Source organism: Pelophylax lessonae (genome assembly GCF_965119305.1).
Source record: "Pelophylax lessonae genome assembly, chromosome: 5".
NCBI classification, from domain to species: Eukaryota; Metazoa; Chordata; class Amphibia; order Anura; family Ranidae; genus Pelophylax; species Pelophylax lessonae.
The window spans coordinates 278,016,984-278,161,162 of NC_138772.1; the positions used below are offsets into that span (position 1 = coordinate 278,016,984).

Consider the following 144,179-nt stretch of genomic DNA (forward strand, 5'->3'; position numbering starts at 1 on the left):
ACAAAAGATGTATGAATGAATTTAATTTCATCTACAATACAGCATTTGGAAATGTGGAAAAAAAATTGACAAATTGCATGTAACATTTAAGACATGCACACAGGACCTTAAGACAATAAAAGAAAAAGCAGCAGCGTAAACAATTACAATTTTACAAAGCCAAAGATTTTATCAGCAGATGGAAAGATGAAACATTACACACATTTCCAAACATACTAACACTTGCACGCTGGATCAAAAAAAAAAAAGCTCCACTTCTGCTCCAGCTTTCTCTGTGACCATTTTACTAATCATTTCTTGCGCACATGTAAATAAAAGAATGAAAAACTATCTATCTTTCTGTAACTGCAGCCTTCCTAAAAATATTAGAACTTAAAAACAATAACACGATGAGGGTTTGCCTAAATTTTACATCAGAAAAAAAAAGACAACACATTTAGACAATATTTGAGCAGCCTTACAGGTAAAGGATTCCACAGATTTCGGCAAAGCTTTCAAAGAAAGTTTTCTACATTTGTGGAACACAACACACATTTTTGTACTCTTTCAGAAAACAAAGTACGATTTAAAAAAGGCCACATTCGTTTTGGGTGAAGGGCAATTAGTGATGTTACCATGCAAAGATATATTTACTTCCACTTGGATAAATTGCCTAGTGATGATCTCCAATAGTTGTTCTTGTAGGTCTATTAGAAAATGGAGATGACATGAAATTCTGACAAATACAGCAGCGGATGATCATCGTTGGTGCAAACATAAAGGACCACTATTCATGTATACTGATAATCATAATAAATAGAAAGTGAACTTTTATTTCACAAGCTTTTTGAGCCAGTTCATACCAGGATGAATGGTATGAACTGAATTTCATTAAATGGGCTAAAAATTGCACTGCATCACACCAAAGTAGTGCATGAACTACTTTTGAAAACACACTGCAATCAGTTTGTATGGTACTTTGGTACCACGTGATCCGAGGAAGGTAAATGCACAGCATTTGCCATCTGATTAGGGTCTTATTGACTTTAAACTGACACCTGCTGCAGATCGCAGACTCAGCGCGTTTTGAACATGGTGTGGGAAACTCACACGGAACGCAGGTTTCTTGCATGGTGTTCCAGTGTGAATCGGCACTATGCATTTTTCTCCAAATTACAAGCAGGCCAAGCTGACGAGCAAGACTGACAGTGGCCAGACACCACCAGGGCTGCTTAAACAGTTGGATCATCCAGAGCAGCCATTTTTAATTTAACAGTATAAAAGGGTATTGAACCCAAAACCAGAAAAGTAATGCATATATTGCAGCTTACCAATCATTAGATGTGGTGGCTTCATTACTTCCCCCCCCCCCCCCCCCTCAGTTTTCACCTGGTGATCTGGGAAACACCTCCTGTATTAGAGTGCCCCCACTATGGATCTAGGAGTACATAGGCACAGCAGCAGCATTTTAGTCTGGGGGAAGGGGAATGTTAGATGTACTAGCAGATTTAGATACACTAAGGAATTGAAGCTGAACTCCTGCTCACACTACAGTTACACAAGCAGTCACAGCAAACTGTTTATGTTAAACCTTTATCCCAAAAGAAAACTCTTATCATTGTAAGTAGAGATCAACCGATTATCGGCAAAGCCGATATACCGAGGGCCGATCTGCACTTTCCCCGATATACTGGAATCGGCCCCTGAGGTTACTGATCTTGCCAATATTTTGGGAAAGTGCATGTACCGGAGTGATACCTGCAGCTAGAGGCATCACCCCGGTACCGGCGTCCATAGCCAACAGTCGGCTGTCTGGACAACCTTTGTGGCTGAGAAGGCACTCGGCTGTCATTACAAGGATCAGGAGGGGACGTCCCCCCCCCCCCCCCCCCATCCTGCACGGCCACCGAAGAGAAGACCCGATCAAAGTTGCATTTGGCTCTGATCGGGTCTCCGTGTAAAAACCCGGAAGTGATGTCATGACATCACTTTCGGGTACTTGGCGCCAAATTCCAATGAAATTACAGCATTCAAAACAGCCAAACTTGGCGTTTTGAATGCTTTTAAGTTCAAAGGAGGGGTTTGGGGTATTTTAGACACCCAGATCCCTCCACAAGAGTACCTGTAAAAAAATATTTTTTTTTTTTTAATGTACGAAAATATCGGCCAATATCGGCCGATACCGATATGCGATGACCAAAATATCAGCAATAAAAACACCTTTGCCAGTCGTACATGGTTTGTTTCAACACTGATCTCTACATTTGCAGGAGAGCTTGTTCTGTTGAAGAACAAACTTACTGGTAGGATCACTAGCGAGTAATAAAGAAAACACACAATGTATACAGTACTTGCACTTAGGTCTGAATATACCAGAAAAGAGAGGTCCCAGAACAGTCCAAAGAACGGCTGTCACATAGGGGGTTAAGTCTCTGTTGTTCACACCACATTGCTGCTCTCTCAATCAGCAGGCACTAAAGATTGTAAAGACACAAAGAAGAAGCTCTTCTACCTATTCGTGTCTTTACAGAAATAAAGCCTACAAAGAAAACCAATGCTGTCATCACATCTAAAAATTGGTAAGCTGCAATGTATAAAATGTTTGCTTTTGGGTTTCATACCACTTTAAATACAAGGTACCATTGTAAGTGCACCCCTGGCAGTGTTGTAGTCTGTCCAAACCCCTGTCATGGTCACTTGACTTGTATGAATTTGTGGACAAAAGAATAAATTGAGCTATGTAAAATAGTAAAAAAAGAGTTATACTGAATCTCATCATAACATACATACAGATATCAGAATACAGTATTTTTCCTTCAAGTGTTTTTTTTTTTATAGCAGAACATTACACAGTGGAACCTCACAAGGTTCTCTAAATGCCCTCCACCAAACGTACCAGTTGGGGTGGAGTTCGCAGTTAAAGAATACACATTCTTGTAGGTTTTTTTCTACATAACCCAAGTAAGCAGCCTACCCTAAACTACAAGAACCGCATGCAATATACAATTTATTTAAGGTATTGTCAACTGTTCTTAAACAGCCAGCCCAATTTTATATGCATTACTTTATACACATTTTATCTGGAAAAATGTAGATATATAGTACCTTAAAAATAGGAATGTTTACATTCAAAATCATAACTTGATCATGTTTCTCAAAGTCTAAATTGTTACTGGACTTAAAGAGATGCTGTCACCTGCCCATTTAGAACAGCGTGACACTGTCCTGCTGATAGCCCACCCTCCACCCCCATCAATATATACTCACAGATCTACCCTTCCTCATTGCTCCCCTGCAGGAAGGGTCTGCTCTGAGTATGCTTCAGTGTAGTGGATGACAGAGGTGGATTTTGCCATCCGTCCTCCAATGTGACATTATTCAGTCGTGGCAACTGGGGTCTGAGCACTGTGACAGAAAGTTCCATGCCCTCACACACTCCATCAGAGCAATGAAGTGGGATGGTAGCCAGGGAGCAGTGAGCAAAACTTGCTGGGGGGGGGGGGGGGGGTTATCAGCAGACATTTTGTATTCCATGTGCAGATCACAGGAGACATACATTTATTTGAAAAAAAATTGTTCAAGCAAAAATTTGCTAAAATAAGTTTATTAATAAAATAAATAAGGCATAGCTAACCTGACCCATTGGGGAAACACAGGATCTGCAAAATGTAACATATGCAAGATTTTTTTCTAAGTATAATATTAGTTAAGTGCACACTAGGCAACAGTCTGTAAACCTAAATCAGTCAGCAACATCTAAGTTGGTCTTTGGCATGTACATGGCCATATATTCTAAAGCTCCTCCTCAAAAATTATCATTTTTACTTTACCAGTAAAGAAAAAAAACTGAGGAAAATTTGAAGCTTGACAACAGTAAAGATTTTGCAACCATGGATCAAATCAATATAAAGATTGACAGCCGTAATTGACCTCAAATTGACGTGCATTTGTTTCTTTTCCTCTGTTCACATACATGGCTTGTGGCATATTGCTCTGGCTTAATAGCATAACCTTCTTGTTTTAAATTCTATCGTAAATACACTGTCTTCCTTCATATTGTAAAGCACTGCGCAAACTGTTGGTGTTGTATAAACCCTGTAGAAATATTATAACAGACTGAATTTATTTAGAATTTACAACAGGTATTTATATAATACAGACAATTTACCTAGTGCTTTACATATTGTACATTCACATCAGCCCCTGCTCTCAAGGAGCTTACAATCTTGGGTACACATCTCACATGCATAAATTACATACACATACTTTGGCCAATTTGGACAGGAGCCATATGCTGCTAGTACAGCAAAAGCAATAGTCCACCTTAAAAAAAAAAAAGGAATAAATGCACCCATCTTATTAAAATAAAACATAAAAAATGTAAGCCTGCAGAGCACTGCAACCATGATCAAGGTGTTGTACATGCAATGCACAGGCTCCTGCATGGTTTACCTCCAGCCCCAAGTTTTTACAGAGATAATGACTGTAGTTTATGTGGGTTGGAGGAAGCAAAAATTGGACTACATGTGCGATGATGTTTCTGAACTTGTGCCAGCGAAATCGGAGAATCCCCCTGCTGCATTTGCAGATGGAACTTGTAGTCTTGCCATTCACAGTATCTGTGTGAATTTATGATGCTGCTGTGTGGACGGAACCACACACCGAATTATAAAGACAACAGGATGCTACAGGGAGAAGCATCCTGGAAATCAGATGAGGGCTGGGGAATGCAACCCTAAATATGGGTGTAAAAAAAAACATGGTCAAAAAGGTGGAAAATTTCTTTAGATCCCGTATACACTAGATGTGGTGGGGCTGTTCTGGCAGCTATTTCCAGTAATTATCCACAGACATGGCAAAATGCATGCAGGCAGTAATTTATTTTTCTTTTCTTTTCAGTGCACCGAGTGGTAATTAAAATCACCATATCACCACACTGCCGTGGTGAACAGAACTGTTTAAATGTCCCTTGTGACAATTCAAGATATTTCTGTAAATCAAAAAATTGTAAACAGCATGATGCACCAGGACCAGCTCATCAGCACTAATAATGTACACCAGTGGCTGTGCATGAAGATTGGCTCACTGATGTGAACAGATTCTTGAAGCGGAGCGGATACCTGTCAAATCCGGGTACCTGCTGCTGGTAATGGAGCTCCCTTTCCATCTAACCCCACAAGATTTCACCTTTGGAGTACCATTAGCATGCAAATAGCTAGTATATGCGCAAACTGATACCCACTAACAACAACTTTTTAAATTTGTCCAGACTTGCTCTTAAGTAATAAAAAAAAAACGTTAGACCTCACTTAATGACTTGATGATTGTGCGCATTACTTCATGCATAATACTAAAACTTTCTCTTAAAGTGTAACTCTGCGTTGTGACAAATTTGGAACTGCAATACAGGGCAGTAAAATATTAAACTTTATAAATAGAACTTTTTTTTTTACCTTATTTGCTTCATTAGCCTATAAAGGCTTTCAAAATGTCCACCATACCCTAGACATGTTCATATTTTAGCTAATGGCATGGGGTTCAGATTCCAACCATCTAGAGTCAACTATAAATTGTTAAAATAAGCACAATATTACATGGCTGCTGCAGTTTTTGTATGCAAACCATTAAAATTTTAACATTCTGGTTTTGCCTTAGAAATGTGCATACTCTGTATAACTATAGCCAAACAAAACAGGAGATACGTACTATTTACAAAGCTAACTTAGCTGCCCTGGCAAAGAATATCAACTTCGTGAACAAGTGGATTTACACTTCAAAGCCCAACTCCACATCTACTGCCGCCCCATACATTAACAAAATACACAGCATGCATACCTTAAATCCAGCTGTCTTTTGGTCACATGGCCATACTAGAGCTGCTTCCTGTCCAACAGCAGCTGTGGGTGGTCTTTACTCATGCATCAACAGAGGCCCCTTTCACACTTGTGCAGCTTGTCCTGCGACTTGGGACTGCAAAGTCGCAGGACAAGTCGTAGCCCCATGATTTCCAATGAATACCGTTCATTTCTGTGCGACTTCAAAGTGGTCCCTGCACTACTTTGGTCGATTCTGATGCAGTTTGAGGTCCATAGACCTCAAGATTACACAGGCATTGCTATAGGTCGCGGCAAAAATTGTACAACTTTCAGGTTGCACAAGGGTGAAGGGGGCCTTAAACTGACTTTGTGTGGCCCCTAATGGGTATGTACATGACTGCCTGGATTTACAGGAAATGGGTTGAAGGATGGTGAGTGTCATTCAACCCAGAAAAGGACCAGTGCTTGATGGCTGGAGTGGCACGTGCTTTTTTAACAAAGCATATTTAATTTTTGTTGTAAGAGTGGAGCAAACCTTTAAGTCTCTTTCACTGAAAATGATTATAACCATTGTCAAGCAATTATTAGAAAGCAACTTAATAATGACTCCCCTTAACAGTCTTGCAGTTGTTGCTGACCTATATATATATTGTGCTCTGACACAGACATACATAAGTTCTAAAAATAGAAAGAAATGAACAAAAGCTCCAAAAACTGAATTTGCCAATGGCTGATATGGACATACATAAACATTTTCTATTGAGACCGCATCTATTAAATACGTAAAAAAAATGGTAGATTAAAAAAAAAAAAAATGTATGAGTTTGGCACAAACTGTTTGCTAATGACCTTTGCAGTCTTACTGCAAATTCTCTGAAGCCACTAAGCGCAGCTTTTTTTTTTTTACAATTAGTATAAAAATAGATATGCTTACTGCATAAAAAAAAAAAAAATCACCAAAAACTAAAAAAAAAAAAAAAAAATAACTTAGTTTGCTGTGTAAATCTGATGACCACAGGCAACCTATAGCTATAGGTTAACAGTGAAAACAATTTTAGGTTCAAATACAGAAATAACCAACATGATGAAAAATCCTAAAAGAATTCCTGCATTCTGCAAGAGAAAATATCCCCAACGACTGCATCCATGGTCACTTGCATCATTGTGCAACATCTCGGGTACCTGCAAACCATAAACAAGGATTACGTTACACTGGCCAGACAAAACAAGACATCCTGACACACATGGTTTACAACACAGGAATAGAATAATACATATGCTGTATAAAAATTCAGCTATATTATGCAATATATAGTCATGCACACAATGTTACAAAGTACTCTGCTATAAAAAATAAATGAAAATATGAAAAATTAGGACAGAAGAGTATATGGAAAAAACAATAGTGTTTCATATGTTATACTGAACAAGGAAACTGGCACATTGTATTAAATAAGACCTTCACCTTTTCTCTTCCTAGTCCCTGCCCTTTACAGAATTTGAAATGAATGTTTCACTATTTTTATAAAAGCATGTTACCATTTTTGCACTGCGAAGCAGCATTTCTAGGTCCTTGCCTAGGCAGTAATTAACCACTTCAATAAATGGGCACTTTTCCCCCTTCCCGCCCAGGCCAATTTATAGCTTTTAGCGCTGTTGCATTTTGAATGACAATTGCGCGGTCATGCAACACTGTACCTAAACCAAATTTATGTCATTTTTTTCCCACAAATAGAGCTTTCTTTTGATGATATTTGATCACGGCAAGGTTTTTTCTATTTTTCTAAACAAATAAAAAAAGACCGAAAAGTTTGAAAAAAAGAAAAAAAAAGTTTTGTTTATGTTATACCATTTTGTAAATAGATAAGTTTTTTCCTGCACTGATGAGGCCTCACTGACAGGCACTGATGAGGAGGCACTGATGGGGTGGCACTAATATGTGGCACTGATAGGCAGCACTGATGGGCACTGATATGTGGCACTGATATGCAGCATTTGTGGGCACTGATAGGCGGCACTGATGGGCAATAATGGGCACTGGTGGGCGGCACTAATAGATGGCAATGATGGGCACTGGTGGGCAGCACTGAAGGGGAGGGCACTGCGGGCAGCACTGATAGGGAGGGCACTGGCGGGCTCCCTGAGCCCTGATTGCCATCCCTGGTGGCCATGGTGGGCATCCCTGGGGTCTTGCATGGGCATCCCTGGGGTCATCGGTGGGCATCCCTGGTGGTTCTAGTGGCACCACCCCCCCAAGGGTCTGCACTGGTAATCAATGCTCTGATTACCAGTGCAGACCCCCCCTGTCAGGAGAGCCGCAGATCGGCTCTCCTCTACTCGTGCCTGTCAGGCACGATCTGAGGAAAGCCAATCAACGGCACTTCCCATTTACTATGTGACCAGCTATGACTGGACAGAGCTGGTCACATGGTAATAGGGCTGAACGATAGTCGATGTGATATCGACTATCGTTCTGCAGGCGCGGGCGATATTCATATCGCCGAAGCCACGATATTTCAGGCATTAGGCAGGGCGGGGAGAAGTCCGGACTCGGGGGGGAGGAGGAGGACTCCCAGTGATTGCATCCGTCCCACACTTCCCTCCCAGCTCTGCCTCTAGTATCCAGCGACCATTACTCCGCCCTGCTCCGCCCATTGTCTCTCCTGGCTGCATCGGGGGCGGGATCAGGCTGTAATATTTTTCAATGGAGAGACAATGGGCGGAGCAGGGCGGAGTAATGGTCGGCTGTTGACTAAGAGGGAGAGCTGGGAGGGCTGGAGTACGGGGCGGATTGTATGGCAGCAGGAGAGGCTACGTGCAGCAGGAGAGGGGGGAGAGACGTCCGGAGCAATGCCGAAGGAGCACCGCGGGACAAAGGCAGGCTGCTACTGACACTCTGGCTCCGACACAAGGCTCGGGCGGGAGAATTACGAGTGTGGTGGATCCCCTGGCAGAAAGCTGAGCTCTGCTAACTGATCCCTCCTCCGGAGACTGTCTGGAGAAATATCGCGATATATATCGTTAAAAACGAAATATCGCAATATACTTTTTTCCCCAATATCGTGCAGCCCTACATGGTAAAGAGCCTACGTTAGTGTGTCAGAGCGCATCATCCTGCCGTCATATGACGTCTGGTCAGGATAATGCAACCACCTTCCCGCCGTCACTTGCCTATAGGGCGGGCGGGAAGTGGTTAAATAGGAAACACTGCAGGGATCACATCCTGATGCAACTGTACTCTGACAGGGTCTTGAAAACGTATTAACAACTTTGTACATACCAAGTATAACTTAGAACAGAAATGTTTTTTTCCAATATTTTCAACTAAAATAAGCTTTGGAGACTTAAGGTATGGCCCCAATGGTCTCTTTCTCTCCTGTTCCCATCTTGGATAGTATTGTCTGAGCAAATATTACTAAGGGTCCTATTACTAGGGTTTATAAGCAATTGCTACCTCAACTGCTTTCTGATATTACTGTTCCATGTAGGCAAAGATGGAAGGCAGATATTGAAGTGGCTCTAGGGGATATAAGGGACCAAACATGAACAGCTTTCCTTAATATCTCCTATCGATAGAGTAACACAACTTTTTATTTTGTATAGGGCTTAATCGTACTCTGGAGCTGCTGTATAGGGTAGGCAGGAGAGAAAATTCTAAAATGTGCAAGATGTGCTCAATCTCCTGGTTCCCTTATGCATTTGTTATGGAGATTCACAAAAGTTGGGTATGGTTGTAGGAAGTTCTAGCCCTTCCTAGAATACCAAAATCAAAATTTTGGTATTATAGGAAGTGCTGGATATGTTAAATTCTGTAAATGATACTGGGTTGTGATACCCAATTCTATGCCTTCTAGGATAAGCAAATTGCAGCAATCTAGAATATGATCAGGTAGTCCCTATTTTGAGATCACTTTTTATAGCTCGCAAGCTGATAGCTTCCTGTTGGGTTTCACCCAATCTTCCTACCCTTAGGAACTGGATTCAGAAAATGGATAAACAAAAGTATTTTTTTAAAAATATATTTATGTTCAATGCATTGCTTCTCAGAAGTTTGAAAAAATATGGAGAAAATGGATAGATGCATCACATTCTAATTTTAATCTCAATTCATAATAAATGTTGGGTATGCTTTTAGTGCTATAAAATATATCCAATCAAAAAATGTGAAACAAATCTAATTTCTTCATCAATTTAGGCCAATGTGTATTCTTCCACATATTTTTGTAAAAAAAAAAAAAATCCCAAAAAGCGTATATTGATTGGTTTGCGCAAAAATTTGTTGCGTCAACAAACTATGGCATATATTTATGGAATTTGTATTTTTATTGTTTTTACTAGTAATGGCGGTGATCAGTGACTTTTACCGAGACCGCGACATTGCGGCGGACAAATCTGACACTATTTGACACTTTTTGGGGACCAGTGACACCAATACAGTGATCAGTGCTAAAAAAAAAAAATGCACTGTCACTGTATAAATGACACTGAAGCTGATTGGCTCCCGTATCCAATCACAGCAGGAGTGTGGCTCCGACGGCACGCGTGTCCCAGATCCAACAGCAGCGATGACGTACAGATACGTGATTTTGCACTTAAGGGCCTCCCTGCCGCAGAAAATGTACGTGGGGTGGCCCTTAAGTGGTTAAAATAGGACATGCAGCTTAGGGCTGCAACTAAAGATTACCGGTATTTTCATAATCGATTAGTTGGCCGATTATGGTTTCCATTAATCGAATAAAAATAAAAACTTCTTGTATAATTTTGTGAATATGCAAAGTTTAAAAAAATTACAATGTATGCTGGAATATCTATATGCAGTGGTAAATATAAATAACCAGCTATATGGTTGGGGGAACAATATTTAATCCACTCTGAGAATAACAGACTGAAGAGATGTACAGTGTATATACTATTAGGCCGGGTTCACATACACTATATTACCAAAAGTATAGGAACACCTGCCTTTACATGCACATAAACTTCAATGGCATCCCAGTTTTCGTCCGTAGGGTTCAATATTCAGTTGGCCCACCCTTTGCAGCTATAACAGCTTCAACTCTTCTGGGAAGGCTGTCCATAAGGTTTAGGAGTGTGTCTATGTAAATGTTTGACCATTCTTCCAGAAGCGCATTTGTGAAGTCAGGCACTGATGTAGGATGGGAAGGTCTGGCTTGCAGTCTCCATTCTAATTGATCCCAAAGGTGTTTTTATCGTGGGATTATGGTGTAGGATTGTTTTTCATGGGTTGGGCTTAGCCCTTTAGTTCCAGAGAAGGGAACTCTTAAGCCGTCAGCATTTCAAGACATTTTGGACAATTCCATGCTCCCAACAATGTGGGAACAGTTCGAGGGAAGGCCCCTTTGTGTTCCAAAATGACTGCTGTACTGTGTATACTGACAAGTATGGATCATGTACTGAGCTGTATGTGTGCTGCACTGTGTATACTGACATATATGGATGGTGTACTGAGCTGTATGTTTGCTGCACTGTGTATACTGACATATGGATGGTGTACTGAGCTGTATGTGTGCTGCACTGTGTATACTGACATATGGATGGTGTACTGAGCTGTATGTTTGCTGCACTGTGTATACTGACATATGGATGCTGTACTGAGCTGTATGTGTGCTGCACTGTGTATACTGACATATGGATGGTGTACTGAGCTGTATGTGTGCTGCACTGTGTATACTGACATATGGATGGTGTACTGAGCTGTATGTTTGCTGCACTGTGTATACTGACATATATGGATGGTGTACTTAGCTGTATGTGTGTTGCACTGTGTATACTGACATATGGATGCTGTACTGAGCTTTATATGTGCTGCGCTCGATTTGCTGATATGTAAACAAATAATGCATTCTGTATGCAGGCCAACTAATCGGCTGACCAACTAATAGATTATAAAAATAGTTGACAGCTACTTTCATAATCAATTATAATCGATTAGGTCGATTACTGTACTTATTGGAGTATAACACTCATTTTTTACCCCTGAAAATAGGGATTCTGAATATACGTCGATATTGTACCTGGCTGCCTGTGATGGGAGGCAGGGGGTGCAGTCACACGCAGTCCCGCCTCCCAGACTGGCTCTTAGGATAGATGTCACATGTCCCGGCCTTGGACCAGTGTTCTGTCTATCATAAGAGCTGGCCAAGGAGACGGGACTGTGTGTGACTGCGAGCCACAGGAGATCCCGGCTCTGTGTAACCTGACACAGATCAGGATGCAATGATGGGCACAGATCAGGCTGCAATGACGGGCACAGATCAGGCTGCAGATGGGCACTGACCCTTTTTTGCTTCAAAGTTCTTTATTTAAAATGCTTTTTCCTGAAACTTCCCTCATAAAATTAAGGTGCATGTTATACGCCTGTGCGTGTTATATGCCCATAAATACGGTAGATATTTCTGCTCTAATGTAGATGGATACTTTTATTTACCTACTTCGCTTTTAAGCTTTTCTATAATTTCCCCAAGACTGAAAAAAACATCAAGTGCAAACACTTTTATCAATTCTGTTTTTGTGTGGTTTCAATCTGTCTTCGGAGATTTTTTAATGCAGCACACCTTTACCAGCCTACCTTTTCTTGCTATTTGCTGCACTCTACATTCTGGCTTTCAGATATCTACTTTTTGTTCTTCACCAGAACCATGCAAGGAGGGGTAATGAGCCCACAGCAGCCACATTTGATCTTTTATTTCACCACTACTAGAGACCCCCACATATCAGTGTTAGTAAAATCCAGTAAACTGAATAATAAAAACATGCACTTACCATATCAACAAAAGCCACATACATGAAAAGCCCTGCTGTAAGAGCAAAGATCCACATTGAAACATTCTCTGCATAGTGGCCTATCAGAATCCCGGTTATCATACCCAGGTATGCAAGCATAGCAGACAAGGCGTTGTATAACACCGCCTGTTTTACAGTCATTCCAGCTTTCAGGAGGACTGCAAAATCCCCTAGGGAAAAAAAAGTTTGAAAAAACGTCACTAAACCATAAAAGCACACATAAGAGAAATTACAGATCAACATTCTTTAGAGTTTTTGAACAGCGGACTATCCAGGCTTAAAAAGTTAAATAAGCTTAAAAGCTTATATACTACAAAGGCAAAGGAGTCATACTTACTAGTCCTTGGCATTAAGGAATTGGAATAGTGTAATTATGTGGTACTCAGGCATCATTAAAAAAGTATTAAAAAGTGTAATATTTTCTGCAGACAGACCTTTTATGGCATTTAATAGAAACTGTGGCATCCAAGCAAAGGGTGCACACCGGCCAGATGGGTATATTTGGGAAGTAGTCATCACTATACTTTAAATCAGCCCATCATCCTGAAATGGGATACACTATGTGGCCACTAATGAGCCAAAAGCCGAGCATCAATAAGGTGCTACAGGCTACTGTTACGCACAGGCCTTAGGTTTTCATATTATTACATAAACCCAGAACTGTAGTTCAGAGAATATAACAATCATTTAACAGAAGCAAGGTTATCTCCTCTGTATAAAGAAAATATTTATTAGGCTTAGCATCACAGTCATCATACAAATATCAATGTTTCGGGTCTGGCCGTGCCCATTTAAACTAGGTAGATTTTACCTTAATAAAAGTGGTTCTGTACAGTCCTGGAATGCTTGGTACTGTATGGTGATAATGATGCCAACTCATTTAATATATCTTTGACAATTTCTTTAATACAAATAGTGTCCAATGAGGCTCTTTATCTTATCACATTAGCATCCTATACTAACACGATACTTAAAGTGGTTGTAAACCTCTGACATGAAATATGAAGCATAGCCCTCTCTAGTGTGTCCCAAGCCAGACACTGTCTTTTCTGTCTGCTGCTTTGTTCCTCTGCCATCTGACTATTTTTCCTGACACCAAGATGTAAAAAGGTGACGGGAGGGACATCCAGCACACCGGCTGTAATTGACAGCCTTACCTTTTCTCTTTCCTTTTGTATTGAATTTTTTAACCCCTTCTTGAAGAGGGTAAAACAAATCCAAATTACTTGAACATATTTTTACAGCTTTTACATGTATTAATAAAATGCTACATATCACTGAAAACCTTTATATATTTAGATGTAAATTTCTTGCTATTACCTTATAAACCTCCAAAGAACAACCCCGCCCCAAAAAAAAAAAAAAAAAAACAACTCCCCTTCTGTGACCAATACTCCTATTCCTGACAATAGATGCCACAGAATCTTGCTCACTTGGGACTTGTAACGGGAGTCATGAGAATCATACGGATGGGAGTGTTTCCTCACCATCTGAATAAAGGTCTTGGTATCAAAGAGACACTGGGGTTGATTTACTAAAAATGGAGAGTGCAAAATCTGGTGTAGATCTGCATAGAAACCAATCAGCTTCCAGTTTCTTTTTTTTTTTTGTCAAAGCCTAATTGAACAAGCTGAAGTTAGAAGCTGGTTGGCTACCATGCATAGCTACTATATCAGATTTTGCACTTTCTAATTTTAGTAAGTCAACCCCTACATCTCCTCCATCTTCTTGGCATTGCTGGTGAAAATTGATTTTTTTTTTTATTTCCTGACAATATCGGTTCATTTGCTGGTGAGGAGGTAACTGTACATGAGATGAAAAACATTCATTAAAATGTGCAAAAATGCGGGATTCCCATTTTTCAATGCATTTCTAGGGGGGAAAAATGCTTCAAAAGCGCACCAATCTGCCCGATTCGTGCTACAAAAAGTAGCTCCAAAACTTTTGCGCTTCAGGCATTTTGGAGTGGAGATGTGAACCATTACTATAGAGATGCATTCAATTTTTTTCTCCCTGAGCATTTAGGAGCTTCAAGTTTCGTGCTAAAAATCTCTCAGTTGTGAATGGGGCCTGAATGTACTGCTCATCCTCCTCTCCTCCCCCCACCACTTTGAGTAGCTTGTTTTTGTTTGGTTTTTTTACACAGAGTAGTTACCTTTGACAGGTATTCACTCTCACTTCAATTCCTGTCTCGGTGAGAATGTCATTGCGCTTCCTACCCCCCTACCCAACTGCAGCCTCCTAGACCAAATCATATGTCCCAGGAGGCTGCTGGACCAGCCTCACAACACTGTGGAATCCTGCTCATGCACAGTAGGATGCCCACTGGAATTAATAAAGAAGCCTGCTCCCAATTCCAAGATGGCGGCACTGGTGACCCACACTGGTTGGAAAAATCGGCTGCAGGAAGCCAGCGCTGGATTCTATGGACTGGCAAGTACCTGATTTTTAAACTTTTTTTTTTAAAAAAAAGAACATATGATGTGTGGCTGACATATCTAACCTGCATGGATAATCGCAGGGCTGATAAGCTACAACAATGTAGTTCAGTTCAGTCTTACCTAATTCATGTGGTAGTTCATGACAAAAAACAGCTACAGATGTACTTAATCCACTGGATAAGCCTTCAGTAAATGCTGCCCCTGTAATTTAAAACAACCATTAGCATAACCTATTATGCATGCAAATAATAACAATTAAATACATTAACATAATGCAACAAGCTTAAATATGAAAGAGCATTTCAAGCTGCTTAGGACATGAGAATCCAACTCTAATCAGGAGCAAAATGCAGTAAATAACAGTAACTAATAAGCAATCAACTTCCAGTGAGCAGACTTCAGTAAATAGAAAGCCAGTATTCTCTGGGCTACTGTACTTCTCACCAGTACACCAAATAATCTTTCCAGAGATGCCTTTACATAAACAATCCCCAGCAGGACCGAGCTTTGGATTTTGCTTTTGTATTTATATTCAATATAAAAGAGTTTAGACCTCCTGGATTAACTGTTGAGTTCCGAAAAAAGTAACTCCACAGTAATATAACAAAATATTTAAATATTTATTTGAAGTTAAAGTACTGTCTCTTTATTTAGGTTCGATAAAAAAAAAAAAAAAAAAAAGTTTTTTTTAATATGAGCTAATGTTTTATAAATTAATTTCCATTTGCAATTATTGCCTATTACATATACAGGCAATGCTTTCTGTTACAAACTGGTTTAGTGCTCATTCTTAAAATGCAAGCCTACGGGTTACTCGTGCTTCAAAGATTTAGGACGCCAACTACAGCAATTCAAAAAAGGATCGTTGCAAATTGAGAGGAGTGTACATTACACAATTTCTTTCATTTAAGACTTCATAGAGTTTATGGAACTCAATAGCATCCAAACACTGGACACTTGTTTCTAGTAGCTAATCTACAACCCCTCTACATACATAATAAGCAGATCAAATGTGATTATAATAATATAAAATCAGCCCCAAATGTAGCCACGGCACTCTATGTTTAAAGTAAATGCCCAGGTGCTCACCCACAAAGAAATCCAAATAAATCCAAAACTGGTATAGAGGCATTCATGGGGCTTGCAGAGGAGATAGATCAAAACAGAAGTGTTTTTTTTGTCGACGGTTCGATGAAGCTCAGTCCAGCCTTGACAAACAGACTGAGCTTCATCAAAAAGGCTGACAATAAAAATTCTGCTGATTTGATCTACCTGCTCTGCAAGACGCGTGAATTCCCATATTCCAGCTTTGGATGAATAGTAGAATATAAACAAAGTAAAACACCAAAATGGCAAATAAAATGGGATTTTTGACTTACCGTAAAATCCATTTCTCTAAAGTTCATTGACAGACACAGCTCCGGATCTTTATAACCATTGGGTTATACTGCCCACTCCAGGAGTAGGACACTAGGCAGAATAAAAGTCTGACTACGCCAAAGGGCTGTCCCAGGAGGTACACTACCTCTCTCTGCTATAGAAACTCAGTTTTGTTACAAGCAGTGTAAGAAGAATTACAACTCCAGAGAGGTGGGTGCTGTGTCCATCAATGATCAGAGAAATGGATTTTACGGTAAGTCAAAAATCCCATTTTCTCTTTCGTTCATTGACGGACGCAGCTCCTGATCTTCTTAACCTTTGGGACGTCTCAAAGCAGTGTTAAACATGAGGGGTGGGGACAGCAAAAAGAAACTCCCAAGGCTAACTATAGAAAACAAGGTTACCTAAAAAAAACACAATACACCCTCAAAGAGGACCAGGTCTTCTAAACAGCAGCCTGCAAAACCTTGCGGCCAAAGGAAGCATCCTCAGATGCCAACACATCCACTTTATAGAACTTTGTGAAAGTGTGCAACGCCTTGCAAACCTGTATCACTGGCACCTGATGACAGAAGGCCCAGGAGGCACTGAGCGCTCGAGTACAGTGTGCCTTGACAGGGGAAGGAGGAACCTGACTCCTGATGGAATAGGCCTGAATCACCATTTGTCTGATCCATCTGCAAATGGTTGCAGAGGAAGCGAGCAACCCCTTCTCAAGGCCTATCCGTGAGCACAAATAGTGAATCTGACTTCCTAAAAGACTCTGTAGCTGGCAGGTACACCCTAATTGCCCGGACCACATCCAAGGCATGCAAAGCAGTTTCTTTGAAATGTTTTAGCCTGGGACACAGGGAAGGCAACACAATGTCTTCATTCAAATGAAAAGCAGAGGAACCCGAGGAAGGAATGACGGACGGGGCGAAGAACCACCTCATCACTGTGAACCACCAAGTAAGGTGAATGACAGGATAACGCCACCAACTCGGACTCTCTGCACACAGAAGTGAAAGCCGCGAAAAAGGCCACCTTCTGGGACAACGCAAGGGGAATCTTCCAAAAATGCTCAAAAGGAGGCTTCTGGAGGACTGAGGGCACCAAATTGAGGCCCCAAGGCGGCAACAGCGACCGCACTGGAGGGGTCAAGTGCCTAACTCCCTGAAGAAAAGTACGCACCAGGGAGTACATGGCCAAGGGCCATTGAAATAAGACCGCCAGGGCCGACATCTGACCCTTGATAGTACTCAAGGCCAGTTTCTGCTCAACCCCCCTGAAGGAAGGAAAAGATCTGAGCCACCGAAAAAGAGCGAGGATGAACCCCAAGAGACTCAACACCATGCAATGAACGTCTTCCACTTACAATGGTAGATCTTCCTAAAAGTAGATTTCCTAGCTTTTAACAGCATTGGAATCACCAACATAGAAAAAACTATCCATCAGCACCTGGCGAGGTCAGTCCGGGGAAAATAAGATGACCGGAATCCCTTCTGCCTCAATCCAGCTTAGAAGTCTTGGCAGAAGCTTGAGAGTATGGAAGGAGTAAAGCAGAGGATACTGACCCCACAGGCCACCAGCGCGCATCTGTGGCATCCACCAGAGGATCTAGTAACCGAGCCACAAACCTCTCTGCACCTTTCTGTTGAGTCGGGACACCAACAGATCCACCTCGGGGATGCCCCATCGGAGACACAACTGATAAAACACCTCCGGATGAAGGGATCACTCCTCTTGGTCCAACGCCTTCTGACTGAGGAAATCCGCCTGCCAGTTTTCCACCCCGAGAATGTGTACGACGGAGAGGGCTGAAACGAACCGTTCTACCCACCTTAGGATGCCGGCTACCTCCAGAGCTGCCAGGACACTTCTTGTGCCCCTCTGGTGATTGACATAAGCCACGGCCATGGCACTGTCCGATTGAATGCACATTGGACATCACTGAAGACAATCCGTCCAATGTTCCAGGCACAGTCTCATTGCTCCAAGTTCCAAGACATTGATCAGCAGTCTGGAATCTTCCAGTGTCCAGATCCCCTGAGCAGAATTTTTGCAGAGGACGCCTCCCCAGCCGGAAAGGTTGGCATCCGTGATGACCAGGGTCCAATACAACGAGAGGAGGGATTTTTCCAGTCGAAGCACAAAGCCACCATATCAGGGACTCTTTCATTCCCCACCTCAGCCGGATCTGATTGTCCAGAGACTGTGGATTCTTATCCCATTTGGCAAGAATCTCCCTTGCAGGAACCTCGTATGGAACTGTGCAAACAGAACCGCCTCGAAGGTAGACACCATCAGGCCCAGCACCCAGCATGCAAGACAGCAGGAAACGATTTGCAGCCTGCAGTTTCTGGAGTTTGTCCAGAGGAAGGAGGACTCTGGCTAAAGCCGAGTCCAGAGTCAAACCCAGATAGTCCAGCTTTTTTCACAGAACCAGAGCAGACTTCTGAAAATTCAGAATACAGCTAAACTCCCTCAAGTTCGTATGGTGATTTCCAGGTTTTCCACCAGAGCAGTAGGAGACTACCCCCATTGGCGTAACAATGTTAGCAGCGGGGCCCACACGTTTGTGAAGACCCGGGGAGCAGAGGCAAGACCAAAGGGTAACACCACAAACTTATAATGTTCCTCTCGCAAAATGGAGGAAGCGCTGGAATGTGAAGGTGCATCTTTGATGTCGATGGAGGCAAGAAAATCTCCCTGATGCAGGGAAACCACCACCGAGTGAATGGACTCCATTCTGAACTTCTACACCCGCACAAAGCAGTTCAGCGCCTTGAGGTCCAGAATTGGACGGACCTTGCCTTTTTTCCTGAGGACTGTAAACATGTTTGAGAAAAACCCCTGAAAATGTTCCGAAGTTGGAACCATCACGCTTTAAAAGTAAAAGGTCTTTCACCGCCCCAAAAAGAGCCTGCAAGTAGACCGGGGACAGGGGCACGTTGGAAAAAAGAACCTTACTGGAATGAAACTCAATCTTGTAGCCGGACCGAATGACGTCGTGGACCCATTTATTTTGTACCAGGGGAGTCCACGGGTCCAGGAACCAACGAAGACGTCCCCCCCACCTCAGACACGGGTGAGGGCACGGGTCTTGAGAAGCTCGCTCTTGACTTGCCAGACAAAGTTTGCTTGGATCCTCCAGAGGATCAGTCGTCACTGAGGGACGAAAAAACTTCTTATGAGTCGAGAAGGAGGGCCCACGTCTACGACGAGGGTCCTTGCCTTTAGTAGTCTGTGGAAGAAAGGTACTCTTCCCCCCTGTGAGACCTCAGGTGATCTCCTTGAAAGGGAAGATCAGTCAAGGCCTTTTTAGAAGTCTGGTCCACAGACCAGCATTTAAGCTAAAAGACACGCCAAAGGACCACTGCCGAAACAGAGAGCCGAGCCACTAGGGGAGCCGTATCCAAAGAGGCATAACAGATAAACTGCAGCCCCTGGACCAACTGGTCTGCAAGCTCAGCAAAGCCAGGAGGGGAGCTACTCCCCCTCCAGGTCACGGCACAAAAGCCAAGCCCATTCGGTCAGAGTTTGCGACACCAGGGCAATGGTGAATAAGGGCCTCAGTGCTGAACTAGCCAGGGTGTACATATTGCAGTCCACAGCCTCCACCTTCCTGTCACCTGGGTCCTTAAAAGCTGGGGACTCTTCAACCAGGATCATGGTTGCCTTGTTTAATCTGGAAACTGGAGGGTCTACCACCGGTGGAACAGTCCACTTCTTAAGAAAGTAGTACTCAAAGGTATCGCCTAGCAAATCGCTTAGGGACCCCAAGGGAACGCCTTGGTCATCTCCATTCTTTAGTGACAATTCTGTCAAAATAGGAGGGGAAAGGGAACACCTTTTCCGCTCTGGAAGGCTTGTGAGTGCCAAGGGGAGCCTGAGAATCAGTCGCAGCTGCATCCTCCATCTTTAAGGTCTCACGCACAGTTATAATCAGTGCATCCACTAGCGCCTTTTCATACAGGGTTGCAGAAGAGAAGGAATTCTCCTCACTATCTGAGGATTCAGGGTGTGTGGTCACAAACCCAGCATGGTGACCAATGTCCGCGGTGGCCAAATCAGATTCAGGATCTGACGAGACAGATGAGGCAGGGGAAGACAGGGGGGCACTTTTTGCCAGCCCCTTGCCCAAAAGCCACCTCCACCCAGAACACAAAGCACTCCAGGACCTTCGTCAGTGCATCGATGGATGGATGGGACCCGGAGGGCCCCGTAGCCTCAGAGATGGGATCAGTTGGGGAGATGTGCTCCAAACACGCCATGAGTCACCAGGGGGACCCCACAAACAAAATGTAAAACACTGCTAAGGGACAACCCCCCACTGCTCTGGCAGCCCACCCGGTTGCCAGTCACAGAGCACTAATCGATCCTCAGCAGAGAGAGAGAGGACCCCACCAGACTCACCACCCCACAGAAACCAGGCACCACAGCAACCAGGAGAATCTGCACTGCACGAGTAAATGAAAGGATCCAGGAGTCAGCACCAGGGGATAAGGAGGGACTCCCACCACCGAAAACGTCACCCAGAAGGCTTCACAGACATGGCCGCCATTGTATTCTATAGCTAACCTCCCCAAAATGGCCACTGGACCACACAACATGGACGCCATGCATTGCTGCACAAGGCTACAACAAAATGGCGGCACCACGAGGCTCCCAGGGACCCAGAAGGAATCCCTAGGCCTCAACGATGGGGGGCCCTGGCAGGTACAGCCGATCATCTGGTCGCCAGCATAGTGCCCTGCCCCCACCCCAGGAGGTGGACCAGACCACCCACACAGCCCCAGCGGCACCGCTCCAGACAGAGCCCTTCGCAATCAAAATGAGGGGGCTTTCGGTCAAGAAAAACGCTATGACTCGGGCCGAGACCAGGTCGTATACGATCTTGCAAGGTGTTTAACTCGCAGGCCAGCCCCCTTTCGGCGGGGCTATGTCACGGCTGACCTAGTGCGGAGCTGAGGTCTGCCTGCGTTTGCTGGCCAGAGTGGGGTGACCACTGGATCTAGTCTATCCAGCCTGCCGCCCAGTCCGACAGTTGACTGTAGATCTCCCAGGAAAGAACCAGGAGAAAAAAAATAAATCTATCCCAAAAAGGAAAAAAATTGCAAGGACCAGAGATCCCAGCAAGGAACTAGGTCCTTACTCTTGACTAAGCAGAAAAAAACTGGGTACCTATAGAAGGGAGGAAGTATACCCCCGCATAGCCAGACTTTTTTCCTGCCTAGTGTCCTACTCCTGTAGGGGGCAGTATAACCCAATGGTTAAGAAGATCAAGAGCTGTATTCATCAATGAACAAAAGCTGTACCCTGCTATTTTATCTTTAAAGCGACTGTTTACCCAACATTTCTTTACAATGCCATGCATGCAAAGATAAATCTGAATACTTACCCCACCTGCGACATGCATTGGTGAAGTAATCTCTGGCTAAACTCTCTTCTGAAACAGACACACAAGGAATATTGATCTTACAGTTTTCAATGGCTCATCTCACCAGTCTTCAGGTCACTACAGGACAGTGCCATGAAGGAACCATACAGCAGTTTAGGATGGACGGGAAATAGACACTCCTGGAAGTGTCAGTTTCAGGAACAGACTTTCCAAGAGATTACTCTGCACCAGAGCAGTGTTTAACAGCACAGGCAGAAGTAGGTATTCCTATGCTTCTTTGCAGTTATGTATGCCATTTTTAAGGGCGAATTACAGGCATCAGCATGTTATACATAGTTCCACTGGCAAACCTTAGACCTTACTATGTGTACATCATACCTGGCTGATACCCCTGAAAGATAGAAATCACTTAAATGGACACCGCTACTTCAGTGATCTCTATTTGCTTCTGGGTCCCTTGCCGAGCAACCACTCTACTGCACTGAGAACACAGGGGGTCGGTTACTCGACATGGGCGCCATTCAAGAATGCTTTGCATTTTTTGAATGAATGCAAAGCATTCTTTGATTGCACAAGGTGGAGAGGCTGGGCTCCATGTCATGCTATCCACCTCATCCAAGCAGAGGATGCTATGCATGCATTCAGAAAATACAAGCATTCTCTGAATGGTGCCCTGTGCTGAATGGCCGACCTTCTGTGTTCACAATGCATCAGGCCAGCTGCCCAGCACAGGACCTGGAAGCAAGTGAAGGTCACTGGAGTAGTGGTGTCTACTTCAGTGATTTCCAGGTTCCAGGGCCATTGGACAGGTGCTGTATATACAAAGTTAAGTTGGTCCAAGGTGGACCAATGTAACTATAAAACATGCCAATACCTGGAAATCCAAACAGTAAAAATTGCTTTAGGTGCTAAATGCTGACAATAAGGCCCCGTTCACACCTAGCGCAGTGGAAGCGTACATTTTTGATCGTTTTCCGCATGACATGCATAGTGAAGTCCATTGGTTTCAATGGCTTGCACTGTGCATGACAAACACAGCAAAGTAATTCACAGAGCATTTTGCTACATACTGGTTTGTGAGGTTTTACGTGCTGCAAAAACATGCATTTAACTCCCACAATTGGGGTACCATTAACATTTCTGCGTGCATTCCCGGAAAACACACAGATGTAAACGGAGCCTTATGGAGTCTCTCAAGTCTAATCAAGTCTTTTATATTAGTTAGCTAATATTTAAGGTCACATTACATGAAAAAGAATGAAAAAAGACAAACACAAAAAAAGTCTACCACAATAATTTCAGTAACTGCAGGTACTCTGTATAAACTGTAGACATAAACAAAAAGAAGGGCGCACCAGCCTAGCGCATTATCCTCCGTAAGCTTTTTATTGATAAAATATAAAAAAATGGCTACTCACAAACATGCGATGTAAACCAGCATATCAACTCCATCGAACAGCGTCCATGATGTAAGAGTCCGATATCTCATGAAAGTGAAAGACTAACGCGTTTCGAGGCAGTGCCTCTTCCTCAAAGCCTCTGAGGCACTGCTTCGAAACACGTTAGTGTTTCACTTTCGAGATATCGGACTCTTACATCATGGACGCTGTTCGATGGAGTTGATATGCTGGTTTACATCGCATGTTTGTGAATAGCCATTTTTTTTATATTTTATCAATAAAAAGCTTACTGAGGATAATGCGCTAGGCTGGTGCGCCCTTCTTTTTGTTTATAGCTAAAGTGCTTTGTCGACCACCCCGGTCGTAGAGGGCAGCAAGGCTTAGCCATTAGTGGATGCCAAGTGAGAGTCCCAGGATAGAGGCAGTCCGAGACTCTGTATAAACTGTTTGGTCACTGTTTCTAAAGCTGAAAATACAGAATGTAAATGAACCAATTCCCCCAAAACAAAAACATCAGGATAAGAAGAAGTTGTGCAAACCATGATATTATGTGGAACTACAGACAAAACATTTCTTCCAGTCAGGTTTTGATTGCTGTTAACCCATTAGAGAGCTTTTTACTTTCTACATTCTTCACGGTTGTCATTTGCACAGAAAGTAAATGGAAATCTAAAATCCAACAGTGATCACCAGAATACAAGAGGAATCTCCATGTGGGGACATCCGTTCGCATGACATCTTTCAAGTGTTATTTCCCTCACGTTCAGCTACCTGTCCCCAATGGGGACACAAACAGCAACAAAAATCAATTTTTTTGCATTTCCTCATAAGTATGACTGTAAGAAACACGTAGAAGCATGGAGACCTCATAACCAGTAAAGAGTATTCCCACTAAAAGCATTGTTTTACTAAAATTACAGTAGTAGAAGTAGGGAGTCCATAAAAATGCCAATCGTGTTTTGTAGAGTTGTTTTATAATAAACTTACCAATAGCTAAACCATCACTGAAGTTGTGCAATCCATCACCCATTATTACCATCCAAGCCAAGGTGGCAATGCCAGCATCTTTTAGCTCCTCCCGGGAGTAGCGCTGAGAATGGCTATGTGGATGGTGATTTTGGTGATGATGATGATGTAAGATATGGTGGTAGTCATGGTGATGATGTATAAGATCATCAGACTGTCCAAGTGTGTCATGAAAGTGAGAATGACACTTGTTTTCACATCCTCTGGAGACGTACTCCCTGTAACTAGTTTCATCAGGAGACTGAGCAATCATTATCTCTTCTTCTTCCTCTGGTGCAGTTGGCTGTTGGGATACATCTTGTGCTTGACCATCTATGTAGCCTTCATTATCCGTATCTTAAAAAAAGACAAAAGTACCAAAATATTTTTAAACACAAACCAAATTTTAAGCATACTGAGTGTCATGGACATTTTAGGTCATGTGCTGCATCCTATTGGTTAAAGCATTATTACACAAAACAAAATTAAGAAATTGCAACCTAACAATTCTTAGGTGGATGGCTGTATTCCCCCCCCCCCCCCTACTCTTTTTCCAATTGGCAATCCAGCCGGCAAGTCTGTTATTTTTTAACTTCCTTCAACCACTTCAAGACCAGAGGATTTTACCTCCTTCATGACCAGGCCATTTTTTGGCATTCAGCACTGTGATACTTTAACTGGCAATTTCGCAGTCATGCAAAGCTGTACCCAAACATACATTATATCATTTTTTTCACACAAATAGAGCTTTCTTTTGGTGGACAGCAACACATGGGTACGTCACTTTGCCTACAACACCCGCTTGTCTGCAGTACCATGCGGGCGGACGCTAAGTAGTTAGAGCGCAACTAAACCTTCCTATTGTCTTTAGCCAAGAAAGCTGCCATCTTAGCCTCTGTTTGATCGAATGCCATGATGCTGCACATGTGATCAGTTATGACTCCAGCCATTTGATGGTTTGACAATTTGCTAGAGAGCCCAAGTAAAGGGGACAGTTACATTCCTAGCATGTGCCAGAATATAATAGTTTTTTAAAGAGGTTAAATCGATGGGTTTAGTTCCGCTTCAACAAACCAAACTGTCCAGGCCAAGTGGCATTTAGAGGGGTGAGAAACCATTTAACCCTCACAGGAGTGCGTAAAATAGTCAGCTTTTATTATTTTTGTAAAACTTTTATCCTAAAAGGAAAAAAAATAGTTTTCTGTAACTGCTTAAAAAGTGTTAGCTGAAGTTTGTTTTTAATCAAGTCTATCACAACCCTCTCAAAGATTGACAATGCTGCTGTCTTCTGTGCTCCTTTCTTCTTTTTACTTCATCCAGAATGCAGACACATTGAGAGAGAATAATGTGTAACTGGCTGAATTACCAGGTGCAATAAAATTTTTAAAAAATACAGCCACCACATCTAACGACTGGTAAGCTGCTATATGTTCCACTTTTGGTTTTGGGTTTATTACTGCTTTAAGCTCAAATGTAACTAAACATTCCCTTTGCTGGGCAGAAGAGTGTGATCCAGTGCCTTGCGAAAGTATTTGGCCCCCTTGAACTTTGCGACCTTTTGCCACATTTCAGGCTTCAAACATAAAGGTATAAAACTGCAATTTCTTGTGAAGAATCAACAAGTGGGACACAATCATGAAGTGGAACGAAATTTATTGGATATTTCAAACTTTTTTAACAAATAAAAAACTGAAAAATTGTGTGTACAAAATTATTCAGCCCCCTTAAGTTAATACTTTGTAGCGCCACCTTTTGCTGCGATTACAGCTGTAAGTCGCTTGGGGTATGTCTATCAGTTTTGCACATCGAGAGACTGAAATTTTTGCCCATTCCTCTTTGCAAAACAGCTCGAGCTCAGTGAGGTTGGATGGAGAGCGTTTGTGAACAGCAGTTTTCAGTTCTTTCCACAGATTCTCGATTGCATTCAGGTCTGGACTTTGACTTGGCCATTCTAACACCTGGATATGTTTATTTGTGAACCATTCCATTGTAGATTTTGCTTTATGTTTTGGATCATTGTCTTGTTGGAAGACAAATCTCCGTCCCAGTCTCAGGTCTTTTGCAGAGTCCATCAGGTTTTCTTCCAGAATGGTCCTGTATTTGGCTCCATCCATCTTCCCATCAATTTTAACCATCTTCCCTGTCCTTGCTGAAGAAAAGCAGGCCCAAACCATGATGCTGCCACCACCATGTTTGACAGTGGGGATGTTGTGTTCAGGGTGATGAGTTGTGTTGCTTTTACGCCAAACATAACGTTTTGCATTGTTGCCAAAAAGATCGATTTTGGTTTAATCTGATCAGAGCACCCTTTTCCACATGTTTGGTGTGTCTCCCAGGTGGCTTGTGGCAAACTTTAAACGACACTTTTTATGAATATCTTTAAGAAATGGCTTTCTTCTTGCCATTCTTCCATAAAGGCCAGATTTGTGCAGTATACGACTGATTGTTGTCCTATGGACAGAGTCTCCCACCTCAGCTGTAGATCTCTGCAGTTCATCCAGAGTGATCATGGGCCTCTTGGCTGCATCTCTGATCAGTCTTCTCCTTGTAGGAGCTGAAAGTTTAGAGGGACGGCCAGGTCTTCGTAGATTTGCAGTGGTCTCATACTCCTTCCATTTCAATATTATTGCTTGCACAGTGCTCCATGGGATGTTTAAAGCTTGGGAAATATTTTTGTATCCAAATCCGGCTTTAAACTTCTCCACAACAGTATCTCGGACCTGCCTGGTGTGTTCCTTGTTCTTCATGATGCTCTCTGCGCTTCAAAACGGACCTCTGAGACTATCACAGTGCAGGTTCATTTATACGGAGACTTGATTAGACACAGGTGGATTCTATTTATCATCATTAGTCATTTAGGTCAACATTGGATCATTCAGAGATCCTCACTGAACTTCTGGAGAGAGTTTGCTGCACTGAAAGTAAAGGGGCTGAATAATTTTGCACTCCCAATTTTTCAGTTTATTTGTTAACAAAGTTTGAAATATCCAATAAATTTTGTTCCACTTCATGATTGTGTCCCACGTGTTGATTCTTCACAAAAAATTAGTTTTAGATCTTTATGTTTGAAGCCTGAAATGTGGCAAAAGGTTGCAAAGTTCAAGGGGGCCGAATACTTTTGCAAGGCACTGCATGTACCAGTCGCTCACTTCTGTTCTTAGATTTACCAGTTTAATGCCTACCGTTAAATTTCTAAAGAAATAATTAAAATTAGGATGTGGGTGACATTTTCATTACATGTGCCTCACTCTGCTCCATTTAACTGACCTGTATGTCAAAAAAGTACCACTTGGCACAAGTTGGTATTAATCAAACAATTCCCATGTGGTCCAAAAAAAGAATATGGACCAAACCGCTCTATACACAAACAGCAAGTGCAAAATAATTGTGGTCTTGGTAACTATGGAATGAACAGCGACTGTAGCATCTTTGGTGCATGTTACCACAACTATTTTTTACTCAGTAGGCTCACCTGCCAGACAAATCATGTGCTGTGTTCTAAACTTCCAGCTTCCCAACATACACTGCCTTACAGCAGCAGTTAATAATGACATGTTGCATTACCGTAAAATGTTCTTCAGGTAATGGTTTTTGCAGACTACCTTGCAAGTCTCATTCAGGTTAAAACAGGTAAGCAAGAGGGGCGTGGCTTGCGTGCATGCTGGATGGACGCATGAGCTGAGAGCTCTCCGTACCCGGCCGATTAAACACCCAGCGTACGAGAAGCACGGCGGTCACCGGCACTCCTCACCGCTCAGCACAGCTTACCGAACACCCAGGGAGATGTCCAGCCGGAAAAGAAAAGAAGAACGGGGCTCCAAGAAGCTCACAGCCTTCTTCTTCAAACAGCCCGCTCATCCTGAGGGAATCCAAGATGGCGCAGACGCGCTGTCTGACCGCGGGAGCCCAGCAGCCTACACGGATCCCCCCGATGCGATCCCCTTACCTGGAGAATCCACCTATGCCGGATTCCTCCCCTGCGACCCCGGTCTCCTGTAGTCCTGCGAAGACCCGCATGAGACTGGAGCCAGCAGAATCTTCTGACCATGCAGTGAGTACCTCATTTGCTTCTATGCACTCCATGTCTGCTCTCCAATCTTCTATTGCTGCATTCACTACTACGGGCCAGCCTGTCCTGGACACCACGATGAAAAACATGCCGATTACATTTCAGTCATCCCTTATGGCTAACCTCACCACTATTATGCACAAGTTTTCCTGTGAAATGAAACATATGGGCAATAGGGTGTCACGTATAGAACATAGTATGGAAGAATGCACTGAAACAGTAAATGAGCTTATAGATGCATACCATGAGCAAAAAGATGACACTGAATGGATCAAATACAAATTGGCTGATCTTGAAGATCGATCACGCCGCAACAATATTAAATTGCGAGGCATTCCTGAAACGGTTCAACCTAATGAACTGCTGCAACATGCATCTACTTTGTTCTCTACGCTGGTGTCTGACTTGACCACTATTGAACTAACTATAGACAGGATTCATAGGATGCCTAAGCCTCGCCACTTAGAAGACTCAGTCCCTAGGGATGTGCTTCTTCGCATGCATTTCTATCCAGCCAAAGAAAAAATTCTCAAAACCTCCAGACAGCTGGGAACCTTGCCGGTGCCTTATGCAGAGATACAGCTATATGCAGACTTGTCCCAACATACACTGCAACAGAGGAGACAATTGAAGATGCTTACCAAGGCTCTCTTCAACCACAAGATCTTATATAAATGGCGTCACCCTGCAACCTTGCTCGTTACTTATAATGGGATTCCACACACCATCTCCGCTATTGAGGGCGGAATGAAACTCCTGCATTCATGGGGAATCATCCCAGAACCACCGAAGAATTTCCATGATGGGCCTAGACACTCTCCTCCGTCTCGCTCCAGGACCCCTCAAGGACCTGGGCGTCAGAAGCATCAACCATGATACATAAAGCTTCTCTCCTTTAGCAACCTCTAGCCCGGCCGGGCTTCGTCTACACCTCTGCCTTCTATTTTAGTGATAAGTTTATCCACCTAGGTGGAATTCCCCCACCTCTTTGTCAGTAAGCCTTTACGTAGGATACACCTTACTGACTTTGTTCACCAGTTGGTGACTTTGTTCGCCTTCACAATGTTCTTTTAGAGCAGCTCTTCTACCTACATCAGTAACTGTATTTTTGGTTCATTATGGTCGCCTGAGCTTCTCTTCTTTTGCGGTTTTCTTTGTGTTCACCACATAGTGCCTACGTACAGCAGCAGTGACACCTGGATCTTGGGAAAGTAAGTGACCTCCACCAACTCTGTGTGACCATCCTTTTACATCTCTTCCACCAGTGGAGAGTGGATATTTGCATGCTACACGACTTCAAAGTTTAAGGTAATATCTCTCATTCACCTCTGGTATTGACCTTCCTCTCCTTGTGCATATATTCAGCAGCCATGTCTTTCACTGTTCTTTCTCTGAACACTAGAGGACTTAACCACCCCGCGAAACGGGCCTCACTGTGGTCTACGGCTATCTCTCTACAAAGTGACATTATTTGTGTACAGGAAACCCATTTTTCCCAATCTGCAACCCCCAAATGTAGTCACGCTCAATTTCCTGTTATGTACTTGGCATCTGGGAAGAAAAAGCGTAAGGGGGTCCTTATAGCCATTAAACAATCCCTGGCCTTCCAACACCATGACTCCATTCTGGACCCCAAAGGTCGCTACATCATCCTCCGATGCTCCATTGACAACCGTAATTATACCTTTGTCAATCTCTATGCGCTCAATAAACACCAGATGTCATTCATACGCTCAATTGTGGACAAAGCGAAGTCCCTCCAATGGGGCAATTTACTTCTACGTGGCGATTTCACTCTAGCCCCAGACAGCACTATGGACATGTCTGCCTCTCCTAAGAAACATAATGCATCCCTTTCCAAGTACTTGTGAAATTCTGATCTTTATGACGTGTGGAGGTGCTGTCACGCAGCGGAAAGGGACTATTCATACCTTTCCTCTCGTCACGGCACCTACTCACGAATCGACCTATGTATTTCTGACAAACAACTTTTGGAACATGTTTCGTCTGTAGAGCTCCACATGGCCACCTGGTCAGGTCATTCTCCATTAACTATATCGGTGACCCATGGCGCTCCTACACAATCCACGTTTGTATGGAGATTGCCTAACCATTTATTATCAAACTCTGTGTACACGGATAAAGTCCAATCCCATCTAGATAATTTCATATCTGAAAACTTTCTACCGGATACTGACCTGTTGGTTGTGTGGAACTTTTATAAAGCTGTCCTTCGTGGACTATTTTTGCAACTAGGAGCTAGGGAAAGGAAGAGGAGAACGCAGCACCTCGATAGTATCACCAAAACTCTAGCATCCTAGCATCCCTAGACTCGCAAAATAAAACAAACCCTTCCCCATCACTCCAGTCACAGATTTTTGCGCTCAGACAGGAACTCCGAGTTTTCCTGCTAGAGAAATACAGCTATACCCTTAAGAAATGGAAAGCCACTACCTATGCCACCAGCGACAAAGCCACCAAAGCCATGGCCCTTCGTATTAAAGGGCAAAGAATTAGATCCAAAATACCCTACATGATCCACCCCAAGACGAAAGAGAAATTGCTTAAGCCCACCCTCATAGCTAATGCCTTCAGCTCTTATTACAAATCCCTCTATAACCTTAAATCTGACCAGACGACCTACCAGCCTTCTCCAACTGACATCCATGACTTTCTTGCTCAGATCAATCTCCCTTCGATTACCCCCCAAGACGTCGACTCCCTTAACAGACCCTTTTCTGATCTAGAAATTAGAGATGCCATCACTTCGCTCCCCAATTTGAAATCACCCGGACCGGATGGATATTCGGCTGAATATTACAAGAAATTTTGTGACTCACTGACTCCCCTTCTTTGAGAGGTATTCAATTCTGCTGCCTCCTCCTCAACCTTTCCAAAAGAAATTTTAAGCGCATTAATTGTAACCCTTCCTAAACCAGGGAAGGAGCCTAATCAACCCCAAAACTTTAGGCCCATATCTTTATTAAATATTGATGTAAAACTTTATGCCAAAGTGATAGCCGCGAGATTAGTGGATCTTCTCCCTACTATAATACATAGAGACCAGTCTGGATTTACCAAGGGACGACAGGCATCGGACGCTACTAGGCATGTGATTAAAGATATCCACCACGCGGCCTCTGTGGAACGCCTTCTCTGCTCCTTTCGTTGGATGCGGAGAAGGCGTTCGACAGGGTCCATTGGGGATTTTTGTCGTCTGTCCTACAAAAATTTGGATTTCAAGGTTTCATTCATGATGCTATTATGGCCCTGTACTCCACGCCCTCTGTAGTAGTCCGTACAACGGAAGCTCTCTCCACCCCGTTTAATATAACAAATGGCACTAGGCAAGGGTGTCTACTTTCCCCCTAATATTTAATATGATAATGGAAACCTTAGCCGAACATATCCGCTCTAATCCTAAAATATCGTGCATAAGTATGGCGGATCAACATAACAAAATCAGTATTTTTGTTGACGATGCAATACTTATGATTTCAGACCCATCCACATCCCTCCCGGAAATTCAAAGGATACTACACTGGTTTGGAAAAGTCTCTTTCTACAGAGTTAACGAGTCCAAGTCCAACATATTGGGAATTGGTATTAATGCCACAATGAGTAATTTACTGCAACAGCAATTCCCGTATGCTTGGGCCGAGCAGAGTATATCATACTTGGGCGTGCAACTGACTGCATCTACCAAAACGCTGTTTAAAGATAATTTCCTCTCCGCACGTACTAAACTGCAAGACAACCTTAAGCATTTTCCTGGTTGGGACGATTAGCGGCTTTCAAAATGATGTACTTCCCCCAATTACTTACTTCAGATCCCTCCAATCCCTACTGTCCAAATATATATGGCAAGGCAAAAAACCCAGATGCGCACACACCAAACTGATCAAACATCGTTTAATAGGGGGTGCAGGGTATGTTAATATCTTTGATTACTACCTAGCATCAGTTCTAACTCCGCTACAAGACTGGTTTAGAAGGACTCCCACTACACTATGGTGCGCCATGGAGGCTACTTATTGTACTAGGCAGAGCCTATCCGACTGGCTGCTGGCGACTACTTTAGGGGCCAAATTGCCCTCCTACCTCCCACCGTTTCTGACTGCTGCAGCAAGGGCGTGGAAAATACTGGTGTCGCAAGCTCCCTCACCTACCGCACATTCCCCACTTAACATTCCGTTAACAGCACTACACTCGCTTATGACCCAAATAGATCTCTCAGATTGGCAGAAAAAGGGCATTAAATACGTGGCAGATATGTATGACGGCCCCAAACTAGTCCCTTTTGGCTCCCTGCAAGCCAAATTTGGCCTTCCCGGATCTGCATTATTTACTTATTTAAGAGTATCTCACTTCCTTACTTCCATGCAACCTTGGCCACTGACTATCCATACCCGTGCTTGGTTATTCCTTACCAGTAGGGGGTCCCCTATTCAGAAGGGCATAACTACCTTTTACAACCTCCTCCAACATAAAACATACTTTATCAAGACCTCCTCCCACCTTCAGTGGGAACGAGATATGGGTAAGCAGTTTACAGACAAACAATGGAGTCGGGCTTTACAATCCATATATCTGGCCACTAGTTGTTCCAAATTGTGGGAGCTATCCATAAAATGTTCCCTCCGCTGGTATCTCACATCTTCTAGAATAAACAAATTTGATCCCCAGAACAGGAACTGGCCAAGTTTTGGTCTGTGAGTACAGCTGTCTGTTCAGCAGTTACACCAGCTTCTGTGGAACAGTCATACCAGAATTCCATCAGCGCCTGCAGCAAATGGCTGTCATAACATTCAAAAAAGTGTTTAAAGAAAGAAAAAAAAACACTCAAGTTAAGCCCCCTGGTCTTTGGTTCATTGCAGAGTTTGGATCACATGCAAAGTAAGTCCAAATGATATGGCCGAGTCCCTGGTCCCCAGAAACACGATCTCAGTATCCTTGGTAGTCTGGATCTCAAACAAGAGCTTGAAGCTGCTAATGCAGCAACTTTTTCTTGACTCTTTAGAGCAGTGGCCTCTAGATTGCGGCCCTTTGGTTACTATTTCTCCCACATGAGACATTATTCTGACAACTGACATAAAGGGGCACCATTTCTCCCACTGACACCAATAATGGGGCACTATTCCTCCCTGTGATACCAACGATGAGGATTCCTCCGTTAATACCAAATATGGTGACGTTTACTCCAACTGATGCCAGTCCTGCTGGCCACAGTCTGGCCCCCCCTAAAGTCTGGAGGACAATAAACTGACCCTTTGTTTCGAAAGTTTGGAGACCCCTGCTTTGGAGGCTGTCCCTAAGTTAGCGATACTCAATTATTGGGTCCAAGGGATGTGCTGTAAGTTGTGCTGGAGAGTGTTTTATCATTCTCAGAAGACACACCCTTAATGCCAACTATATTCAATACGTTTATATTACCATAGCAAAAGGAAATTGTGATTTGCCAGAGACTAAATATGATACTGATGTACAGTATATTTCTCTTAGGAGGAAAAAAAACAAATTTACAGATGTTAATTTCTCAATCTGCTCTCTCTCTACACTGGACAAATCGGTCTTATGCTGAACTGTGGTTTGTCAAATGTGTCAACTTTCATGAATGCCTGGCACAAACATGAGATTTAAATTCAACCATTTTTGTTACCAACTTGCGAAATTCTGAGGAAAATAAGGGGGGCACAATATTCAGTACTACTACTTCTACAATCTCTCCACAGTTTGGAATTTCAGAGCTCACTATCGTCACAGAAGAGGTCTATTTCTTTTAGCAGAACTGGTGAAGAACTAAAAATAACTCCTTTATACCCCAAAAATCAGTTGTGCATGTAAAGCTCCTCTGGCCCAACAGTACAAATATTTAAAATGTACCAACTAAGGCGGTATAAAACCCAAAACCAAAAATGTAATATATTGAAGTTTACCAACCATTAGTTGTGGTGGGTGCATTAGTTTTCTATTTTTTTAGGCTTTTTCTCCTCAGTTTTTACTTGGTAATCTGGCCAGTAACACACCTGCTGTATTAGAGTGCCTCCACTCTGGATGAATGAGCACAGGGGAACCTTTAGACAGCAACATTATTAATTTTTAGGGAGGGGAGTGTTAGATGTACTATCAGATGTTGATACACTAACTACTGAAGCCAAACTCCAGTTCACACTTTCTTTTGAAGGAGAGCTTGTCCTGAAAAACAACATCAGCTGGCTCACTAAATGAAAATAAAGAAATGAAAAACCTAACGCAGCCATCCCATTTAAGAATTGGTAAGGTGCAATAATAAAATGTTTGATATTGGGTTTAATACGGTTTTATGCATAGCTTTTTACATCTTTTAGCTTCCAGGACATGAGAACTACAGCTTTAGCGCCGGTTCACACTACCGCGACGCTACTTCCCGGGGCAACCTCCGACCGGATTTCATAACATTGAAGTCTATGGAGGTCGCCTCCTGGTCGCCCCAAAGAAGCTCCGGACCCTTTTTCTAGGTCGGAGCGACTTGTGTCGCTCCTATTAGAACGGGTCCGCAGCTTCCCTATGGGAGGCGACCTGCGGCGACCAGGTCGCCTCACAGGTCGCCCTAGTGTGAACCGAGGCTAAAGGTGTATGGATTTGGGAACAATAATAAAAGGAAACAAAATATACTAGTCTATATTTTGTATTGGATATACGTTTGAACATTATACATACGAAAATCTGTCTCTGAAGTCTCTTTATCTTCGGTATGTGAATGATTTGACAGCTGCTTTTTAACTTCTAACTCCTCATCATTTTCAGTTTTCTTCTGATTCTTGAAGAATAAAACAAATTTAAATTTAGATCACAAAACATCAACTAATTAAAGCAAGCTTGCTGGGTTTTTTTTTGGTTTTTTTTTACCCTGTTATCTGTAGAAAAATGCCATATACAGGTGCATTTTATAAAATTAGAATATCATCAAAAAGTAAATTTATTTCAGTAATTCAATTAAAAAAGTGAAACTCATTTTTTTTTATATAGATGTGTTACACACAGAGTGATCTATTTCAATAATTTCTTTCTTTTAATTTTGAGGATTATGGCTTACAGCTAGCGAAAACCCAAAATTTAGTATCTCAGAAAATGTGAATATTACATAAGACCAATAAAAAAAGGATTTTTAAATACAGAAATGTTGGCTTACTTTAAAGTATGTCCATGTACAGTATAGTATGCACTCACTACTTGGTTTGGGCTCCTTTTGCATGAATTGCTGCATTAATACGGTGTGGCATGGAGGCGATCAGTCTGTGGCACTGCTGAGGTGTTATGGAATCCCAGGTTGCTTTGATAGCAGCTTTCAGCTCATCTGCATTGTTGGGTCTGGTGTCTCATCTTCCTCTGACAATACCCCACAGATTCTTTATTGGGTTTAGGTCAAGCGAATTTGCTGCCCAATCAAGCACAGTGATACCATGATCATTAAACCAGGTATTGGTACTTTTGGAAGTGTGGGCAGGTGCCAAGTCCTGCTGGAAAATGAAATCAGCATCTCCATAAAGTTGGTCAGCAGAGGGAAGCATGCATTTCCTGGTAGAAGGCTGCACTGACTTTGGACTTAATAAAACTCAGTGAACAATACCAGCTGATGAAATGGTTCCCCAAATCATCACGGATTGTGGAACATTTTGCATTTCATTTGGAAATCAAGGTCCCAGAGTCTGGAGGAAGAGTGGAGAGGCACAGAATCCAAGTTGCATGAGGTCCAGTGTAAGGTTTTCACAGTCAGTGTCATCTGCTGGTGTTGGTCCACTGTGCTTTATCAAGTCCAAAGCCAGCACAGCCCTCTACCAGGAAATTCTAGAGTATTTCATGCTTCCCTCTGCTGACCAGTTTTAAGGAGATTCTGATTTCATTTTCCAGCAAGACTTGGCCATTGCCCACACTTCCAAAGGTACCAATACCTGGTTTAACCGCTTACGGACCGCCTGCTGCAGTTTTACGTCAGTATTTTGACGTTAAATACCGGGGTTATGGCAGCAGATAGCTGCCAAAACCCCGGTATTTTATTTATTTTTTTAAACGGCGAAAGGTCCGCTTTAGCATAAAAGTGGTTCCAGCAGTGGATGTGCCGCAGGATCACTTTTATGGGCGGCGGGAGAGGTGCCCCCACTTCCTGGTAATTTTCCCCGCTTACTGCCATCTGTAGCGGGGAAAATGATCCGGTCCGATGGGAGCCCTAGGCCCCCTAGGTGGCCCCACTCGACTCTATGGCTTTGACCGGAGCAACGTCATATGTCGCTTTCTCCCAACTGCCTTAAAAGGGCCCATTTTTTTTCTTGCAGAAAAAAAAAAATTACTTTTTTACTCTCATTAAAGAGGACCTGTCCTGTTTATTTCTATTAAAAAGGGACGTTTACATTCCTTGTAATAGGAATAAAAGTGATCAAGGAATTTTTTTTAAAAGGGACAGTGTAAAAATAAAAAGGTAAAAAAGAAAAAGTTTTAAGCGCCCCATCCCTCCGAGCTCGGGTGCAGAAGCGAACGCATACGCAAGTCGTGCCCACATATGTTAACAATGTTCAAACCACACGTGAGGTATCGCCGCGATCGTTGGAGAGAGAGCAATAAGTCTATCCCTAGACCTTTTCTATAACTCTAAACTGGTAACCTGTAGAAAATTTTAAAGTGTAGCCTATGGAGATTTTTAAGTACCAAAGTTTGTCGGCATTCCACTAGCGTGCGCAATTTTGAAGCATGACATGTTCGGTATCAATTTACACATTCACAACACATTCGCTTTCACATTATAAAAAAAAAATTGGGCTAACTTCACTGTTTTCTTTTTTTTTTTTATTAAAAAAAGTGTATATATATATAGTTTGGGGGTTCTAAGTAATTTTCTAGCAAAAAATACTGATTCTAACTTGTAAACAACATATGTCAGAAAAAGGTCTGGTCCTTAAGTGGTTAATGATCATGGTATTACTGTGCTTGAATGGCAAGCAAACTCGCCTGACCTAAACCCCATACAGAATCTGTGGGGTATTGTCAAGAGGAAGATGAGAGACACCAGACCGAACTATGTACACGAGCTGAAAGCCACTATCAAAGAAACATGGGCTTCCATAACATCTCAGTAGTGCTACAGGCTGGATAGCCTCCATGCCACGCTGCATTGATGCAGTAATTAATGCAAAAGGAGCCCCAACCAAGTAGACTCCTAGGACTCTAAAAGCTGTGATGCTACTTACACATACACACACACACACACACAAACACACACAGCATCTCTGCCCACCCCGCTGCTGTGCATTCACAGAAGCCTTTGCATTTTGTGAATGAGTTCACATAATACAAAGTGCTCTGTGATTAGCAGGAGGATTGCATACGACTCTGCAGCTGCTGGAGTGGAGACTAGAAGGTCCAGCATCAGAGCACTGAAAGTATAGCGGAAACTGCACTCCCGACACTCAGTAAGAATAAAAATTGTAAATCAAAATGATAAATCTTGCAGATGGCATGCAACACATTGAAATTAACCCCTAGTAATCTACAACATTTTCCAAAGGGACTTAACTCCTGGAGTTCAGAGTTAAAACCACAAAACATTATACATGTTCAGAAAGCAAATGAATCGAGAGGCTAAAGTAGCTTTTTTTCCCCCTTACATAATTAAAGGATTAGTTAATTTTTTGGAAAAAATAATAAATGCTAATTTTTTTGGTAAGTAAAAAAAAAATGTGCATTTATTTATGAGCCTGTAAATCATTGCATCAGTGATCAGCAGATCGTGGTGCCATGCAGGTCTCCTGCAGATCTGCCAGTGTATCTGCTTCCCTGTACATCCTGTATGGGCAAGCAGATGTAATCTGACCGGAAGCATGAATGAACTACCACGGCGCTCTACAGCACTGTGGTAGTTCATTGAAAACTACAAGTCGACAGCAGCAAAGGACTTCCGGACCTTGCAGTTTTCAATGCACATAGCCCTGTCTGCACATAGCCCTGTCAATCAGTGAAGCGGTCAGATGGGGGCAGAGCCCTGCTCGGCTATGTTTTTTTTTTAATTGTGAGAGCTAAAGGGGTGGGGGGAGAAGAACCCAGCTAGCTGTCACAGCTGGGATCGGGAAGGTGCAGGGGCCAGTCTGTTTGTAACACGTTACAGCTTGAATATGGGTGTAACACGTAACATATTCCGAAAGATGAACTTATCCTTTAAAAATATAAAGTTACAGACTTTGTTTATTAAATACATTTACCAAATAATCTATTAAAAATAACAGCCACAATACCTTTTGTTTCTTGTCTTTATACTGCTTGATCAAGGTAATCAAATGCTCCACCAAAAACATGAAATAGAGACCTCCAAGTGCAGTCAGGCCCTTCAAAGTAGCATCCAAATGAGCACTCTCCTCAGCCTTTTCGTCTGCATGACTTTCATCCACAATTCCACCATGGCTATGGTAATGTTTTGCATGAGACTTGAAACAAAAAAATGAACCTTTTATTACACATGCCTTTTATACACAGGGTTTACCAAAATATATAGAATGTGGTACGAGGGATAGATCAATAGCCTCTTCATAACTTATGTTATAGGAAAAACCAGTACAGATGATTGAATGGGACTTTATAGGCGCCAGAAATGATCAACAACCGTATAACAGGTAAAATGTCCCAAAATGATCACAGTTCATATTAACTCCAATAAAACAAATTGCACAGAGATGGTGTAAATACACTGAAAATTATATTTCTTGTTGGGTTTGATATTTTTGTCCTATACCTTTGTTTTTCCTATTTACCTCACATATGTCACGGTTTTGATATCTTAAGGGCCATACACACTATAAGATTTTCTGAAGACTTTTTCCTTCAGATTTACCTTTTCTATGTAGTACAAGGGCCTGCCAGATTGCATACAAATTGAAAGTGTTTAGGTTTGACCTCATATTATATGGTTTTGGTAAGTCTAAAGGAAAAAGTCTTCAGAAACTCTTATAGTGTGTATGGCCCATTACATGAAGTTTCTTTTATACCTGTATTAGTATACTTCACACATACTTCCTGAAGAAGCCTGGATGACGAAACATGTAGAAGATTACGTGTAAAAAAAAAAAACCTTTCAACATCACAATTTTGTATACAGCGTATTTTTATCATCTCTGGGCAATTGGTTTTCATATGAACTGTAATAAAAGTATGTGACATTTTAACTGTTTATATGGTTGTTGATAATTTTCGGCACCTTTCCAATTGTAAGGGTCACAGATGACTTTACCCATAAATGAAGGTTAAAAGGGCCGTACACACTTGACGAAAATCGGACGAAATATCCTCCGATTTTTCTCTGTCTTCTCAGCGTTCATTACTGTTTTTAGTGCATTAATGTTCACAAAATTTCTCGTCCGATTTTTCTTTTTTTTTTTGGCACATTTGTTCCTAGACTTCCGGGTTGTCAGCAACTTCAGATCATGCACAGTCTTTCATATCCGATTTTTCACAGACGTACTGCATACACATTAAAGGAAAATCGGTCGTCTGGGGACGGACGAAAAAAATTTTGGTGTTCGTCACTCCCGTTTTTTTTTCGTTGAAAATGTCGGCATCGGCTGCTGAAAGTTGTGTACACACTAGGCGAAAATCGGACGATTTCACATCGGGCGGGAATTTTCGGCAGATTTTCTACTAGTGTGTACCCCACTTTACTCAGAAAAACTGAAAATGCAGAATATTTGTATTTGGCAAACACATCCTTGGCTGATGTTGACAAGCTGTTGGGAACCTTATCTCTGTACACAGTGAGAACTGATAGAGGGTTGTTGGCACAAAAGGGTTGAATGAGGACATGGTTCTAACACAGAATACGACTAGAAAAGTACATTATCTGTAAAAGGTTTTGAAAATCACTTAGCATACTAGAAAAAAGCACTACTTTTCTGTTTAGGTAGACTGTTCAGAAAAAAAAAATCCATCACATGAAAAAATGCCAGGATAAAAAGGAACATTTATAGTAAAACAGGTACTTTCTAAAAGGTTAAGGTCCTCAGTTAAGACTGTAAAAAATCTATTATGTTAATGTGAATAAAATAATGTGCTGACAAATGCAAAGGATAAAATGAAAAACAACATTATTTCTTAGGGCTCTTTCACACGGCCGCTCCACTTGTCCGCAAATCATCCTATTTTTTTGCGGATGATTTGCGGACATAATGTAAGTCAATGGCACTGCGGAGGTCAGCAGAATACCATCCGCTGACATACGATTTTCTTTCTTTCAGTTCTGTTCTGTTTTTTGGAACGGAACAGAACCCTATTTTTTCATCCGTTCAAAAAACGGAAAGGAAGGAAAATCGGATGTCAGCGGTGTCATCCGCTGACATCCGCAATGCCATAGACTAACATTATGTCCGCATATCATCCGCAAACGGATGGGATGATATGCGGGCACACGGAGCGGATGACACAAATGTCATCCGCTCCGTGAAAAAAGAAAAAAAAAAAGTCCCGCAGCGGACTAAAGCAGCGGAGCGGCCGTCTGAAAGAGCCCTAAAGTGAAACCCAACAGAAACAAAAATATTGTACAAATCCAATAGTCAAACAAAGTTTACTTATTTGAAATCTAAAATGTTTTTTAACCCAATAATGGTGAAGTCTAAAATACCTTTAAGGCTTCGCTTACACTTGCAGCTGCATGAAGCCCTCAACCTGCCCCTTTAGGCTGCATAGGTAGCTGGATGGGATCGTACACATGCCACGGTCACAATTCTTTGCTTCGCAGTGTATCAAAAACCATTCCCCCGGACATATTTGGCAGCAGTGCTGCCCAACCAAATGGGGCCACACAGAAACTACAAGCCAAGCGATAGGTTCCTGATTGCATTCAGTATCACCACCTAAAAGCCTGCCAGCTGCCCATGCGCCACAGATTGCTCTTCAGAGATCAACGCAGGTGTCAGAGCCCTTAGAAAAACATTTTGGAAGCATTAGATGGACTAAAGACTATCCCCCTGAAGAAGTATAATTTGACCAAAAAAGAAAAAAAAAATGGGAAGTCCTGGAAAATTTAAGAAAAGATGAAATAATTGTAAATCAAACCAGCAGACAAAGAGGGGGGGGGGTGTTATAATGGACAAAATTAAGTATCAAAAAGAGAAAGAGGGACAATTGGCAGACATCTATACCTATATGAAGTTGAAGATGGACCCCACATTTTGGAATATGAAAAAGTAAATTACTGAAGAAGGTGTGTGTTGGTTATTACCAGTATGTTAAATACCCTAATACACCGGTTACCTACATTTTACTAGAATTTAATGTTCCGATTTAACAAAATTTCAAAGGCCATTTCTTGGCACTATCCCAAGGAGACCAATTGGCTCACATTGTTGGGCTATAAAGACTTACTGTATTTTCTGGCGTATAAGACTACTTTTGAACCTCAAAAAAATCCCCCAAAAATGGGAGGTCGTCTTATACGACGAGTATAATATCTCCAAGGTAACCTAAGTATAAGTATTACCGGTAGATCATGCAATAGGGGGGTCGTCTTATACGCCCAGTAGACATATGCCGGTTTTCGGTAATTCGATATATTGCGGTATTGCATAGCCACGGTATTGTTATTGTGGCATTTTTAAAATACCGAGTTTATCTGCTCCTGAGTCTGACTTGTGAATTGATACATTTCAGTGAGCTGGATGACTCATTCACTCACACAGCTAAGCCTTTCAGCATTAAAGAGGTTGTACACCGAGAAATTTTTTTTTCTCTTCTTTAAATCCTGAAAGAGAAACCCATAATGAGCTAGTATGCATCGCATACTAGCTCATTATGAAATACTTACCTTAGAACGAGCCCCCGCCGTGCCGTCCGCTTACCTGTATGACGGGCGACATGTATAGTCGCCCGTCTTCCGGGATCGCGGCATCCGGCCATCTGATTGGCCGGAGCCGCGGTGACGTCACTCCCGCGCACGCGCGCGGGAGCCGACGGTCACGGCACGGGGCTCTGAAGGAACGGCACGATCTGCCGTTCCTTCAGAGTGCATGCGCCAGTGACGTCACTGGCTGCATTAAAGGTAAATATCTCCTAAACGGTGCATGTTTAGGAGATATTTACAGTACCTATAGGTAAGCCTTAATATAGGCTTACCTATAGGTACAACTTCCTGAGGAGGGTTTACTTCCTCTTTAAGTCTCCTAACTATAAACAAAAATTATTACATTTGTATCTTTTCCTTCCCTCTGCCAGGGAGAAAGGAAGTTTAACCTCTTAAAGACTGGACCTTTTTCTGACACTTGTTGCTTGCAAGTTAAAATCAGTTTTTTTTTTGCTAGAAAAGTACTTAGAACCCCCAAACATTTTATATATTTTTTTAGCAGAGACCCTACAGAAAAAAATGGCGATTGTTGTAATATTTTATGTCACACTGTATTTGCGCAGCAGTCTTTCAAACGCAATTAATAGACTTTAATGAATAAAAAAAAAAAAAAAAACGTAACAGTAAAGTTATCCCAATTTTTTTTTTGTTACACAGAGAATCGTGAGAGAATCGTGATCTTTATTCCAAGCTAAAAAATCGTGATTCTCATTTTGGCCAGAATCGTGCAGCTCTAATATATATATATATATATATATATATATATATATATATATACACACACACACGCATAGCAGCCCACATTACATTATTATATAGCCATCAAGCAGTGTCTGGCCTACCTGGTGATGACTGGTCCTGGCGCTCTGATCCGATGGCCTGGTCTTTAAAGGGGCAAATCAAGATAAAAACACCGGTCCTCCTGCAGGTTTAACCAATTAATGACTTTACTATTGCTTTAGGCCTGGTTCACATGTATGCGGGTTGGGGGTCCACATTTGCACAGGCATAGCAGCCCATTGATGTGAATGGGCTTGAGCTGCTATGCCTGCGTTTTCAGCTGAAAAAAGGTGCATGCAGAAATTAAAAAAATGCAGTGGCCATGAAATCCATCCTTCTTTTGCACCATGCGACTTACCTGCCGTTGCTGCACACGCAAACTGTTTTTAAATGCCGTGCCCACGTATACAAAAAATGCAGAAAGCTTGCCAGAGCAGGAACTGCAGGTTAGTCGCATGGTGCAAAAGCAGGATGGATTTCAAGGCCACTGAATTTTAAAAAAATGCTGCATGCACCTTTTTTCTGCGGAAAATGAGGGCATAGCAGCCCGTTCAAATCAATGGGCTGCTATGCCTGTGCAAATGTGGGCCGCCAACCCGCATACATGTGAACCAGGCCTAAAGCAATAGTAAAGTAATTTATAAACACCTCCTTCAGGTTTAACCACTTCTTGACCACAAGGATTTGCCCTCTTAATGACCAGGCCATCGGATCGGAGCCGAGCGCCAGGACCAGTTATCACCAGTTAGGCCAGACACTGCTTGATGACCTATTTTAGGCCTGGTTCACAGAGTCTGTACTGACTGACTATATAATAATGTGCATAAGTGAACCAAAGCCCCTAAATTCAGCAATGAAATTGAAGTGAGGTGGAAATTTAATAATTTAAATTTAATAATAGAATACCGTGATAATACCGTATACCGTGGCAAAACCTTAATCAATTAATCGCAGCATGAAAATCTGATACCGTCACAAGCCTAACGCCCAGCCGTCCTATAAGCCGGAAAATACGATATATCCGTTTGTACATACTTTACTCAGCTATTTGAAAGATACCAAGGACATTCTCTACCATCTTGAACAAATAAAATGGCTGGTTTCCTAGCCATTTGCAAGTAAAATCCCTGCACACCATTATTCACCATGACAGAGGAGTTCAAGAAGTTAAGAAAATCCTGTCAGCGGTGGATGTGAATGAAAATAAATCCAGTCTGTCTGCTGTAAACACATTTTGGTTTAAAGGCATGCATTAAAAGCAGCCTGGAGTGTCAAGAACAAAAGAGCTCTGAAGTGAGGAATTGGGTAAGTAATATATCCTCATCTTCTACTTCCTAGAGATTTACCAAACATTTAAACCTTGCAGTGCGGGGGATACCACTGCAATTGACTTTTTTTTCCTCCTTCCCAGAGTTGGGCTTTTGCCTTCCTCTCCTACCCTGCAACTCTGAGGGCCAGTTCACACCATGCCTTCACTGGAACATGCTGTGTGTTCCTGTGCAATTCACACTGCATTCAAAATGCAGTACATTTGCGATCTGCAGTGAGTGTCAATAAGTTGACACCCCAAACACAGGTTGCATATGCAGTGCGTTTGCCAGCAACAGATCATATGGTGCAAAAAGTACCATGCGATCTGGGTACAGTGCTTTTCTAAAAGTAGCGCATGTACGACTTCTGGTGTAGTGCAGTGCAATTTCAGCCCATTCAAAATGAGAGGGCTGAAATTGCACCACACAGTACAGCATGTAAATTTCACAGGATTGCACAGTGGATTTCTGTGCGGGCATAGTGTGAAGTGGCTCTGAATGCTAACACAAAAGATACAGATACAACTGTGATTAAAACATAACTTGGATGCAGCTGTTAGTTACATATACATGGGCCTCGTATACAAAGCTGTAACGTAAGAAAAAAGATCTTTATTTTAGCCATGTAAATCGAATTGTATATATGTACAAATAAAGAAGTGTCTCCTTTTTGAATGGGATTTTTAGGGCAATTTCATGACAACATATATGTAAAATATATATCTTTTATAATTTGTTAAAAACAATGACACACGCACCATATTGTATACAGTATGCTTAGCAAACAACCTATAATGACACCATAGATACTGCAATATTGCCCAAGAAGTGGTATTCCCCAACTACTGCTTGGTGCATTCCATGGTAGTTGTAGTGACCAAGGATGATTCCCAACAGGTGGGGATATCCAAACGAGTTTCAAATTAAATATCAATAAATTCTCTCTCAGGGATATTATATCCATATGTGGATTTATTATATCCATACATGTAATGGATTTATTATATCCATACACGCAATTATATGCTTACTAACACGTAGTCCCAGTTCTTGTTTCATTTTACCTAAGTAAAAAGAACCCTATTGACATTGCATAAGGTATACTACACCGTTTACAGTTAGCAAAATGCTTTAAGCAAAAGCTATCGCCATTGGGGAGAGATATCCCGTTTCTTTATTGTATTACGGCACATTGCTTTTTGGGTTATAACTTTAATTACATATACCGTATTTGCTGGCGTATAAGACGACTGGGCGTATAAGACGACCCCCAACTTTTCCAGTTAAAATATAGATTTTGGGATATACTCGCCGTATAAGTCTACCCCTCTTCCAATGCCCATATTGTACCGTATATACAGTTGGGAAACATCATTTTATTTATTTTCTTCCACTTAATTTACACCCCTTTATCTGGTAATAATAGATGTGACCAGATAAACCCGCCTCTTTCACCTGTCTGGCCCCTGCCCTGCTTGTACCGTAGTCTATGACACAGGACTCCCTGTCAGAGTTGGTATCCCCGCCGCCGGATCTTATCGCGCATGCGCACCTACACCGCTTCAGGCCTCAGGAGCGAGACGCAGGGATGGACGCCGATAAGAAGGTAGGATACCAGAGCGGGCGGGTCAGATGGCTGAAAGGCATGTTTTTCCCGATGCATCTGGTCACATTGCCGCTCTCTCCATACACCGGGCATACCACGGATGTTTTTGAGCGCCCCCCCCCCCCTCCACCGCATATTCTGATTCGGCGTATAAGATGATATCCGGCGTATAAGACGACCCCTGACTCTAGAGAAGATTTCCAGGGGTTAAAAAGTCGTCTTATACGCTGGAAAATACAGTATGTTTTATTATTATTAATAAATGTTATGTATGGCCAAGCAGCTCTTTGTTTTTGTTTGTTCTGTTTTTTCTTTTTTAATAGTGTGATGCGACCAAACAGGTATTGCGATTGAGGTGAGTGCCCTTTTTTCTTATGGGAATAGCCACTAATATCACCATGTCCGGCACAGAAAGGCCCCCCACTGTGGGATATATATATATATATATATATATATTGAATTTCAGCCGCCAGAGGCTTTCTGTGTCAGCGGCTTTTTGTCCTCAACATGGCACTGGCTGGTCTCCGGCTGGTCTCCGGCTGTTCTCATTCAGAGATACGAAGGTGACGCAGCCTCGCCGTCTCTCACCGATGTCATCCCGACGCGAAAGCACTATGTGTTTAGGACGCCGGGGACCGCAGTTGACACCATTTTCTCCTCGCCCCTTGCCGGGGAAAGACATCCGGAGACTTCAGCTAGACTCTTACTCAGATCTACGTATGTGAAATAACAATTAGAGGGAACTCTCTTTTCCATAAGGATAGATCGACTCCGGAGGACTTTTTTATGTAAGTAACATAGGGCTGGTTGCTCTTTGCTTCAAGATGTCCTTAATTTTCTAAAATGGACCATTCGGATTAAGACCCTATAATATGAGTCTTTTTATACTTTTTTCAATGAAGGGGTCAACCTTTTTTTGGATAAATATCCAGCGGTCCTACATGGTGTGAATGTTGGCTCTGGGGAGATAACAGGGTACTCCCTGAAAAGCCTGGGGAGCACTAAAACAAAGGTCAGCACATTGTATTTATTTGCTGCTAATGGAAAGTGATTTAGTACTTTTGTATGCATTTTTTATATACTTGTCTCTAAAATGAACTTATTCTATGTTGCAGAAGTGGATATAATATTCCTGAGGAAGAATTTATTGATATTTAATTTGAAACGCGTTGGATATATCCCCACCTGTTGGGAATCATTATTGGTCACTATAACTACCATGGAATGCACCAAGCAGTAGTTGGGGAATACCACTTCTTGGGCAACATTGCAGTATCTATGATGTGTCGTTATAGGTTGTTTGCTGAGCATATACAATATGGTGCACATATTATTGTTTTTAACAAATTTTTATTTTTGTGAATAATAAAAGATATTTTACATATATGTGGTCATATAATTGCCCTAAAAAGCCCATTTAAAGAGGAGACACTTGTATATATATTTGTACATATACAAGTTAATCAAGGGATGTTGGCAATTGAAACACCTTCAATCATCTGAGAAATGTTATGGGAATCTAATTGTATGTCTCTTGTAGGTTTCTTTTTAAAAGGTTTTATTTTTTTCATTTTTTTTTTTTTAAACAAAAATCCTTATCCTAGGGTGTTAGCTTTCTGAACTGAACCTGGCGTATTCAACATTTCAAACATTTTTCCAAAGTGCCCCTAGGGTGTCATCTTCTCAACATTACAGGCAGCCATCTGTTCTTTCCCTGTCACAAGATTCATCCTTCCCATTTAAATGTATATGAAAATAAGTCAGACCACTTGCAAACTGATCATTACTGTACTTATTTTCAGGGATACCTATACTGAGAAAATTTAGGGTGCCATTCCAGGCATCTGAAAATGCTAGTTGCCTGGCTGTCTTAAGAATCAGAGAAAAATCATAATTAAGTCACAACATAATTAAGTCACAACATATGATCGGAGTCTTCGACCCAAATATCGGAGCAACTAGAATCATGTACTGGAATAACATACAAGGATATTAGCGCAAGACTGGGAGTACTGGTGGGCCCAAATGATTCGGATTACAATCTGAGGGTTAAAAAAACAGTCTATAGAAAGTCCACAAATAAGCAAAAGTCCATATTTGGGCTCACTTGAAAGGCTGCTCTGCATGCAAGCAAGAAGGGACTTGGAGATAGCGAAGGAGAAAACACAAGCGCCATACTAACTGCAGCATATATGGGGTTTATTGGAGATCACAAGAATGTAACTCACAAAGGGTTAAAACATCGAAAGGCATGTAGTTGGCACTGCAAATTCATCCCTATCAGTGGAGCAATAGGTCAGGATGGCCTCTTGCAGCTGTGGCTCGTGGGGACACTGCTGGTGAATGCCAGAACTTCCTAGGGCCATGGAACGCACGGGCGACTCGTCCTGACGTCATCCCAGATGTGATAGGATGTCGTGGGCAAGGAGTTTGTGGAGCATGCGCTCCTTCTTCAGGCCTATTGCATGGTGATAATATACTGCAATCCCCAGTACCCAATAATGTCCCAATGGCGACTGGACCTGGGAAAATTGGATTTTTGACTTACCGTAAAATCTATTTCTCTGATGTTCATTGACTGACAGCTCCTGATATTCATAACCATTGGGTTATACTGCCCCCTACAGGAGTAGGACACTAGGCAGAAAAAGAATCTGGCTGCGTCTATGGGCAGTCCCTGGAGGTATACTCCCTCTGCCTGCTATAGGTACTCAGTTTTGTAACAAGCAGTGTCAGAAGAATTACAACTCCACAGAGGGGTGGGTGCTGTGCCTCAATGAACATCAGAGAAATGTATTTTACGGTAAGTCAAAAATTCCATTTTCTCTTTCGTTCATTGATGGACACAGCAACTGATTCTTCTTAACCATTGGGACATCCCAAAGCAGTATTAAACATGAGGGGTGGGAACAGCAAAAAAAAAATTCCCCAGGCTAAACAGTAGCCAACCAGGCAACACGGAGTTCAACAAAAACAACTGGAGCCCACCTGAAAAAAAAAAAAAAAAAACATTACACCCTCAAAGAGGATCAAGTCCCCTAAACAGCAGCCTGCAAAACCTTGCGGCCAAAAGAAGCATCCGCAGATGCCAACACATCCACTTCATAGAACTTTGTGAAGGTGGCCGCCTTGCAAACCTGCATTACTGACGCCCGATGACGAAAGGCCCAGGAGGCACTAAGTGCCCGAGTAGAGTGCGCCTTGACAGGGAAAGGAGTAACTTGACCCCTGATAAAATAGGCCTGAATAATCGTCTGTCTGATTCATCTGGAGATGGTCACAGAGAAATTGACAACCCCTTTCCGAGGCCCATTCGTGATGAAGATCTCAAAAGGGAGACTTCTGGAGGACCGAAAGCACCAAATGGAGACCCCAAGGCGGCAACGGAGACCGCACTAGAGGAACCAAAATTTTGGAGACCCTGAAGAAAAGGTACGCACCAGGGAGTGTGTGGCCAAGGGTTACAGGGTACACCTGGCCCTTGAAAGTACTCAAGGGCAATTTCTGTTAAACTCCCCGTTGAAGGAAGGTCAAGATCCGAGTCACCGAGAAGGAGCGAGGCTGAACCTCAAGAGACTCACCCCAAACAATGTATGTCTTCCACGTACGATAATAGATATTTCTAGAAGTAGATTTCCTAGCATTTAACAGCGTTGGAATCGCCGACGCAGATAAACCTCCATCCATCAGCACCTGGAGTTCACCAGCTAAGTCGCCAAAGCCAGTGACTGTGAAGCAGGATATAAGATTTGTCCTTGGGACAGCAGATCGTCCCTGAAAGCAAGCTTCCAAGGAATGTTGGCGACCAGTCGCACCAGATCGGTGTTCCAAGCCCGGCGAGGCCAGTCTGGAGCCACTAACATGACCGGAATCCCTTCTGCCACAATCCTGCGTAGAAGTCTTGGCAGAAGCTTGAGATGACAGAAGGCGTAAATAAGACGATACTGACCCCACAGCGCCACCAGTGCATATGTGGCATCCGCAGAGGAGCCTGTGACCAAGCCACGAACCTCTGTACCTTTCTGTTAAGCGGGGACGCCAACAGATCCACCTCGGAGATGCTGCACCGGAGACACAACTAATGAAACATCTCCGGATGAAGGGGCCACTCCAGAGCCGCCAGGACACTTTATGCGCCCCCTTGGTGATTGACTACCAGATCGGTAGTCTGGACTCTTCCATTGTCCAGATCTGAGCAGAAATTGTTGCAGAGGACGCTCCCCAGCCGAATAGGCTGGCATCCGTGGTGACCAGTGTCCAATACAAGGGGAGGAAGGATTTGCCCAGCCAAAGCGCCAGAGAACGAAGCCACCATATCAGAGACTCCTTCGTTCCCTGGCTGAGTGGGATCTGATTGTCCAGAGACTGCAGGGTCTTGTCCCATTTGGCCAGAATCACCACTGCAGTGACCTCATATGGAACTGTGCAAACGCAACTGCCTTGAAGGTAGACACATCAGGCCCAGCACCCGCATGCAAGTCCAGAGGGATGACCATCTGCTGGACAGCAGGAGACGAATTGCAGCCTGCAATTTCTGGAGTTTGGCTAAGGCAGAGTCCAGAGTCAGACCCAGAAGTCCAGCTTTGTGGACAGAACCAGAGCAGACTTCTGAGAATTCAGAATCCAGCCGAACTCACTCAGAGTTTGTATGGTGATTACCAGGTTTTCCACCAAAGCAGTAGGGGACTCTGCTCACAGAAGGAGGTCGTCCAAGTAGCCCAGTACCTTGGTCCCGTTGGCTTAACAATGCTAGCACGGGGGCTAACACACTTCTGTGAAGATGCGAGGAGCAGAGGCGAGACCAGAGGGGAATGCCAAAAACTGATCATTCTCCTCTTTCACGGCAAAGCAGAGAAAGCGTTGTGACCGGCGCATATTGGAATGTGAAGGTAAGCATTCTTGTTGTGGACAGTGGCAAGAAAATCCCCCTGATGCAGGGATGCCACCACCGTGCGAATGATGAGGTCAAGGATTGGACGCACCTTGCCTTCGTTCCTGGGAACTATAAAAAGGTTTGGAGTAAAAACCCTGAAAGCGTTCCAAAGTCGAAAACCAGGACAATCACCCCTTAAAGCAACAGGTCTTGTACTGCCCCAAGCGGACCCTGTAAACGGTCCGGGGACAGGCGCAAGTTGGACGGAAAGAACCTTGCTGGGGGACAAGAGTGAAACTAGATCTTGTAGCCGGACCGAATGACTAAGTGTACCCACTTGTCTTGTACCAGGTAAGTCTACGGGTACAGAAACCAACAAAGCCATCCCCCCACCCCCGATACAGGTGAGGGTGCACCTTCATGCTGAAGGAGCTATGTCCGTGGGTCTGGAGAAGCCTGCTTTCGGCTTGCCAGACCAGGTTTGTTTGGATCCTCCAGAAGAGGTCATGGCTCTGAGCCATTGTTAGTAGACCCCCTGTGAGACCTTTAATGATGTCATCCAGGGTAGCCTCAAACAGGCGATCCCCTTGAAAGGGGAGATCAATCAAGGCCTTTTAGAAGTCTGGCCCGAAGACCAGCATTTAAGCCAAAAGACACGCCAAAGGACCACTGCCGAATCAGAGCCAAGCCACTAGGTGAGCCGCATCCAAAGAGGCATCATAGATAAACTGCAGCCCCTGGACCAGCTGGTCTGTCAGCTCAGCAAAGGCAGGGGGAGCTGCTCTCCCTCCGGGTCACGGTGTAAAAGCTTAGCCCACTCGGTCAGAGTTTGCGGCACCAGGGCAACTGCGAATACCAGCCTCAGGGCCGAACCAGCCAAAGTGTAAATATTGCGGGCCACAGCCTCCGCCTTCCTGTCAGCCTGGTCCTTAAAGGTTGGGAACTCTTCAACTGGAATCATGGTTGCCTTGTTTTAATCTGGAAACTGGGGGGTCCACCACCGGTGGAACAGTCCACTTTCTAATAAGGGACTCCTCATAGGGGTAACGCCTAGTAAATCGCTTAGGGACGCTTTGGTCGTTCCCACTCTTTAGGGACAATTTTGTCAAAACAGGCGGGGAAAGGAAACACCTTTGCCGCTCTGGATGGCTTGCGAGTGCCAAAAGGGAACCTGGGCCTCTGTCGCAGCTGCGTCCCCCAGATACAATCAGTGCTTCCACCAGCGCATTTTCGTGCGCGTTTGCAGATGTGGAGGAATTATCCTCCCTATTTTTCTAACCCGTCGCCTGAAAGCCACCTCCACCTAGGACACAAAGGACTCCAGGATCGCCGTTAGTGCATTGATGAATGGTTGGGACCCGGAGGGCCCCGCAGACTCAGAGAGGGGGCCAGGTAGAGAGATGTGCTTCAAAGACTCCATGAGTCACCAGGGGGACCCCACAAAAAGTGTAAAACACTGCAAAGGGACAATCCCCACTGCGCTGGCAGCCACACTAGGTCGCCAGGCACAAGCACCAAGCGATCCTCAGCAGAGAGGGAGAGAACCCCACCAGACTCACCACCCAGCATAAACCGGCATCTGCAGCCACCAGGATAATTTGCACTCCACGTGTGGCGATCAGGAAGTGAAAGGATCCTGGAGTCAGCACCAGGGGGTGAGGAGGGGCTCCCACCCCCAAAATCGCTGCCCACAGGGCTCCACTGTCATGGCTGCCGCTATTTTCAATGGCAAACCACTGCAAAATGGCCGCCATGCATAGAAATACACAAGGAGGGGCCTACGTCCACCCCAACACTCTCCAGGAGGAGAGAGGGGGACAGCTACTCACAATACTAGGAAGCAAGCAGGCACCACTACAGACAGAACCCCTCGTCGTCGAAATAGGGGGGCTGTCGGTCAGGAGGAATGCTGCAACTCGGGCCGAGACCCGGTTGTATGTGACCTCGTAAGGCTTTTAACTCGCAGGTCAGCCCCCGTCCAGTGAGGTTATGTTGCTGCTGACCTAGCGTGGAGCTGAGGTCTGTGCGCACTCGCTGGCCAGACTGGGGTGACCACAGGATGTAGATTATCCAGCCTGTCGCCCAGTACAGGTGAAAAAAAATTCTATCTAAAAAGGAAAAAAATTTGCCAAGACCATAGATCCCAGCAAGGAACTAGGTCCTAGGCAGAAAAAAAAAACTGAGTCCCTTTAGCAGGGAGAGGGAGTATACCCCCTGGGAATGCCCATAGGCGTAGCCAGACTCTTTTTCTGCCTAGTGTCATACTCCTTTAGGGGGCAGTATAACACAATGGTTATGGAGATCAGGAGCTGTGTCCGTCAATGAACGAAAGAGAGATTACCATTTATGTGCACTATTTCATGTTGGATATTTTTATTGCTCTTTCGCCGGAGGGAGTTTTTCTCAAATTTCTGTTTGAATCTTCTCAGTTGTATTTTCTTTGGCAGCCTATATGCCTTCAGCTTGTTCCACTCATTGTTACTTAACAATACTTTCATGCTCTGTAAACAACTACTTTTGTTCTCAATAAAAACTAAGTGAAAAGGAAAAAATAAATAAATGGTAATCATCCTGTACTGTCCATGGTGCTTGTGTATGTAGGGTAATGAGCCTGTTTCTCAGAATTAAAAGTGGTTGTAAAGGCTTAAGGTTTTTTTTTTTTTACCTTAACCACTTCAGCCTAGGAAGGTTTACCCCCCTTCATGACCAGGCTATTATTTGCGATATGGCACTGCGTTAATTTAACTAACTTTAGTGCAGAAGTGCAACGCTGTAACTAAATAAAATGTATGTCCTTTTTTCCCCACAAATAGAGCTTTCTTTCGGTGGTACTTGATCCTCTGTGGTTTTTATTTTTTGCGCTATAACAAAAAGACTTACAATTTTGAAAAAAAATATTTTTTTTTTTTTTACTTTATGCTATAAAACTAAATGTATTCATCAATTTAGGCCAATATGTATTCTGCTACATATTTTTGGTAGACAATATTTCAATCAGTGTATATTGATTGGTTTGCGTAAAACTTATTGCGTTTACAAACTATGAGATGTATTTAAGGAATTTTTTTACTAGTAATGGTGGGAATCAGCGATTTTAGCAGGAATGCGACATTGTGGCAAACAAATTGGACACCTGACACCCTTCTGGGACTAGTGACACGAATACAGTAATCAGTGCTAAAAAAAAAAAAAAAAAAAAAACGACTGTCACGGTACCAATGACACTGGCAGGGAAGATCAAAGGGTTAAGTGTGCTCCTAGGGAGTGTTTTCCAACTGTGTGGGGGGTGGCTTAACTGGAGGGAGACTGAGATCCGGGTTTCTGCTTAGCAGAAACACAAGATCTCCATCTTCCTCTCTGACAGAACGGCGATCTGCCTTGTTTACATAGGCAGACTGCTGTTCCGCCACTCCTGTAAATGATCAGCCGGTCCCGGTGACCCTGTGCACCAAATCACCTACAGGTACGTGGTTTCGCACAGGAGGACCACCCTGTTGCAGTATATCTACGCGGGGCAGTCCATAAGTGGTTAATGGATTGCCTGCATTAAAGTGGTTGTAAACCTCAGACATTAAATATGAACAAAGCATATCCCACTATAGTGTGTACTTGTCTCTATTAAAGAATCAATTATTTGGTAGTGTTAATAGGTGGTTACACCCCTTTAGCACTTGTCTCAAATAAGAGCACTATGTGTCATTTCTGTCTGCTGCTTCGCTCCTCTGTCATCAGCATGAATCACTTCTAACAAGTTTTCCTGACACCAAGAGAAAAAAGGTGACAGGGGAGAGAACTCCCATTTGAATGACAGCCTCAGCTCTGTTTATGTGTGCTGTGAGGGGAGGTGTGTCTAGTCCCCCCAATCAGCTCTCAGAGCTCTCCTCACTGATCTCCACAGAGAGTAACTTCAGCTCTCCTCCCCCTTTTTTCTGAACTTACAGACAAGCTGTCAGCCCTCCAGAAAAAATACCTACCTGAGCCCGATCTCCATCCAGCACTGTCAACAAGAGCAGCTGTGCTCCTCTCTCCCTAGTGGCTTCTGCAGCTGTCATCAAATCTAGTTTTGGCGTATTGTGTTACCAATGGTTTGTTTGGTGACTGTGGTCCCAACTTCCTTGAGATCCTTCCCAAGCTCCTCCCTGCATGGAGCTCCAAACCGAGGGCGATTAACAGTTATTTTGTGTTTGTTCCATTTTCAAATAATCACTCCAACAGTTGCCTCCTTCTCACCAAGCTTCTTGCTGATGGTTTTGTGCAGGTCTAAAATCCTTGTGCAGATCAAAATCTTGATCCGGACATCCTTTGACAGCGCTTTGGTCTTGCCCGTTATGTTGAGGTTTGAATAGAAAAAAAGTCTGTGGACCGGTGCCTTTTATACACAAGGAGTTGTCGTTCGGAGTAGTGATCAACCGTTATCGGGTTTTCGTTGCCGATACCGATATTTTGGTCAATGCATATCAGTATCGGCCGGAAATTTTTTTACATTTAAATTTTTTTTATTTTTATCACTTGACAGGTACTGTTGTGGAAGGATCTGGGGGTCTAAAAGACCCCAAACCACTCCTCTGCACTTAAAAGCATTCAAAACGCCAAGTTTGGCTGTTTTGAATGCTGTCATTTTTTTTAATTTGGCGCCGAGTACCCGGAAGTGATGTCATGACATCACTTCCAGGTTTTTACATGGAGACCTGATCAGAGCCGAATGTGGCTTTGATCGGGTCTTCGGCGGCCCTGCAGGGTGGTTTTCTGGGTGGGACAGGAGACCCAGGCAAGCCACGGATGGTGGCAGGAGGGGGGACGTCCCCTCCCGCTCCTTGTAATGACAGCCAAATGGCTTCCCAGCCCCATCGGTTGTCATTACAAGACAGCCGACCGTCGGCTATGGACGCCGGTACCGGGGTGATGCCTCTAGCTGCAGGCATCACTCCGGTACAGAACTTTCCCAAAATATCAGCAATATCGGTCACCTTGGTGGCCGATTCCAATATAGGAAAGTGCATATCGGCCCTCGATATATATGCTTTGCCGATAATCGGTCGATCACTAGTTAGGAGCACCTTCTTAAATTGACAGGACTAATCTATGTAACACAGTATCCAGTCTGTGGGAGCCAGAATTATTGTTGGTTGGTAGGGGGATCACATACTTATTTTCTCACTGAAATGCAACTCAATTTAGAACATTTGTATCATGTGTTTTTTCTGGATTTTTGATTGATATTCTGTCTCTATCATTTGAAATACACATGCAATAAAAAATTATAGACCCTTCATTTCTTTGTAAATGGGCAAACTTACAAAATCTGCAGGGGGATCAAATAAATATTTTCCGCACTGTATTCTCTGGAAGGTATAGGCCTGTCCATGGCCAGCCTTGGTCATGTCTCATATCTGAGAGACAGTCTGAAAATTGTGACTTTCTGCCAGAATAAAAGGGAAATCTTCCAATGGGGACACCTGCTCCTGTGACAGCTGTATAAGAGGGATAGATATCCTCTCACTTCCTATAGGACAGAACTAAAAGGAAATCCTCCATGAGCTACAAATGGCAAATAAATACTAACAACAATTCTTACTTTTTCCCCTACTATATAAAAAAAAAAAAAAAAAAAAAAAAAAAAAACACAACTTTAGCTATACTTTAATTCTGTTTTAGTGCACCAATCCTGTGCTGCAAACCTCTAAGCCAGAAAAAATTCTGTAGTGTGCCAAATACCAGGTGTCAGATTACTCAGATCAGAATCTACTTTTCTTAACTTATTTCTGTTCATTTGAAGCTAAAGCAGCATGATTGATCATTGATCAGTTATTAGTTTTGATATTTTCTTTCACAAATCTCACCTTTGTAAATGTGTAAAAAAATTAAAACTAAAACTAGGGTTGAACAGACACCAGTATCGGTGCCTTGCAAAAGTCCTCGTACAAATGCTCCTGATACAAAAACTCATACCTTTGCAGCGCGATTTGAACCCATACAAAATGAATCATCTCAAATCGCTCTGCAAAGAATTGCATGCAATTTTAACAGGAATGCAGTGCGATTCCTGTCCGAATCGCATGCGTATTCCGCACAGCTAGTGTGTGAACCCAGGCTTGTCATTGTTACTTTGTGCCCGAGTTCACACAGGAGCTTTGTGGGAAATCTCCCTGCTTGACGGGTTCCACCATCTCTGGCTCCTAATCCCACTGTGGACATTAGCGGCTGCAGCTTTGGCTCCTCCCGCCCCTCCCAATGCTCTCTCTCCCAACCTCCTGCGGGTCCAGCCATCCACTGGACCCCCTCCTCAGTCCCACTGTACCAGATTGCTGATCCCCCGCTGTCAGACAACCAAGAGTTGCTTCATAGGTCTAAGGCTTTGAAATCCCCACGGCTTTCTCTCCTCACCTTGCAGTTCTGACAGTACAGGCTAGATGACTTCTGATTGCCCTGCACTGTCATATGGTAGTAATAGTGTTTGGGTAATAAAAAAAAAAAAGGAAAGAGGAAGTGTCTTAATAGATCAGTTATTTGTTTAAAACATTCTCTTTATCAAATCTTGCCTTCGTATATTTGGAAACGTTTTTTTTTTTTTTTAAAACAAGGGCTTCCCTCCTCCTTTCAGTTCTGTGAGTTCGGGCAAGATGGCTTATGGAACCACTGGAGGCTGGGGGGGAGAAAGCCACGGGAGACACAGCCGCAGAGGTCCACAGTGGGATCAGGAGCCAGAGATGATGGTACCAGTCATGAAGGGACATTTCCCGCACCGCTCCTGTGTGAATTACGGTCAAAAGTCACTATGACAAGCCCGGGTTCACACCAGAGCTGTGCAGGAAACCGCACGCACTTTGGACAGGAATTGCACTGCATTCCTGTTTAAATCGCATGCATCTGCAGTGCAATTTGAGCCCATTCACTTTTTTATGGGCTCAAATCACACTGCAAAAGAATCGGTACTCTGTATCGCCGAGCACTTGACCAAAAGTATTGTTAAACGTACTTGCTGGTAAAAAAAAAAAATGTGCATTCCTAAATAAAACTATATAAAAAGTCAAACCATTACAGAAGAACTACATACTTTCAGCAACAGATCATAGTTTCGCTGAAATTTTTGTTGAGCACAAATTTGGAAATACCTGATGTGGATGTTTTACAGTGTTGCTCATATGTTGGTGTTCTTATATGGAATCCTGTTAAACCAGTTAGAAATTTGAGCACTGGAAAACACTATTTTAGTGCAAAACCAATAGTTTGATTCCACACCTCTTAAAAGATGGTTGTGGAAACAGGAATGCAGCATTAACATACTTGATTGGAAAGCTAAAAAGTTAAAAAGGGAAACTCCAGTCAAAATTGAAATTTTGACTGGAGTTAAATTTATTTATCTTTAATATAATTCATTTTCTGCCTAGCTGCTTGTGTAGCTTAGAAAGTCTTCTCTAAGCTTGACAAACAGCTTCTTCCTCTTTTTCACTGACAACAGTATTTTGTATTATCTGAATTTGATAAGCTGCCTTTAACTTCCTGAAAAGGTTGTCAGTCTTTCTTAGACAGACATGCCTAGACCTGCCCAGCGCCCTTCTTCACCATGATCTCCTACTGTCTTCAATGCCTCGTTTAGGAGAGAGAGAGGTCACGTGACCGGCACAATCTATAAAATAAATAGGGTACAAAAGGAACATTTATGAAAGTTTAGAAGGATAGAGATCCATTTCTATTCCTCATTACATGTGAGTAATGAGTTTTAGGCTCAGTTTCCACTAATGCGACCAGTCATGCAACTTTGGACACATTAAGTCGCATGAAAAGTCACAGCCCATTGATTTCAATTGCACTCATTCCCATCTATGCCACTTTGAAAATCAGCGACTTTGAAAAGGTGCCTGCACTACCTTGATGATCCAGAGAGTGTAAAGTTAGATCAAAGCTGCACTCAAAGTCGCACTCTAAATCACATAATTTAAGAGTCGCACTAGTGGAAACCTAGCCACTAGAGTGAATTTGGAGTGCAGCTTTGATCCAACTTTACACTCTCTGATGCAACTTTTGATGCGACTTTGATCCAGAGAGTGTAAAGTTGGATCAAAGTCGCACTCTAAATCACAATAGTGGAAACGTAGACTAAAGCTCTGTTTCCACTGGTTTGACTTGTCATGTGACTTTGGACACACAAAGTTGTATGAAAAGTCACAGCCTATTGATATCAATGGCATCAATTCCCATCACTGCGACTTAGAAAATCAGCGACCTTAAAAAAGTACCGCCATTACTTTGATGCAACTTTTGATGCGACTTTGATCCAAAGTAGTGCCGGTACTTTTAAGGTCGCTGATTTTCTAAGTCGCAGTGATGGGAATGGATGCCATTGATATCAATGGGCTGTGACTTTTCATGCAACTTTGTGTGTCCAAAGTCGCATGACAAGTCAAACCGGTGGAAACAGCTTTAGTCTACGTTTCCACTATTGTGATTTAGAGTGCGACTTTGATATAACTTTACACTCTTTGGATCAGAGTCGCATCAAAGTAGTGCAGATACCTTTTCAAAGTCGCATAGATGGAAATGGGTGTAGTTGATTAGTCACACTAGTGGAAAGGTAGATTAGTTTGGCTGCCTGTACTATGACTATTGTAGATGGTGAGCTGAGACCCCAGAGCACTTCCAGCTACACCGACATATCCCCCCATGTCCAGCTTCCTTCTCCTATGGTAGTCTTCATTCAAAGCCCAGCACAGCTATACTGTATATGTGCCCCTCCCCCGTGTGAATTATTTCTTCATTTTCTCATGAATTAGGATGTACAATGCATCCTTACAGATGAGAGAACACTGGGCGGGAACCTATGATCAGCTCCTCCCATTCTGTATATGCCCACTGGCTACACAGGAACAGTGCCTTTCCCTGGAAGTGATGTCACTGGCTTTCAGTAACCACACCCACTTGCTGCTCTTAGACCCAGCAGGAAGAGGAATTGAAGTCATGTGACAGCACAGAAAACTGCAGAATTCTGTTAGAAAAACTGGGATTCTTTTTCATTTTGACATGCAAGGCTGAACTCTGCTCACATTAATGATTGCGGGGGAGAATTTAAAGTATCGGGTTGTACTCCTGCTTTAAAAGGGTAATAAACCCAAAACCAAAAATGTAATACAGTATATTGCAGCTAACCAATCATTGGATGCGATACCTGCATCAGTTTTTTTTTTTTCTTTGGCCCCCCGTTTTTACTTGGTATTCTGGACAGTAACATGCCTCTTGTATTATTGAGACAACTCTGGAAAAATAAGAACAGGAGGCACAGCAGGCAGCAGCATTTTTTTTAGTCTTGGAGGGTTAAATGTATTAGCAAGTTTAGAACCACTGACAAATTGAAGCCAAACCCCAGCTCACATTTTACTGTGCATCCGGAAAGTATTCACAGCCCTTTACTTTTTCCACATGTGTTAGGTTACATACAGCCTTATTCCAAAATGGATTAAATTCATTACTTTCCTCAAAATTCTACAAACAGTACCCCATAATGACAACATGAAAGAAGTTAGTTTGAAAGATTTGTAAATGTATTAAAAAAATAATATCACATGTACATAAATATTCTCAGCCTTTGCTCATTTTGTCAAAGCACATTTGGCACCAATTGCAGCCTCAAGTCTTTTTGAGTATGATGCTACATGCTTGGCACACCTGTTGATGGGCAGTTTCTCTCCTTCTTTGCAGGACCTCTCACGCTCCATCAGGTTGGATGGGGAGAACCGGTGCACAGCCATTTTCAGATCTCTCCACAGATGTTCAATCGGGTTCAAGTCTGGGCTCTGGCTGGGCACTCAAGGACATTTACAGAGTTGTTCCATAGCCACTCCTTTGTTATCTTGGCTGTGTGCTTAGGGTCGTTGTCCTGTTAGACGATGAACTCTTTCCAGAGTCTGGGAGGTCCAGAGCGCTCTGGAGCAGGATTTCATCAAGGATGTCTCTGTACATTGCTGCATTCAGCTTTCCCTCGATCCTGACTAGTCTCCCAGTTCCTGTCGCTGAAAAACATCATGCTGCCACTACAATGCTTCACTGTAGGGATGATTTTGGCCAGGTGATGAGTGGTGCCTGGTTTACTCCAGATAGGATGCTTGCCATTCATGTAAAAGAGCTCAATCTTTGTTTCATTAGACCAGAGAATTTGTTTTTTTTACGATCTGAGAGTCCTTTAGGTGCCTCTTGGCAACCTCCAGGCGGGCTGTCATATGCATTTTACTGAGGAGTGGCTTCTGTCTGTATAGAACCAAAAAATAGTGCAGCACAAATATAGATAATAAATGATCAACATTCAGTTAAAATAAACATATGCAAGATATCCACATTGGTTAATATAAAAAGTTCATAATAAAGCCTAGAAGACCCACAATGAGCTAGAAAAAGTCCATATACATCCTATTGGGCACTTTATTAGGTACACCTCGCTAGTACCGGGTTAGACCCCTTTTTCCTTCAGGACTGCCTTCGCTGTTGCATAGATTCATTCAACAAGGTGTTGGAAACATTTCACAGACATTTTTCTCCATATTGACATGATAGCATCACAAAGTTGCTGCAGATTTGTCAGCTGTACATCCATGATGTGAATTTCCCATTCCATCACAGCCCAAAGGTGCTCTGTTGGCTTGACATCTGGTGACTGTGGAGGCCATTGAAGTCATTGTCATGTTTAATAAACCAGTTTGAGATGATTTGAGCTTAGTGCATTATCCTGCTGGAAGTAGCCCTCAGAAGATGGGTACACTTCTAGTCGTAAAGGGATGCATAGGCCATTACATTTAAACAATGCTCAGTTGGTACTTAGGGGCCCAAAGTATGCCAGGAATTATCCCCCACACCATTACAGCACACCACCACCAGCCTGAACCATTGATACAAGGCAAGATGGATCCATGCTTTCATGTTTATGCCAAATTCTGACCCTACCATCTGTCGCAGCTGAAATTGAGACTCCTCAGACCAGGCAACGAATTTATAATCTTCCATTGTCCAATTTTGGGGAGCCTGTGTGAGTTGTAGCCTCAGTTTCCTGTTCGTAGCTGACAGGAGTGGCACCCAGTGTGGTCTTCTGCTGCTGTAGCCCATCTGTTTCAAGGTTCAATGTGTTGTGCATTCAGAGAAGGTATTCTGCATATCTTGGTTGTAACAAGTGGTTATCTGAGTTATTGTTGCCTTTCTATCATCTCAAATCAGTCTGCCCATTTTCCTCTGACATTGACAAGGCATTTTCGTCCACACAACTGCCGCTCGCTGGATATTTTCACTCTTCGGACCATTCTCTGTGAACCTTAGAGATGGTTGCACATGAAAATCCCAGTAGATCAGCAGTTTTTTTAAATACTCAGACCAGCTCGTCTGGCGCCAACAACCCTGCTATGTTCAAAGTCACTTTACAGTATCTCACAAGAGTACACCCTTGACATTTTTGCAAATAATTTTATTGTATCTTTTCATGTGACAACACTGAAGAAATTACACTTTGCTACAATGAAAAGTAGTGAGAGTGTATAGTTTGTAGAACAGTGTAAATTTGCTGTCCCCACAAAATAACTCAACACACAGCCATTAATGTCTTTATGTAGAGCAACAATTCTTTTTTCAGATCCTCAAAAAGTTCTTGGACATGAGGTACCATGTTGAACCTCCAGTGACAAGTATGAGAGAGCGATAACACCAAATTTAACACACCTGATCCCCATTCACACCTGAGACCTTGTAACGCTAACGAGTCACATGACACTAGGGAGGGAAAATGGCTAATTGGGCCCAATTTGGACATTGTCATTTAGGGGTGTACTCACTTTTGTTGCCAGCAGTTTAGACAATTAAGGCTGTGAGTTATTTTGAGGGGACAGCAAATTTACACTGTTATACAAGCTGTACACTCACTACATTACATTGTAGCAAAGTGTCATTTCTTCAGTATTGTCACATAAGATAATAAAATATTTACAAAAACGTGAGGGGTGTACTCACTTTTGTGAGATACTGTAAATCCCCTTTCTTCCCCATTCTGATGCTTAGTTTGGACTTCAGAAAGTTGTCTTCGCGTGTTGCCTTGAGTTGCTGCCATGTGGTTGGCCGATTAGTAATTTGTGTTACCAAGCAATTGAACAGGTGTACCTAATAAAGAGGGCAGTGAGTGTAAGGCCCCTTTCACACATGCTATCCGTTTGTCCGTTTTTCATCCATCCGTTGACGGATGAAAAAACGGACATCAATGCATCTCTATGTAAAAAACGGATGACAACTGATGATCATCAGTTAACATCCGTTTTCATCCACTTCCGTCAATGTCCGTTTTTTTGAACGGATGAATGCCCTATTTTTCATCCGTCAAAAAAACGGATCGGACGCAAAACGGATGACAACGGATGAAAAACGGATGTCAACGGATGAAAAACGGATGAAAAACGGATGAAAAACGGATGAAAAACGGATGAAAAACGGATGAAAAACGGATGAAAAACGGATGAAAAACGGATGAAAAACGGATGAAAAACGGATGAAAAACGGATGAAAAACGGATGAAAAACGGATGAAAAACGGATGAAAAACGGATGAAAAACGGATGAAAAACGGATGAAAAACGGATGAAAAACGGATGAAAAACGGATAACAACTGATGAAAAACGGATAACAACTGATGAAAAACGGATGAAAAATGGATAAAAAACTGATACATTTGACGTGACTGAACTGATGAACTGAACGGACCGTATGTGTGAAAGGGGCCTAAGGCCCCTTTCACACGGCTTCGTTCCATCAACTGAGCCATTCTGCTCAGCGGGGATCGATCCACGATCCCCGCTGAGCAGGCGGATGACAGCTCCGTCTCTGCTCTGTGTGCAGAGACGGAGGCGTCAAATCCCCGCGCTCCTCTATGGGGGAAATCGGATGAGAACGGACCGCCTGTCCATTCTCCTCCGATCCGCCAGACGGATGGAAAATAGGGTTTCCATCTATCCGGATTTGACGGACAGGATCGGATGTCAGCAGACATGTCTCTGCTGACATCCGCTGCCCCATAGAGATGATGGGGCATTCGTTCAGATCTGCCTGAAAAACTGACAGGCGGATCTGTATCTGGATCCGTATGTGTGAAAGGGGCCTATATGTGAAGGAGATTGGAAGCACATTTGACTCCAGGTGGTTTGGTCCCGTAACCCACAGACAAACACCGTGCTCACCTCAATAAAATGACCCCTGTATTACCAGAAGGTCACTACCGCTGGTTTTCATGGTAGCCCTGGTTTATTTAGAAGAGGGTGATGATGAGGCTCCACCCCGCTAACAAAGTCCCATTGAACGTAACGCCTATGGGAGGACATCACCCGCCGATAGGTGATCAGCGTTTGCGGTATATCGTCATATGCTTAATGCCAAGAGGATTGTTTGTGAGTAGTTTCCTTTAACCGCTTGCCGACCGCCACAAGTAGATATACTGCGGCGGTCAGCCCCGGCCAGGCAAAGTGACGTATATATACGTCACTAGCCTGTGACCGGTTTGTGAGCCAATAGCGGGCGCGCACCGGCCGCGGCTCATCCTCGGAGGAGTCCGCGCGTGTGACCGGCGGACCCGATGTCCGCCGGTCACACTACGATCGTCGGTAGAGCGGGAGAAAGGCAGAGCGGCTTATGTAAACAAGCCGCCTGTCATTCTCCCCTGTGTAAAAATTGAGTTTAGACGGTTCTACTATGATCTCTGTTTTTACAATAGGAGACCTGTCCCACTACAGTTAGAAACACGCCCCTAGGACACACTTAACCCCTTCCCTGCCAGTGTCATTTTTACAGTAACAGTGCATATGTATAGCACTGATTACTGTAGTAATGTCACTGGTAACCCCAAAAGTGTCAAAAATATCAGTCAAGGGTCCGATCTGTCCGCCGCAATGTCGCAGTCCCGAAAAAAAAAAAAAAAAAAAAAAAAAAAAAAAAAAAAAAAAAAAAAAAAATCGCAGATCGCCGCCATTACTCGTTTAAAAAAAAAAAAAAACACCAAAAATGACAAAAATCTTTCCCTTTGTTTGTAAACGCAACTTTTGCGCAAACCAATCAGAATACGCTTTTTGCAATTTTTTTTACCAAACACATGTAGCATAAAACAAATTGGCCGAAAATGTTAAAAAAATTTTGATTTTTACATTTTTTTTGGGGAATTTCATATAAAAAAAAAAAAAAAAAGTGAAAAATATTGTTATTTTTTGCAAAATTTAAGCTTTTTTTTTTGTTTATAGCGCATGATCAAAAAAAACGCAAAAAACCCCCTGGTCGGAATGGGGGTAAAATCTTCCGGGGCTTAAGTGGTTAATAAAAAGGGTGTGGTTTTAACCAGCAGAGAGCACTTTTTATACCTCTCTGATCGAGTTAGCACCCAAGAACCCCTGCTGCTTCACACATTATTTCCCTGTATGGGACAAGTGGTAGTGACTTTCTGGTCATACAGGGGTCATTTTATAGAGGTGAGCGCGGTGTGTCTGTGGGTGAAGGGACCAAACCACCTGGAGTGAAATGTGCTTCTAATCTTTCTTCACATATATATGGACTTTTTCCAGCACATTGCAGGTCTTCTTGGCTTTTGTATGAACCAATGTGGAGGTGTTGTATGTGTTTATTTTAACTGAATGTCGATCTTTTATATTTGCGCTGCACTATTTTTTTTTTTTATTTAGGTTGATACGGGGTTATGTGAAAAACCCTTTAGTGTCCAGCTGGCAATATTTGTTTAATTCTTATTACTATAGGGATTGTTTGTGCCGCTTAATTTTCTAATAACTGAATGGTGGAGTGCTGCAGAGATGGTTGTTCTTCTGGAAGGTTCTCCTCACTCCACAGAAAAAAAGCTGGAGCTCTGTCAGAGAGACCATCAGGTTCTTGGTCACCTCTCTATCTAAGGCCCTTCTCCTCCAACTGCTCAGTTTGGCCAGGCGGGAAAGCTCTAGGAAGAGTCCTTGGGGTTCCAAACTTCTTCCATTTATAGATGATGGAGGCCACTGTGCTCATCAGGACCTTCCATGTTGCAGACATTTTTTTTATACCCTGCCCCAGCTCTGTGCCTCGATGCAATCCTGTCTCGGAGGTCTACAGACAATTCCTTGGACTTCATGGCTTGGTTTGTGCTCTGACATGCACTGTTAACCTTATATAGACAGGTGTATGCCTTTCCACATCATGTCCAATCAACTGAATTTACCACAGGTGGACTCCAATCAAGTTGTATAAATATTTTGAGGATTATCAGTGGAAACAGGACACACCTGAGCTTAATTTTGAGTGTAATGGCAAAGACTGAATACTTATGTTCATGTGATTTGTTTTTTTATTTTTAATAAATTTGCAAAGATGTCAAACAAGCTTCTTTCACATTGTCATTATGGAGAGCTGTTTGTAAAATTTTAAGGAAAATAATGTATTCAATCCATTTTGGAATAAGGCTATAACATAACAAAATGTGGAAAAAGTGAAGCGTTGTGACTACTTTCCAGACGCACTGTATATTCAGTTACAGCAAACCGTTGTTTTCCCTTTGAGATAAACTCCTCCCTCCTCCGGAGTGCCCCCACAGCAAGCAGCTTGCTATGGGGCGCCCAAGCTGAGCTGCAGCACTGTGTATCCATTGAGACACTGAACTGCCCTTCGGCCCTGCCCCTTTCTCTCCCGATTGGCTAATTTAGTTTAATTGACAGCAGCAAGAGCCAATGGCACCCCCAGCTGTGTCTCAGCCAATCAGCCGGCTGCGGCACTCATGGACATCGCTGGATAGAGAGGGGGCTCAGGTAAGTATTAGGGGGGCTGGTGCACACCGTAGTTTTTTTTTTTTTTGCATATAATGTATTAAGAAAAAAAAAAAATATAGCACAGGTGATTAAATACCACCAAAGAAAGCTCTATTTGTTGGAAAAAAGGGCATCAATTTTATTTTGTTACAGTGTCACACAACCGCACAATTTTTTGTAAAATTACCGCAATGCCGAATTGCAAAAAAGATGGCCTGGTCATTAAGGGGGCAAATCCTTTTGGTCCAGAAGTGGTTAACGGCAATCAAACCGGTCTAAACAATGCAACTCAAGTCGCAGAGTCTTAAAAAAAAAAAAAAAAGTTTCCTGCACTACTTTTGGGCATCTTCATCATGACTTGCATTGACTTCTGTTAATGAAGTCACGCAGGATGACGGCTGTCAAAGTTGTGTAACTTTGAAGTCACGTAGATGTGAACCGTCACTTACTCTCACATGATTGTTGTCTTAACTTAGAATATTCTCACCATTCACACTAGAACACCCTTGAATGTACAGTATATGCTTACTGATGACCTCTTTAGTGGATGAGAACCCTTGGAAAGGGACAACTGGAACTTATTTTAGTAAGTAGTTTGTTGAGTGTCCTTTGCATGTTATACTATGCCACATCCATTGCTTTTGCTCTCCATCACCTAATTTGATTAAAGCTGGACTTATCTGGTGACAAAGTTTTTTTTATTTGGTTCAAGTTATAATTCCCCTGTTTTTTTTACTTTTTTCTTCTTTGGCCTTAACTGTATGCCCAACACTTATACCCTCTGTCCCCTCTGCACCACACATCCCTTTCCCATTCTACTCCCAATTCCGAAAAACTTTCAGAGCTGAAGTAATCACAACCAGAAAAAAAAAAAAAAAAACTGAGTCACGGCTGAGGGCTGGTTCACACCACATACAGTCCAGTGTGTTTTTTTTTTTTTGCCAATAAAAAAAAAAAAAAAAAAAACACCTGCATGGACATTAGGTTACATGAATTTCAATGGCAAAATTCAAACCATCGCAGTACAGTCAACAAAAGTAGAACATGCTGCATTTTTTTCTGCAATGAACTGCACGGAAACAAGTCGAAAATCACCAGCATTGAACCAGAACGCATTACAGCAAAAAAAAAAAAAAGACGACAAACCCCACATATGAAACTTTGGGGGGAGGGGGGGAGCATGGAAAAACGCATTAAAAAACACATTAAGATGCCTCAAAAACGTGTGGTGGTGTAAACTGGACCTAAATATACCAGATAGGTTCAAACATGGCTTCAAACAGAGATTTCTGCAATATAGAAAGTACCAAACTGAGGCCCCACGGGTCCTAATGGGTAGAACAGCATGTTTGATACCTTCCCCTGCTCTTCTTTCCTATCTCCTTTATCCCCCTTCTCCCCCCCAGCACCTAATTCGACCTCACAAACCCAATCCATTGCAGCTACCCATTAGAAGCCAACTTCCCTCCTCTGCCACTCCCAGTAGCTTCAGGGGCTTAAAGGGGAACAAGACATGTCCCCGCCCACATCACTCAGATCACGTAAAGCAATGGCCCCCACCTCACCGATCCATCCCTGATCCGAGTGGCATTCCTCTTTCCCCTACCGCCGCCTGCAGCTGCTGCCCGCACTGAACTCCAACAAACAGTCAGGCTGGAGAGTACGGGGAGAGGGGGGCACCTCCCTTTTATTCTACTGGTCCTATGCTTTCAGAAAATATGTTTGCTTTGGGGGGGGGGGGGGGGGTCTTTAACAAACCCTGACAGCTGTAAGTGAAGAATTTAAATCTCTAGATTTTTAGAGAAATTTGGATATTTAAATTTTGGCGTATATATTCGATTTTCCCCATTTCGCAAAAAGGCACAATACAAGATTTACAAATATTGGTTATTTATTAACTCAATACAGGTCATCTTTTATATTGAGTAGGACTTTTGTAAAATGTGCTGTGTTTTTAACTGCTTATAATGTGTATTTTTTACTAAAATATTGTTTTGATAATCATTTGTGTAAATATTATTGTGCCCTATAAATCAATAGCACCTTATTTTTATTCTACTGGTCGTGTGCTTTCAGAAAAATACAATTTTTGCAAGATCTTACAGTAAAATCTTTTTCTCTGATGTCCGTCGACAGACGCAGCCTCATCTCCATTATAAAAGTGGGTTTATGCTCCTGCCATCAGCAGTAGTCTAGGCAGTAAAATTTGAATACCAATGCCCAGGGGGCTGTCCCTCTAGGCATAAACCCCCACTGCGCAATCCGGCACATCAGTTTAGTTTAAAAGCAGTGAAGACAAAAGAACCAACCTCCAACAGAGGGGCAGGTGCTGATTCTGTCGATGGACAGAGAAAAAGATTTTACAGTAAGATCTTACAAAAATTGTATTTTCTCTATCGTCTGTCGACAGACACAGCCTCGTCTCCATGAGCTGAGTGGGATGTCCCAAAGCAGTGTAGGTATGAGGGGAGTTAAAACGCAACCAGATAGTAACGTCAACTCCAAAAGGCTAAAAACAGCCAACCGGGCAACATGGAGCTCACCCAGAAAAAAGACCCTGAAGAAAAGTACAAACATTCTCTTATGAAACAGCAGCCTGCAAAACCCTGCGACCAAAACAGGCATCCGAAGATGCCAACAAATCCACCTTGTAAAATTTGGTAAAGGTGTGTACAGACGACAAAGTCGCTGCCTTACAAACTTGTAAAACAGAGGCCTAATGGCGAAAAGCCCAAGAGGCACTCAACGCTCTAGTAGAATGCACCTTCACAGGGAAAGGAGGAACCCGACCCTTGATTGAATAAGCCTGAACCACCGTCATGGAGAGAAAAGCAGGAAGTGACCTCTGCACAGCAGCAGGAAATGACCACACAGGAAGTGATGTGGCCTGTTAGGGAAACACTGCCGAGTATAGCACCAGGGCTACACAAAGATGGACGCCCATAGGAAACAATAGGAAGCTGCAGAGAAAATGGCTGCCCCATACATGTCTATGGGGAAAAAAAAACGCATTGCCCACATCTACGATGGCAGCTCCCACAGCGCACCATGCGGCTAGGGACGGACACATGAAGGCCTCAGGAACCACAACAGGGACCAGCAAGCCCAAGGTACCATGTCACCCCCCTATCATTCCAGGTCGATGCATCCCGGTGAGGCGTCCACTCTCAGGCTCGTCCCCCCTCCAGACCAGGGGGCACCGTCGTGGCTAGGTCACAACTATAACCTGCTCACGCTCGTAGGCCAGACTGGGGGGGACCATAAGGATCTAGATCATTCAGTGTGAAGCCCCAGCCAGCATCGTTGCTTGTAGATTGGCAGGAACATTCTTCCCTGAACACTAACTAGCAAGTGAGTAAAGATAAATAAAAGAAAATATTCTCAAAAGAATAAAAAAAAACTGAGCCCGGAGTCCCAGCAGGAAACCTAGGTCCTACTCCTTCTCTAGGCAGAAAAACTGATGTGCTGGGTTGTGCAGTGGGGGTTTATGCCTAGAGGGACAGCCCCCTGGGCATGTGTATTCAAATTTTACTGCCTAGACTACTCCAGATGGGAGGAGCATAAACCCACTCAGCTCATGGAGATGAGGCTGCGTCTGTCGACAGACGATAGAAAAATACATGTTTGACAGGTCAAATCACATGTCAAATCGCAACCTGTCGGCCAATCGGTGCGACGCCGACTTTGCCCCCCCGCATTACATCACATCCAACTCTCACCCCCAACACAGCTCATCCCTCTCCAGCAAACCTAGAACCTCATTGCAATTCAACCCTTTCTAGCCAGCCTGCACACTTTATCACAGCACATCGTTTCCTGGTAAACTCTTGCCATTCAGGGCATTCCTCTCCAGCCACCTCACCCCCCCCCCCCAATCATAGCGCATCCCTGCTGAAGAAACCTATTCTATCATTCTAGCAAATACCCATCCTGGATAACTCATCCCACTTATTCATTTTTTCCTTCAGTCAGTACCCATACATTTTCTCATTTAGCAAACACGCTTTTTAAATTATAAAAAAAAAAGCCTAATAAAAACACTGTGCATTCAATAACTAATATTTAAACCAAGACCTAGCAATGACAAAATATTACTCAAAAAAAAAAAAAAAAAAACAACAACACACACACAAACCTGAATGGAGACATTGCCCAATACATTTTACAAGATGCCAAAAAAAAGCTTAGCCATATAGACACAAGCAGAATCCAACACAAAACTCTGTAAACACATGACCAAGTAACCAAACTGCATAATAGCCCAGGAAGTACACAAGAGAATGACTGTACTACGGGACAGTAACTTGCTTGTGAAAATGTGACTATCAAGTGACAACGATGAAAAATGTCACATGCCTATTCAGGCATTACCCACTTTATTTGCTTCCCCTTCCTGACCAGGCCATTTTATTTGCTATAAGACATTGCATTACTGCATGACACTGTACCCCCTTTCCTCCCACAAATAGAGCTTTCTTTTGGTGGTATTTGATCAACTCTGCAGTTGTCATTTTTTGCGCTATAAAAAGAAAAAAAAAATATTTTTTTTGTTACTTTCTGTTCTAAAATACCTCCAATTTATTTTATTATTTTGCTTAAATCAAGTTTTATCATCAATATGTATTCTGCTAAAAACTATGGGATATTTTTATTTACTAGTAATGGCAGCGATCAGCAACTTATGGTCGCTGGAATATTGCGGTAGGCAAGTCGGACACTTTATCGGGACGAGTGACATTATTATAGTGATCAGTGCTAAAAATATGAACTGTCACTGTACTAATGACATTGGCAGGGAAGGGGTTAACTTCAGGGGCAATTAAAGCGTTAACTGTGTGCCTAGCTAATGTTTCAGTGTAGTGGGGGGGGAGGTGCTTTTACTAGTGGAAGGCATGGATCGGTATTTCTGCCTTACAGGAAAACAGGATCCGTGTCTTCCTTACTGACAATCTGCCTTGTTTACATAGGCCGACTGTCATTCTGTCAGCATAACAAACTATCTGCGGGTGCAGCCAGACCCACTGACCAGCTCCCGCTGTGTAAAGCCCCGTACACACGTACCGATGGTCGGCTTACAAATGTTCCTCTTTTCTCCCCGGGATGTCGGTGTCTGCTGAAAAGTGCAAAGACAGCACAAGGACAGCACAAGAATTTTGTCCGCCGACTGCAGAAGTGATGTCATGTAATGGTTAACTTTCCCTGTGTTTTCTATTTTCTGAGCATGCCCAGTCTTGCAAATCTGCGGTCTGTCGGCCGAATTGTGTACTGACAGGCGAACAATCGTCCGTTCTGGTGTCGGCATACAAATATTTTCATGTTTGCACGAAAGACTTTTGTCCGCGGATTGTGCGCAGACATCTGTCGGAGGCACCATACTAACACGCGTACAATCGGCAGATCCTTCGTCCACCGACGTTTGTATGCCGACGATCGGTATGTGTGTACGGGCCTTAATTCTACACGATTCTGCACAGCGTGGCTGCCCTGTAGCAGCAAATCTGCTATGGGGCGGTCAGCAAGCGGTTAAATCCAGAAATGAACTGTGAGCCTGGGTTCACACTTGTGTGATGCAGAGACCACATGTGATTCGCACAGGAATCACACCGCATTCCTGTGCACATCACATGCAATATCTATGCAATGCAAATTGAGCCATACATTTTCTATGGCTCAAATCCCATTGCATCCGCACCAAAATGGTGCAGGATCCTCCCCGCACATTCTGACAATTGCACTGCCTTTTGCAATCTGTTGTCATTATTCTAACATTGACACCCACAGCGGATCGCATGGACACCATGCGATTGCGATGCGGCAAAGCACAGGATTCGCTGAGTTTTCCTCATTGCATAAGTGTGAACCAGGTCTAAAAGGTGCTTTTACAATGTTCCATTGAAAATATGCTTAAAAAAAAAAAAAAAACGCATTTGTGTGTTTTTTTTTTTTTTTTTTTTTTATTGAGTTTCTAGTGTGTCTTCTGGGTGCGTGACTCCCAACATGGACTTAGGACTCAAAAACCAGGGTGAATTGAAATCAATGATGTATTTATTTTTTTGAATCATCAAAAAAATAACTAACTATATAGGAAATTGATTTGATTTAATTTGGATTTTTATTTAAAAAATCAGATTTTTGATTTTTATCAAATTTATTTTAATAAAAAGCTTTTGGAGTAAAAAAAAAAAAGCTAAAAGAAAAATATTTCGTTTATTCAGCATGAAATGGAGCTTAGTTATGTAGCATGAGGCTGTATATTCTGCAATATTTACATTTTTGGTAAAATCATTCAATGAATCCAAGGCTCTGCAAGCTGAGATAACACGCACTGCATTGATGCATTCACACAATTTCACAGTAACCATGAGATAAAACAAAGTTCAGGAATATTTCTTTATCCACTTGTTTTGCAAATCTATGTACACTACAAACTGTATGATTTAATTGGTTCTGATATTGCCGTTTTACTAACCTGAAAGCTTATTATTATGAATAGAAAACATTCATTTTGTTTGCAAATATTAAAGATTCTAACTACCAGCAAGAATACGTTCTTACATTTAAAGAGGACCTGTCATTTCAGATCCATCATGGCAGCACCTGTTAGTGGGCATCCACTCACCTGCTGCCGCCACGTCCCTCACCTTGTTGTTTAACTGCCATTTCACCAGTAGTCCCAACAAAATAAATGGGACTGTCAGTGAGTCAACAGTAGGTCAGAGGAGAAGCCGCTGCAGTACAGAGATGACAGTTGCCCTTTAAAAATGATGATTTAAATCAAGTTGATTTAACCACTTAAGCCCCGGAGGATTTGGCTGCTAAACGACCAGAGGGTATTTTGCGATTCGGCACTGCGTGACTTTAACGGACAATTGCGCGGTCGTGCGACGCTGTACCTAAACGAATTTGGCGTCCTTTTTTTCCCACAAACAGAGCTTTCTTTTGGCGGTATTTGATCACCTGTGCGATTTTTTGATCACGCGCTATAAACAAAAAAAGAGCGTCAATTTTGCAAAAATAGCAATATTTTTCCCTTTTTTTTATATGAAATTCCCCCAAAAAAAAAATGTAAAAATCAAAATTTTTTAATATTTTCGGCCAATTTGTTTTATGCTACCTATGTTTGGTAAAAAAAAAAAAAAAAATCGCAAAAAGCGTATTTCGATTGGTTTGCGCAAAAGTTATTGCGTTTACTAACAAAGGGAAAGATTTTTGTCATTTTTGTTGTTTTTTTTTTTAACGCGTAATGGCGGCGATCTGCGATTTTTTTTGCGGTACTGCGACATTGCGGCGGAAAGATCGGACCCTTGACTGACATTTTTGACACTTTTGGGGTTACCAGTGACATTTCTACAGTAATCAGTGCTATATATATGCACTGTTACTGTAAAAATACACTGGTAGTGAAGGGGTTAACTTTATTTGAGAGGGAGGGGCTGTGTGTGTCCCTAGGGGCGTGATTCTAACTGTGATTGGCTGTGGCTTCAACTGTATGCAGAGTGATCAATGGATCTACATAGTAGATCCATGTGATCAGCTCTCATACAGAGAGGAGAATGACAGGCAGCTTGTTTACACAAGCTGCCTGACTTTCTCCCTCTCCCCCGCCGATCGCAGAGTGGCCGGCGGCGATCGGGTCCGCCGGTCACACGCGCGGGGGGGGTCCGTGACCACGCGGGAGCGCGCCTCCGGCGGCGCGCGCTCGCTCCCTAAACCCTCACAGGCGAGCGACGTAGACCTACGTCACTTTGCCTGTGAGGGGCTGACCGCCGCCGTAGATAGTCGTGCGGCGGTCGGCAAGTGGTTAAAGTGTTTGAAACCAAAAAAAGAAGGATCCTGTTCCCTTATAGCAGATTAACCACTTCAGGACCGCCTGCCGCAGTTTTAGGTCGGTACTTTGACGTTAATACCAGCATTATTGCAGAAGATAGCTGCCATAACCCCGAAATTTTCGTACTTTCATATAAAAGTGGTCCCAGCGGCCTCCCGCCACCTCCCAGTCATTTCCCCCACCTACCGGTGCTGTCGGTAGCGGGAAAAACGATCCGGTCCGTCCATGTCCCAGGCAGTAAGTCGAGTGAGGGCAAGATGGCCACCACTCGACTCTACAGCCTTGGAGGACCGGAGCGAAGTCATACATCGCTTCCTCCCAACGGCCTGCCTTTAGCTCCTGCTGGATTTTGCTTCCAATCCCCTTGTAGAGGCAGCCATTTCTGGATGGAAATTTTACTGTTGCACAATCACATTGCTATAATCCCTTCATATGAACTATACACCGAAAGACTTATGATTAAATGGTTGTGGAACGAATCATCGGAGTTTCCATTATTTATGGGGAAATTTGCTTTGATATAAAAGTGCGCTTTGGATAACAAGCATGTTTCTGGAACGAATTTTTTTTTGCTCGCAATCCAAGGTTTTACTGTATTTACAATTTTAAAATTAAAACAAAAACATCTCTGTAGAATACAATATATACTACCGAGGAATGTAACTCGCACAAAACAGACAGATCTGTGAAATTTGGGTGCATTACAAACAATCCAGATGAGAAAATGCTGAGAGAACAGATTTTAGCGCAGCTGTAGTATTTACATTATGTCATAGCTCATTGATTGCTTTCACCTCTTGCCAAGATTTGCTCTTTAACCCCTTTTGCTGCCAGAGCCACTTTTCCATTTTTTGCAAACTTGGTTAAAAAAAAAAGCATGAAGATTACAAAAGACCCTCATATATATTTACCCTTATATATTTCTTGAAAGCAGACATCCTAGAGAACAAACCGGTAGTTCCAATTTTTTATGTCGCTATATATTAGCGCAATAGTTCACAAAACACAAAAATTTGAGTAAAAAATATACTAAAGTTAAAATTAAGGCACATAAACACAATATGTTAAGCTTCGTAAAAATCTGCGCTCAGAGCAAAGTAGTTATCAATCAGCAGCTGACACTTTACCCTGATACCAGGCATTTGAGAGAAAAAAAAAAAAAATAAACCAGTGCAGCGCGTGTGTGTGTTATATCATTTTATTATTATTATTATTATTATTATTATTATAAGCGAAAATTATTATTTTTTTTTTTTTTTTAATGAAAAGAAAGTCAGAATAAGTTATTTAGTACAAGGTAGTCACATAGACCAGAGCCCTGACCAGAATACAGCGTAAATACAATGTAAGCCTCAACTTAAATACACTAAAAGGATAGTGAACACAGAGGCATTTGAAAAACAAAGGAGCACATAAGTACCAAACTATTTCAGGTAACTAAGAGGGCACCCAAGCCTGCGGACCTGATGGGCATGTAAAGCAGAGGACAGGGACTAGCCTTAAATCGTAAGAGTTTATGAATCAAAAAAGTAGAGAACAGAAGAAATGGAAAAAAAAAGGGGGAGTCAGAGGGGGGACCCGGTTAGAACACCAGAACCTAGGTCCCAAAGGAGGAAGAAGACAGAGTAAGAATAAAGAGAAGGAGGGAGAAACCAAGACGAGGAGCCCGCATCATCATCATCTCAAACCTGGGAAATCAGATCAGGGTCTAGAGCAGGGGTCTCCAAACTTTGTAAATAAAGGGCCAGCTTAATGTCCTTAAGACTTTTTAGGGAGCCGGACTGTGGGCTTTGGGTTTAGAAAAGGTCCCGATGTCAGTGGAAAAAAAAAAAAAAAAAAATGCCCTAGCTTTGGTGTCATTGGGAGGAATTTTGCCCCTTCATTGGGGTCAGTGGGGGGAAATTATGCCTTGTTGGTATCAGTGGATGAAATAGTGCCCTAAGGGTCAGGTAAAAAGCAGGCAAGGGGCCACATTTGGATCTAGGATCTGAATCTAGACAGGGGTCCTACAGTTTGAAAACATTTTTTAACAAGAATAATGCTAACGGTCATCAATACCCAGTGGGGTTAAAAATGACCACCGAAATTAGGAAAAAAAGTAAATAAACTTGTGACTTTAAAACATAAGAAAGAAATGTCCATAAAGTGCCCAAAAGAAAAATAAAAGCATGTGTAGGAGAAGCCAGGAATTCTGCCTCCAGAAACAGATGGCCGATTGCACGTGCGGTAGGGCCCCTCCAGATCATCAGATTAGAGTTAAAGGACAAGTTTATCTTTGGGAACATGTTACATGTTCCACCCATTTCCTCCTCCTCCCCCCCCCCCCCCCCCATGACAGCAATAGAAGAGAAGTTCCCTGTGCTAGCTGTCACATTTTCAAAATCAGCGTGGCAGTGTTACGACGGCCACGTCATTCATCCGCACAGCTTTGTGTCTGAATAAACTACAAGCCCAGACATCCTTTGGAGCTGTCTGCTGGTAGTTTTCAATATACTACTACAGCGCTGTCAGTGTATATGCTTGCCTGTACGTGATGTACTGACACATAGATGCACTGACAGATCTACAGGAGACCTGCATGGCACCAGCAATCTGCTGATCCCTGGTACAATGCTTTACAAGCCAAAAAAAAAAAAAACAAACACACACAATGTGCATTTACAGTGCCTTGTGAAAGTATTCGGCCCCCTTGAACTTTGACCTTTTGCCACATTTCAGGCTTCAAACATAAAGATATAAAAAAGTGTAATTTTTTGTGAAGAATCAACAAGTGGGACACAATCATGAAGTGGAACAAAATTTATTGGATATTTCAAAATTTAACAAATAAAAAAACTGAAAAATTGGGCGTGCAAAATTATTCAGCCCCCTTCAGTTAATACTTTGTAGCGCCACCTTTTGCTGCGATTACAGCTGTAAGTCGCTTGGGGTATGTCTCTATCAGTTTTGCACATCGAGAGACTAAAATTTTTGCCCATTCCTCCTTGCAAAACAGCTCAAGCTCAGTGAGGTTGGATGGAGAGCGTTTGTGCACAGCAGTTTTCAGTTCTTTCCACAGATTCTCAATTGGATTCAGGTCTGGACTTTGACTTGGCCATTCTAACACCTGGATGTTTATTTGTGAACCATTCCATTGTAGATTTTGCTTTATGTTTTGGATCATTGTCTTTTCGGAAGACAAATCTCCGTCCCAGTCTCAGGTCTTTTGCAGACTCCCATCAGGTTTTCGTCCAGAATGGTCCTGTATTTGGCTCCATCCATTTTAACCATCTTCCCTGTCCCTGCTGACGAAAAGCAGGCCCAAACCATGATGCTGCCACCACCATGTTTGACAGTGGCTATGGTGTGTTCAGGGTGATGAGCCGTGTTGCTTTTACGCCAAACATAACGTTTTGCATTGTTGCCAAAAAGTTTGATTTTGGTTTCATCTGACCAGAGCACCTTCTTCCACATGTTAGGTGTGTCTCCCAGGCGGCTTGTGGCAAACTTTAAACAACACTTTTTGTCGGATATCTTTAAGAAAGGTCTTTCTTTTTGCCACTCTTCCATAAAGGCCAGATTTGTGCAGTATACGACTGATTGTTGTCCTATGGACAGAGTCTCCCACCTCAGCTGTAGATCTCTGCAGTTCATCCAGAGTGATCATGGGCCTCTTGGCTGCATCTCTGATCAGTCTTCTCCTTGTATGAGCTGAAAGTTTAGAGGGACGGCCAGGTCTTCGTAGATTTGCAGTGGTCTGATACTCCTTCCATTTCAATATTATAGCTTGCACAGTGCTCCTTGGGTTGTTTAAAGCTTGGAAAATCTTTTTGTATCCAAATCCGGCTTTAAACTTCTCCACCACAGTATCTCGGACGTGCCTGGTGTGTTCCTTGTTCTTCATGATGCTCTCTGCACTTTAAACGGACCTCTGAGACTATCACAGTGCTGGGGCATTTATACGGAGACTTGATTACACACAGGTGGATTCTATTTATCATCATTAGTCATTTAGGTCAACATTGGATCATTCAGAGATCCTCACTGAACTTCTGGAGAGAGTTTGCTGCACTGAAAGTAAAGGGCCTGAATAATTTTGCACGCCCAATTTTTCAGTTTATTTGTTAACAAAGTTTGAAATATCCAATAAATTTCGTTCCACTTCATGATTGTGTCCCACTTGTTGTTGACTCTTCACAAAAAATTACAGTTTTAGATCTTTATGTTTGAAGCCTGAAATGTGGCAAAAGGTTGCAAAGTTCAAGGCGGCCGAATACTTTCCCAAGGCACTGTATTTATTTTTTTTTAATGGGGGACAAAGATCCCCCATGTGATTTTTTTTTTTGTTTTTATGTTTTTGGTCCCCTGATGTTTTCTGTCCTCCAATTACACTAATACAGTGCAGATACTGGCAGAGTAAAGGGACACCAGGACCCAAAAATTATGTTTTGCATGTTGCTTCCAGGTCTCCATGCCTTCTACCTGGCAGCACCCTTCATGTTCCCGGATCAACTGATGGGCGCACGAAGCTTGGTAAACATGGCATGATCGCTTCCAGCTAGCAGCTGAAAGTCAGCTTTCCAGATTTACACCCAATGCTGCAGTATGTGCCAAACCCCACGCCGCCACAAACGTATGTCCTGGTAGTAAAGTTGTTATTCATGGTTAAAAATAGCTGCATCTGTACCAATTAGGCCTCATGCACACTGGATGTTAAAAAAAAATGCCAGTAGCATTAGCTGTAGAAAGTTGTAGTAGTAGAATGAGTTTTGCATCATATTTAAGTGTTTAGCATTCTAGCTGTAGCTTTTTTTTTTTTAGCAAAAAACTGTACTCCAACAAAAGCTTATGGCTCAAAAACGCTGATAAACAGGGAATAGTTCAGCTTTTATCAGAGTTAGAGCATTTTTACAGCTAAAAAAACTCCTCCTAAAACCCACTAGTTCTGGGTGTTTTTCCCAGCCATAAAACACCCCTGCCAAAAACTGCTGATAACAGCCTGTGTGTGCATGGACACATTGGATAACATGCTGGGGAGTTTACTGGCTGCAGAAAACAACACCTGAAGCCAAAAACAGCAGCTGAAAAAATGTCCAGTGTGCATGAGGCCTTGTACTCAAGAAATACTGCTTTTTTTCCCCCCAATCGTCACGATTGCTAAAGAAACCTAAATGTTGCCTTCAAATGGCCTTGTCGCACAAGTCCAATTCTGACCAGGGACCTAGAAAGTAATAGTGAGGTCTGTTGCTTTATCTTGGGCAGCTACTGAAAAATGTATTATCAATTGCACAACATACTAGTGTTAAAATAAACTATTGTGGTCACACACAAAAAAAAAAAAGGGAAGAAGGAAAAAGGAAAAAACAATGCAAGGCACCATCTTCCAAAGCCAAAACAATAGTCCTAACCCACACAGGAAAACTGATAGCTTTATTGTAGTGGTAGTGTGAACAAGCCCCAAAGATACTACTTGCAGTAATCACACAGCCATTCAGCCACAAAACAAGATTTACTAAAAAAGGTTTAATTACTTACATGTGGAAGTAGATGTAAAAATGCATCCCCGCTTAAAGTGCCCACTGCCAGCGCCACCAGGAAACTTAGCAGAAATTTGAAGAACACTTTATTCATCAGAGGAACCAGGATAATACCCAACAATGACAGCACACTTATAACAGTAATTGATATAAAGCCACCAACCCATGCTGTAGGAAAAAAAAAAAAAAAAAAAAAATAGAAGAAATAGATTACAGCCTCAAAAATACAAACACATTTTAAATCACACATTCAAGTATTAAAATTACCACAGCTTAAAGGTGAACATGTGCTTTGCCAATGCAAGGCAAAAGCAACTGTTTCACTTTTTTTTTTTTTTTTTTTTTTTTTTTTCGGGTTTATTTCATACAATATATTACAAGTCTTTATACAGTGCCAACAATGTATGCAGTGCTTTACATACTGTACATTCACATCTCACATGCATACACACAGGTCAATTGGGACAGGAGGCAATTAAGCTGGGAAGGAAACACGCACAGGAAAACATGCAAACTCCATGCAGATAGAGGGGATTCAAAACAGGACCTCAGTGCTTAAAGGCAGAAGTGATAACTACTATGCCACTGTGCTTCCAGACCTTTAATGTAGACACCCTACGCAGCCTAAATGCATCTTTATACCTCTATACCACTGCGTTCAGTCACCAGGATCTAAAGGAAAGTTTAAGCTATGAGTTGCTGGTGTCTTAATGCTTCAGACTATAGATTCCCCCATGTGACAAGGCTGATTGGCCCAGCGCTGTCACTTTAGGCAAGTCACATACTCATTTACACTGGAAAGAACCAGGTAATTCCTTTGTCTCAAAACACAGAATTGAGCAGGATAAGCAGGTAAGGACAGAAATTCAAAAACCGAAAAAATAAAATAAAAAATGTATACATATACACCATATACACACACACATTATATATATATATATATATATATATATATATATATATATATATATATATATATATATATATATATATATATAATCTCACACACACATTTTTTGCAAATGAGCCTGCATAGTATTGCAATGCCAGGCTCCTGTAGACTCTTCCTCCAGCTGTAGGTCTGTACAGACTCAGTTAGAGAGCTAGAGGGAGGTTAATGCAATAAAATGAAATATGAGTGCGGTGATCAACATATCCGTGTTCCAATGCTGCATGGGGCAGACAGTACTTTCAGGCGTTTTTTTTTTTTCCTTCGATCAGGTGGCAAGGGATTACATCAACTGTCAAATTTTTATTGCTGTCTGTGTTCCTGCTAGGGTGATTTAAGCGAACTTTTCCGATAACCAGTCACCAGAAAAAAAAAAAAAAAAAAAAAAAAAAAAAAGAACGCAAATACAAAATTTTGGAGTTGTTACCAATTTTGGATTTGTTATTGGAAAAAATTTGTCATCAGGTACGGAAAGTGACGATTCTGATGTCTCTTTCTGGCACATAGCTCCGTTGGAAATTCTGAAGAATCATTTGATATACTTCCCAAATTCCACAAGCTATGTGCCAGAAAGAGACATCAGAATTGCTGCTGTCGTCACTTTCCATACCTGATGGCGAATTTTCCCATGAATCGCTATCGCTCAGTTCTTAAAGTAACTCAGTTTCACGGTCACTGTTTTCCAGTTCGTCTAAAAGCGCTTTTGCGCAAAAAAAAAATGCTTTTTGGACACCATGGTCGTTCAAAATTTTCCAGGCACAAAGCACTGGAAAAGCACAGGCAGGGCACTGGAAAAGTATCCAGGTGCAATCCTGTGCTGAAATGGCATGATACAGTGTAATCCATTAGGATCACAACTTTGTATCATGATTTTTAGTGTATTTACACTTTTGAATTTGCCGCCGGTTCCACCCCCTCAATGCTCACAGGGAGGGAACCGGAAGGCAAGTGCCGCCAATCGGCCGTGCACAGAGCGGGGAGAGACAGTGAGGACAGCGGGGAGGATGGAGGTGAGGACAGCAAGGGAGCACAGGGAAGGTGAGTAACGTTGTGGGGTAATCCCGAGTGTGGCTCGGGGTTACAGCTTTTGGTACTGAAAATTTACCCCGAGCCACACTCGGGAATACCGCCAGGGAGGTTAAGTTATACTTGAAGTGAGTTTGTAAACCAGTGCTTTTTTTAATTAGAGAAAAAGATGTTGCAGATGGAAATGTTCTCCATGAATACTTATGCATAAGCTGGCTTATAAAGGAGTTTAGTCCAGTGAGGCGTACGATGCCCCATGGACCTCTTATGTACAATTTACACTTTTATAGTGCCAGTAGTATAGCTATCACTATGCTTAAACACTGGACCTTCAGGTCTCCAATCCTGCAGCCGCTCTGTCTGCCCCTCCTCTCTTCCCATCCAGTCACGGACCATTATTACCAGTATTATGTAAACCCATACTGAACATACAAAGTATGCTGTAAATGGATAGAAGAGGGGAGAGGCAGGCAGAGCGCCTGCTGTGGAGCAGAACTGCATCTGCTGTCAGAGCACTGGGGGTGTTGCAAATATCTGTACCCCCAGTGCTCAGGAGGTGGCATATGCCTCTTTGGACACCACCTCTTATAAGCCAGCACATTTGTAAAAGTGTATACATTCCTGGAGTTCTTCGCATACTGTTCACAATGGCTCTTTATTTACCATTTTCTTCCTGAAACAAGAAATCTTTAATGCTATGTATCCTTGCGATACTCCAGCTACTCACCCACTTTTACAGAATATACACCGTGGTTGCTTTCAGCCATAGCTTCTTCAGGAGCTTCCTCGGGTGCATTAATTAAGCAGGACTTTCTGTCGATTTGATTAATAATAGCTGGGCAGATGTATCCAAACTCATCTGCACCAAGAAGCATCTGCATGTCCATTCCATGCAAAGTCAGCAGACGTGAGGCATTTAAACACTACAAGAACAGAAGATAAATATTACCTTCAACTCAAAGTACATTTAAATAGATCATTTGGGGGCTGGAATAACATTTCTAAATCCTATAGAAGGTGAAGAAAATTATCTTTATGCATACATATATACTCTCCGTATTAAAAAGGCAGCAAAAAGTGAATACGAAAAAAAAAAAAAAAAGTTCACAGAACACACATCAAAGGCAGACTAATTCAAGAAGATAAGTCCCCATGGTGACTAGGGAATGTAGCTGAACAAGCAGAAAGCCTCTGAAATTATGTGAGGGGTTTATGTAGTGGGAACCATCAGAATTCATTTTGAAAGCACATACAATGCTCCTATTTGGAGGAGCATCCATGCCCAATACAACTGCAGGCATGCACTGGGTGTCCCAGAAGGAGATTTCAGTACAATTCCAAGGTATTCCAGCAAGCAAGGAGATTCATTTCACATATGTGGTGTCTTTGTAGCAAAATCTCAACAGAAAATAAATCCTTAGGATGACCCTACACTATATAAGGTATAATCGTTAAAGGAGTTGTAAAGGCAGAAGGTTTTTTTATCTTAATGCACCCCCTAATACTTACCTGAGCCCCATCCCAGTCCAGCAATGTCAACGAGTCCCTCGGCAGTCCGAGACTCTCCCTCCTGATTGTCTGACTTTGACAGCCGCCAATCAGGAGAGAGAGGGGGCAGGGCCGAACGGCAGCTCCGTCTCTGAAGGGACACACGGAGTTGCAGCTCGGTTCTGGTGGCCCCATAGCAAGCTGCTTGCTAAGGGGGCACTTGGCAGAAAAGAGGGGCTAGAAGCAGCGAAGAGGGACCCAAGAAGAGGAGGCTCTGGGCTGCCCTGTGCAGGTAAGTACAACATGCTTGTTATATAAAAGATGAAAAGACAAAAAAAAAAAAAAGAAGACTTTACAATCACTTTAAGACTCGGTCCACATTACCGCGACTTGTCAGCCTAACAAGTCGCGCTCCCTCGCGGTCCATTGACCGCTACAGGACCCGTTCTAATAGGAGCGACACAGGTCGCTCCGACTTAGAAAAAGGGTCCTGTACTATTTCGGAGCGACCTCGGAGCGACTTGCATAGACTTCAATTATGTGAAGTCCCTGCAAGTCGCTTCGAAGTCGTGGTGCATGGTAATGCACAAGTCGCCCCCCGAAATAGTAAGGAGTCGTGTCGCCCCAGTGTGAACCGCCCCACGGTTACATATATACATGCTGCTTGTATACGTGTGGCTGCAGGGCGGGGCCTGCCTCTGCTGCCTATGATTGGCTGGCCTCTTGACAACTTCCTGGCAGGATAGTTCAGGCAGGTTTGGACTCATGTCTGAACCCGCCTGAGATTGTCCCTACTTCTTGCATATTCCCATCACATATCAAAGGAGGCTGCAGGAGTGAGACACACAGTGGCCGTGGGGGAAGCTGGCATGTTATCATGGGCCTGCTGCCTAAATACAGAAGAGGCAGCCAGCTCACGATCATCGGGAATGACCAAGATGGTGATGCAGGTCCCTGGGCTGTCATAGCAGATCACAGGCAGGCAATGTTGGATCCACTAGGCAGGAGTGTATATGAATTGACGAAAATTCATCATAACCGATATGGGGGGTTAAAAACAAACTAGCTTGTGGGGCAGTGAAGTTCCTCTTTAATGCAGTTGTAAAGGCTCACTTTTTTTTTTTTTTTACTAAAATAAAGATGTTATACTTACCTTCTCTGTGCAAGGATATTGCACAGAGCGTCCCCGATTCTCCTCTTCAGGGGTCTACTGCCAGCATTCTCTGCTCCCCCTCTTCTCCCTCGTGCCACAATATAAAGCAGTTTCTTATAGAGGCATACGTAAGGCACACTCCTGAGGCAGGCTGTGTGGGCCCATAGACACACAAAGCGTGACTCTGCCCTGTCCCCCACTCCCTCCTCACAGGAAATGGCTCCTGCTGCTCTCTGCCAAGCCTATGAGCCAGAGGGGAGAAGAACTGTAGATGGGCTCAGTGCTCGATTAAGAATACAGTGCTTTGAAAAAGTATTCATACCCCTTGAAATTTTACGCATTTTGTCATGTTATAACCAAAAACGTAAATGTATATTATTGGGATTTTGTGAGATAGACCAACACAAAGTTGCACATAAAATTGTGAAGTGGAAAGAAAATGATAAATAAGTTTCAAAATTTTTACAAACAAATATCTGAAAAGTGTGGCATGCATTTGTATTCAGTCTCCTTTAGAGCCGGTTCACACTGAGGCGATCTGACTTCGGGGGGCGACCTGTGAAGTCGCGTGCACCGCGACTTCGGCGCGACTTGCAGGGACTTCACATAATGGAAGTCTATGCAAGTCGCTCCGAGGTCGCCCCAAAGTAGTACAGGACCCTTTTTCTAAGTCGGAGCGACTTGTGTCGCTCCTATTAGAACGGGTCCTGTACTACTCAATGGACCGCGACGGTGCAGGACTTGTCAGGCTGACAAGTCGCCTGACAAGTCGTGCTAGTGTGAATGGGCTCTTACTGATACCCCTAACTAAAATTTAGTGGAACCAATTGCCTTCAGAAGTCACCTAATTAGTAAATAAAGTCCACCTGTGTGTAATTTAATCTCAGTATAGATACACCTGTTCTGTGAAGCCCTCAGGAAATAGGTTAGGAGAACCTTATTAAACAAACAGCTTTATGAAGGCCAAGAAACACACCAGACAGGTCAGGGATAAAGTTGTGGAGAAGTTTAAAGCAGGGATAGGTTATAAAAAAAAAAAAAAAAAAAAAAAAAAAAAAAAAAAAAGATCCCAAGCTTTGAACATCTCAGGGAGCACTGTTCAATCCATCATCTGAAAATGGAAAGAGTATGGCACAGCTGCAAACCTACCAAGACATGGTCGTCCACCTAAACTGACTGGCCGGGCAAAAAGAGCATTAATCAGAGTAGCAGCCAAGAGGCCCATGGTAACTCTGGAGGAGCTGCAGAGATCCACAGCTCAGGTGAGAGAATCTGTCCACAGGACAACTATTAGTCGTGCACTCCACAAATCTGGCCTTTATGGAAGAGTGGCAAGAAGAAAAACATTGTTGAAAGAAAGCCATAAGCCAGAAGTTTCATCTGAAGTTTGTGAGAAGCCATGTGGGGGACACAGCAAACATGTATAAGAAGGTGCTCTGGTCAGATGAGACCAAAATTGAACTTCTTGGCCTAAAAGCAAAATGCTATGTGTGGCAGAAAACTAACACTGTACATGACCCTGAACACACCATCCCCACCGTGAAACATGGTGGTGGCATCATCATGTTGTGGAGATGCTTTTCTTTAGCAGGGACAGGGAAGCTGGTCAGAGTTGATGGGAAGATGGATGGAGCCAAATACAGGGCAATCTTAGAAAGAAAGCCTGTTAGGAGTCTGCAAAAGACTTGAGTAGGGCAGAGGTTCGCCTTCCAGCAGGACAACGACCCTAAACATACAGCCAGAGCTACAATGGAATGGTTTAGATCAAAACATATTCTCATGTTAGAATGGCCCAGTCAAAATCCAGACCCAAATCCAATTGAGAATCTGTGACAAGACTTGGAAAAAAAAAAAAACAAATTGCTGTTCACAGACGCTCTCCATCCAATCTGACAGCGCTTGAGCTATTTTGCAAAGTATGGACAGAAGTTTCTCTCTAGATGTGCAAAATTGGTAGGGACATACCCAAAAAGACTTGCAGCTGTAATTGCAGCAAAAAGGGCTTCTACAAAGTAGATCCTTGACTCGGGGAGGCTGAATACAAATTCACGCCACACTTTTCACAAATTTGTAGATAAAATTGAAAACCATTTATCATTTTCCTTCCATTTCAGAATTATGTGCCACTTTGCGTTGGTCTATCACATAAAATCCCAAGAAAATACATTTAAGTTTTAGTTGTAACATGACAAAGTGTGGAAAATGTCACGGTGTATGAATACTTTTTCAAGGCACTGTATATGGGGGGGCTGGAAGTTTTTTTTTTTTTACAATAATGCATAGAATTTATTAAAGGTAAAAAAAAAAAAAAATTACTTTAGAACCACTTTATTGTATAGTTTAGAAAGGGTCCTTAGACTTTATGCTAGTTTAGTGATGGCAAACACTTTACAATATTTTCTTTCACTGATTAAATACACAAATTGTTTTCTTTAATGACGGACCATAAAAAAAATGGATCCACACACTACTGTATAATAGATTAACCACTGCATACCTGCAAATTATGACTACAAAAAAAAAAAAAAATCACAAAAAAAAAAGCGCATGTATAGCCATTTTTTTTTTTTTTTTTTTTATGTTTTTAGATAGATTGGGGATGGTTGGGAACCTCTGTCCCACCTATTAAATTCACACCCCAGTTGTCCTGGTTACAATTATCACTGAGACGGCAAGTGATGGAAAATCTAAAAGGTTACAGTTTTCACCAGAACAAAAAGGTGAGGGTAAAGCCTCGTACACACGCGTCGAAAATCGGCAGGGAATTTTCGTCCGACGACCGATCTGCCGATTTTCGGTTTGTTAGTATGATGCTTCCGACAACCGACTCCGACTTTTCGGCCGAAAAAAATCTGGTGTGCAGGCTATAAAATTTTTGTCCGCCGTCAAAACACGGCCGATTTTCGTGCAGTCAGTACAGATTTAGACAGGGAAAAATCTTATGAGCAAGACTGGGCATGCTCAGAGAAGAAAGAACACAAAGAAAGCAAACCAACACATGACATCACTTCTGAAGTCGAATTTTGTCGGGAGAGAAAATTTGTGTGCAGTCTAGGCACGTTCCAACCAACAAAACACCACTCTGGACAAAAGTCGGCCGATCGGTCGGCCGATAATCGTTGCGTGTGTACTAGGCTTAAGGCTTTCTTATTCAATTTCCTTTAGATTTAACTATGTAGTGCAAGAGCCTGTCTGATTGCATACAAATTGAAAGTGTTTAGGTGTGACCTCATATTATATGGTTTTGGTTAATCTAAAGGAAAATTGTACAAGAGAATTATATAATGTATGGCCAGCCTAAGGTCCTGTTCACACCTGTAAAAACTACATGCGAGACCCAGGAGGAGGTTTCTGGCGATCAGCTGGGCATCTTCCCCATCGAAAGAAATGGGAGGATGATCGCTCCCACAGATAATGGCAGATGCTCATGAGGTCATTACCTGTGATGATCAGCCCTGGACACAGGCTACACGAGCAATCACATGCGAGCGGCTGCGATAAGCTGCAGGAGCTGTCAGCCCTCCGTTATTTCAACTGGGCTGCTGACTCAACTAATCGCTGTGACCCTTCTCATGTATTTAGTGAAGGGAGGCCTAAACCCTTCAATGAAGAAAGCTCTTCTGGTGATTAGACTGGTAAAAAATTAACAGAAGTTTTGAACCACCCCTATGCTATCCAAAAAAAAAAAAAAAAGCGTTGGGTTACACATACATTTTAGGAACCCATTCATAGCACATTGCAAAGCAGTGTTCCCCAAAATAAAAGAGCTGCAACACATCCTAATGCGTGAACACTGCATATCCATTGTGATGTGCTGTGGTGCATTCATTTCAAAATGAACGCCAGCACAATACACTAACGCATATATGGTGCGCTCCTGTGTGTAAGCAGGCTATAAAGCTGGCCATACACCCCCTAGAACTTTGTTTGAACATTTTTAGAGGGTTCATTCCATTTTCTAATAGTCTGGGATCAAACTGACATTCATTTTCGACTAGTCTAGAAAATTTGAAGGAATTTTTTCTCAAATTTTGTTGACAAAACTAAGGCTCCATGTACACGGGACGTTGTTAAAAGTCCCTTTGAATGCTCGAATTTTTAGGACGTTTGAAACGTCCGTTCGGTCGTGTTTGTACCCGCGTTTAGCGGCGTTTGCGTTTAGAACCGTTCCTAGGTCAAAAAAATTATTCCCATTTAAAATGGAAAAACGCGAACGCTAAACGCGGGTCATCGCGTTCAGACGCGTTTGAAACGCCGGGAAACACACGTTCGAACGCAAATAATTGCGTTCTAAAAAAAGTCCCTGAACGCAACTGCCTGCAAATGACTGTAAACGACCTGGTTTACATGGACAGATAAGATAAAATGTAGATGGGTTCAGGGGCTTCTGAAAAAAATGCCCAACTGCTCCTAAACGGCCATTTCCAGCGTCCCGTGTACATGGAGCCTAACTGTGAATGTGGTTTTCAGTCAAGAAAATACACACTGGGGTTGATTTACTAAAACTGGAGAGTGTAAAATCTGGTGCAGCCTTGCAAGGTATTCAATCGGCTTCTAACTTCAGCTTGTTCAATTAAAGCGGAAGTCCAGCCAAATACCTTACCTTCTCCCCTGCAATCATTAATGTGAGCGGAGTTCAGCCTTATGTGTCAAAATGAAAAAATCAGTTTTTCTACCGGAATTCTGCAGTATTCAGTGCTGTCACATGACTTCAGTTCCTCTTCCTGCCGAGTCCAGAAGAAGCAAGTGGGTGTGGTTAATGAAAGCTAGTGACATCACTTCCAGGGAGGGGCACTGTTCCTGTGTAGCCAGTGGGTGTATACAGAAAGGGAGGAGCTGATCAAAGGTTCCCGCCCAGTGTTCTCATCAGTAAGGATGCATTGTACTAGTGATCGTCCGATTATCGGCAAAGCCGATATAATCGAGGGCCGATATGCACTTTCCCCGATATATCGGAATTGGCCCCTGAGGTTACCGATATTGCCGATATTTTGGGAAAGTGCTTGTACCGGAGTGATGCCTGCAGCTAGAGGCATCACCCCGGTACCGGTGTCCATAGCCAACGGTCAGCTGTCTTGTAATGACAACCGATGAAGCTGAGAAGCCACTCGGCTGCCATTCCAAGGAGCGGGAGGGGACGCCCCCCCCCCCGCGGCTCGCCCGTACCGGTGGGACAGAAGACCTGGGCATCCTACCTTCACCGCCGCCGTCTGACCGGGTCTCCATCTGCACTGCGCCGTCTGACCGGGTCTCCATTTCTTTGAATTTGGCGCCGCTGAATACCCGGAAGTGATGTCAATTTTTTTTTTTTAAAGTCCGAAAATATCAGCCAATACCGATATCCGAAGACCAAAATATCGATAGCGGCGGTAAAAAAAACGATATTGGTCGATCAATACATTGTACAGCCTAATTCATGAGAAAATTAAGAAATAATCCAAACAGGTTGGGGGAGGGGCACATATACAGTATAGCTGTGCTGGCCTTTGAATGAAGACTACCATAGGAGAAGGAAGCTCGACAAGGGTGTGGGGGATGTCAGTGTAGCTGGAAGTGCTCTGGGGTCTCAGCTCACCATCTACAATGATCATAGTACAGGAAGTCTACATTTTCACTAGTGTGACTAATCAATGGCCCTGTTCCCATCTATGCGATTTTGAAAATCAGCGACCTTGAAAAAAGGTACCTGCACTACTTTGATGCAACTTTACACTCTTTGGATCAAAGTCACACTTTAAATCCCAATAGTGGAAATGTAGACTAAAGCTCTGTTTCCACTAGTGTGGCTTGTCATCCGACTTCGGACACACAAAGTTGCATGAAAATTTAACAGCCCACTGAATTCAATGGCACCCATTCCCATCTATGTGACTTTGAAAAAGGTGCCTGCACTACTTTGATGCGACTTTGATCCAGAGAGTATAAAGTTTGATCAAATTTGCATCAAAGTCGCACTCCAAGTCGCAATAGAGGAAACGTAGACTAAGGTCCCTTTAACACTTGTGCAACTTGTCCTTTGATTTGGGACTGCAAAGCCACATTCCATGATTTCCGAAGAGTACCGTTCAGATCTGTGTGACTTCAAGTTGCAACGACTTCAAAGTAGTCCCTGCACTACTTTGGTCCAACTTTGATGCGTTTTGCGGTCCAAAGACATAGGCATTACATCAAGTCCAGTCAAAATTGCATGACTTTTAGGCCGCACAAGTGTGAAAAGGGCCTTATGCTCCGTTTCCACTGGTGCAACTAATTAATGACACCCAATCCCATCTATGCGACTTTGAAAAGTTACCTGCACTACTTTGATGCAACTTTTGATGCGACTTAGATCCAGATAGTGTAAAGTGGCTATGTTTCCACTAGTGCGACCCTAAGTTGTGCGATTTAGAGTGGGACTTTGATCCAACTTTACACTCTCTGGATCGAAGTCGCCATCAAGGTAGTGCAGGCACCTTTTCAAAGTTGCTGATTTTCAAAATGACATAGATGGGAATGGGTGCCACTGAAATCAATGGGCTGTGACTTGTCATGCAACTTAATGTGTCCAAAGTTGCATGACTGGTCACACTACTGGAAACTGAGCCTAAAATGTATTACTCACATGTAATAAGCAAGAGAAAACGACCTGTATCCTTCTAAACTTTCACCCCCCAACCTCTCTCGCTGGAGAAGCTGCTGGCCTAAACAAGGCAATGAAGACAGGAGGAGATCATGGTGAAGGATAGGAGGGATGGGGCGAGGCTGGGCAGGTCCAGGCATGCCTGTCTAAGAAAGACTGACAACCTTTTCAGGAAATGAAATACAGCTTAGCAAATTCACATAACAGGAAATAGAGATGTTAGTGAAGAACAGGAAGAAGCTATTTGTCCAGCTTAGAGATAAGACTTTCTAAGCTACACAAGCAGCAAGGCAGAAATGAATAATATCAAAGATAAAGATATTTAACATACTATTAATAGGAAAAATGTTGTTTTTGACTGGAGTTTCCCTTTAAGCTTTGGCAAAAAACCTGGAAGTTGATTGGTTTCTATGCAGAGCTGCACATTTTGTACTCTCCAGTTTTAGAAAAATCAACCCCATATTGTAATATGGGATTTAATTCAAACAGCAGGTCTGGATGAATTTTTAGAGGCTTACAAATGAAATAAGTTTAAGTTAACTAATTTCATTAAAAAAAAAAAACTCATCCAGATCTGCTGGAAAGAAAGTTCTAATGAGCGATTTTCAGGATTTCCAGGAAAAGCTTTTAGGGTGTAGCCCATTCTTTTAATATCTAAACAGTACTGCTTGGACCTTAGAAGAAAGCGTACAAAAAAAAGCTGAAAGCTTGTCCTGAAAATGTAACTGTACAAGCTCAGTCACATGGGTGGCAGAATAAAGTAAGTGTTTGAATGCAGTGAAAGGAATTCCCAAATGTTGTTGTCACCAGAACAGGAATAGAGGGGAAATCTTCTAAAGGGGATACTAGTTCTGATGACAACCAGGGATTCCCTCACTTGGCGGGATTGCCTCCGGCTTCCTGTTTTGGCTATGTCACAGGAAGTGAAGGGGAAATCTCCCCAATAGGACACATATGGCAAAAAAAGAGAGAATTTTTTTCCACAGTACTAATTTTGTGACTTCTAATTAAATCTGAACTTGTTATGATTAGGGATGCAACGATCCGATAGTCGGATATCAGCCCCGATATGGCAATTTTAGATGGATCGGGGGGGGGGATCAGTAACATTGACCGATCCGTTTTTTGCTTGGCAACGGCTTTGCCATCCCTTACTTGGTGCAGTAGTAGTATGGGATGGGAGCCGCTACTTCCTGTATAGGTCCGGCTCACAGGTGGAGTGATATCAGATGCACTCCGCCTGTGAATGGAGGAGCCGTACACACGAAGCAGCGGCTTTTCTCTGTACTGCAGCTGCTTGCTTTGTGTGTAGCTCCGGATCGGTTCCGGTATCGGCGATTTCACAACGCCAGATATCGGTATCGGGTCCAAAAAAGTCGGATCTGTGCTTCCCTAATTATGATCTGTAATTTATATAGTTACAGCGGTCCAGCAAGGCACAATACAAGTATGCTATTCCATAGCAGAAGGGCTGCTGGGGAAGTTGACAGTTACTACAGTGATCACCGGCATCTTCCTGCTCCTGTGCAGAGGTGGGCTCTCACCGAGCACTGCCGCCATTCACACTTGTGCGATTTAGAAGCTTATTGGTTTCTATGTAAAGCTGCTCCAGATTTTGCACTCTCCAGTTTTAGTAGCCCCCCCCCCCCCCCCATATTGGAATTTCATTCATATGGCAGATCTGAATGAAAATAGTTTGAGTTAAGCAATTTCACAAAAAAAAAAAAAAAAAAAAATTGAAAAAAAAAAAAATGTATATATTATAAGTACATATACTGTGGCGGTCAGCTTCGGCCAGGCAAAGTGACGTACCGGTACGTCACTAGCCTGGGAGCCAATAGCAGGCGAGCGCACCCCGGCTCGTTCACGAACACCTCCGTGCGTGTGACCGGCGGACCTGATGTCCGCCGGTCACTCGCGATCGTCCGCTGTGAAGGGAGAAAGGCAGGCGGCTAATGTAAACAAAGCCGCCTGTCATTCTACCCTGTGTAAAAGCAGTGATCGAACGGTCCTGCTATGTAGGACCGTTGACCTGTGCTGTTACACACACAGCCACATCCCTGCACAGTAAGAAGCACGCCAACCTAGGGACACACATAGTCACTGCATCTCTGATAAAAGTTAACCCCTTCCCTGCCAGTGTCATTTTTACAGTAACAGTGCATATGTATAGCACTGATTACTGTAGTAATGTCACTGGTACCCCCAAAAGTGTCAAACATGTCAGTCAAGGTTCCGATCTGTCCGCCGCAATGTCGCAGTCCCACAAGGAAAAAAAAAAAAAAAAAAAAAAAAAAAAAAAAAAAAATCGCACAGGTGATCAAATACCCCCAAAAGAAAGCTCTATTTGTAGGAAAAAATGGACGTCAAATTCATTTAGGTACAGATTCGCACGACCGCACAATTGTCCGTTAAAGTCATGCAGTGACGAATCGCAAAATACCCCCTGGTCAGAAAGGGGGTAAAATCTTCAGGGGCACTGGAAATCGTGCCACTTTGGAGACGCGCTAATGTATACGGAGCCTCATGGGTGGCCTTGTATTTTTTATTTTATTTTTTCAATGAACACAGGGTGTTCTCTGATTTGACAAGGCGGAGAGGAGGGGCTGATGATGTCACAGTCTCCACCTTGTCCAATTAGAGAATGCCTTCATTGAAAAAAAAAAAAAAAAGGGGGACAGGCCATGAATTGTGTGAATGGTGATTGATCACCTGTGGTTGGCAGGCAGTGCTAGATCTGGAAGATCACTGTAGTAATGGAAACTACTTGAATGTTAGCGGCCCATGTGGTATGAGATATTCCTACTCACAGACCAATGGAACTATACACAGATCAGCATTAAATGTCCATGGAAGAGTAGGATGATCACCTCCACTTCAGCTCCCAGGGTGAGGTTTGTATGTGGTGGGGTCTCCCCAGAGGTGACATGTCTCTTCTCTCTCCTCTCCTCACATGGAGTGGGAGGATGATGATGATGATGGTGGTGGTTGTGGTGATGATGGGAATGTGGATCTTGATGATGATGATGATGGTGGTGATGATCATGATGATGATGTTTGTGTATAGCGATGCTCTTCATCCTCTCCTCCCCTAGACTGCGGAGCAGCTGCCGGAAGCCGGAGACGGTGAGGCTCTGGTTATTTTCTCCATATCTCTGGAACAGGAGAAGCAGGTTATGACGCTGTGCCCTCAGCGCCAGCACGGGGTCCACCCCGGGAGATACCGGGCTAGAGGCGGACACCGGGCTCACCGTCCCCCCGCCCTGCGGAGGTAACGTGACGGTAATGGCGGCTTCGGTCCCGGTGCCCGGCCGGCATAACACAGCGGCCACACACACAATGAGCAGCGTCCGCATCCTCTCCCTCGTGCAACCGTTCTCATCCGCACTCCTGGAGGCACCGGACACGCCCACACACTTTGTGACATCACGCCGGCTCCGCTTTGTCACCGGATAGGGGCGGGGACTCGAGCCTTGTCGCGGCCCTGCCGTGCAGCCCCGCCCATGTGGGCGCGGCGCTCTGGTTGCTGATTGGTCAGAAGGGTTTTGGCTGGGTGGCAGCTGACAGCCCCGGAGAGGGAGCATCATATGTTTTATTTAGAGAGGCGATCATTTATCATCATCTGAGAATACAGGGGAGTCTTCTCATATCATTCCTGGACGGAGGATTTCCTGCCTGTCACCCACAGCCACGTCTGCATTAAATCCATGTGATGCATGATGACATCTAATCCCTCTGTGGTCCTGTGCTCTTCCTGCCACCTCGGTGCTGATCAGTGGATTTTGTGTGCGCTTTTATACTCAGTCAACACGATCCCCAGCCACAGATATACAGTAAACCCCCCTCCATTGTGGGGGTTACGTCCCGGACCCAGCCACAAAAAATGAAATTCCGCGAAATAGAAAAACCCTATTAAAATGCATTGTAGGCATGTTTATTTTACTGTCACTGTACGTGTAAAAGCATTTTAAGGTCTTTAAACACACTTTTAAAACAATAGAAACTCATTTAAACACATAAAAGATACTGAGAGACAGAGCAAGAGTTATGGAAAACACAAAAATATTTCATTTTTAATGATTTATATAGTAAAATAACATTACAAAAAAACCGCAAATTACCGGGACCGCAAAAACTGAACCCGCGATGGAGCGGGGGTTTACTGTATCTCCAGGTTCCTAATCACTGCAGAGCCTCCAGCACCTAACTCCCTAACCTGTACAGAATGAAATGTGAGCAAAGCATATGCCTCTATAGTCAATTAGGAGCACTAAGTGTCATTTCTATTAAGTGGCATCACTAAGATTGGTGTCACCTGGTGTGGTAAAACAGGGCTACCCCTCAAACCCTGCCACAGTGCTCTGGCTGCAGAGTGACAGCATGAGGACAGAGCAGTAGACACTTGGAAGGCTGGCTCATCAGGCTCTCTCCTGTCTAGCCTGCCACAGTGCACTTGATGGTGTCACTCAGGGCTCAACCAACCCACCACCACAACCCCCCACAGGGGCGAGCACACTGCATGAAAGGGTAGGTGCAGCCAAATTGCATGCTATGTACAGGATGCAGGACTCTGGAGTGTGTTATGTAGGGGGTGCAGGACTCTGAAGTGTGTTGGGTACAGGGTGCAGGACTCTGGAGTGCGCTACATACAGGGAGCAGGACTCCGGAGTGCACTGCGTACAGGGTGCAGGACTCCGGAGTGCGCTACATACAGGGAGCAGGACTCCGGAGTGCACTGCGTACAGGGTGCAGGACTCCAGAGTGCACTATGTACAGGGTGCAGGACTCTGGAGTGCACTATGTACATGGTGCAGGACTCCGGAGTGCGCTGCATACAGGGTGCAGGACTCTGGAGTGCGCTATGTAAGGGGTGCATGACCCTGGAGTGCACTATGTACAGGGTGCAGGATTCTGCAGTGTGCTATGTATGTACAGGGGGCAGGACTCTGCAGTGCACTATGTAAAGGTTGCAAGGCTCCAGAGTGTGCTATGTACAGGGTGCAGGACTCCGGAGTGCGCTGCATACAGGGTGCAGAATTCTGGAGTGCACTATGCACAGGGTACAGGACTCTGGAGTGCGCTACATACAGGGTACAGGACTCTGGAGTGCGCTACATACAGGGTGCAGGACTCTGTAGTGTGCTATGTATGTACAGGGTGCAGGACTCTGGAGTGCGCTACATACAGGGTCAGGATTCTGCAGTGTGCTGTGTATGTACAGGGGGCAGGACTCTGCAGTGCGTTATGTAAAGGTCACAGGACTCCGGAGTGCGCTATGTACAGGGTGCAGGACTCTGAAGTGCACTGTATACAGGGCGCAAGGCTCAGAAGGGGGCTACATACAGGGTTCAGAGTTCAAACATTTGATGTGTATAGGGGACAGGGTTCAGAAGTTTGCAAAGTGCAAGGCTTAAGAGTTCACAATGTACAAGGTGCAAAGCATAGGTGTGCGCAGCCTATTGCATTAGTGTGTGCACCCCAAAGCTCAAAAACACATGCCTTTCTCTGCAGCCTCAACTGCACAGGACAGTGAATGAATGGTGCTTTGTGCTGAGCGTCTTCCTAAACAAATTTTAGTTTATTATGCTTCAGTTATGAATGAACACAGTGAATGTGTTCACTGTGTTCATTTATGTAGCACTGTCCCCTCAGGGCTTGCTGTGTGATGACTTCTTAAGCCCCGTACACACGATCAGATTATCGAACGATCTGTCGTCCGTTTTTTGTGGCATGCTAGTCTGATGTGGAAAGTGAAGAGGTTATTTTCATTCAAATTTTCCCGTACGACAGAATTCTACTTCAGAAGCGATGTCATGTGCTGGATTGTTTTGTATGTGTTCTTTCGTCTCTGAGCATGCCTAGTCTTGCTCTTAAGATTTTTTTCCGTCTAAATCTGTACTAATGAGACGAAAATAGGACGTTGTTTTGACGGACGACAAAAATTATATAGCCTGCACATCAGGATTTTGTCAGCCGAAAAGTCGGAGTTGGCTGTCGAAAGCACCATACTAACAATCCGAAAATCGGCAGATCGGTCGTCGGACGAATTTTCCCTGCAGATTTTCTTATCCTGTGTACGGCCTTTAGGCCTCCCTCTGATTACCTGAAGACAGTTGCTGGGTTTTTTTTTTTTCACATATTCTTCCTTTCTCCCGTTTGGCTCATTACTCAATAAACAGTCCAGGGTGTTTGGTTTTGTATTCATTGTGGAACTTGGATGGGAGAAGAGAATAGTGGGATACTCCAACTGAACTATTCATTGTAGATAAGGACAACTCTCACTTGGCCACACCCGATTACTTGTGGAAGCAGAAATGCTGCTTTTACCATACTGCCACTTGTATGGAAGAATTAGGTCTTCTCCAGCAACATACTTGATGCAACTACTTTATCTTTATCTTCAGGACACTCTCTAGCATCCCCTTTACTGACAACCATCCACTGACTCTTCTACTTGTAGGGATGGCCCTCATAGGACAGGCCCCATGACACAGATCTGTACTCACTGTAGGCAGATTCAGATTCTTTTTCAGTGTTTCCCTTTCAGTCATCTCTGCGGGACATCTGGGCTCAGCTCCTTTCTAACAGCCGGCCCTCAGGTCAACCCCCCAAGACCACACGACAGCTTCTGCAGGAATGTGGCAGCCGCCCCCTCCGTCCGGAACCCCGCTCTCTAGCCGAAGACCTCAAGCACATGTGCCCTTGGAATTTATCCAGTCACCCAGCATGCATCAAGGCACTTTCCTCTGCCAATCACCAGGGATGTAACAATGCCTGTGCCCTCCCTTGTCAGGTTTCCTCCCACTATCCAATATGCCTCCCTATTGGGTCAGTGTAAAACAATCAGACAAGCAGAGCTGCACCCAAGCACCATGAGCAGACCCTAACAATGGATCCTGCACCTGGTAGACAGAGAGCACTATAGAATTGATAAGCAGAAATACCCAAAAATTATACTCTCATCTGGCACCTACCTTCAAAGGGGGTTTTCTACATTTAGAAAAAGAAGGCCCTGGTAAATTACATATTTACTAGCCCCTTCCCCCACTCTCCATACTGGAACATCTCCCACAGCAGCTGGGAGGAGAGGAGGGAAGCCAGCAGCACTGCGGGGCGGGGGACACAAGGGAAGCCTAGGCAGTAGGGGGAATCGGCACTGCATATAGTGATCAGGGTGTGCCCAGGCACACCTGACACACCCCCTGTGCACGCCTATGGTGCAATGCTAAGAACTGCATGCTTCACGGGCCAGAAGAGAGGACAGAGGGGCTGCTGCCAAAAAGCAGCTGCTACTTACAGTGGGTGTGCAATCTGGGCTTTGGAAGGAGCTGCTTTCGGGACAGTAGAGCTGTCATACACATCGCCCGCCCCCTCCCCATCTCATAGAGATACTGCTGGGCAGTGGCCATCTTTCCTGATCTTTTACTCTAAGTGGTCGACGCCGCTGCTGGTCAGTCATGTGATCACTTTATTTGAGAGATGGGGCGGTGTCTGCAGTGCTGCCCATCTGAGGCACTGTGACCCGGAGCAGCTTTCTGTGCTGTGTTGGGGGTTAATATGGCACCGAGCCACTTTAGCAGCAGGCAGTCATAGGCACAGCTGCAGGGCTCAGATTTGTCTCAGACATCTCCATGTATGCAGTGTGGCTCAGCCCCGCACACGCTGCACAGATCCGCACATGCTGCACAGATAAATGATGCGCCGCTGGCGTCACCCCTCTGGTGGCTGTCACCTGGGTGTGGGCCGCACCCCCATAGCGACACCACTGTTTCTGTCTGCTGCTTCATTCCTCTGCTATCAGCAAGAGTCACTTCTGACAAGATTTCCTGACACCAAGAGAAAAATGGTGACAGGAGAGAAAGCTCTAGCTTATTGACAGCCTCAGCTCTGTTCCTCTGTGCTCTGTGAAGTGGGGGCGTCTCCTCCCTCCAATCAGCTCTGAGCTCTCCTCATTTAGCTCCGGAGTGTGTAAACTCAGCTCTCTGCCCCCTTTTTGTCTGAACTCTCAGACAAACTTTATAAATTCAGCACCTTGAATGGCTGTACAGAAGAAAATACTGCAGATAAAAAGGTACAACCTGTGTAGGAGGATTTGTTTAATCTCTGTGTATCATTTGAGGCCAGTCACTTCACTGGGTATATAAGGGTTTACAACAACGTTAAAGTGTAAAAAAAAAGTCATATTTTCTTTTCCACATTGCCTTTCAATTATTTTTAGGCTACTCCTATTAATCTGAATCACCTTGAAGCTTGTAAACTTATTTTGTGATGATATATATATATATATATATACATATATATATATATATATATATATATATGTATACAGGTGCATCTCATAAAATTAGAATATCATCAAAAAGTTAATTTATTTCAGTAATTCAATTTAAAAAGTGAAACTCATATTTAATATAGATGTATTACACTCAGAGTGATATATTTCAAGCATTTCTTTTTTTTAATATTGATGATTATGGCTTACAGCTAGTGACAACCCCAAATTCAGTATCTCAGAAAATTAGAATATTACATAGGACCAATAAAAAAAAAAAAAAAAGATTTTTAGTACAGAAATGTTCACTTACTGAAAAGTATGTCCATGTACAGTATAGTATGCACTCACTACTTGGTCGGGGCTCCTTTTGTATGAATTACTGCATCGATGTGGCTTGGCATGGAGGCGATCAGCCTATGGCACTGCTGAGGTGTTATGGAAGCTCAAGTTTTTTTGATAGCGGCCTTCAGCTCGTCTGCATTGTTGGGTCTGGTGTCTCTCATCTTTCTCTTGACAATACCCAACATATTCTCTATGGGGTTTAGGTTAGGCGAGTTTCCTGGCCAATCAAACACAGTGATACCATGATCATTAAACCAGGTATTGGTACTTTTGGCAGTGTGGGCAGGTGCCAAGTCCTGCTGGAAAATGAAATCAACATCCCCAAAAAGCTGGTCAGCAGAGGGAAGCATGAAGTGTTCTAGAATTTCCTGGTAGAGGGCTGTACTGACTTTGGACTTAATAAAACACAGTGGGCTGACACCAGCAGATGACGTGGCTCCACAAATAATCACTGACTGTGGAAAATGTTACATTTCATTTTGAAATCAAGGTCCCAGAGTCTGGAGGAAGAGTGGTGAGGCACAGATTAAGGCAGCTTTCACACATGTCCGTTCAGATCTGCCTGCCAGTTTTTTTGGCGGATCTGAACAGACGCCCCATGCATCCCTATGGGGCATCGGATGTCAGCGGAGACATCCAATCCAATCCGTCAAAACTGGACGGATGGAAACCCTATTTTCCATCCATCTGGCGGATCAGATCGGATGAGAACGGACAGACGGTCCGGTCCCATCCGAATCCCCCATAGAGATGCATGGGGACCTGACAGCTGTGTCTCTGCACACAGCGCGGAGACACAGCTGTCATCCGCCTGCTCAGCGCAGTCCTCTCTCCCCCCTCCCTCCTTCTTCCTCTCTCCCTCTCTCTCTCTACCCCTCCCTCTCTCTCCCCCTGTGCTCTCTCTTCCTCCCCCCTCCTCTGTCCTCTCTCCCCCCTGTCCTCTCTCTTTCCCCCTCTGTCCTCTCTCTTTCCCCCTCTGTCCTCTCTTCCCCTCCCTGTTCTCTCTCCCACTCACTGCCCCCTCTCTTCCTCCCTCTCTCTGTCCTCTCTTCCCCACTCTCTCTGTCCTCTCTCCCTCCCTCCCTCCCTCCCCTCTGTCATCTCTCCCTCCCTCCCATCTGTTATCTCTCCCTCCCTCCCCTCTGTCATCACTCCCTCCCTCCCATATGTCATCCCTCCCTCCCTCCCTCCCTCCCATCTGTCATCCCTCCCTCCCTCCCATCTGTCATCTCTTCCATCTGTCATCTCTCCCTCCCTCCCCTCTGTCATCACTCCCTCCCCTCTGTCATCTCTCCCTCCCTCCCATCTGTTATCTCTCCCTCCCTCCCCTCTGTCATCACTCCCTCCCTCCCATATGTCATCCCTCCCTCCCTCCCTCCCCCCCATCTGTCATCCCTCCCTCCCTCCCATCTGTCATCTCTTCCATCTGTCATCTCTCCCTCCCTCCCCTCTGTCATCACTCCCTCCCATCTGTCATCCCTCCCTCCCATCTGTCATCCCTCCCTCCCATCTGTCATCTCTCCCTCCCATCTGTCATCCCTCCCTCCCATCTGTCATCTCTCCCTCCCTCTGTCTGTCATCTCTCCCTCCCTCTGTCTGTCATCTCTCCCTCCCTCCCTCCCTCTCTCTCTCTTTCTCTCTCTCTCTCTGTCATCTCTCCCTCCCTCCCTCTGTCATCTCCCTCTCCCTTCCTCTGTCATCTTTCCCTCCCTCCCTCTGTCCCCCCTCCCTTTGTCCTCTCTCCCCCTCTCTCTCTCTCCCCCTCCTTCTGTCCTATCTCCCCTCTTTCTCTTCCCCCCTGTCCCCTCTCCCCCATTCTCTCTTGCTTACTCTCTCTGTCCTCTCCTCCTCCATCTGTCTCCTCTCTCACCCCTCCCTCTGTCTCCTCTCTCACCCCCTCCCTCTGTCTCCTCTCTCACCCCTCCCTCTGTCTCTTCTCTCACCCCCTCCCTCTGTCTCTTCTCTCACCCCCTCCCTCTTTCTCTTCTCTCACCCCTCCCTCTGTCTCTTCTCTCACCCCCTCCCTCTGTCTCCTCTCTTACCCCTCCCTCTGTCTCTTCTCTCACCCCCTCCCTCTGTCTCTTCTCTCACCCCCTCCCTCTGTCTCCTCTCTCACCCCCTCCATCTGTCTCCTCTCTCACCCCCTCCATCTGTCTCCTCTCTCACCCCCTCCCTCTGTCTCCTCTCTCACCAACTCCCTCTGTCTCCTCTCTCACCCCCTCCCTCTGTCTTCTCTCTCACCCCCCCCATCTCCTCTCTCACCCCCCGTCTCCTTTCTCACCCCCCCCGTCTCCTCTCTCACCCCCCCATCTCCTCTCTCAACCCCCCATCTCCTCTCTAACCCCCCCATCTCCTCTCTAACCCCCCGTCTCCTTTCTCACCCCCCGTCTCCTCTCTCACCCCCTCCCTCTGTCTCCTCTCTCACCCCCTCCCTCTGTCCTCTTCCTCTCTGTCCTCTCCTCCCTGTCCTCTCTCCCGCTCTCCCTCTCTCTGCCCTCCCCCCTGTTCTCTCCTCTCTCCCCTCTTTCCCCTTCCCCCATCCTCTCTACTCCCCTTCCTCTGCTTCCCTACCCCTCCTTTCTTCTCCATTGTCACGTATAGCATAAAGTGAAACAACTGTGAACTCTTTAAGCCTTCCAAACGATCTCAGGGCATGAAAAGAGGCACTGTAGGTGCTGCATTCCACTTACCTACCTGGTGGAAAATTCCCCCCAAGAACTCATATACAGATCTAGACCAGCAAGAAAAAGTGTTCAGGCTCCAATGGTTGTTATTGGTTCATAACTTTAATGGATGACCTCCCTTACAAGTAGGGTGGAGGGGGCGGGCATTCAACAACAGTCGACAGTGTGAGTATCAGCGCTGCTCTAAAATATGAATAAACAATTCTTCCAAGTGATAAATATATAAAGTGCCGAGTGCACAATAAATGATCAACAATTCATAAATATGAATACATAAATAATCAACAACTCATGAGTAACAATAAATAGTAAAAAATATGCAAAGTATATAACAGTCCTTGTGGTGATATAGACATAAATCAATTGATTGAAGTGCCAGTGCTGGAAATCAGGATAATGTGAGAGTCACTCAGTGCTCCCCTCCTGTGTCCCCACTCACCAGATAAATGGGAAAAGTAAGAATTAGCTGTTGTTCAGCATTAAAGATCTGTACATGTCATTTCTTCCTTCCTGGTGTGATGATCTTATTTGGAAGGTCTTCGATGTAATAGCTCCCAAGTTAGGCTATATGCAATTAAAGAGAGATCTCCATAGCGTAAAATTGTAGATTTATTCAAAAAAAGAGTAAACAATCCACTTGCATAAAAGTTTTTTACAATCTGCTTCTCCTGATCGTGTGGTGAACGCCGCCTCGGCATGCATTCCAACCCCTGGAAGTGACGTCAGAAGCTAAGTTCCTGCTTTACGCGTTTCACCCCTCCCACTGGGCATCATCTGCAGCTTCAGGAGAAGCAGATTGTCTAAAAAAATGTATGTAAGTGGATTGTTTACTCTTTTTTGAATAAATAAGTTGATTGGTTACTGTGTACTGTGTGCACCAGTTTTAGTAAATCTTCCCCTTCTGGGGACACAGAAGCATTTAGCATGACCAGACCTGAAGCTGAGAGCTAAACTAATTCCATACTTGTACTGTACATTGTATTGTAAATATGGTTTTGTGTGTAACTTGTAAAAATCATGTAACCCAGTGTACTCATACTGTACATTGTATTGTAAATACTGTTTATTGTGTAACTTATATATATTTTGTAACCCTATCAATAAATATATTACATATATTACAGATGGAACTACTTCTTTTGTCCAGTAGTCCTCAGGACTAGCTTTGTATATGTACAGTAAATGCTCCTATAGTGACTGGGTTGTATAGAAATTGAAAGTATGCAGTGGAGGAGAAGCTGCAAAGCATGCAGGGAATTCAGGAAGTTGTTGAAAGAGTTGGCCAGCAGACAGACAGAACTCACAACATAAAGGCCTCATGCACACAGGGCGTTAGAAAATCGAGCTGCAGAGCCACTCCCAACGCCAGGAAAAAGCAGCTGTAAAAATGTGCTTTTAGTAGCTTTTTCCATTGGCGTTAATGGGCCTCATTAGCGTTTTTCTGCCTCTATTCAAAATCAGTGGTTGCCTATGAGCTGTCTTTGATATGGCTTTAAGCCTATTGATTTGAATAGAAGTCGGATCATGAGGATCTTAGGGGGGAACTCAATGCCAAAATGCCAAAATGGGAAAAAAAAACTATGTGGGGGTCCATACCAAACCTTTTGGTCTGATATGGATTTTGAGGAGAAACCTGTCACAAAAAAACGGCGTGGGGTCCCCCCCAAAATCCATACCAGACCCTTACCCGAGCATGCAGCCCGGCAGGTCAGGAAAGGGGAGGGGAGGAGCAAGCGGCCCACCCCCTCCTGGACCATACCATCTATGCAGCTGCATTTTTAAAAAAAAAGAGTTAAAGGGTTCTTTCACGCGTCCCGCATCCGCCGAAGGAGCCGTTCTGCTCAGCGGGGGATTGATCCGCCGATACCTGCTGAGCAGGCGGGTGACAGCTCCATCTCCACTCTGTGTGCGGAGATGGAGCTGTCAGATCCCCGCTGTCCCCTATGGGGGAATTAGATGATGTCCGTTCTCATCCGATCCGCTGGACGGATGGAAAATAGGGTTTCCATCCGTCCGGATTTCATAGATAGGATCGGAAGCGGATAGCAGTGGGTGTCAGCGGAGATGTCTCCGCTGACATCCGCTGCCCCATAGGGATGCATGGAGCATCAGATCAGGTCCACCTGAAAAACTGACAGGCGGATCTGATCGGATCGTTGGTGTGAAAGGAACCGAAGACTTATTTCCCACAGGAACAGCAGCACATTCAAATGCATTAACTGCTGTGCCCACGCAAGCGCATGCCACATAACCTGTACAAGTGTGAACCTACCCTTAACAGCTTGCCAACTGTGTACTGTATATATACGGTGTTAAGGTGGCTCTCCTGTGCAAAATGTATGTGATTCTGGACTTCTTGGTCTAGGGCGCATATGCACCGCCGGCAACCCTCTTCCTCTTGGTTGGACACAGCAGAAGCCAATCAGTGTGTCCGGCTTGAAGTCCTCCGGGACCCGCCGATTGTTCCAGAGAGAAGCAGATCGGCGGTCTGCCTATGTAAACAAGGCAGGGAGATGTTCTGTGAGAAGGGAAGGTAGTGATCCTGTGTTTCTGCTAAGCAGGAACTCGGATCTCTGCCTCCCATCAGTACAAGCCCCCCCACACACACAGTTAGCAAGCACTCCCAGGGAATATATTTAACCCCTTTGATCGCCCCTGATGTTAACCCCCTTCCCTGCCAGTGTCATTAGTACAGTGACAGTGCATTTTTTTAGCACTGATCACTGTAGTAGTGTCACTGGTCCCTAAAAAAGTGTCCAATTTGTCTGCCGCATTGTCGCAGTCTCGCTATAAGTCGCTGATCCCCACCATTACTAGTAAAAAATAAATAAATAAATAAAAATTACATAAATCTATCCCATAGTTTGTAGACGCTATACCTTTTGCGCAAACCAATCAATATACGCTTATTGGGATTTTTTTTTTTAATCAAAAATATGTAGCAGAATACATATTGGCCTAAACTGACAAAGAAATGTGTGTTTTTTTTTTTTATTATTGTATTTGATTTATAGCAGAAAGTAAGAATTTTTTTTTTTCCTTTCAAAATTGTTGGCCTTTTTTTTTTTTTTTATCGCAAAAGGTAAAAACCACAGAGGGGATCAATACCACCAAAAGAAAGCTCTATTTGTGGGGAAAAAAAGGACATCAATTTTATTTGGGTACAGAATCGCACAACCACGCAATTGTCAGTTAAGGTAACGCCTTAACTTCCGGAGTGCAAGTGGTTAATCAGTTCAGTTACACTGATCTGCACAGCTCAACATAGGGTCATAGCCATAGCACATAGAAAAGTGTTTTTTACTGTATGCGCAGTGTTCTCACCTTTAAAGTGACGCTAAACTCTGGTTTAAAAGAAAATCCTATTCAAGCATGTCTTCTTACTCAAGAAATGTACCTTCAGTTGCTCTCAGCCTCCTCCAAATCTCCAGCCAAAGTCCATATTTTTGGCTGCTGTGATCTGATCTCTTGTTAGGCTGTTTGCATAAACGCACTACAGTCCATTTTTTTACATGGAGCACGGTGCATTTTTGGCTCCATAGACTTCAAAGGAATCGCATGTACATGCGTTCTTGTTGCAGTTTTTCTGCATAACAGACACCTCCTCCTAGAAATATTACAATATCCCAAAAACGCAAAATATACCTGAAAAATGCAAAACGCACTGGAAAACGGGCCTCATAAACACATCAACCCCCCCATCATAGATCTGAACCTAGCCTTAGTGGGTGGCTATGTGGTCCAACTGCATATAGGAATGTAGCTGACCTTTCTTGCTTGCTCCTGACATGGACTAGGGATTATAGGATTTGTAGTGTGCATAGAGCATTGCTCATGACTGCAACTAATGTGCACTGCTCATTCCAAAGAAACCGATGGGGGGGGGGGGGGGGGAGGTTCAGGAGTTCATGGAGGATGTTAGAAGGTGGCAGCAGTAAAAAAAATAGTTTCATGAACAATGGATTACAGGGACATTAAAGCTGAACTCCATCTTTTGATATGCTTTACATAGTTTGTTTGGGCCAGCTTGGCCCAAACTAACTATGTCTCTCACTAACGTGTGAGTCCGCTGGAAGTGCGGTATAAACTGTATGTAGCTGGCCCAAGCGAACTATGTAAAGTATATCAAAAGATGGAGTTCAACTTTAAGTAGTGGATTTGTATGAATTATTTTAGGAGAACAAGAATATCGTTTAGTGTTACACTGCATTGAGAGGGGTTGTGGTGCATTGCATAAAAATTCATATATGTTACCAGTGGCAGAACTACCAGGGTCACAGCAGTCGAACTTGCAACCAGACCCCGGAGTTCTGCCACTCTGAGGGGGGCCTGTCCACCTGTTCCGCCACTGTTGAGGGCCCTGCCTGCCCGTTCTGGCACTGTGGGGGTCTCCTGTGGGGGGGGGGGGCGTGTAAGGTGCAGAGTGTCCGCCGCCTATTGCTGCAGTCAGATGCATGACATGATGTCTGGAGGTGGAGCAGACTGGAGCGGTGAATCAGCTGATGAGCTGACTGCCAGTAGAGTGAACGGGGCGGAGCTCTCCGCTCTGTCTGGAGACCCCATATCAGGTGAGGAATAACTGGAGGCACCGGAAGAGAGCAGAGAGACAGAGACACACTGAGGGAGAAGGAACAGGAATTGACTGACAGTGAGAGCAGATGAGTGCCAGTGTCACTGATCCCATTCCTCCACCACCATTCCTCTGCCAATGATCTCATCTCTCAACAACCATCAATCTACCACTGATCCCATCCCACCATCACCATCCTTTTGCCACTGAACCATCTCTACAACTATCAATCTACCACTGATCCCATCCCCCCACCACATCCTTTTGCCACTGATCCATCCCTCCACCTCTACAACCATCAATTTACCACTGATCCTATCCCCCCCACCACCATCCCTCTGCCACTGATCCCATCCCCCCCAACCACCAAGCATAAGAATAAGTAAGGGACATCTACTAAGCTGCTGAAAGAGAAAAAAAATAAGAAAAAGGCTTTTTTTTTATATTTTTTCTTAATATTTAATGTTGCTAACATATTCAGGTAATATGTGCGATGACAATACAGCCAATAGAGTTTTTTTTTTTGTATTTTAAAGTTGCGCTGTTTGTCAAAAAGCAATATATTTGTTTGTTTGTGAAACTTGGTTTTGTTTATAAAGACGTTATATATCACAATGGCTAAGCGCCGGTTCACACTGCAGCGACGCTACTTCGCACCGCGACCTCCGAGGTCGCGGTGCGAGCAGCGCGCCGCTACCTCGGAGCGGCCGCCATGGACTTCATAACATTGAAGTCTATGGCCGTCGCCTCCGGGTCGCCCCAAAGAAGCTCCGGACCCTTTTTCTAGGTCGGAGCGACTTTTGTCGCTCCTATTAGAACGGGTCCGCAGCTTCCCTATGGGAGGCGACCTGCGGCGACCTGTGAGGCGACCAGGTCGCCTCACAGGTCGCCCTATTGTGAACCGGCACTAACTCTGTGTCTGTAGTGCATGTTCAAAGCTTAATATCATAAATTAAATTTTACTCCAGGAGTATATAATTTGTTTGGAAATTCAAGAGAAATGTTTAAATATTGCATTACAATTAACCTAAACCTATTTAAATTGTAGTTGACTAAAATGTACTGGAGATTTTAGTCGACTAAAATATGACTAAAACCAAAACAATTCTGATGACTAAAATATGACTAAAACTAAAATAGCATTTTAGTCAAAAGACTAAAATACGGCTAAAACTAAAATGGCATTTTAGTAAATAGAATATAACTAAAACTAAATTGAAATGTGCTGCCAAAATTAACACTGCTGACAAGTTAAATATTAAATATGAAGGTCATATTTTTGAAAAATGTAATAATGTATACTATACTACTACTTATACTGTGTTCAGGATTTCTTCTGTATGCATAATGAGACATTGTAAACTTATCATTGTAACTTTAATACATAACTTGTAATGCATGTATTTGTCAGATTCCTTGGAATAAGGTAGATGACTCAGAAGTTACTTGTGTTCTGGATTTCCTTGGAATAAGGCAGCTAGACTAAAAGTATTGAGGTTTTTGGACTTTAAAAGTTAGTTCTGAGAAATGTTCTAGTTTGGCATAATGTCTAGTTTGGCATAGAAAGATTTATTCTTGGAATCTTTGATTAATTAAGGGATTGTTTTAATGTCATGTCATATTTGATTAAAACTGTCCATTTGTTCTTATAATCATTTATGTTTATGGGGTCTGTGTAACCTTAACCACTTCTGGACCGGAAGGATTTGTCGCCTTAATGACCAGGCCATATTTTGGGATTCGGTACTGCGTTAATTTAACAGACAATTGCACGGTCGTGCCACGCTGTACTTAATTAAAAATGTATATCCTTTTTTCCCCACAAATAGAGCTTTCTTTTGATGGTATTTGCTCACCTGTGCGATTTTTTTTGTTTTGCTCTATAAACAAAAAAAAAGAGTGACAATTCTGAAAAAAAAAAAAAAAAAAAACAATATTTTTCACATTCTGCTATATAACATTCTCAAAAAAAATGTTATTTAACATTTTAGGCCAATTTGTATTCTTCTACATAGTTTTGGTTAAAAAATTCACAATAAGCATCTTTTGATTGGTTTGTGCAAAAGTTATTGCGTCTATTAACTACGAGAAAGATTTATGTAATTTTTATTGTTTTTTTTTTATACTAGTAATGGCGCCGATCTGCAATTTTTTGCGAGACTGCTACATTGCGACAGACAGACCGGACCCCTGACTGACATTTTTGACACTTTTGGGGGTACCAGTGACATTACTACAGTAATCAGTGCTAAAAATATGCACTGTTACTGTAATAATGAAACTGTCAGGGAAGGAGTTAACAGTGTGGGTGATCAAGGGGTTAAATGTGTACCTAGGGGCATTTCTAACTGTGGGGGGGGGCGTGGCTTGTGAAATGATCACAGAGACCTGTGTTCCTATATAGAAGGATCACAGGGGCTCTATGATCATTCCAGGGAGAAGAACGGTCAGCTGTGTCTACAACAGCTGACCGTTCTTCTCTCTCAGCGGGGAACGATCGTGGGTGTCAGGCAGCTCCTGCCCCATGCATCGGCTTGCCCGCTGATGAGCGGGGGCGGGAGTGCGCCACCAGCGGCGCACGCTTGCCCCCTAGCTGCCTGCACGCGACCGACGCATACCTACGGCGGTTCACGCAGGAGCGACTGCCGGCCACAGTGTGACTGCAGTGGGCGGTCATAAAGTGGTTAAAGAGTAGACTTGATGAGGACATGCCGAATTCTGTGCAGGATAATGATAATTGTTAAAGGTCAGTTAGGAAATTTCCACTGTCCCCGATATGTGGCCAAAGTTTAGATTGCAAAAATTATGTGTATAAAGATTGCTGTCACAAAACATGAGATTACCACACTGCGTCTTGCTTGTGGTCCAATGACATCATATATTCTGAATAAACCACATACAGATAAAGAAAGCTGATTGGCATTGAAGTCCTTCTTTGAAAGACTAAACTTAAAGAGGAAGTAAACCCTCCTCTACAACTTGTACCTATAGGTAAGCCTATGATAAGGCTTACCTATAGGTACTGTAAATATCTCCTAAACATGTACCGTTTAGGAGATATTTACCTTACATGTCGCCAGTGACGTCACTGGCGTATGCGCTCTGAAGGAACGGCCGATCGTGCCGTTCCTTCAGAGCCCCGTGCCGTGACTGTCGGCTCTAGCACGCGTGCGCGGGAGTGACGTCACCGCGGCTCCGGCCAATCAGATGGCCGGATGCCGCGATCCCGGAAGACGGGCGACTGGACATGTCGCCCGTCATAGAGGTGAGTGAGCAGCACGGCGGGGGCTCGTTCTGAGGTAAGTATTGCATAATGAGCTAATATGCGATGCATACTAGCTCATTATGTCTTTCTTTTGCAGGGTGTAAAAAAAAATAAATAACTCAAACGAGTTTACAACCTCTTTAACATTGGTGACCCAGAAGACATGTTTCCTTGTCGCTGGCTCCTTCGTTCCACTCTACCCACAACAGGAAAGGAAGATTTCTTGGCAAGATTTGGCAAGATTTCTCCTTTGATGGTATGTGGATTTGAGTGGTTGGATGGAATTGGGACACAGGAGGTAACACAGTCTTTTGTTTGCTATAGACATACCACATTTCTCAGTGAATGTATGAATTGAGTTGCTGAATAAAGGGTGTAATAGATATAGCAGAAGTATTGTCTTCTGTTTTTTTTCCGTGTAGAGCTGAAAGCTCTGTGTGACTTGGTGATTGAGTGCTCTGCTGAATGTTCTTTGGCATAGGAGAAGTAGTCTAGAAGACTAGCCTATGAACTGCTCGATGTGGGACGCCTCATTGAGTATAGAACAGTAAAGCCCCGTACACACGCGTCGAAAAATTGGCAGGGAATTTTCGACCAACGTCCGATCTGCCGATTTTCGGCTTGTTAGTATGATGCTTTCGACAACCGGCTCCGACTTTTCGGCCAAAAAATACCTGGTGTGCAGACTACAAATTTTTGTTGGCCGTCAACACAACGGCCGATTTTCGTGCAGTCAGTATAGATTTCGACAGGGAAAGATCTGATGAGCAAGTCTGGGCATGCTCAGTGAAGAAAAAACACAAAGAAAACAAACCAACAGATGACATCACTTCTGAAGTAGAATTTTGTTGGCCGAGAAAATTCGTGTGCAGTCTAGGCACATTCCAACCAACAAAACACAACTTGGACAAAAGTCAGAGGATCGGTCGGCCGATAATCGTTGCGTGTGTACGAGGCTTTAGCATAGGAGCTATGTTGGCTGCTGGTACACAGCCTAGTGTAATAGATTTCCTAGGATCTTACACCCTGTGGGATCCATATTTTGCTACCTCTGGGTGAATAGAGAGAATATTTTATAATTATAGAAAATTTTATAAATATGGGAAGTGGTATGAATAAACTTATTTGCCATTTGATGAAGGAATGTGAACTGTCAGAAAACGGAGAATGTTTGGTTAAGGTAGCAAAAGCTGTGGGCTTGAAACCTACCAAACTTCAGCCCGGTATGCCTATTGTAAAAATAATACAACAAGGGGGCAAGACAGCTCCCACATTTCACAGTAAATGGTATAAATTAACTCGAAAAATTCATACAAATTATCTGGATAAATGGTGGCCAGCAGAAGATTCCTTTTAAACACATAAGATGGAAACATTGCTTAACATATTGTTTAGGCTTACCAGTGGTGCTGGGATACAGTGTTTGTCTTTGTGGGAAGGTATGGCTGGTACTTGTTGATTGTGCATTGCCTGATAAGAATGTGGATTTATGGAAAGTAGTAGCTAAGAATAAAGGGGCAATAGAGATGGGAATAGTTAAACAAGAGAGGAGAGAGAATGTGTATGAAAAATATATAGTGCAGTTGTCTGCAATATTAAAAGATTGGGTGACTACCACTTTTAATAGAGGGCAGGATTTAAGGCAGTTAATTGAAGTACAGTAATTCAGAAGAAAGATGAGGATGTGTTAGGATATTGGAGTAGACTCAAAGAAGCAATGCAGAAACATACAGATTGGATGAGTGATGATGCAGTAGATACAGCATGGGTGGAATTGGTGAATGTGTTAGTAGGAGAATTTTTGCCAGAAGTTGGGGAAGAGATGGAACTCCGCAAAACTTGATGGAGGAAAATAACCAGCTGCAGAACTGGTTTATATTGCACAAAATGCACATGGAGTCTTACAAAAAAGGAGAGAAAAGATAGATTAAAAAAAAAAAAAAAAGATGATGAATGTGGTAACTCCTAGGGAAATTAGGGAGGAAAAGGTGCAGAGGGAACATGTTGGGGTACCAGTGTCAACAGTGGAGGTCACACCCCAGGGGGTTCCAACAACAACTCCTTCCTACCCTCCCTCTGGAAGTGTTTACATTTCAAAATATGGACCCAACAGAAAACTAGGAGAAGGAATACAAGGCGACCATATGATAACCTTCCAAAAAATCCTCGGAAAAAAACCCAATTTAAGAGAGTAATCCCAAATAGACCCGTGCCTGCCCCAGGGCCTTCTAAGAGTCTGCCAATTTGTTTAAGCTGTGGCCAAGGAGGACATTTAGCCAGAGAATGCATGAGACGCTAGGATGAGGAGGGGGTGTGCTGATAACATAAATCATGAAACCATTGTTTATCCTGAATTTGCTGCTATTGTTTTGGAACCAAATGTTGAATCTTTGGTGGAAATAAATATTAATGGTGTTTTGAAGTTTTAGTGGTTGCAGGAGCTAGACCCTCGCTGTTGAACAACACAGATGAGTCCTTGCCCCTTTTGATCATTAGGTTTCCTTGGTAAGTAACAATGTCTTTACCGCTGATGTCACTAAACCTGTACCGGTAGCTATGGAAACCAAACCACCATGCATTCATTTGTGTTGTCTCCACACTCCCCTTGTAATTTAATAAGAAGGCATCTCTTAGGAAACATGGGTGTCATTGTTGCTCTGTCCCCAGATAGATTGTGATAGATATATATACCTGAAGTGACAGGACCAGAGGCAACTGATTTACATGATTGTCACCAAATGCTAGATAAACTGACTACTCCAGGTATTGTTTTGAAGCCAATGCAAATCTTGTTGTGGATGGGTCTTCTTCTTTAAAGAGAGATGATGGAATTACCCTAGCTGGATGTGCAGTAGTAAATGGGGAAAAAATAATTTTGTATGCGAATATTGTGCCTAAAACCAAATCTGCTCAGGCTGCTGAACTTACTGCTCTGTGTGTAGCTTTAGAGTTGGCACAGGACAGTGAGGTTAAAATGTTTATTGATTCAGCATATGCTGTTGGTTGGGTACACAATTTTGCACAATTATGGAGAGAAAGGGGATTCATTAAAGAATCGTGATCCCTCATTCAACATAAGGATTTGATTATTAGGCTTCTGGCTGCAGTACAACTTCCGCGAAAGGTGGCAGTTGTAAAATACAAGGCCCATACTAGGTCAGATGATTTAATTTCTCAGGGTAATGCCCTGGCAGATGAAATTGCTAGAGGTGTTATTCTGCAATACGTGGTAGAGGAGAATATTCAAGTTGCAATATCTTTAACTGTCGATAATGACATTTTAGCACAATTCCAGAGAACCTCTTCTAAGAATTTAGGCCTGGATTAATCAGGGAGCTAGCTGTGATTCAGATGGGGTATGGAAATTGTGTAATAGGGTGATTGCACCATCAAGGTTGTTTCATTCCCTCTTTGATCTTTATCATACTGATTGTCATGTCTTAGCAGGAGGGTGGCAAGGATGGTTAATCATCATTGGTGGGCTCCAGGATTTCATGATTTTGCGGTAATAAAAATATGAGAATGTGCTGTGTGTCAAGAACACAATGTTGGTAAACCAGTTAGAACCCCAATGAAACATTTGCCACCCACTGAAGAACCATTTCAGATTGTGCAGATAGAATTTTCAGATAAGTACCTTTTGGTGTGTAGACTAATTCTCTAAAATGTATGCAAGAACTGTGGTTAAATGCCTTACTAGAGAAATGATTCCAAGGTTTGGCTTGGGATCAATTCTATCTTCAGATAGAGGATCACACTTTGAGAATAAACTAATGGCAGATGCTACTGAGCTCATCCCCCCCACCACCATCAGTGGACTGATCCTATTCCCCTCCCACCACCACTGCTGCCACTGATCACAACCCCCCCAACACCCCCTCAGTGGACTGATCCTATCCCCCACCACCACTGCCACTGATCCCATCCCCCCACCACCATTAGTGGATTGGCCCTACCCCCCCCCCCCATCACCGCTGATCCCCCCCCCCCCACCACCACCACCATCAGTGGACTGATCCCACCACCCTCACCAGCGCTGCTACTGATTCAATCCCCACCACCACCGTTGCCTATGGAGATTTTTAAGTACCATAGTTTGTCAATATTCCACGAGCGTGCACAGTTTTAAAGCATGAAATGTTCGGTATCTATTTACTCAATGTAACATCATCTTTCACATTAAACAAAAAAAAAATAACTAACTAAAAAAAACTAACTTTACTGTTTTGTTTTTTTTTTTAATTCAATAAATTGTATATTTTCCAAAGAAATTGCATTTGAAAGACCGCTGCGCAATTGCAGTGTAACATAAAATATTGCAACAACCACCATTTTATTCTCTAGTGCAGTGTTTGTCAAGATTTTTTCAGTCAAGGCTCCCTTTAAAATTATAGACAATCTCAGGGCACCCTTTAAAACGATGGACAGTCTCGAAGAACCCCATTCTAAAATGTAAAAAAATATTCTAATAGCTTTACATAATGCAGCAACATCCACACATAGGACACCCAATGCTAGAGGTGAATTTTCTTCCAAAGCAAATACACTTTTGCACACTGGTCCTGACTAGTATAACATTGTTACTCATTCTTCTTCTTCCTCATTTTCTCTCCATCGACAGCTAATATGACCCCAGTGCTGAGGGAGAGAGGCAAAGGGGAGGTCAAACAAGGATGCTGTGGAGGCAACAAAAATCCTACTTATCAACTGATGACATCATTGGTTGTTAGGATGCCAGTGTCTAAAAAAGTCATAATGGTGCATAATGAAAACCCGTGGTTTTGTGTAACTACAAGGCAGGCTTCATCCACATGCTGGCTTGTATACAATTTATGATCAACTTTTGGGCATTTTGCTGCCGCACCCCTGAAGAAGCCTCAAGGCACCCCAGGGGGCCTGAACACCCTTGTTGAAAAAGGTTGCTCTAGGGCAGTGGTTCTCAACCCCAGTCCTCAGGACCCACTAACAGGCCAGATTTTAAGTATTACCTTGAGGAGATGCAGACTAGAGTACTGCAATCACTGAGCAGAAAATGATATCACTCTGTGATGTATTTTAGTTATCTTGCAAACCTGGCCTGTTAGTGGGTCCTGAGGACCGGAGTTGAAAACCACTGCTCTAGGGTCTCTGCTAAAAAATATATATATATAATGTTTGAGGGTTCTAAGTAATTTTTTTGTAAAAAAATACTGATTTTAACCTGTAAGCAACAAATGTCAGAAAAATGCCAGGTCTTCAAGTGGTTAAAACAACTAAAACTACTGCTTCTAAACAATAAACACAAGCCTGCACCTGTGCTATTGTTCAGTCTGGTATGAACGAGCCCTTAGGGTTAGAAAGTAATTGTGTGCAAGAGAGTTAATCATTTTGTCATAATATAACATATCATTATAGTCTTTTTTATAATTGCTACTACAACTATACCTTTTTATCCAAAGCTCTGGTTCCTTTTATTTTACTGACCATGCCCTTCTGCTACCTGTCCTTGATTTAGGCATACCTTATATTAACATCAATGATGCAAATTGTCACAGTTGACTCTACTATAGAGAGAGTTAGCAGAAGGGCCCCCTTAGAATTTTGGTGTGGAGCCCCATAGTTACACTCCATTACAGACAGAAAAAAACATACACTATATTACCAAAAGTATTGGGACACCTGCCTTTACAAGCACATGAACTTTAATGGCATCCCAGTCTTGGTCTGTAGGGTTTAATAATGAGTTGGCCCACCCTTTGCAGCTATAACAGCTTCAACTCTTCTGGGAAAGCTGTCCACAAGGTTTGGGAGTGTGTCTATGGAAATGTTTGACCATTCTTCCAGAAGCATATTTGTGAGGTCAGGCACTGATGTTCAAGAGAAGGCCTGGCTCCCAGTCTGCGCTCTAATTCATTCATTCATAAAGGGTGGGTCAACTCAATATTGAACAATACGGACTAAGACTGGGATGCCATTAAAGTTCATGTGTGTGCAAAGACAGACGTCCCAATACTTTTGGTAAAATAAAATATATTTAGTGGAGCTGGGGAAGGATAGAACCCCTGCCAGTTTTTTATTTGTCTCTATTCTGTTGCAGGTTTTCCCTCACTTCCTTTCTGTTGACACCATTGTCAGCAGGACAGTGAGGCGTTTGCATTAAAGTGGATGTAAACCCTCACATATACCCAGCGAAGCGAACAGCCTCAGATGATACACAGAGATTAAACAAATCTCCCTACATAAGTTTTACTTGTCGATGTGCTGTCCTCAGCTTTCTATACTGTTTAGAAAGTGCACCTCCTGTTTGAATTTTCTCTTCCTGATTCACCTGTAGGAGGGCAGTTTGGCCATATACTGCGAGAGAGCTGATTGGAGAAAAGGCACACACCCCCTCTCCATATAGGCAGAAAAAGGAAGAATCATGCAGAGCTGTGCTGTGAATAGACCAGCTGTCTGCCAATTTATTTCTTTGCACCCACCCCGACACAAATTTCAGGCGGGTTTTATCTCAGTTGACGGAGAACTTGCCAGAAGTTATCATGCTGATAACAGAAGAACGGTGCAGGAGATAGTCACAGGCTTTGAGATAAATAAACATTACAGATAGATATGCCAAGGTCAAATTTCATGAATGGGGTTTACATCCACTTAAAAGTAAAAAAACCTTTTACCTTTACAACCCACCTTCATTTAAACCCTACCCTCACCCAGATGGTAAATACATTAATGGTGTGAAAATCTTTTCCTCTGAATCTTAGGGGTCATATAATCTGAATTACTGTAATATGATTTGTTCACTGACTGTATACACATGGTGGATGTATATTTAATTTTAGTACACTTTACTTGATATGTGATTTTGCACCATTTCAACAATAATATTGGTAGAATAAGCATTAAGCAGGCTGCTATGATATTGTCATGTATTGTTTTTGGGATTTTTGTAATATAAAACTTAATTTGACAGCACAACACAATTATAGTTTATTTATTTTATAATATACACTCACCGGCCACCTTATTGGGTACACCTTGCTAGTACCGGGTTGGATCCCCTTTTGCCTTCAGAACTGCCTTAATTCTTCGTGGTGTTGTGGAATTTCACATCAACCCATGTATTTCATTATAATTCGCATATGCTATTAATATAATTTATTATTATTATTATTATTAATATATATGTATATTATTATTATTATTGTAGTAGTTATCACGTACCTGGCGGGTGGAGCCTGAATATGCTGAGGAAGGCCTCTCTTACACCTCTGACTCGGGGCCCCTGGTAGTGTAAACAGGAGGCGCAGGAGTACAAAGTCGCACGAGTGCCTGATGGCGTGCTGGTGCTGGTTAATAGCAGAGTAGGATGTCAGGTGGCCACAGAACTCCAGTGGAGAGAAGGCAGCGGGTGTGACTGGGAGCTTCCAGGAACTGAAAGTAAGCAGAGTTAAACAAGCCAGGTCATACACAGGAAGAGCAGATCAGATTAAATCGTTGGAGCAGAAGGATGGTCAAGGTCAAGCCGAGGTCGATGCAGGCAGAAGGCAGGGGTGGTCAAAAGCAAGCCGGGTTGGTATTTCACAGGAGACAGGTAGCAGATGCAGGAACAAACAGGGGAAGCTGAAGACGAGACAGCACTGAACCTGTGTTCTGATCCAGCTTAAATAATGCTGTTCCTTGATGAGAAGGGTGGAGCCAGGATTAGCCTGTGGGTTTAACTAATCCTCTGCCAGAGCTTTCCTGAACATGGCCCCCCCCCAATGGGCAGCCTCCGGATGCCCAACTGGGCCATTCTTGCTGGATGGGCCCGGTTGAAAGCCTGTATGAGTCTTTTGGCATGGATGTTTTCTTCAGGTTCCCAGAAATTGTCCTCAGGACCATACCCCTTCCACTTAATCAGGTACTGTACCTGATTTCTCCTTTTCCTGCAACCCATAATTGCCTCGACCTCAAATTCCTCTTCACCGTCCACAATTACTGGCTCGGGGGGACCTGTATTTCGCTCAGGAAAAGGATCAGGGGTGGCGGGTTTTAGCAGGGTGACATGAAAAACCGGGTGGATTTTAAAGGAAGCTGGTAGTTCCAATTCATAGGCTACGTTGTTAATTCTCCTTTTTACTGGGAATGGTCCTACAAATTTAGGTCCCAATTTCCTTGAAGGACAGGCTAATTTCAGGTTAACTGTGGATAACCATACCTGATCGCCAGGTTCCAGGATTAACTCCCCACGTCTTTTCTTGTCAAAGTTTCTTTTACTGTATTCCTGTGCCTTTGTAATTGCTTCCTGTAACAATTTATTGTTAGCCTCGAGGAAGGTTACTGTTTCCATCACAGCTGGAACGGGACATTCAGGGATAGAATTGGGTAGAAAAGATGGATGAAAACCATAGTTAGCAAAAAAAGGAGCTTGCTGGGTAGCTGAGTGTTTAGTATTGTTATATGCAAACTCGGCTAATGGCAGCAGTTTTACCCAGTTATCTTGAGAGAAGGAGGAAAAGCACCGTAAGTATTGTTCCAGAGTCTGGTTCGTCCTTTCCGTCTGTCCATTTGTTTGAGGATGGTAGGCTGAGGAAAAGGATAACTCAATCTTCAGGGCCTCAGATAGAGCTTTCCAGAATCTTGAGGTGAATTGTACCCCTCGATCAGATACAATATTATTCGGGACTCCATGAAGCCTCACAATTTCTTTAATGAACACTTGTGCTGTTTCCAACGCAGAAGGGGTGCCTTTCATGGGTAAAAAGTGTGCCATTTTAGAGAGCCGGTCGACGACTACAAAAATGGCTGTACACCCCTCAGAAGGGGGAAGTTCCACTATAAAGTCCATTGACACCATTTTCCAAGGTCTATCTGAGATGGGCAGTGGTTTGAGCAAACCCCATGCTTTCGTCCTGCTGCTTTTGTTCCGGATACATGTGGTGCATGCCCCCACATATTTCCTACAGTCTTCCTGTAAATGGGGCCACCAAAATGTACGGAGTACTAATTCGGCTGTTTTGCTGGCCCCAAAATGTCCTGCCAACGCATGGTCGTGGCACAGGTTCAGAACAGAAATGCGTACACCTTCTGGTACAAAGATCTTGTCCTGGTGCCATAATAGACCATCCCTGGTTTGTAAAGGTGTCTCAGGGAGCAAGGGAATTCCTACAGAAGCCTGCTTGATTCGAGAAATTAAGTCTTCCTGCAACAGGAGGAAGTTTCCGGGAGATAGAATGGTGTCCGGGAGATCAGCTTCTTCAGATTCTGCGAACATTCGGGATAGGGCATCTGGTTTAGTATTTTTTGACCCAGGTCTGTAGGTTATGTGAAAGCAGAATCTCGCAAAGAACAATGCCCACCTAGCTTGACGTGGCCTCAGGCGTTTTGCTGTCCTTAAGTATCACGTACCTGGTGCTAGAGGCCAATGGAGAGAGAGGGCTTCCCTTGCGGCTAAGTTCCAGACCCCCCTGAGGATGAGAACAGGAGAGGTCAGGCCCAAAGTAGCACGGGTCGCCTGCTGGATTGTGTGCAGGAGGATCCAGAGTACAGCTGGAGTGCTGGAGTGGAATCAGCAGACAGGTGGTGCCCGTGAGGTGTTTGCAGGACTTGGATAATGCTGAGACTGGAACGTGGTCGGGTGGATAGCCAAGATCAGGAGCCAGGTGGATATCAGAGCAAGCGTGGTCAGGTGGATAGCCGAGGTCAAACACAGGAAGCAATCAGGAGACAGGTCAAGGACAAGCCGGGTTGGTAACAGGAGACAGGAACTGGAATATCACAGGGATAACACACTGGAGGAGCTGAAGATCAACCAGCAACTAAAATCACTGGCAGGTTTCCTTAAATAGGCCCAGGTAAATTGCTGGTAGTGCTGCTGGGTCCTAAATTCCTTCTCCTGCCAAAGTGCTGATAGCGCTGCTGGGTCCTAGAGCCCTTCTCCTGGTGTTTGTGCCCTGACAGTGCCCCCCCCTGACGGGCAGCCTCCGGATGCCTATTTGAGAAATTTTCTCTGGGTATTTGTCCTTAAACTCTTGGAGGAGTCTGGGGGCATGTACATTGGCTTCGGGTTCCCATGAGCTTTCTTCGGGTGGATACCCTTTCCATTTAATCAAGAATTGGGTTTGTCTCCCTCTCTTCCTGCAGTCCAGGATTGCTTCCACCTCGAATTCTGTGTCCTCACCAATCGTCACTGGCGGTGGAGGTGGCTCCACTCTCCCTGGAAATGGATCTGGAACAGTTGGTTTAAGCAAGGAGGTGTGAAAAACCGGATGGATCCTATATGAGTCAGGCAAAGATAGTTCGTAAGCCACTGGGTTAATTTCCCGTTTGATCTGAAAAGGCCCAATATACCTTGGCCCTAGCTTCCGTGAAGGGCAGGCCAATTTCAGGTTGGCAGTAGACAGCCACACTTTGTCCCCAACCTTGAAGGAAGGATTTCCCCTCCGTTTCCGATCGAAGTGTTTTTTGTAATCCACTTGGGCTTTCTGTATGGACTCCCGGAGGACCTGATAATTGTTTTGAATGAAAACAAGTCTGTCCTGCAAGGTAGGTACAGAAGTTTCAGGCATAATTTCAGGCAGGGCAGCAGGGTGGAATCCATAATTAGCCCAGAATGGGGACTGATTTGTAGCTGAATGGACAGAGTTATTATAGGCAAATTCCGCCAGCGGAAACAGGGATGCCCAGTCATCTTGGGAAAAAGCTGAAAAGCATCGGAGGTATTGCTCGAGGGTTTGGTTAGTACGCTCCGTTTGCCCATTACTTTGGGGATGGTAGGCAGATGATAAGCAGAGTTCCACTTCCAAGGCTTTACAAAGGGCTCTCCAAAACCTAGAGGTGAATTGCACCCCCCGATCCGAAACAATGTTCTTTGGTAGTCCATGAAGTCTTATGATCTCCTTGATAAACATGTGAGCTGTTTCCGCTGCAGAGGGAGTACCAGTCATTGGTATGAAGTGGGCCATTTTTGATAATCGGTCTACCACAACAAGGATGGTCGTGAATCTTTCAGAGGGAGGAAGATCAACAATAAAATCCATAGAAATCATTTCCCAGGGGCGATTAGGGATAGGCAAGGGTCTTAATAACCCCCAGGCTTTGACTTTGTCACTTTTGCTACGTAGACATATGGTGCATGACTTGACGTAGGATCTACAGTCCCGACTGAGGTTAGGCCACCAAAAGGACCGCTGAATGAGCTCGTTAGTTTTACGGGCCCCAAAGTGCCCTGCAAGTCGGTGGTCGTGGAATGCCCTGAGAACCAGAGACCTAGCTTCTTGAGGTACAAAGATTTTGTCCTGGTGCCAAAGTAATCCACCCTGCCTCCTTAACGAGTCATGTTCGGATTCGGGGCACGATACAGAAGCTTGTTCAATGGATGCCTTTAGGTTAGGTTGAATCAGCAAAAAAATTTGGGCAGATAAGATAGTGCTTGGAGGAGCACATTCAGCAGATTCGGGGAACATCCTGGACAGGGCATCGGCTTTCCCATTTTTGGAACCTGGGCGGTATGTCAAGTGGAAATTAAATCTCGAAAAGAATAAGGCCCACCTGGCTTGTCGAGGTCTTAGGCGTTTTGCAGATCTTAAATATTCCAAATTTTTGTGATCTGTGAAGATCATAATTGGATGGTTAGCGCCCTCCAGGAGGTACCTCCATTCTTCGAGAGCGACTTTAATTGCCAGGAGTTCTCTGTCACCCACGTCATAGTTTCTTTCGGCCTGATTCAGCTTCCTGGAGCAATAGGCTACTGGGTGGAGCAGGGCCTTTGGGCCCTGACGCTGCGAGAGCACGGCTCCCGTAGCTACTTCGGATGCGTCCACCTCAAGGACAAAGGGAAGAGCTGGGTCAGGGTGTTGCAACACTGGAGCAGAGGTGAAGAGAGCCTTCAGTTTTTCGAAAGCCGCTTGAGAATCTTGGTTCCAGGAGAAGCGTGAGTGCAGGCGAGTGAGCTGGGTGATCGGGGCAATAATAGTTGAGAAATTCCGAATAAATTTCCTATAAAAATTAGCGAAGCCCACAAACCTCTGGACCCCTTTCTTGTCAGAAGGTGCAGGCCACTCCAAGATTGCTGATACCTTCTGAGGATCCATGGAAATCCCTTTCGTGGAGATTATGAGTCCTAAGAACTGGATAGATTGTTTCTCGAACTCACACTTTTCTGCTTTAGCATATAAGCCATGGGTTCTTAAGGTCTTTAACACTTTTCTGACGTGCTCTCGATGGAGTTCAAGCGAGGCTGAGAAAATTAGTATGTCGTCCAGATAGACGATTAAGAACAGGTCAAGGTATTCTCTGAAAATATCATTCACAAAATGTTGGAATGTGGCGGGGGCATTACATAGCCCGAAGGGCATCACAAGGTACTCAAAGTGACCAAAGCGTGTTCGGAAGGCGGTCTTCCACTCATCACCTTCCCTAATACGAACCAGGTTATAGGCCCCCCGCAAGTCCAACTTCGTGAAAACCTGGGCTGTTCGGAATCTTTGGAATAACTCCGGGACGAGAGGGAGTGGGTATCTGTTCTTGATAGTAATTTTATTAAGGTCCCTATAGTCAATGCATGGTCTGAGAGAACGATCCTTCTTCTCGACAAAGAAAATGCCAGCTCCAGCAGGTGACGATGAAGGGCGGATGAATCCTTTGGCAAGGTTTTCATCTATATATTGTCGGAGGGCCTCCAGCTCCACTTCGGATAACGGAAAGATGCGCCCAAAGGGGACTTCTGCTCCAGGTAGCAACTCAATTGGGCAGTCGTAGGACCGATGTGGGGGCAAGGCATCGGCACCTTTTTTGTCAAACACATCAAGGAAGTCAAGGTAGGCTGAAGGAACAGCATGACAGGGATCCGGTGTAGGTTGAACGGAGAGACACACTGAAGAGTTGACAGGCGTGGGGACGCCACAGTGTTGCTGACAATAGGAAGATGAGAAGATGATTTCTCCCTTGGGCCAGTCAATTTGCGGGTTGTGGGCCCGTAGCCAGGGTATCCCTAGGATGGCTGGGAAAATAGGAGACCTGATGACATCAAAGCGGAGGAATTCCCGATGGCCTGCTTCTGTTGTGGCAAGGACAGGGATAGTCTCCTGAGTGACTGGTCCAGAGCTAGGAGCAGTGCCATCTGCTAAATGTACATCAAGTCTTTGTTCCTTCAGTTTCAGGGGTATGCGCAAGTTCTTGGCTAGGTTGATATCCAGGAAGCAACTACAGGCTCCAGAGTCAATGATCGCCTGCAGCTTTACTTCCTTTCCATCCACCTGCAGAGAGATGGGGAGAATTAAATGAGTGGATATAGTCCCAGACAACTGAAGGTAAGAGGGGCGTGGAAGGCTGGACTTCCTTGGGCGAACAGGACAACTGCGAAGGAAGTGGCCCGAAGTCCCACAGTAGAGACACAAGTTATCCTGTCTTCTGCGTGCTCTCTCTTCAGGGGTTAAAGCAGGGCGGAGTAGGCCAGTTCGCATGGGTTCCCCATCGGACATATTCATGGACTGGGGAATAGAGGCTGGGAGTGTTGGTCCTGGGACCTTTGGCATTATCCATGTGGGTCGAAGGGTCTGAGTGCGTTCGGACCTTCGCTCCCGCAGCCGTCGGTCTAGTTGGATAGAGACTTGGATGAGACTTTCTAGTGAGGCGGGAGCCTCAATCCTAGCCAACTCGTCCTTGAGAGACTCAGATAAGCCTTGCCGGAACTGGTATTTTAGGGCGGCATCATTCCACCCAGTATCAGCTGACCACTTGCGAAATTTCACAATGTAATCCTCCACAGGTCGTCTGCCTTGTACAAGAGCATGAAGGGCCGACTCTGCGGTGGCCGTCCGTTGTGGATCATCATATAAGGTAGCCATAGCTTCAAAGAAGGTGAAAACTGAATCCAGGACTGAGTTCTTTTGCTCAATGAGATTATGAGCCCAGGACTGTGGCTCATCAGATAAGAGTGAAATGATGAAACCCACCTTGACAGTCTCAAGAGAAAAAGTCCTTGGTTGCAGGGCAAAGTAAAGGTCACAAGCATTTATGAAAGCTCTAAATTTCCGTCGGTCACCTGAAAAGCGATCGGGAGTGGGAACTCTGGGCTCCGGAGGGGGTAAACCCATAGCAGGTGCGGCTGTAGCAGAACAACTGAGAGGGTGAAGGCGTCCTTCCAGCTGAAAGTAGCCATCTTGTAAGCTCTGGACTGTTTGTGTAAGAACTGTAATCTGCTGACATAGGGCCTCTAATGCGGAAGCACCTCTCTCGGCCTCAGACATCTTGGCTGGTTGATACTATCACGTACCTGGTGCTAGAGGCCAATGGAGAGAGAGGGCTTCCCTTGCGGCTAAGTTCCAGACCCCCCTGAGGATGAGAACAGGAGAGGTCAGGCCCAAAGTAGCACGGGTCGCCTGCTGGATTGTGTGCAGGAGGATCCAGAGTACAGCTGGAGTGCTGGAGTGGAATCAGCAGACAGGTGGCGCCCGTGAGGTGTTTGCAGGACTTGGATAATGCTGAGACTGGAACGTGGTCGGGTGGATAGCCAAGATCAGGAGCCAGGTGGATATCAGAGCAAGCGTGGTCAGGTGGATAGCCGAGGTCAAACACAGGAAGCAATCAGGAGACAGGTCAAGGACAAGCCGGGTTGGTAACAGGAGACAGGAACTGGAATATCACAGGGATAACACACTGGAGGAGCTGAAGATCAACCAGCAACTAAAATCACTGGCAGGTTTCCTTAAATAGGCCCAGGTAAATTGCTGGTAGTGCTGCTGGGTCCTAAATTCCTTCTCCTGCCAAAGTGCTGATAGCGCTGCTGGGTCCTAGAGCCCTTCTCCTGGTGTTTGTGCCCTGACATTAAGTATTCCAGGTTCTTATGATCTGTAAAAATAAGAATAGGATGAGCTGCCCCTTCCAGAAGATATCTCCACTCCTCCAATGCTGCCTTAATCGCTAGGAGTTCACGATCCCCTACATCGTAATTCCTCTCGGCTGGAGAGAGTTTACGGGAAAAAAATGGAACTGGATGCAGAAGGCCTTTGGTTCCTTGGCGCTGGGAGAGTACTGCCCCTACTGCCGTTTCTGAGGCATCAACCTCCAGGACATATGGTAGAACCGGGTCAGGATGCTTAAGAATGGATGCTGACGTGAATAATTGTTTGAGGTTTTCAAAGGCAGACTGGGCCTCAGCAGTCCAGGAGAACCTGTTGCCCTGTTTGGTTAATTGGGTAATAGGGGAAATTATGGTTGAAAATCCTCTAATGAATCTTCGATAGAAGTTTGCAAAACCAATGAAACGTTGGATTCCTTTTTTATCAGTGGGAGCAGGCCAGTCTAGAATCGCAGCAACCTTCTGAGGGTCCATCTCTATGCCTCCGGTAGAAATTATCAGTCCCAGGAACTGGATGCTCAACCGCTCAAACTCACACTTCTCTGGTTTGGCGTATAGACCATGTTGTCGAAGACGAGTTAGCACCTTCCTTACATGTTCCCTGTGAATCTCCAAAGAAGAAGAGAATATCAAAATGTCGTCCAGATAGACAATAACAAAAAGGTCTAAAAAGTCTTGAAAAATATCATTGACAAAATGCTGAAATGTAGCAGGTGCATTACACAGACCGAAGGGCATCACCAGGTATTCAAAGTGCCCAAATCGGGTACGAAATGCCGTCTTCCATTCATCCCCGGCCCGTATGCGGACCAAGTTATACGCTCCTCGAAGATCCAGTTTTGTAAAGATCGTTGCTGATCTGAGTTTTTGAAAAAGTTTGGGTACCAAGGGTAAGGGGTACCGGTTCTTTATTGTGACTTTGTTAAGTTCACGGTAGTCGACACAAGGTCGAAGGGAATGATCCTTCTTCTCAACAAAGAAAATGCCCGCTCCGGCCGGAGAGGTGGAAGGGCGAATGAACCCCTTTTTCAAGCTTTCATCAATATAGTCCTTTAGGGCCAAGAGTTCTGGTTCAGATAAGGGAAAAATCCTACCGAAAGGTACCTCAGCCCCGGGGAGTAACTCGATTGGACAGTCATAAGACCGGTGAGGGGGAAGAGTTTCTGCCCCCTTTTTGCTAAAGACATCCAGAAAGTCCAGGTAGGCAGTAGGAACAGATTTATAAACTTCAGAGTCTGAGTCCATACATAACAAAGGTGAACCAGGGGAATCTGATAAGCAGTGCTGGCAACAATAGGAAGAGTTGAACTGGATCTCTTGTGTAATCCAATTGATGTGTGGGTTATGAGCCTGCAGCCACGGCATCCCCAAGATGATAGGAAACAAGGGTGAGGCGATGACATCAAGACATAAGAGTTCTTTATGGCAGGAAGCAATGATGACAGGTACTGGTATGGTTTCCTGTGAGACTAGTCCGGATTTAATAGCGGATCCATCCGCAAGGTGAACAGAAAGCTTCCGAGTCTTGGGTTGCAGAGGGATCTGATGCTTGGCAGCAAAGGTTTGGTCAATAAAGCAACTACAGGCTCCTGAGTCAATGATAGCTGGAACCTGAATAACTCTTCCTGGGAACTGTAATAGAACAGAGATATTTAGATGAGAAGAGTTGTTAAGCTGAGTGAAAGGCCTGGGAGAGGAGATAGACAGGCACTTACGGAGTTTGGCAGGACAGTTCCTCACGTAATGACCTGGTTCCCCACAGTACATACACAGATTATTCAGACGCCTGCGTTGGCGTTCTTCCTGGGTGAGCGAGGGACGGAGTAGGCCGAGCTGCATAGGTTCAGCAAAATCACCAGCAGATCCTGAATTCTCAACGAGAGCGGGACCAGGAGGACTGGGGACCCGAGGAAGCATCCATACAGGGCGATAAACTCCGGTAGACCTCTCAGACCTGCGCTCCCTTAACCTCCGATCGATCTGAATAGAGAGCTTGATGAGATCGTCCAGGGAATGTGGCACTCCAACTCTGGCAAGTTCATCCTTTAGGGATTCTGAGAGTCCCATACGAAACTGGTAACGGAGAGCTGCGTTATTCCAATTTGTATCTGCACTCCAACGTCTGAAATCAGAGACATAGTCCTCGACCATTCTGCGGCCTTGTTGGAGAGAATAAAGCGCAGTTTCTGCAGTGGCGGTGCGTTGAGGGTCTTCATAAATCTGGGCCATGTCCTCAAAGAAGGAGGATAGAGTATTAAGGGAAGCAGCCTTCTGTTCCAATAGGCAGTGGGCCCATGACTGGGGCTCACCCAGTAGCAAGGAAACCACGAATCCAACCTTTGTGGTTTCCAATGAAAAGGTGCGAGGCTGTAGGGCAAAGTACAGTTCACAAGCAGTGCGGAAGGCTCTAAATTTGCTGCGGTCACCAGAGAATCTTTCTGGGATAGGCACTCTGGGTTCTGGAGGTAACATCACAACTGATGGAGGTGCAGGGTTTCCGGTGGAGGATGAGGAAGCAGCACTGGGAGCGGAGGTAGTAGAGGAGAGGGATAGGACCCGTTCCTCCAGTTGAACATAACCTTCCTGTAAGCTCTTCACGGCCTGTGTAAGGCCAGCCAGGTGTTGGCAAAGTTCATCCATGGGAGAGGTTCCTCGCTGAGGCTCAGACATGGCTGTCTCGTACTATCACGTACCTGGCGGGTGGAGCCTGAATATTGCTGAGGAAGGCCTCTCTTACACCTCTGACTCGGGGCCCCTGGTAGTGTAAACAGGAGGCGCAGGAGTACAAAGTCGCACGAGTGCCTGATGGCGTGCTGGTGCTGGTTAATAGCAGAGTAGGATGTCAGGTGGCCACAGAACTCCAGTGGAGAGAAGGCAGCGGGTGTGACTGGGAGCTTCCAGGAACTGAAAGTAAGCAGAGTTAAACAAGCCAGGTCATACACAGGAAGAGCAGATCAGATTAAATCGTTGGAGCAGAAGGATGGTCAAGGTCAAGCCGAGGTCGATGCAGGCAGAAGGCAGGGGTGGTCAAAAGCAAGCCGGGTTGGTATTTCACAGGAGACAGGTAGCAGATGCAGGAACAAACAGGGGAAGCTGAAGACGAGACAGCACTGAACCTGTGTTCTGATCCAGCTTAAATAATGCTGTTCCTTGATGAGAAGGGTGGAGCCAGGATTAGCCTGTGGGTTTAACTAATCCTCTGCCAGAGCTTTCCTGACAGTAGTGGTATTATCATCAATATTATTAATAATTGAATAAGAAAAGCAGTAGTTATTAGTAATATAGAAAATCTTAATTTCTAAAATTTGAAATCTAGATGACCTCTTTGCTTCATGCTGTTATTTTTTTTTTTTTTAAGACAGTCACAAGTTTTCTGGGTGAAAGTTTACTAGGATAGAGTTCAGACAGTCCCAGACACCTGCCTGAACTGCAGATGTCCATCATTTTTTTATTTATGGTAATTACATTGACGTATGTTTTGACAACCAGCCATATTGTACCACATGTAATTTTATGGTTTAAAAATTGGTATAAGAAGGCTTGCGTGCCTCTCTTTCTTTGAACAAATAATGAATTTGTTCCCAGCTGCAGCTGTTATTAAAACATCCTTCTCTTATTGCCCGGTCGTTTGTCACATTTCCACATAATTTTGGAGGCCCCAGCGAGATCCGCATACCCCAGTAGCCATCTAACTTAAAGTGGATGTAAACCGATTCATGAAATTTGACCTGGGTACAAATATCTGTAGTGTTTACTTATCTTTCTCCAAAGCACTAAGTCCCATGATTTTCTGTTCTTCTGTTATCAGCATAATAACTTCTGACTAGTTCTCACTGGAGATCAAAGCAGCTGAAAATTTGTCATGTGGGTGCTATAAATAGATTAGCAGAGAGACGTTCTATTCCCTGAACAGCTCTGCAAGTATCCTCATTCATTGTTTCCTCTCCTCTAATCAGCTCACACACAGTGCTGACTGCTGAAACAGGAAGAACAAATTTTACCACAATGTGCACTTTCTAAACAGTATAGAAAGCGGAGGACAGCACATGTAAGTAAAACTTATGTAGGGAGATTTGTTTCATCCCTGTATATCATCTGAGGCTGCTCATTTCACTGGGTATATGTGAGGGTTTACACTCACTTTAACTCAATGCTGGTGAGGCAATGGATTCACTTTTTATTGCAAGTTCTGCATTGTGTTGTCCATGTCTTCACAGCAATGGGGAAAGCGAATAATTGTTGCTGGGTATCGCTGTACCAGGCAGATTTCCATGATACTGTTTATGGTGATAGTGGCGCTAGTACATAACTAATATACCAATACATGAAAATATATACAAAAAGTTAATTTGTATAACATGAAAGTGTCTGTGATGACTCCTCTGTAAATTTCAAATTCCAGTTCAGTGCTGTGTACACTAATCCACACCTCTGTGACAATATCCACCACTGACAAATCTACTCACACACCAGAGCTTCTCCAATTTTTTAGTATTGTAAGCAGCATTTAACAGTGACTCTGACTAAAAGGAAATACTAATTCATCTGCTTTATAGAAGTAGATCTTTGTTATGTACAAGTATATCCAGCCACCCTATTCTGTTGGGAAAATTGAAGGGTCTATATAATATGGTATTATGGTAGGATTAGTGATATATAGTGGAGTATACACTGGTATGCAAGAATGGGCAAAATAGCATTGGGATAAGGATTAGGTAAAATGTCAAATAACACACTTCTGGTTTAGATAATATGGCAGTAAACGTACTTCCGGTCCGCCGAGACGTAATTGGTTGATTACATTCAACCTAAGGGCATGAATACCTTAAGGAAAATGGCGCCACTAGTTTCCTAAAGATGGGAAATATGTCGAGGCATATTGACGCAATGAACACATTACTTCCTGCCTTTGGTGAACAGCACAGCTGAGATCTGGAATGCACAGGGGCTTCAATACATGGAGCAGTGCGATAATGTTCAGATTTGGTTTGCTGGATATACTTAGTGCCAGTCAGAGGGCACTAGTAAATCTGAGTTGACATTTTATATACTTTTACACTGAAAATATTTTATGGAATAAACATGTTGCTCAATGATAGCATCTTTTTTATTATATGAATAATCGTGAGAGGAGTGGACAGCAATATAATATATATTTTTCCTGGATGGCCTAAAGAGATCAAGGATACATTCAGTATCATAGTGGATCTAACATCCCTGGTGGAGTGGATAATTATTTTATTGGAGAAGCTCTGGTGTGTGAGTAGATTTGTCAGTGGTGTATATTGTCACAGAGGTATGAATTAGTGTACACAGCACTGAACTGGAATTTGAAATCACAGAGGAGTCACCACAAGCTCAACTAGGTTCAACTGGGACACTGTACAGAAAAATGCCTGTTGGTGCTGTCTTGATGCCAGCTGAATGCCAGCCAATGCTCTCTGGCGCTTGAAGATACAGTTCTGCTGAACTGTGCTTTAATCCTCAAATTAACTCAGAAGATCCAGACCAGGACTGTAAGACATTTGACTCCTGACACTCTATTTAGCTCAAAAGTCCGGTGAACAGCTACCTCCAGCCCTTCACTGACTGAGGTAGCTCCTTGTAACTGCTTGTGCTGCTGCAACTCTTAACACTGTACACTTCACACTGTACACTTAACTCTTCAGGGCCCAAGCGCTGGCACCCCCTCTACACTTCAGGATCCTCTTCACTAGGCAACCCCTCTAACACTTCAGGGTCCTCTTCACTAGGCACCCCCTTGACACTAGCTGGCTCCTGGATCCCTGGGACCTTCACTGGAGTGGTCCCCTCTACACTTCAGACAAACCCTCAGGGGCAATTCACAGAACTCACGAACTTGGCATGCTTTCCTGGAACTGAACCCCTCTATCTCCACTGGTCCTCGGCACACCGGATCCTCTCTGCAGCTCAGCTCAGCTCTCTTACTGGACTCTCAGGCAGCCACCCGAGACACCCGTTCCTTCTGACAGAAGGAGAGACAGCCTTAACCTCCTTCCTGGGACTCTGCTTCCTGCCAAAGATGCTGCTTCATGCGCTCCCCTCAAACTTATACCCACTCCCAGAATCCTCTGCGGCAGAATCTGCCTTCTGGGGTAGATACAGGCCTGAATGAGCCACTGATTGGGTTTCCTCCACTGCCCAATGAGAATCCTTTTAATGGAGCCAGTGGGGAGACTCCCCTCTCAGCAGTCACACCTGGGAGACATGACAGCCCAGCTGAAAATCATGGCCCTGCTGTTAGGTAGCCAAGGCCCATTATGCTTCTACCTAGCACCTACCTTGTAGGGTGCTATATATACAGTGGTTACGGAAAGTATTCAGACCCCCTTAAATTTTTCACTCTTTGTTATATTGCAGCCATTTTCTAAAATCATTTAAGTTCATTCTTCTTCCTCATGAATGTACACATAGCACCCCATACTGACAGAAAAACACAGAATTGTTGACATTGTTGCAGATTTATTAAAAAAGAAAAACTGAAATATCACATGGTCCTAAGTATTCAGACCCTTTGCTGTGACACTCATATATTTAACTCTGGTGCTTTCCATTTATTCTGATCATCCTTGAGATGGTTCTACACCTTCATTTGAGTCCAGCTGTGTTTGATTATACTGATTGGACTTGATTAGGAAAGCCACACACCTGTCTATATAAGACCTTCCAGATCACAATGCATGTCAGAGCAAATGAGAATCATGAGGTCAAAGGAACTTCCTGAAGAGCTCAGAGACAGAATTGTGGCAAGGCACAGATCTGGCCAAGGTTACAAAAAGATTTCTGCTGCACTTAAGGTCCCTAAGAGCACAGTGGCCTCCATAATCCTCAAATGGAAGACGTTTGGGACGACCAGAACCCTTCCTAGAGCTGGCCGTCCGGCCAAACTGAGCTATCGGGGGAGAAGAGCCTTGGTGAGAGAGGTAAAGAAGAACCCAAAGATCACTGTGGCTGAGCTCCAGAGATGCAGTCAGGAGATGGAAGAAAGTTGTAGAAAGTCAACCATCACTGCAGCCCTCCACCAGTCGGGGCTTTATGGCAGAGTGGCCCGATGGAAGCCTCTCCTCAGTGTAAGACACATGAAAGCCCGCATGGAGTTTGCTAAAAAACACCTGAAGGACTCCAAGATGGTGAGAAATAAGATTCTCTGGTCTGATGAGACCAAAATAGAACTTTTTGGCCTTAATTCTAAGCGGTATGTGTGGAGAAAACCAGGCACTGCTCATCACCTGTCCAATACAGTCCCAACAGTGAAGCATGGTGGTGGCAGCATCATGCTGTGGGGGTGTTTTTCAGCTGCAGGGACAGTACGACTGGTTGCAATCGAGGGAAAGATGAATGCGGCCAAGTACAGGGATATCCTGGACAAAAACCTTCTCCAGAGTGCTCTGGACCTCAGACTGGGCCGAAGGTTTACCTTCCAACAAGACAATGACCCTAAGCACACAGCTAAAATAACGAAGGAGTGGCTTCACAACAACTCCGTGACTGTTCTTGAATGGCCCAGCCAGAGCCCTGACTTAAACCCAATTGAACATCTCTGGAGAGACCTAAAAATGGCAGTCCACCAACGTTTACCATCCAACCTGATAGAACTGGAGAGGATCTGCAAGGAGAAATGGCAGAGGATCCCCAAATCCAGGTGTGAAAGACTTGTTGCATCTTTGCCAAAAAGACTCCTGGCTGTATTAGATCAAAAGGGGGCTTCTACTAAATACTGAGCAAAGGGTCTGAATACTTAGGACCATGTGATATTTCAGTTTTTCTTTTTTAATAAATCTGCAACAATGTCAACAATTCTGTGTTTTTCTGTCAGTATGGGGTGCTATGTGTACATTCATGAGGAAGAAGAATGAACCTAAATGATTTTAGCAAATGGCTGCAATATAAAAAAGAGTGAAAAATTTAAGGGGGTCTGAATACTTTCCGTACCCACTGTATATATGAATTGTTCTGGACATTTTATAGACAGGCAACTCCTATCATATTGATTAGTGGTTCCAAATTAGAAACTTCCACAGTAGGGAACAGACACAAAAAGATACACTCCGCATCTTTCCAAAAATAACTGTTCTGTTTTATTTGATGCAGTTGAAGGTTTTTATACACATGATTAAGTTGGTATCAAATTAATATTACAATTGTACTTTTATGGTAACAAGGGGCATAACATAAGAAGGCTAATTCTAATCAGGACTCGAAAGAATGCAAACATATAATAAAAATATTATTATTGCCGTATGCACAATGAGTACATACAAAATAGAATACAATAGTATACAGGATGTACAAATTTCCTTTACAATATTATTTATATATTTATTCAGGAATTGAGATGGAGTGACTGTGTGTTACCAGATAAAGGGCAGAAGAAAATGACATTTTTGTTCATGAATGTTCACAAATGTAAGTTCATTCCTTGTAATTATTGTACAATGTAAGAGTGTATGTGTGATTAATGGAGGGAGACTGGCCATCTTCCAAATAAGGTTAAAATAAATCTGTAGTGGTTGTAAAGACTCTGGTGGTGAATGACCCTGTGTGTTAGTTCTATGAATGAATTATAAGAAGTATGCAGCTTCTTGAGAAGAGGAGATTAAGGGGGGATATGATCAACATGTATAAATACATAAGTATAAAGATATTAATTTAAACCCGCGCTCTTTCCCAAAGAAATATATAAACAGTGAAGAAATAAATAAACTATGATATAAAAAAATGTATAATCTCAATATGATGCAGCTGCTGTTACGCTAAGTAAAAACTTAGATGAGTTGTGAGATCAAAAGTAAAACAGCGCTAGCATAAATACAATTGAATATTAAAAACTAAAACATTAAATTTATAATGTGCAAATAAATATATATATATATATATATATATATATATATATATATACACACATGTATAAATCAATTTAGGTAAAAAATCTTTTAATTATAGTGATCAATAAAGTCCAAGTGCTTCAGTGCAAAAAATAAATATAAAGTGCTCCAGGTGACAATGACCCCTCTCGGTTCCCCACTCACCAGAACAGCAGATAGAAATAGCCTGAAATCAATGGGATATTGCACAGGGAATTCTCCTGTAGGATGCCGTGTAGTACTAGGTGTTTTCTTAAATAGAGCTGGTCCTAGTCATCTCCATAGACCCCAAATTAGAAAAGAAGGGCAACATATAGTGAAGTACGTTTTAAGCAATTTATTAAGATACTCCAAGTGGAGAAAACATACTCACAAACGGAGATAAAAGACGAGCAATGTATATGTTACAAGTTCTTGTGGATGCCGCTATCAAAGACCTTTGAAAACGCCCAGTAGGCGGGCGAAACGCGTTGACGCACTTCCGGTACGGCTCTGACGCATCGTCATTTCTGGTTACACTTCCTGGATCGGCCGTGGAATGCACGCGAATAGCGGCATCCACAAGAACTACGTCTAGAGGAAAACCGATTTTGTCTCCAAATACGGAAAGGTTTCTTCATCGTAAGAGCTGTGAAAATGTGGAACAGACTCCCTCCAGAGGTGGTTCTGGCTAGCAAGGTCTGGATTCTTTACTGTGTGTACTTTATATACAGTAAATGGGTGCTACATTTTTTTTTACGGTAAAGTTGATCCAGGGAATATCTGATTGCCTCCCGGGGGATCAGGAAGAAATTTTTCTCACCTGCTGTAGCAAATTGAATCATGCTTTGCTGGGTTTTTTTACCTTCCTCTGGATCAACTGCGGGTATCGGATTGTGGATATGGGATTGTATGGTTGGGTTTTCAAATACTGTTTTTTTTTTTTCTTTTGTTGATTGAACCAGATGGACTTGTGTCTTTTTTCAACCTGACTAACTATGTAACTATGTAACTGCTGCTGAATACTGTATAGTGTATGATGAATATGGAAATGGCATGTATCTGTCATTCAAATATAATTATAACTCTCTGTTTCAAATCTTTAATTTTTTAGTGCTTGTTATTAGTATTTGATAGGAGGATTTATATTTCTGTGGGTTAGTTAAATGTATTGTTGTGTGAGAGTGTGTTTTTTGTATGAGGAGTAAAATGATCCCTCTGTGTGAATGATTGTATGTGACTTTCGTGGAAAGGCTAGGGATTCTATGGCGACTGACTTTAGCATCAAAGTTCAAAATGTTATTGCCAGTGAGTGTGTGTGGAAGGCATGATTCATTAGTCTTTTTTTATATTCTTATGAATATGTACCTCGGCTAGATAGCTCCATGAATAGGCTGAGGGAGTTCGAAGTTGTTTGTTTAGGAAATTTACGACACAAAGTTCACCCATTTTGTGTAACTAGCATACTGCTTGTGAGAGGAAAATATCTTAACCACTTCAGGACTGGGAGGACTTGCCCCCTTAATGACCCGGCCCTATTTTGCGATTCGACACTGCGTTATTTTAACGGACAATTGTACGCTGTACCAAAATAAAATTAATGTCCTTTTTTTCCCACAAATAGAGCTTTCTTTTTGTGGTATTTGATCACCTGTGCGATTTTTATTTTTTGCGTTATAAACAAAAAAATTTACGACAATTCTGAAAAAAAAAAGGGAAGGGGTTAACACTGTGGGTGATTAAGGGGTTAACTGTGAGCCTAGGGGAGTGATTCTAGCTGTATGGGGGTCGGGCTTTTGAAATGACCACAGAGACCTGTGATCTTATATAGAAGGATCACAGGCACTCTGTGATCATTCCAGAGAGAAGAACAGTCTGCTGTGTTTACAACAACTGACCGTTCTTCTCTCTCAGCGGGGAGCGATCATGGGTGTCAGGCGGCCCCATACATTGGAGTTCCCACTGATGAGTGGGGGCGGGAGCACGCCGCCAGCGGCGAGCACTCACCCCCTAGCTGCAGGCACACGATCGATGTATACCTACGTCAGTTCGCGCAGGACGGGCTGCCTGTCGCTGTATAACTGCGGCAGGCAGTCCAAAAGCGGTTAAACTGAAAAAGAGGGTTTATGGAAAAGTTTAAATTAAAACCTGCACTAAAAAATTATATTAAACAGTGCCACCTGCAGCTGCTGCTCACTTAGGTAAAAAACCAAGACAGAATGAAGTATTATAAAAACAGCGCTACCAGGAATGTGAATAAATAAATGATGCAGCTGTTTCTTAAATGGTGGCTATACCTCTTATTCTTCTACATACATACTGAAAGAAATACATTATCTTGTCTAACATGCAAAACTCACAACTGTAAAAATATTTTTAAGCATGCCAATAATTAAATTAGCAGCATTGCATTTATTTACAGATTCAAGTTATGCTGGGACTTGTGGTTCCACAACAGATAGTGCTAAGAGAGCATCAGCAACAATGAGATTGTACATACACAAATTGTATTTAAGTATCCTATTAGGGGAGAGATCATTACAGTCAGCTGCACCATCAATGCAGTATTTCAGCAAGAAAAGGGATTAATGATTATAAAATAAACAAACCCTCTTTTCAAGACAGAATGAAGTATTATAAAAACAGCGATACCAGGAATGTGAATAAATAAATGATGTAATCAATAAATAAATAATATAAAATCATCCAATTCATAAATGTGATAATATAGTATGTATAGTAACTAAGTAGAACTACTTCACTACTGTACTTAAGTACCGAAAGGCGGTATCTGTACTTTTCTGGAGTAGAATTTTTTTCTCCTACTTCCACTTTTACTTCACTACATTTTTTCAATGATTTCAATACTTCTACTCTGATATTTTTTTTTGTGCTGCATAGTTACTCGTTACAATTATAAAAATGACCACTGCCAGAACAGTAGATGGCAGGTTTCATGAAGCTCAAAACATGTGTATTATCAGCGCATACGAAAATAAATGCTACTGTATGTATAAATAAAAGCTGCATTTGAAATAATAAAAAACAATATGATGTTCAGCAGAGATAAGGGACTCGGGATCTTCAATCTGAGCAGTGTCTCCTTATCTAATGAGGAGAAACATGTGCTGAACCGGGGACTCAAATTCGTCCCTCCCAAACCCCTGGATAAATTCTCTACTTTCATCAATGTGCAAATATTTGCACGAAAGATGAATATTAAGAGATACATGCTCTCCAAACCTCTGTCAAACAACTCAACCAGGGCGGTCAGTTCAATTCCCGACTCCACTGTCCAACACACCACTTTGTCAAATTCCTCACTTTTCAATCCTCCGGGTCCAGTGGCGCCAGCTGTTTCTGTTTTCCGGGATTTGGTCACTAAAGATTTAGACCAGATTCAGGTTAAACAAAGGAGAACGGAGTTCAGTTTTATGAAAGGTTTGAAATCCTTAAAGGAGAGGAAGGATATTGTGGTGCGTCCGGCGGATAAAGGAGGAGGAATAGTGGTGCTGGATGTTGCTGACTACAAGGCGGAAATGAATAGGATTACTTCTGATCGTAATACCTATATTCTGCTCCGTAAAGATCCAACTGGGGATTTTAAGAAAGAACTGACTGCTGTGGTTGATAGGGGCTATAGGGATGGCCTCCTTACTAAAAAAGAGAAAGCTTTCCTAGTACCCTCGGCGCCGAGAATTCCGGTCCTATATTACCTGCCGAAGGTTCATAAGAACCCCTTGTGTCCGCCCGGTAGACCGATCATAAGTGGGATTGAATCGGTAACCTCTCGAGCAGGTAAATATGTTGACCACTTCTTGCAGCCATTGGTAAGTCAGACTCCTTCATATTTGAAGGATTCTACTCAGGTTCTGAATGAACTAAGCAGGTTGGAATGGAAAGATGGATACATGTGGGTGACGGCGGATGTGTCGTCACTCTACACCATAATTTCTCACCAACACGGCTTGGAAGCCGTTTCTCATTACCTGAGTCTAGGCTCCCTTTCTGCAGTGCAAAGGGAATTTATTGTGACTCTTTTGGATTTTTCCATGAGTCACAATTATTTTTGGTACAGGGGATCTTTCTTTTTGCAGAATAGGGGAGTGGCCATGGGCGCAAAATTCGCGCCCAGTATGGCCAACCTATTCATGGCCAAGTGGGAGGAGGATGTCATTGATGGCTGCCCCAGATCACAACTGTTTTTTTGGAGGAGGTATATCGATGACATCCTCCTCCTATGGGATGGTGACGCCATGTCCTTACAACTGTTCATGCAGGAGCTCAATACCAATGATAGGGGGATTTCCCTGGAGTTTGAATACAGCACTACCGAGATCCATTTCTTGGACCTTAAGATTAAGGTGGTAGATGGTGTAATTACCACCTCCACTTTCTTTAAGGAAACAGATAGAAATGGATTTATCGATGTTCGGAGCTGTCACCATCCTAATTGGTTGCAATCAGTTCCCTTTAGCCAATTTCTGAGACTAAAGCGGAATTGCACTGATCATGAAGTGTTCTTGCAGGAGGCAGAGACCTTGAAGAGACGATTTGTGGAGAAGGGTTATCCTTTAACAGATCTCGATTCAGCACTGCTGCGCACGGACTCCAGACCTAGGGAGGATCTACTGAGGTCTAAACCAAGATCTCCAGATGAGGCGTATAAATGTGCGTTTCTTTCTACCTTCTCCACCCAGCACTTCTCGGTGAAACGCATCCTGCAGAGACATTGGCACATATTGAAAGATGATTCAGTGCTGGGCCCAGCACTGCCTGTGCGTCCTCAGGTAATCTTTAGAGGTCTTCCTCCTCTTAGGCTGCTTGTGGCCCCCAATGTTATCGACCCTCCTAAAAACGTTTCGTTTTTTCAGGATAGGGGTGGCTATTATCATTGTAGAAATTGCCCTATTTGTGCGATCAATAAGGACAAGAGGAGGAGAATCGAGTCCTTTGAATCGAATGCTACCAAACAAAAATTCGATATCAAACCGTTCATAACATGTTCTACCACACATGTCGTATACCTTTTAAGGTGCCCATGTGGCCTGGATTATATTGGTCGCACTATATGAAAATTACGGGTAAGACTCAATGAGCATGTGGGGAATATTATCAAAGGGTTCCCAAAGCATAGTGTGTCCCGACATGACGACCAATTTAATGGGAGGGACCCTACCGGTAACGTTTTCATGGGTATCGATAGGTTTACCAGCAGCTGGAGGGGAGGTAATCATACACATGGTGTTTCACAACTGGAGACTCAATGGATCTATAGGGTTAAATCCTATACCCCCCACGGTATGAACATTGAGTGGGACATAAACTCTTTTATCAATAATTCTTAAATGTTTTCGTCCCTTTTATCTCCTTTGTGGGTATGTCTGATGCTTTTGTATTAATGGCCTTCACAATATGTCTTTTTATATGTAAAATTTTAAACATTGTTGGTTTTTTAACGATTTTACATTTTTATGCATTTTAAAATAGTGATTTTATTTCTGGGTGCATACCATTGTATAAGTTCTGCGGGATCTCTAATGGATTGTGTGTCAGCACAGCCATGGGGTTATCACTTTACTGTTATTCTCCATATACATTTTAATATATATTATTGTTACCCATTCCTAGTTCAAATATACATGAATGGGTATGTCCAATTGTTTTAGGGGCTCTGATTAAATTCAATGACTCCTGTATTTCAACCTTTTGATGCAATTTATTTTCCCTGAGTAGTCTCTCTTATGGCGCTGCAGGTCGGCTTCTGTTCATCCTGTTTTTTCTCTCTCTTTTTTCAATTGGAGGTCGCTACCTGCTTGTTTGGAGGCTACGATTGGTCAGGTAATGACTGGTTTTCATAGGTACTTTTGGAAGCGTTCCGTGATTGGTCCCGGAGTCACTTCCGGGTCATCTGAGGTTCGCTTCCTTTGTTTGTATTGATGTGCGGTTGGCGCTGGCGGTGGGGGAGGCGATTGGATGGAATAGACGCCGCTCCTCCCCTTCCGACTCCCGCAGCCATTTAATGTGGTGACCGGCGGTCCTTAACCACGCCCCCTGATGACGTCACACTTTGACGAAACCGGTAGGGGACTGGTGATCGTCAGCTCTGTGCATACCCTTTAGTGTCCTGTCACACAACGCAGGAGACCGGGCTGCAGCTACCGCACATTCCATTCGGAGATCCCCGCAAGACTTTACCTAGATGCCTGTATGTCGTGATCCACATGTGAGTGTAAAACCTACTCTTTATTAAAGTATTACTTTGAACGTATTACACTATGTGAGGTCTTTTCTTCCTACATGTGGCATGACTATATGTTCCCACGAGAGGATCTAATTTGATGGTACTGAGGCAGTCTTTTTGCTGGAGGTGATCCTTTACATGTACAGTTATTGAGGAGTGCTGTGGAGTGTGAGGAGCCCTTGTTGCAAGCGATATATGATCTCTGTCATGGGGATCGTATAAGTCTGGTAAGAGGCCACTACTTTTGGTGTTTGGTGGAGGTTACATCTATTCAACATATCACCTGAGCTTCATGTTGGACTTTTTTTTCCTCTCCACGGACTCTTCTTTTACTGTTTTTTCAATGTACTCTGATATATTGTGGAAAATACTCTCATTGATTGCAGGTTTTTGTGTTTTTCACCAAGCGCTGCATACTCCTGTTTTCATTCTATTGGGTTGAGGTACAACAACTTTTTTATGCTAGCAGCTGCTAATATTAAAACACTGTTCGTATTTTGATCTAGCGCAGTATATACCTGTTTTTATGTATAAATAAAAGCTGCATTTGAAATAATAAAAAACAATATGATGTTCAAACTTTTGACTTCTTTCTTTAATAACTACATAACACAGTACTTGTACTTTTACTTTCAGTACTTGAGTAGCAATTTTTTTTCAAAACTACTGGTACTTTTACTTTCAGTACTTGAGTAGCAAAATTAAAAAAAAAACTACTTGCAATACTTAAGTACAAAAAATGTTGAATACTTTAGTACTTCTACTCAAGTCACTTTTTGATCGAGCACTTGTACTTTTACTCAAGTATGGGTTTCGAGTACTTTATACAACTCTGTAAAAGTGCCCTAGTGGTGACAAAAATATATCAATTTATACATAAGTGCAATATATCAAAGGTTATTTGCAGTGCTAACAGTGGAAAGGTGCTAGATAAAGTGCAGTCCAAAAAATGTCCATTAAGAATATTAATAAGGTGCTGGACAAAAAAGTGCTTGAAGTGCTCCACACGGTGATAAAGGTGTTTCAAAAGACCCTTTTGGGGATACACTCACCAGATATTAAAGATAATCAAGCCTCAAATAGCAGTGGTTCTCCAAAATATAGCCCATAGGGATGGATGGGTCAGCAAACCTCCAGCAAACCTCCAGCCTTTAATTATAGCCCCCTCTCGGTCAGGCACTCAAAAAGGAAGGGAAGGAGCCAGACATAGTGAAGCCAGCAAAATATTTATTTAAATTAATAAAGATTAAAACTACTCACAAAAGCATTAAGTATATCAGCGTTGTAAAACCACAGTGATACATCCAATGCGTCCACTTCCAGAAACGCTGCGTTCCACGGGATATAGGAACCCCGTGGAACGCACGCCGGCAGCGTTCCCGGAAGTGGACGCATTGGATGTATCACTGTGGTTTTACAACGCTGATATACTTTTTTCCTTTGTGAGTAGTTTTAATCTTTATTAATTTAAATAAATATTTTGCGGCCTTCACTATGTCTGGCTCCTTCCCTTCCTTTTTGAGTGCCTGACCGAGAGGGGGCTATAATTAAAGGCTGGAGGCTTGCTGGAGGTTTGTTGACCCATCCATCCCTATGGGCTATATTTTGGAGAACCACTGCTATTTGAGGCTTGATTACCTTTAATATCTGGTGAGTGGATCCCCAAAAGGTTCTTTCGAAACACCTTTATCACCGTGCGGAGCACTTCAAGCACTTTTTTGTCCAGCACCTTATTGATATTCTTAATGGACATTTTTTGGACTGCACTTTATCTAGCACCTTTGCACTTTTAGCACTGCAAATAACCTTTGATATATTGCACTTACTTATGTATAAATAGATATATTTTTGTCACCACTAGTGCACTTTATATATTATCACATTTATGAATTGGATGATTTTATATTATTTATTTATTGATTACATCATTTATTTATTCACATTCCTGGTATCGCTGTTTTTATAATACTTCATTCTGTCTTGAAAAGTGGGTTTGTTTATTTTATAATCATTAATCCCTTTTCTTGCTGAAATACTGCATTGATGGTGCAGCTGACTGTAATGATCTCTCCCCTAATAGGATACTTAAATACAATTTGTGTATATACAATCTCATTGTTGCTGATGCTCTCTTAGCACTATCTGTTGTGGAACCACAAGTCCCAGCATAACTTGAATCTGTAAATAAATGCAATGCTGTTAATTTAATTATTGGCATGCTTAAAAAGGTTTTTACAGTTGTGAGTTTTGCATGTTAGACAAGATAATGTATTTCTTTCAGTATGTGTGTAGGAGAATGAGAAGTATAGCCACCATTTAAGAAATAGCTGTCTGCACGTACGTGCAAAAACAACAATTAATCACTTTTGTGACAGGTCTCAGTAATCTCAGTAATCTGTAGCTCTCTAAGGGGTGTGTTTAGGAAGTTATGTCTGGTGGCTTTGGACAGAAACTTTACTTTAACAGTTGATGAGCTAAGCAGAAAATCTCAGAATCAATTCTTATTCTGGAACATGTGTTAAACTTTTTTTGCTTCTGTAGCCCCCCCCCCCCAACCTCCAGAGGCCTGGTGGTGACCCCCAGAGACAGGGAGGGCTGACATTTCTCCTCAGGGTACAGGTTACTAGGCATTGTGGATGGTGTAGAAAGATGGGCTCCAGTCACTTTTATGCTTGAATAAAGGGATGTTTATTCCTCACAATAGGAGGGCATTGTGGATGGTGTACAAAGTAGAAAGATGGGCTCCAGTCACTTTTATGCTTGAATAAAGGGATGTTTATTTCTCACAATAGGAGAAATGTGGAAGAGAGGAGTAGAGCACAGGACACCCTTAGTCAAAAACAGATCGGCAGACTCCTTAGACAAAAATGTAGAAAAAGGTAGACAGCGGTACAGAAAAAGAGCCTTTAGGCCCTGTTCACACCTGAGCGTTTTTCAGCTAATAAAATGCTTATCTCTGAAGTTCCAAAATGCCCAACAAGCAAACTCCCATTCATTTCAATGGCCCCTGTTCACATATGAGCGTTTTGTTGCCTGAAGCAAAACATCTGAAGCTCTATAAAAAAGTACATGAGCTTCTTTTTTGGCAAATTACAAGCGTTTTTATTAGATGTCAATGCCTGCCTTCAAACACTGCAAAAAACGCCCAAAAAAAGCGCCTAAAAAAATGACCAAAAAAAAACGCCTAAAAATTATGTGGTCAGGTGTGAATGGAGCCTCAAGCTGGAACCAGCAATCTGTCCTTTGTAGCATAAGCTGTCTCCTATAGCAACAATATTCAACTAACAGCATTGTACGAAATTCTCTTGGATGAGTTCTCTCTTGAAGTTCTCCCTGCCACTTCATAGTCCCCGTCTCGTGAAGAATCACCTCTGGTACTTCCTCAGAACTTCATCCTTCTCAGTATTGCCTCTAGGTAGTGAGTAGGCTCTCCCTTGCAAAGCCTTAAGCACATGGCTAGACCTCAGGCTTTAGGTCTACCCAGCAGCAGCTGTTACTCACACACAGAGCACCTGACTTCCGCCAAATAAATACATTCTCCCAGCATGCTCAGTGACCAGTATGATTGGCTGAGAAAAGTGTACATATCCTTTCCCTGCCAGTGTCATTATAAAGTACAGTAACAGTGCATATTTTTAACACTGATTACTGTAGTAATGTCACTGGTCCCCTCAAAAGTGTCAGTTAGGTGTCCGATCTGTCCGCCGCAATGTCGCAGTCCTGCTAAAAAACGCTGATCGCCACCATTAGTAGTAAAAAAATTAAATAAAAGAAAATGCCATAAATCTATCCCCTAGTTTGTAGATGTGATAACTTTTGCGCAAACCAATCAATATACACTTATTGGGATTTTTTTTAACAAAAATATGTGGCAGAATACATATTGGCCTAAAATAATGAAAAAATGTAATCTTTTAACTTTTTTCTTTATTGGCTGTGTTTTATAGTGGAAAGTAAAAAATATTGTTTCGGTTTTTTTTTTTCAGAATTATCGCTCTTCCTTGTTTGTTTATAGCGCAAAAAAAAAAAAAAAACTGCAGAGGTGGTCAAATACCACCAAA

General features: G+C 43.3%; 1 protein-coding gene across 1 annotated transcript; it reads right to left on the bottom strand.

Annotated features, from left to right (window-relative positions):
* Positions 1 to 6,518: 6,518 nt before the first annotated feature.
* SLC39A6 (solute carrier family 39 member 6) lies at positions 6,519 to 94,505 on the bottom strand. The gene is made up of 9 exons (XM_082259227.1): positions 93,930 to 94,505; positions 82,527 to 82,722; positions 79,823 to 79,992; positions 38,540 to 38,728; positions 34,977 to 35,076; positions 24,191 to 24,565; positions 15,161 to 15,241; positions 12,579 to 12,769; positions 6,519 to 6,977 (listed from the first exon to the last, which is right to left on the bottom strand). Exons 1-9 carry the CDS (start codon positions 94,413 to 94,415, stop codon positions 6,825 to 6,827), a joined length of 1,941 nt encoding a protein of 646 aa, XP_082115353.1. The 5' UTR covers positions 94,416 to 94,505; the 3' UTR covers positions 6,519 to 6,824.
* Between the last annotated feature and the right edge of the window lie 49,674 nt (positions 94,506 to 144,179).

Coding starts and splice junctions, on each gene's coding strand:
- SLC39A6 (XM_082259227.1), bottom strand. CDS start 94,415: ATGCGGACGCTGCTCATTGTGTGTGTGGCCGCTGTGTTATGCCGGCCG. Junction 79,993..82,526: donor TGTATATTCTGTAAAAGTGG/GTGAGTAGCTGG, acceptor TTTTTCCTACAG/CATGGGTTGGTGGCTTTATA. Junction 15,242..24,190: donor CAGTGATGGTTTAGCTATTG/GTAAGTTTATTA, acceptor TTTAAATTACAG/GGGCAGCATTTACTGAAGGC.